Here is a 144,179-nt window from a genome sequence, read left to right as displayed (position 1 = left end):
AAATGCTCCACATCACTAATCAGAGAAATGCAAATCAAAACCACAATGAGATACCATCTCACACCAGTCAGAATGGCTATTAATAAAAAGTCAAAAAATAACAAGTGCTGGTGAGGTTGTGGAGAAAAAGGGATGCTTATACACTATTGGAGGGAGTATAAATTAGTTCAACCATTGTTGAAATCAGTATGATGGTTCCTCAAAGAGCTAAAAACAGAACTACTATTTGACCCAGCAATTCCATTACTAGGTATACACCCAAAGGAATATAAACCATTCTATTATAAAGATACATGCACTTGTATGTTCGTTGCAGCACTGTTTACAATAGCAAAGACACAGAACCAATCTAGGTGTCCATCAATGGTGGATTGGATAAAGAAAGTGTAGTACATATGCACCATGGAATACCCCATAGAGTACTACACAGCCATGAAAAAGAATGAAATGTCTTTTGCAGCAACATGAATGCAGCTAGAGGTCATTATCCTAAGTGAATTAATGCAGAAACAGAGAACAAAATACCACATGTCCTCACTTATAAGTGGGAGCTAAACACTGGGTAGTCACAGACATAAAGATGGCAACAATAGACACTGAGGACTACGGGAGGAGAGAGGGACAAAGAGGGAAAAGGTTGAATAACTATTGGGTACTATGCTCAGTACCTGGGTTACAGGATCAACCATACCCCAAACCTCTGCATCATGCAGTATACCCAGGTAACAAACTAGCACATATACTCCCTGAGTCTGAAATAAAAGTGGAAATTTTTTTTTAAATTTTAGTGCACATACTTTTCACCCAGGTATTCCACCTCTAAACATTTATCTTACAGAAATACTTGCAAAATTACATTTATACAAAGATATTCACTGTAGCAAAAGTTTAGAAAGTGCCATCAATAGTGCATTTTACTAAATAAGTAACAGATTATTCAAACCATGGCAGATACTGTGGCTTGTCTTCTATTTGGCCAACAGACTAGTTTCACTAATCCTTTCCCCAGCCCCAGGAGATTAATCTTGAAGAGGCTATGCCAGCAACAGTCATTCCGTTTTCCTTATTGGAATGCAATAAAATATCCCAAACCACTGCCTCTGGGTGAACTGAGTAGCTGGGGGATAGAAGAAAATAGAAGATTTACTTTTCACTAAATACCCCCTTTGAATTCTTTGAATTTTGTTACATGGGCATGTACGTGTGAAAAAAAACATAAAAGTTGTAAAAAGCATTGTTGCCCATTTTTAATTAAAAAACTAAAGCATAAAAATTCAAATTTTATAGGTTTTGAAAGCAGTAGTAGAAATAAAACCAAAGCCTACAATACATTATCTCTAGTATGAATTCCAGCAAGTCCCAACATTTGCGGATACATCATTTGCTGTTAATATCATCTCTTGCCCAGTGATTATACAGAGTGGTTTACAGGCTGGTGACTATAAAATCAGGCAGACAGGCGACACGGTGAGATTCCGTCTCAAAAAAAAAAAAAAAAAATCAAGCAGACAAGTTCCAATTCATTTGTGCTGATATAACAGAATACCTAAGACTGGGTAATTTTTATAAAGAGCAGAAATTTTTTACTCACAGTTCTGAAGACAGGTAGTTCCAAGATCTAGGTGCCAGCAGGTTCAATTGTTTGGTGAGGGCCAAGTCTCCACTCTCAAGATGGTGCCTTGTGTATGGTAGATGCACCTGACAGCAATAACTTAAGCATACCCTGAGAATGACCCTGCATGCTAGATTCACCTGACTAATAATGTTACTTATAAGATGAGGGTTACCACATGGAGGTTGCTGGGGAGGGTTCTAAGTGAAGGTGCTGTATCAACTGCATGCTTTTTGCAAGTGGTTGTGGGTCTCCTGTCTAGCCTGCCACCACTGGACCGTTCCTGTATGGTGGATCGGTCCTGCCACCACTGGACTGTCCCAGTAAGACTCTATGTCTTGTTTGCTGGCTCTGGGTCTCTTCTTCAGCCTCTTGAACCTGGTGCCATCCCTACTGAAGTTCGCAGGGGTCCAACACAACGCCCTGATGCTGCCTCCTCTGGAGGGTAGGAACACCGCACCTTCACTTGGAAAAAAAGCAGAAAAAAAAAAAAAAAAAAAAGGTGAACTCATTCCTGCAAGCCCTTTTTATAAGTTTCCTAACTTATTTACAAGGGAGGAGCTCTCAGGATCTATCACCTCTCAGAGGCCCCACCTTCCAATACCATCACCTTGATGATCAGGTTTCAACATGAATTTTGGGGGGGACACCACATTCAAACCATAGCAGTCTCTGCCACCCATTACCAGTTATATGACTTTAGGCAGGTAATATAGTTATTTAAATCTCAGTTCACAGATCATGGAACAGGATGATAATTTAGATAAAGCCCTTAGCCCTGTGCTGGGCTTTTATGGGTGCTCTAGTGGACACTGGCCATTGTAGTGTGCTCATCTAATTAAGGCAGATCCAGATGAATTTTCAGCTCAATGTTTAGAAACTTTTTCAGCACTTCTTAAAATAATCAGAAACACAGCATAAGGAGGTCGTAAAACTAAGATTGGGATAACTCCTGTTGAATTAGCAAAAGAAGAGTATTCTGGGCCATGTTTCTTACACTTTAACTTTGCCTCAAACATTGGAATCACCTGAGGAGTTTTTTTTAATTACTGATGCCTGGGCTCCACCTTCGAAGATTCTGATTAAATTGGTTTGGGCTGCTGTCTGGATGTCAGACTATTTTAAGTTCCTCAGGTGATTCTAATGTGCAGCCAAGGTTGAGGACCACTGGCATAGACGCTTCATTAAATCATCTGTTCTTAATTAAGTCTTAGCTATTCTTATGCTGGTAGAGGTTTAAAGGGCTTATCCATTTCCCCCATAGGTTAGAAGTTTCATCAGGGCTTTATTTCTTAATTTTTGTTTTTTTGCTTTTTAACCTCTGCCTTCTATTTTTCTTTTAGCCTGCCTAAATGTCTTGTAGAATCTTATCATCACTATTGATTGACTGTTCAACGCAAATGGTGACAGCAACTGGAAGCCTCCCTCCACGAGGCTCTTCTTCCTCAGGTGGTCAGCCTGCTTAATGAGAATCCCAGTTAGGTGTAGCACACCATTGCACTACTGTTACTGCTTCTGCAGGCTAATATTTCAGAAACTGGTTTGATTCCTCGCCATAACAGTCATTTTCCCATTGTCTATCTTTTCCTCCCATTTGTTTTCTACTTTTAATGGATTAAATAATTTTGTACATAAAACCATGCCCAGAAGTAACTTCTTCTTCTTATTATTATTATTTTGCTTTCAGATGTTTAGGGAGGGAATGTGCTATAGCTAAAGAGGGTGGGATTTGTGGTCAGGAAATGAGTTCAAGTCCCAATTTGCCACTTACTGCTGAGGAGTCACTTTGCATCATTGTGAGAGGTGACAGCGTGCTGGCAGTCCTCACAGCCCACGCTCGCTCTCTGCACCTCCTCTGCCTGGACTCCCACTTTGGCGGCACTTGGGGAGCCCATCAGCCCACCGCTGCACTGTGGAAGCCCCTTTCTGGGCTGGACAAGGCCGGAGCCCGCTCCCTCAGCTTGCAGGGAGGTGTGGAGGGAGAGGCGCGAGCGGGAACCTGGGCTGCGCGCGGCGCTTGTGGGCCAGCTGGAGTTCCGGGTGGGCGTGGGCTTGGCAGGCCCCGCACTCGGAGCAGCCGGCCGGCCCTGGGCAATGAGGGGCTTAGCACCCGGGCTGGCGGCTGCAGAAGGTGTACTGGGTCTCCCAGCAGTGCCAGCCCACCGGCGCTGCGCTCAATTTCTCGCTGGGCCTTAGCTGCTTTCCCACGGGGCAGGGCTCGGGACCTGCAGCCCGCCATGCCTGAGCCTCCCACCCTCTCCGTGGGCTCCTGTGCGGCCCGAGCCTCTTCGACGAGCGCCATCCCCTGCTCCACGGCGCCCAGTCCCATCGACAACCCGAGGGCTGAGGAGTGCAGGCGCATGGCACGGGACTGGCAGGCAGCTCCACCTGCAACCCCAGTGCGGGATCCACTGGGTGAAGCCAGCTGGGCTTCTGAGTCTGATGGGGCCTTGGAGAACCTTTATGTCTAGCTCAGGGATTGTAAATACACCAATTGGCACTATGTATCTAGCTCAAGGTTTGTAAACACACCAATCAGCACCCTGTGTCTAGCTCAGGGTTTGTGAATGCACCCATCGACACTCTGTATCTAGCTACTCTGGTGGGGCCTTGGAGAACCTTTGTGTCAATACTCTGTAGCTAACTAATCTGGTGGGGACGTGGAGAACCTTTGTGTCTAGCTCAGGGATTGTAAACGCACCAATCAGCGCCCCGTCAAAACAAACCACTGGGCTCTACCAATCAGCAGGACGTGGGTGGGGCCAGATAAGAATAAAAGCAGGCTGCCCGAACCAGCACTGGCAACTCGCTCGGGTCCCCTTTCACACTGTGGAAGTTTTGTTCTTTCGCTCTTTGCAATAAATCTCGCTGCTGCTCACTCTGTAACACTCACTGTGAAGGTCCGCAGCTTCACTCCTGAGCCAGCGAGACCACGAACCCACCAGAAGGAAGAAACTCCAAACACATCTGAACATCAGAAGGAGCAAACTCTGACACGCTGCCTTTAAGAACTGTAACACTCACGGCGAGGGTCTGCGGCTTCATTCTTGAAGTCAGTGAGACCAAGAACCCACCAATTCCAGACACAATTTCTAGGCCTCAATTTTCTAATTTATAGTAGGATAATAATAGTATAGGGTTGTTAAGATAAAAGGATCATATGTATAAAAAGCATTTTATAAAATATAAAACATTTTTCAAATATTATGATTGTGAAAGGAATAAGTGAAACCTTATACAACCGATAAAATTATGTATAACAATTAGTATCACTCATTTAGAATAGACATAACTTTCCATTTGTCTGTCCTTTCTCATTTGCCTCATCTATCAGATCCCACATCCCTGTCTAAATTTTAACTCAGTTACCTTTATTTTCAACTCTACTGATATTTGTCATATAAACTCAAAACAGATGTGTCATTATGAACAAAAGTATTCCTTTTCCCAAGGACCTCTTTAGAAGAAAGCTAATAGGTACTGTCCAATCATTCATTAGGCAGATGTGTACTGAGAACCTGCCAGGTGGCAGGCACTGTGCAAGGATCTGTGGTTGAAGAAATGACCAGGACAGGACATTGGTAGAGCTTAAGTCTAGCAGAAATGTAATCAATGTTGCAACTGGAAAAGATTATTTGCAGGGACCTCACATAGTCAAGGGTTAGAAAAAATCACTTCGAGCCAAGTGAAGCTTAGCAAATTTGCCAGCCCAAACAGAGCTAGACAGGGTTGGTGCCCAGGCATGGAGAACAGCAAGGTCTCAGTGACAGAGACCACAGTTCATTAGGGTAACTGAAAGAAGTTCAGTGTACTTGGAGTGTGAGAGAGGGAAAGTGTTGAGTGAAGAGGCTAGAAAGGTCAACATTAACCATAAGCCTCAGAACCCTATCAAGGGATTTGGATTTTATCCTAAGGGCATTGGGAAATCATTAAAAGATTTGAAACAGGAGAGTATGTAATCAGATTTCTAGGGGTTTTGTTTGTTCTGTGTCCTTTGTCTGGTTGCAATGTGGAGTATGTGTTTGGGAAAGGAATAAGGCAAGGAGACCAGATGTAATACTCCTGAGGTCAGATGTTGTGATCAGGCTTCGTATTATGATAAATGGGGTTGGAGAGACATAGAAGGGAGCAATTTTTGTAAAACATAGATCTGATCGTGTCACTCCCATAATCAAAACTCTTCAAGCCTCTCCCATTGTACTTAGGATAAAATTTCAGAATTCTTAACATGGCCTAAAGAGCTCTTTGTGTTCTGGCCCCGTTCCTCTTGCACACTCACCCTTTCTGTTCTTTATAGGTACCAAGCTCTTGGGACATGAGGAGGATCACTCATGACCTACCTAAAAACTTTGTATGAGACAAAACTGTTTGGTTCACTGCTTTATTCCAAAAGCAGTGAATGAATGAAGTGTGTGGTTTAAGACATATTTACAAAGTCAACAGAATTTTGAGGGGAGATGAACAAGGAGATGTTAAAAGATGAAACAAAGGTTCTGGCTTGAATAACTGGGTGGTTTACAAAAGAGACAGAAAAGATGGTTCAATATAGCTTATGTTGAGTTTGACATGCTGCAAGGTACGCAAGAGAAGATGTTAAATGGGCAATTGGATACAAGTATTTAACATGTACCAGATTCCGTTAGGTCCTTTCACACGTATTTTCTCACTTAATTAACTAAAGATAAATGTAGATAGAAACAATTAACTATATGACCTAATTTTTTAAAGTACTTTCTACACTAACTATGTTAATGCAGACTATGAATATCCCCATACCTATTTATCTGGGGAAATGAGCAATTTATCATGGAGAAATTTAAAAACTGTTTAAAAACTGATTTGAAACATTTCATTTCTAAAGTATCCCTGTAGCAAAATTATGGGAAGACTTAAACAAAAACAAGTACAAATTGTTGGGTGAATAATTTCAGTCCCATGGAGCAATTTTAGCCTGTTCTATTTATTTGCATGAGTAATCATGGGGCCCAGCTCATTTTAAATCAGCACAGTTGAGGTAAAGAAGAAAATATCCTATCAGTCCTACATCCAACAAGACTCATTACTCCATATCACTTTCTAAATCAATTTATTCAAGAGTTCCCTCTTCCTGCTTTTGGCAAAGTATTAAAAGCCAAGTCTGTGAAGTATTTCTTCTTCTTAGTTTATATAGTTTATACATTTTTGTTTCTAGATTCAACTTTATGCATTGAGGAAGCAGTTCCACTGCATCCTTCAAACCTTCCTATTCTAAGCCCATTAGCAATAGAACTAAGCTCTTGGCTCCATCATATTTTAGAACAGTGCTTCTCAAAGTGTGGTCTGTAGTCAAGCACATTGGAATCAACAGGGCTGCTTTCTTAAAACACATACTTGAGTCCTTACCCCCAGATCCACAAAGTCAGCATTTCTCAAAATGGGGAAAACTCAAGAATCTGCACTTTTAAATAGCTGCCCAGGTGACATTTATACACACTAAAGTTTGAAAATTTGGATAATTCAAAACCATGTAAGGTAGCTAATTCTCATTACACACCTTGCCATCAATAATAGCTATGAGCTACCTTCTCACAGAAGTAATATACCAGAACAATAAATACATTAAATGAAGATTTGAATTCAAGTAAAAACAAGAGGCTGCTCGAACACTCTGAATCAGACTTCATGAGAGAAGTTTTAAAAAGCTTTTATTTACCAACTGGTGCCACTACAGTAATTGCTGGAAAACTGAGTTACAAGTATTTTACATGGAACTACTAAATACCAGATTAGTATTCACTGATTACAAAAAAAAATAAGCTAATTGAACGTAAACGTAACCAAAGGGGGATGCTTTACATTTAAGATGTCTTGTTGAGAATAGGGAAGACACATGTTACAAAATGATTCCTAGGTTATGAGGTTTTAATTTTTAGATTTTGTTGTTGATTTTGTTTGTTTGCCTTTCTGCAAGTGCCTTTCAGTGAAGTTTCCTAAAACGTATGGCAGAATTGATTCACTGAATTTAACTCAGTTATTGCCCACAAACCTTTATTCAATATCTTTATTGTTACTCATAGAAAAATTGTGTGTATAATATATACAATTTTTTAATACTCCATCCAAAATAGGGATATTACAGTTTGGTTAAAACTTTTGTTTTCCAAGACAAATAAATACTGTTATTTGAAAGATGCTAGGAAAATGGAAGTATATGAGACTAGATTTCTGCTTAAGTGTCTAGTCTGTACTTTTTAAATTTGTAAAAGAGAAGGAAAAATCATTTCTGTGAACATTTTTATTCACAAAACTACAGTCTTTTTTATTCAGATACTAAAAGGTTAATTTTAAGTGCTTTTCTTTTGCAAAATGAGTAGAAAATTCCATTATCCATCAATTAAACATAGGTAAGAAGTAACAGACAGTGAACAGAAGAGAGATACATATTATGCATGCAAGGAAAATTAAAACTTGGGATATTGAGGGGGGGTGCGCTTTGATGTACAAAAGAACCATTGTTAATGTGGGACAAAACCTCCCCAGTATGGAACAGAGATAAAAAGGAGGGAGTTTCTAGCAGATCAAGGTCAACAGAGATATGTGAATAACATAAATGCTATTAATCTAGTACCGAATGAATCACAGGAGTTCAGCAGGGTATGGTTATGTGGCAGAGTTCATGGCAGGAGTTTTTTATGTCACTTTGTATTACATAATGAACATATTCATCAAAATTCCTAAATACCATCCAAAGTGGCATAGAAGAAGCTTTAAGGAGCTTGAGAGAACAAATCAAAGCACTAGATCTGAGGCTCGGAAAGGTAATAGGGATGTTCAAACAGTGCAGCAAGTTTAGATACTTGCAGGCATCCATACAATCTCACTCTGCAGGAAATGGCGTGAGAAACGATTTCTTAGTTGGATGACTAGCAGCTTATTATGTATAATGTCATCTCACTCATTATGTCCTAGTTTAATAGTTGGAAAAGATGCAGACAGTATTACCTTAAAAGACTGTATGCTGGAAAACATGAAATTCTTTTCCTCTTATAACTCATTTAAAATACAAAATGAACTGCTTCTCCTTTCTTCAGATAAACTATAAAATGGCTAATTAAGTATCATCCTCTTTTCTCAGATTCTGCCCAAATGTTTCAGACTCCTTTGGTCTAAATCTTATTTAAGTGTACAAGACTTAAATAATATTTAAGTCTTATTTAAGTCATTATATATATATGTATATATATATATATGACTAATACACATTAGTAATATGTACTAATATTTTATACATATAATTTATATATAATACTAGTATGTGTATATATACACACACATACATACACATACATGCACATCATTCTAGGCTCATGCCTTTTAAAAGGACAATTATGAGGAATTGAAAAAAGAACTAAGAAGAAAACAGAGGACTAGTAGCTGGTAATCCAACAGAAAATAAAAAAGGAAGAAACCAAAGAAAGAGAAGAAGAGAGAAAGTAAAAGTAAGAATTTAAGGATAAGTTTTTCAAAAGTATATTACAAAGTAATACTGTTTTCAATAGTAGGTTACATTTCCATCTATCCAATGAGGCATAAGAGCTTATATAAATATATCGAAAACTCTAAGAACAAGCATCCCAGATTGGCCCATGAATGACATCTTAATTTGAATGTCTCTGGCAACATGTAATGAGTTCCTATCATTTCAACTTCAATCATTTTTTAAATATTAAGTGCCTTGAATGTACTAGGCATTGAGGATCCTGTAGTGAATAAGGCAGACACGATTCCTGCCCTCATAAAGCTTATTGTTTTAAGATTGATGTTGGTGGTTACAGTAAGTTGAAAAGTGTAACTCAAAAAGTCATGTCCACTCAGAACCTCAGAATGTGGCCTTATTTGGGAATACTGGTCTTTGTCAATATAACTAGCTAAGGATCTTGATTAAGTCACCCTGGATTTAGGGCCCTAAATCCAATGACTGGTGTCCTTATAAGAGGAGCAGACACAGAGAGACACACAGAGAATAAGTCAACTGGAAGATGGAGGCAGAAATTGGTGTGATGCCTCTATAATCCAAGGAAGGCCAAGGATTGCCAGCAGCCACCAGAGGCTAAGAGAAAGGCCTGGATGGTTTTTCCTTAGAGGCCCCAGAAGGAAACAATATTTGCAACACCTTGATTTACTTTCTGGCCTCTAGAGCTGTGAGAGAATCCATTTCTGTTGTTTTAAGCCACCATGGTAATTTGTTATGGTAATTGTTCATGGTAATTTGTTGTGGCAGCCCTAGGAAACTAATACATGGTGAACAGAGTTAATGCAAAAATGACCACCCACACTGAAGTCTCCCTTATCACAGTGCCACTGAGCATGGGCATGGCCTGACAAAAACAAAGATGCAGATGTGGCATGGTCTTTAACAAAATCCTCAAAAAAGAAACCAAAGAATGAGGAATAGGTTCACTAATAGTTGCACAGACTCTTAGTATTGGAAGGGACTTTGAGACCAACTAGAGTCATCCTGTTCATTTGACGGCAGAAGAAACTGAAATGAGTTGTCTCTTGGCTTCCTCTCCCCTTTGCCTCAGGAGAGATGCAGATGGTCTGTCTTATCTCCGGCAGGAAATCTCCATCTGGCTGGCACCCTAAGTGATTCAGCTGGATTCCCAGGGAGGGGGAATTTCTCATGAGTAAGATGGTAACCACAAAATTCATTTATTCCAGTTATTCTAGAGCATCTACTCTGTAAGTCACAATGGGAGAAGCAAGAAATACAAACTCCTGTTTGTTAGAAACACATACACAATCCCAAATATAACCCCTCTTACATTTAAATTATAAGTAAAGTCAGAACAAGTATATTTTTGGTTCATTGGGTTAAAACTAAAGGTTGGAAACAAGGCAGACAAGAACGGAAACTTGCCTTGGTCTTTTCTGGCTTCTATAATGGAATACCTTAGAATGGGTGGCTTACAAACAACAGAAATTCATTTCTCACAGTTCTGGAGGGAGGGAAGTCTAAGAACAAGGTGCTAACAGGTGTGGAGTCTAGGGAGGTCTCACTTCCTCGCCTGACACCAAATCTGTCTGGTGATGGCAGATGGCAGTCTTCACATGTGTCTTCACATAGTGGAAGGGTAAGAGGGATCTCTCTGGATCTCTTTTATAAGGGAACTAATCCCACTAAGGGATTAGTTATGATCTCTAATTAGTTATGAGTGCTCTGCTCTCATGACCTAATCACCTCCCAAAGACCTCACCTCCTAATGCCATCACTTTGGGAGTTAGGATTTCAACATAGGAATTTGGGCAGGGGGCAGGGGGAGGACATAACCATTCAGTCTATTGCAAAACTATAAAATATTTCCAACTGTGGTAACTAAAACAAGGGAAGGACTTTGCTTTCTGACTTATAGCAGAGCAATGCTTCTACTAGTCTTAGAAAAACTAGAAAAGAAGGACAACAAACACAAACACACAACCCTGTTTAATGGCATTGAAGAACTATAAAAGTAGTCAAATTTCAGGGGTAAAGATCCTTGAAAGAAGAAAAAATTAAGCCTAAGCAGAGAGACTGAGAAGCTGAGCAAAGCTTTTAGCAACCCTATGGGGCTGGAGAAACAGAAATTGAAGTTCAAGACTATCAAGAGTCCCATGTTGAGAGAAGCCAAGATTCTAGAGAGAAAGAGAATAACTTTGATATTCAAGCTACTATTCCTCTGGAGACAGTCATCCATTTCTTTGTGGCTTAACCCAAGAGGGAGACAAGCTGAACCAAGAAGTGCTAGGTGGCTGAAAAACTGAGCAGAGCTATTGGCAATCTCAGTGTGCTAGGGGGAATTTTTTTTTTTTTTTTGAAATGGAGTCTCCCTCCATCACCCAGGCTGTAGTGCAGTGGCACGATCTTGGCTCACTGCAACCTCCGCCTCCTGGGTTCAAGCGATTCTCCGGCCTCAGCCTCCCGAGTAGCTGGGATTACAGGCGCACACCACCACGCCCTGCTAATTTTTTTGTATTTTTAGTAGAGACAAAGTTTCACCATGTTAGCCAGTCTGGTCTTGAACTCTTGACTTCAGGTGATCTGCCCATCTTGGCCTCCCAAAGTGTTGGGATTACAGGCATGAGCCACCACGCCTGGCCAGGGGATTTTTTTAAATGGCATTCAGGGATTTGTCAGGTGGAGGTGCTCAAGGGTATTATTAGTCCATTTTCAGGCTGCTGATAAAGACATACCTGAGATGGGGTAATTTATAAAGAAAAAGAGGCTTAATGGACTCACAGTTCCTACATGGCTGGGGAGGTCTCACGATCATGGCAGAAGATGAAAGGTACATGTTATATGGTGGCGGGCAAGAGAGAAATGAGAGCCAAGCAAAAGGGAAAACCCCTTATAAGATCATCAGATCTCGTGAGACTTATTCACTACCAAGAGAACAGTATGGGGGAAACCATCCCCAAGATTCAATTATCTCCCACTGAATCCCTCCCACGACACATGGGAATTATGGGAGCTACAATTCAAGATGAAATTTGGGTGGGGACACAGCCAAACCATATCATCAAGTAAACAAACTAGGGTTTCATTTGAGACTTTCTACACCCTAGACATAGGGTGAACCCAAGGTAGTCAAAACCTTAAAGACAGGCACAGCCTCAAATGGCTTGCTCCCTAATTAGATGAATGTGATCTGCTGATATACTAACAGCCTCCCAGAAGATAAATAACATTCTTTCTGAAGAAACAGAACACTGTCTAGACCCTCTACCATTTTCCACACACAATGTCCAGACTCCCATGAAAGATTATCAGACATACCCAGATAGACAATTAAGAAACAAACCAGACTGTAGTGATTCAGATATTGAAAGGATCAGACACAAACTTTAAAACAAGGGCAAATTCCACTCCCACCCCCAACTACAGATAGTTTATAAAGGATCATAGATGAATTTGTAACACATGAAACTGGAAGTGGACCTGGCTAGAAATTTTGGTAACTCAGGAATGAGCTTCTCTTCTCAAGGCTGTTGTTCTGAATTGTCCTTGTTTAACAAGAGGGAACTTTGACTATTGCCCAGAGGTTCATTTCTTTACTACTTAGTGATTGTTCATGAAGCCAGGACCTCTCAAAGCTCTGAGAGTCTGGAATTATTGAACAGTACTTTAATTTTGTTTGTTTTGTTTTGTTTTTGAGATGGGGTCTTGCTCTGTCGCCCAGGCTGGAGTGCAGTGGTGCAATCTTGGCTCACTGCAACATCCAGCTCCTGAGTTCAAGCGATTCTTCTGCCTCAGCCTCCTGAGTAGCTGGGACTACAGGCCGACACCACCATGCCTGGCTAATTTTTGTATTTTTAGTAGAGACAGGGTTTCACCATATTGGCCATGCTGATCTCGAACTCCTGACCTCGTGATCTGCCCACCTTGGCCTCCCAAAGTGCTGGGATTACAGGCATGACCCACCGCACCCAGCCAGAACTTGAATTTTTTAATGGTAAAGCTGAATTGTGTGAGAGGATGGGAAATTTAGGACAGACCCGGTAGGTGAATAATAAGGGCTCGGAATATTACCATTGTGTTTCCTATGAGTTACAGCGGGGGTCAGATGCCAACACAGACTGTGGGAAGAAAGTAAATGGAGTTCCCACTTACATTTAATCAACAGTCCTTTATTTTCATTCATCAGAGGATATGGGAGAAAATGGGACAGGGGCTCTGAAAATTGTAATTCCCTGTCCTATCTTCTGCCTCCACACTCATTAAGCCACAAATTAAAAATTAATAAAATTAAGACAAGCCTCCCCATTACCTGATTCAGTTTACTTTTTTTGGTCTTTTCTCTCTTGCTTTTCTTTCCCTGGTTTTCGCCATAGACACTGCATTTTGTGCTCTTCCCTGAAGATGTCCTAAAAGCTATGCACACTCTTCTATCTTCCCCAAAGTCCTGGCATGGAATTGTCCCTGAGGTAACAGTTTCTGGGACCAAGATCAGCACAGAGGAAATGGGACAGGGTGGGGGGCACTCAGCCTCCTCCCCTGGCATCATTAAGAACTTTCAGAATAAAGGAAGAGCTCTAACCCTGACAAGTTCCTGCATGGGGAACGAACCACTCACTCTGCTGTAACAGGGCAGCTTTGCTCTGGGTACCACATTTGTGCAATGTGTGTATTTCTAGGCTGAAAACAAAAGAGGTTTTTACCTTCTCAATCCTTTCCCATAATTACCTTTAGTGGTGAAGCAGTTAATGCAGTATTCCTCCTCTTGGCTAAAAGTTTTCATTTTTTATTGGCACCATTTTACCCCTGGAGACAATAGCAGATTGTTTCTGGTGTGTGCAGAAGATCTTGTTCTGGCAGGCAGGCTTCCAGTCAACAAGCTTAACATCCTCTGCAAAGAACGTGTGAGTGTCTTGTTCAAACCTGACTTTCAAGTAACTTTTATAAAGACAGTCATCCTAATCACAACCTGCCATGGTGTTAGAAACTGGCACAAAACCGAAACCAAAAATACGCTCAAGAGAGTCTGAGGTACAAGTAAACCCAAAAGGGTAGGGGAAGGAGGCTTTTAATGAAATCCTTGGGTCAAAATGCTTCTAACCTCAGACTGTCTTCATAGCACCCGATTAGAAAAAGCCTTTCTTTTTCTCATACCTCTGACCTGGTTAACAGCCTTCAAACATCTATATTGGGTAATCTTAACCGCAGCAATCACCCCAGATTGGGAGTGTACCGAGCAGAAAGGGAAGGAATTTAAAGCAATGCAGGACTCCTTACTTGGGCCTGTCTGTCCCCAAGACAGAAATCACCAGTCTCCACCCTACCTTAATTATGGAGGAGGGCATAATTCCTCTTCCACTAATAGCTGCTCAAGTACTCCTGATACCCAGTGGAAAGGCATTGTTTAGGTGGCTTCCATGAGAGGATCTCTCTGGGGGGACAAGGAATCTGAATTAGGAGAAACAATTACTAAGACCTTCATATAGTCATACTCTATAAAGCATAAAGCATTTTGCCTTACCATATCTCACAAAATTACATGAAGAAGACAGAGTTGAAAGATAGGGAAACAAACTCAAGGTAAAGGGACTTGCCAGAGGTAGCATAGATAGCAAAGACAAAGCTGGTTATTAAAATCAGGTTTCCAGGGGAGAAAAGACAAATCTCCCATGAAGAAAAATACCAAATAAGTTATGGAGCTACTGTGTCCTCAAGGAAGTGGAACATAACTCTCCACTCCTCAAGTATGGGCTTTGCATAATGACTTCCTTCCAAATTACGGTTGGGAAGTGAAGTCATTTCACAGTGGAGAAACCCAACAAACACTATCTCAAACAGGCAATAAAAGTCAACATCAACAGTGATGCTTCATGTTAACAATATACCCTTGAATTGATGTGATAAGAATGGTGCTTGACCTCTGTGTTCTTCCTCCCAAAATCTCTTAACCTCAAAGTAATCATGAAAAAAAATCAGACAAATTCCAATTGAGGGACATACTACAAAACACCTGCCCAGTACTCATCAAAAGTGCCAAGGTCACGAGACAGGGATGCCCTCTCTCACCACTCCTATTCAGCATAGTGTTGGAAGTTCTGGCCAGGGCAATCAGGCAAGAGGAAGAAATAAAGTGTATTCAAATAGGAAAAGAGGAAGTCAAATTGTCCCTGTTTGCAGATGACATGATTGTATATCTAGAAAACCCCATCATCTCAGCCCAAAATTTCCTTAAGCTGATAAGCAACTTCAGCAAAGTCTCAGGATACAAAATCAATGTGCAAAAATCATAAGCATTCCTATACACCAATAACGACAAACAGAGAGCCAAATCATGAGTGAACTCCCATTCATAATTGCTACAAAGAGAATAAAATACCTAGGAATCAAACTTACAAGATGTGAAGGACCTCTTCAAGAACTACAAACCGCTGCTCAACGAAATAAAAGAGGACACAAACAAATGGAAGAACATTCCATGCTCATGGATGGGAAGAATCAATATCATGAAAACGGCCATACTGCCCAAGCTAATTTATAGATTCAATGCCATCCCCATCAAGCTACCAATGACTTTCTTCACAGAATTGGAAAAAACTACTTTAAAGTTCATATGGAACCAAAACAGAGCTCATATAGCCAAGACAATCCTAAGCAAAAAGAACAAAGCCGGAGGCATCACACTACCTGACTTCAAACTATACTACAAGGCTACAGTAACCAAAACAGCATGGTACTGGTACCAAAACAGATATATAGAGCAATGGAACAGAACAGAGGCCTCAGAAATAACACCACACATCTATAACCATCTGATCTTTGACAAACCTGACAAAAACAAGCAATGGGGAAAGGATTCCCTATTTAATAAATGGTGCTGGGAAAACTGGCTAGCCACATGTAGAAAGCTGAAACTGGGTCCCTTCCTTACACCTTATACAAAAATTAATTCAAGATGGACTAAAGACTTAAATGTTAGACCTAAAACCATAAAAACCCTCGAAGAAAACCTAGGCGATACCATTCAGGACATAGGCATGGGACACCCGGGCCTGTCATGGGGTAGGGGGATGGGGGAGGGATAGCATTAGGAGAGATACCTAATATAAATGACGAGTTAATGGGTGCAGCAAACCAACATGGCACATGTATACATATGTAACAAACCTGCACATTGTGTACATGTACCCTATAACTTAAAGTATAATAATAATTTTTTAAAAAAGTGCCAAGGTCGCTAAACCCAAAGAAAGTTTGGGAAACTAACAGCCAAGAGGCGCTAAGAAGACGTGATGACTGAACATAAATAATGTGGTATCTTAGATGGAATCCTGGAACAGAAAAAGAACATTATGTGAAAAAGGAAGAAAATCTGAATGGAGTATGGACTTTAGTTAATTAGAACGTATCAATATAGTCACACTAATTGTAACAAATATACCAAACTAATGAAAGATATTAATAAGAGGGGAAACTGTGCTGCACTGCGTATATGAGAATGCTATTAATGACTCTCAGTTTTTCTATAAGTCTAAAACTGATGTAAGATTAAGAAGTTATTAGACAAAAAAAATCAGGCTCTCTGTCCCAACCCTCAAATCTTTCCATAAGAGTAAGCACACTGTTCTGCCTCATATGAAGCAAGCATTTTCCTGAGAAGTCTGTAATTCAATTAATGTCTCACCCACCAGAATCTGTAGGCTCTGGGAAGGCAGAGACCATGCCAATTTTTGCTGAGCATTAAATCTCTAGGACCTTGTACAGTGCCTATCATGTAGTAGACACTCATAAATATGTGCTGAGTGAAGGAAACTGGGTCCAGGAGTTTAGAACTGGTTTGTCTAAACTAAATTCAACACATTCAATCCTAGGTCAAAAAGGATGCTAAAATATTTTAAATATCAAAATAGGAAAATAGAATTACAGAGCCTCTTTCAATAAGGTTTTAATTCTGATAGTAGGGTTGAATATGGACATTCAAGAACAAAGAGAAAACTGGAGCAAAGTTAAATACACCAATTAAGGCCAGGTACAGTAGCTCACACCTATAAATCCCAACACTTGGGAGGCCAAAGCAGGAGGATTGCCTGAACCTAGGAGTTTGAGACCAGCATCTCTTCAAAAAATTTTAAAAATTAGCCAGGCATGGTGACATGTATCTTGTAATCGCAGCTATTCAGGAGGCTGAGGTGGGAGGATTGCTTGAGCTCCGGAGTTCAGGGCTTCCATAAGCCATGATTGCACCATGGTATTCCCTCCTGGGCAACAGAGCAAGACCCTCTCTCTAATAAATAGAAACACCAGTTGGAACCCACATAAGAAAGAGTTGGAATAGAAGAGTCAATGAACTGTCCTGCCTTGAAATACATATAGACAATATGGTGCCACATTAAAAGCCATTGATAGCAGTGTGTACCCACAGAGAAAGGCCACATTTGTAAGCCAAAAAGTTATCCTTTCACTTCCTTGGCTTTTTAGATTTCCTCAAAATCCGTGGAGTTTGAGTTTCCCTACAGAAAAATAAATATGAAATATTAAAATTAAAGAATAGATAATACCCCTATGAGAAAAAGCTCAAAAAGTTGAGAAAGTTTAGCTAGAAAAAGGAAAAGTGAATATGTGATTCAATAAATTCACTTAATATAAAACAAGTTTTTGTAAGGAAGACACTGATCATTTCTACAGCTTCATATAAGAACAGACAAGAGAGGGATGAACTTAAATTGCAGTAAGCCTTTAACAGTAGAAACTTCCTCTTTTATATCCTGGATAGCTTTAAAAACAGAATGGTCAAACATCTGGTCTACAGGACCACCATGGAAGAAGGAGGCTGCTCATGAAAGTCCCTTATACCCTTACTGATCCATGATTCTACTATTTCAACTCTGTCTTTACTCTGCAACCAAAATTGATGGCCGCTATGCATTCTTCTGACACCAACCAGACCACTACCTTAATGTGGGCAGAAATCATTTCTGTTTTGTTCACCTGTCTCCTCCACACCTAGCTTTAGTGCCTGGCAGCTGATGCCCAATAAATACTTGTTGAACAAGCAAACCATCTTGAACCATGAAAGAAGATGACCAATTACATTCTGCTTTTTTAGACTCCTGAGAACATGATATAGAAGAACAGAAACAAAAGAACATTGCTAACATTAATATTTTTTTTTTTTTTGAGACAGAGTCTTGCTCTGTCACCCAAGCTGGAGTGTGGTGGTACAATCTCAGCTCACTTCAGCCTCTGCCTCCCGGGTTCCAGAGATTCTTCTGCCTCAGCCTCCTGGGTAGCTGGGATTACAGGCACACGCCACCACGACCAGCTAATTTTTGTATTTTTAGTAGAGATGGGGGTTTCACCATGTTGGCCAGGCTGGTCTCGAACTCCTGACCTCAGGTGATCTGCCCGCCTAGGCCTCCCAAAGTGCTGGGATTACAGGCGTGAGCCATTGCGCCCAGCCCATTAATTTATATTCAATCATCTAAAAGAACATAAGTAAATATTCTAAAGCACAGAAAAAGGTATTAACAGGTCCTGACACATAATTGGCAAATTGTATTTTCTAAAGGTGGCCACACTTAATATCTATCCCATCCCATATGCTCTTCTTACAAAGTGATATCAGCACACAGACCTTGTAACTGTCCCAACTGATAGTATGTTACAAAAATGAAGCTGCATGACTTCTGAGGGTAGATTATATGAGGCAATGCCTCTCTCTCTCTCTGTCTCTCTCTCTCTTGCACACTCTATCTCTCTCTCACACACACATATAATCTTACTCACTGGATGATTAACCTTGGAACCCAGCCACCATGTTGGGAAGAATCCCAAGCCACATAGAGCTCCTAATGGTTTGTTGATAGCTGGATGTGATGAAGTAAATAGGTCTTTAATGTCAGATTTTATGTTTGTCTGGCTAGGAGTTAGGCTGTATTAATTGTCTGCTGTAGACATAGGTGTCAGAAGCTAAAATTTTTCCTAATGTCCTCATTTTTTCCTCCTCTGCTGTCTTTGGGCTTCCCTAGAGACTCTTGCTTAAATAGAGTCTGAGGTTTGCAGTCCGTTCAGGTGTAATTTCCCATTATTATATATACAGGGGCCTGATTTATGTGGTGGTAATGCATGGTAATGCATAGGAGAGGGGAAACTTTCTCCCCTCATTAGGTCCTTGTCTTTGTGAGCCTGTGTCCCTGGGCTGTGACCTTCACAGTGCTTGTCAATGTTTTTTTCATCTTTAGGTAAACTAGAAAGGCTAGAGGGGGATGAAGTTGTATATTGCCCTTCCTCTAGATCAGTTAGGCTCTAATGAAACCCATGATAATTAGGTTCTGGTAAAATAATTTCCCTTGAGAGAAACAGAATGTTCTGGGCATATTTCAAAATGGCCACTCCCTTTCACTCTACCAGATTTTTCTCTAATATGCATGCTGAGAGCCCAGTGGGGCTCCTGGAAGTAAAATTCACACACAAAAAAATGGAAAACCCCTAAAACTTGTCCTCCAGAGTGTTTAACTCTAAAGTTCGTCCAGTAATTTGTCAATTATAGTTCAAGTTTTCCTACCCAATACTGGCTTCTGCTCACAGTAAGCTATGATTCTCTGTATTTGCCTGTCTCTCCAATTTTGTGGGCAACATCTGGCCCCATTACCTCAATCTTGTGACGGATCTAAGAACTGTTAGTTTTGATAGCTTTCAGTTTGTTTAGCTTTGTCTTATTGTGAGGACAACCATGGTGACTTCCAAGCTTTTCATATCTCAGACAAAAACCAGGCATCTCACAGTTCATTCTGCAAGCTTTTAAATTTTATAAATAAAACTTTATAATTAAAATATTTGTGTTCCCTTCTACCTAAATAGTACACTTACAGTATCCATGGAAAAGGAAAGAGAGACAAAATCAAAAGTAATAGAACTGACTGGGATGAGGGGTTTCCTGATGGGCGAGGCATTGACCACTGGTCTGGATGGGTCACTCCAGGGGACAGAGCTGAGAACCAAAAAAAAAAAAAGCAGCTGTGCAGGAGGATGTGCTGTCCCATAAGTGCTCTCTAAAACACCTTTATTATTTTTCTTCTGTAATAGTAAAACATGTACAATTTACAGAATTGGCAGGAATAAGCCATAAAAGAGCACCTGGAATCTTAATTTTACTTTCAAGCCACCCGAACATTTTCTAAACACATCTGCAGATATGAATGTTCTCTAAATCAGATTTTAAAAGCTTTCAAGAATATTTTCAACTATAATCTGGGATAAGGGCTAAGTTGTATAGGTCTGGCTCATCAACATTTGTGAGCTGATTTCAGAAAGAACACTTTGTATTATGTGTGTTCTGTATGTGTTTGAAGAGGGATGTGAAAAGTCTTGTATATCCAGGGAAAGAGGCCACCACCCCAGTCAAAATCTGATTTCACCCAAGACATCGTAGTAGGGCCTTGTTGCCTAAGGTCAATTCTTTCTTTTCATTAAGTGAAGATATTATTGTAAGAAGAATGATTTGGGACTTTTTCAGTTTTAAGTACCAAAAACCAATGTAGCTAACTTAAGGAAAAACAATGGAAAGATTTTTAGACTGGCTCATGAAATTCAAAGATTTTTGAAAATCAAGGCTTCAAGACTCCAGTGGGAACCTCAGTACATGAGTTCCTACCTCCCCACATATGTCTCAGCTACTAAAACTCCTAGTCTGTGTATTTTACATTTTGAATTTCCAGAAGAGAAAATCAGATTGACCTGGCTTGGGTCAGTTGTCCACCTTTGAGCCAATTATCTATGGCCATGGGACTGTAGAAACACAACAGCTGAAATAGCACATCCATGGTTTATGGGGAAGGCTCTTCTCATAGAAACAGATGCAGAGGCATCATTACAGGGACCCAGTATTTAGGATTTAGATTTTCCCAGAAAGGGGAGGGCAAAACCTAGCTGTAGCCTATTGGCTCTTCTGAATCAAGGTCTTCATTTAAACTTAGTTTTATATTACAGTATTTTTTTCTCCACCAAGAAAACTACTGTAATAGCACTGACATTTATTTCACAAGAACACTGTTGAAATTAGAATGGGAACCTTTTCCAAATGTATTAAATCTTGATGGAACTAAGCTATAAAGTGAAAACCTCCTCCCCAAAGGTTGATATTTAAACTTTTATATATACTTTAAGATATTTTATTTTATTTGAATGTGTAAGTCTTTACACTAATAACTATGTAGAGACATTGAATCTCATAGGCTGCAATTCAGGCATGTAAAAAATATTTTTCCAGAAAGTGAAAAGATGGCTGACTAGAAGCAGTAGCAGTCAGCAGCAGTAGCAATCAGAAGCTCCCATCAAAAAGAACCATAATAGCATGTAAATCCTGCACTGGCAACCATGGTATCCAGGTTCTTTCATCAGAACTGACTAGGCAGCTGGCATGATCCACAGGGAGGAAGGAAGAGCAGTATGGTGCCCACCTGACAGCCACACAGGGCAAGGGAGCCCCCACCCCCCAGCGGAGGGAGGTGGTGAGTGAGCATGCTACCCAGCCGGGAAAACTGCTTTTTCCATAGAACTGTGCAACCCATGGACTGGAATATCCCACTCTCAAACCCATGCCACTGGGGCCTAGGATCCCAACCCTGGAGCTGCACAGATTCTCAACAGCTACAATCTGCTTAAACCTGCCAAGTTCCCAGTGGGAGGGGCAACCAGTACCACAGCTGTGGCTGCCTGCTGTCTAAGCTGTTTGAGCTCCTTGGGACAGAGGCAGCAGCCAGCACTGGGACTCATAACTGCCTAACTTGCTAAGCTCCCTGGGCAGGGGAAGGGCGGCATCCATCTCTATAGCTCCAGGCTGTGCTTTTACCCTGCTGGAGCCAGGGAGGCTGGATGGCCTGGTCCCAAGAGGTGTCCCCCACAGCCCAACACACTGGCTGTGGCAGACTGCGGCCAGAGCGCCTCTTTAGGCCTGACCCTGACTGATCCATCCTCACTGGGTGGGGCCTCCCTGCAGGAGCTCCAACAACTCCAGCCAGAGGCTCAGGGACAGAACCCTGATCCCCCTGGGCCTGAGCCCCTAGAAGGACAGTGGTCACAGTCTCTGCAGACAAGCAGACTTAGCCTTTCCTCCTGGTAGTTCTGAGGAATCTGGGCAGCCCAGACTAGTGGGTTTCCCCCAGCGAAGCACACCCCCTCCACCAAGGGACAAAGTGCTTCATTAAATGAGTCCTGTTCCCCATGCCACCCAACTGGGTGAGACCCTCCAACAGGAGTTGTCAGACACCTTATACAGAAGCAATCCTACTGGTATCAGGTTGGTGCCCCTCGAGGTCAGAGGTCCAAGAAAAAGGAGCAGGCACCCATCTTTGCTGTTCTCCAGCATCCTTGAGTGACATTTCCAGGCATGGGAGCAAATCAGATAAATAGGGCCTGAAGTGAACCCCCAGCAAACTGCAGCAGCCCTACAGAAGAGGGATCCAACTATTAAAAGAAAAACAAACCAGCAGAAGGCAACAACAACAGCTTCAACAATAACAACAAAAATCCCCCAGAAAAACCGCATCCAAGGGCCTCAAAGACCAAAACTAGACAAACTAATGAAGATGAGAAAGAATCAATGAAAAAATGCTGAAAACCCAAAAGGTCAGAGTGCCTCTTCTCCTTCAAATGATCACAGTGTCTCTCCATCAAGGGCACAGAACTTAATTGAGTATCAGATGGATGAATTGACAGAAGTAGGCTTCAGAAGACGGATAATAAAAAACTCCAATGAGCTAAAGGAACATGTTCTAACCCAGTGCAAAGAAGCTAAGAACTTGATAAAAGGTTAGAGGAGCTGCTAACTAGAATAACCAGTTTAGAGAGGAACATAAACAACCTGATGGAGCTGAAAAACACAGCATGAGAACTTTGGGAACTATATACAAGTATCAATAGCTGAATTGACCTAGCAGAAGAAACAATATCAAAGTTTGAAGACCACCTTGCTGAAATAAGGCATGCAGACGAGATTAGAGAAAAATAATAAAAAGGAATGAACAAAGCCTCCAAGAAATATGGGACTACATAAAAAGACCGAACCTATGACTGATTGGAGTACCTGAAGGAGACAGGGAGAATGGAAATGAGCTAGAAAACACACTTCAGGATATTATCCAGGAGAAATTCCCCAACATAGCAAGACAGGCCAACATGCAAATTCAGGAAATATGGGGACCACCACTAAGATACTCTATGAGAAGATCAACCCCAAGACACATAATCATCAGATTCTCCAAGGTCGAAATCAGGAAAAAATGTTAAGGGCAGTCAGAGAGAAAGGCCAGGTCACCTACAAAGGGAAGCCCATCAGACTAACAGTGGACCTTTCAGCAGAAACCCTGTAAGTCAGAAGATATTGGGGGTCAATATTCAACATTCTTTTTTTTTTTTTTTTGAGATGGAGTCTTGCTCTGTCACCCAGGCCGGAGTGCAGTGGCGCGATCTCGGCTCACTGCAAGTTCCACCTCCCGGGTTCATGCCATTCTCCTGCCTCAGCCTCCTGAGTAGCTGAGACTACAGGCACCCACCACCATGCCTGGGTAATTTTTTGTATTTTTAGTAGAGACGGGGTTTCACCGTGTTAGCCAGGATGGTCTCGATCTCCTGACCTCGTGATCCACCCACCTCGGCCTCCCAAAGTGCTGGGATTATAGGCATGAGCCACTGTGCCCAGCCAATATTCAACATTCTTAAAGAAAAAACACTCCAATCCAGAATTTCATATCCAGCCAAATGAGCTTCATAAGTAAAGGAGAAATAAAATCCTTTTCAGACAAGCAAATGCTGAGGGATTTTGTCAACACCAGACCTGCCTTACAAGAGCTCCTGAAGGAAGCACTAAATACAGAAGGGAAAAACAGGTACCAACCACTGCAAAAACACACCAAAATATAAAGACCAATGACACTATGAAGAAAATGCATCAAGCAGTGTGCAAAATAACCAGATAGTATCATGGTGACAGGATCAAATTCACACATAACAATATTAGCTTTAAACGTAAATGAACTAAATGTCCCATTTAAAAGACACAGAATGGCAAATTGGATAAAGAGTCAAGACCCATTGGTGTGCTGTATTCAGGACACCCATCTCACAGGCAAAGACACACATATGCTCAAAATAAAAAGATGGAGGAAATTTTACCAAGCATATGGAAAGCATAAAAAACAGGGGTTGCAATCCTAGTCTCTGACAAAACAGACTTTAAACCAACAAAGATCAAAAAAGACAAAGAAGGGCATTACATAATGGTCAATGGATCAATTCAACAAGAAGAGCTAACTATCCTAAATATATATTCACCCAATACAGGAGCATCCAGATTCATAAAACAAGTTCTTAGAGACCTACAAAGAGACTTAGACTCCCACACAATAATAGAGGGAGACTTTAACACCCCACTATCAATAATAGATCATGAGACAGAAAATTGAAAAGGATATTCAAGACCTGAACTCAGCTCTGGATCAAATGGACCTAATAGACATCTACAGAACTCTCCACCCCAAAATTAACAGAATATACTTTCTTCTCAGTGCCACATAGCACTTATGCTAAAATCGACTATATAATTGGAAGTAAAACACTCCTCAGCAAATGCAAAAAAAAAAAAAACCTAAAATAATAACTAACAGACTCTCAGACCACAGCGCAATCAAATTAGAACTCAGTATTAAGAAACTCCCTCAAAACCATAAAACTACATAGAAATTGAACAACATGCTCCTAAATGACTCCTATGTAAATAATTAAGGCAGAAATCAAGAAATTCTTTGAAACCAATGAGAACAAAGAGACAACGTACCCGAATCTCTGGGACACAGCTAAAGAAGTGTGTAGAGGGAAATTTATAGCACTAAATGCCCACATCAGAAAGCTAGAAAGACCTCAAATAGACACCCTAACATCAAAATTAAATGAACTAGAGAAGCAAGAGCAAATTAATCCAGAAGCTAGCAGAAGGCAAGAAATACCTAAGATCAGAGCAGAACTGAAGGAGATAGAGACAAGAAAAACCCTCCAAAAAAATCAATGAATACAGGAGCTGGCTTTTTGAAAACATTAACAAAATAGACCACTAGCTAAACTAATATAGAAGAAAAGAGAGAAGAATCAAATAGACACAATAAAATATGATAATGGGGATATTACCAGTGACCCCACAGAAATACAAACTACCATCAGAGAATACTATAAACATCCCTATGCAAATAAACTAGAAAATCTAGAAGAAATGGATAAATTCCTGGACACATACACCCTCCCAAGCCAGGACACATACACCTAAATTCCTGGACACATACATCTTCCCAAGCCGGGAAGGAGTCAAATCTCTGAATAGACCAATAACGAGTTCTGAAATTGAGGCAGTAATTAATAGCTTAGCAACCAAAGAAAGCCCAGGACCAGATGTATTCACAGCTGAATTCTACCAGAGGAACAAAGAGGAGCTGGTACCATTCCTTCTGAAACCATTCCAAACAATTGAAAAGGAGGGACTCCTCCCTAACTCATTTTATGAAGCCAGCATCATCCTGATACCAAAACCTGGCAGAGACACAACAAAAAAAGAAAACTTCAGGCCAATATACCTCATGAACATTGATGCAAAAATGAATGCAGCAGCACAGCAAAAAACTTATCCACTGCTATCAAGTTGGCTTCATCCCTGGGATGCAAGGCTAGTTCAACATATGCAAATCAATAAGTGTAATCCATCATATAAACAGAACCAAAGACAAAAACCACATGATTATCTCAATATAAGCAGAAAAGGCCTTTGATAAAATTTAACATTCCTTCATGTTAGAAATTCTCAATAAACTAAGTATTGATGGAACATATCTCAAAATAATAAGAACTATTTATGACAAACCCACAGCCAATATCATACTGAATGAGCAAAAGCTGGAAGCATTCCCTTTAAGAACCAGCACAAGACATGGATGCCCTCTATCACCACTCTTATTCAACATAGTATTGGAAGTTCTGGCCAGGGCAATCAGGCAATAGAAAGAAAGAAAGAGTATTCAAAAAGGAAGAGAGGAAGTCAAATTGTCTTTGTTTACAAATGACATGATTCCATATTTAGAAAACCCCATCATCTCAGCCCCAAAACTCCTTAGGCTGATAAGCAACTTCAGCAAAGTCTTGGGATACAAAATCAATGTGCAAACATCACAAGCATTCCTTTACACCAACAATAGACAAGCAGAGAGCCAAATCATGAATGAACTCCCATTCACAATTGCTACAAAGAGAATAAAATACCTGGGAATACCGCTAACAAGGGATGTGAAGGACCTCTTCAAGGAGAACTACAAACCACTGCTTAAAGAAATAAGAGAGGACACAAACAAATGGAAAAACATTCCATTCTCATAGATAGTAATAATCAGTATCGTAAAAATGGCTATACTGCCCAAAGTAATTTATAGATTCAATGCTATTCCCATTAAACTACCACTGACATTCTTCACAGAATTAGAAAAAACTACTTTAAATTTCATATGGAATCAAAGAAGACCCCATATAGCCAAGACAATCCTAAGCAAAAAGAACAAAGCTGGAACCATCATGCTACCTGACTTCAAACTATACTACAAGGCTACAGTAATCAAAACAGCAAGGTACTGGTACCAAAACAGACATATAGACCAATGGAACAAAACAGAGACCTCAGAAATAAAACCACACATCTATGACCATCTGATCTTCGACAAACCTGACAAAAACGAGCAATGGGGAAAGGATCTCCTATTCAATAAATGGTGCTGGGAAAACTGGCTAGCCATATGCTGAAAACTGAAACTGGATCCCTTCCTTACACCTTGTACAAAAATTAACTCAAAATGGATTAAAGACTTAAAGTAAAACTCAAAATCATAAAAACCCTAGAAGAAAACCTAGGCAGTACCATTCAGGACATAGGCATGGGCAAAGACTTCATGATGAAAATGCCCAAAGGAATTGCAACAAAAGCCAAAATTGACAAATGGGATCTAATTAAACTAAAGAGCTTCTGCACAGCAAAATAAACTATCATCAGAGTGAACAGGCAACCTACAGAATGGGAGAAAGTTTTTGCATTCTACCCATCTGATAAAGGTCCAACATCCAGAATTTACAAGGAACTTAAATAAATTTACAAGAAAAAAACAACCCCATCAAAAAGTGGGCAAAGGATATGAACAGACACTTCTCAAAAGAAGACACTTATGCAACCAAGAAACATATGAAAAAAAGCTCAACCTCACTGATCATTAGAGAAATGTAAATCAAAACCACAATCAGATACCACTTCACGCCAGTCAGAATGGTAATTATTAAAAAGTCAAGAAACAATAGATGCTGGCAAGGCTGTGGAGAAATAAGAATCCTTTTACACTGTTGGTGAGAATGTAAATTATTTCAACCATTGTGGAAAGCAGTATGGTGATTCCCCAAGGATCTAGAACCAGAAATACCATTTGGCCCAGCAATCCCATTACTAGGTATATACCCAAAGGAATACAAAGGAATATAAATCATTCTGCTATGAAGACACATGCACACATATGCATTACTATTTACAATAGCAAAGTCATGGAACCAACCCAAATGCCCATTAATGATAGACTGGATAAGAAAATGTGATATGTATACCCCATGGAATACTATGCAGCCATAAAAAGGAATGAGATCATGTCCTTTGCAGGGACATGGATGAAGCTGGAAGCCATCATCCTCAGCAAACTAACACAGGAACAGAAAACCAAACACTGCATCTTCTCACTCATAAGTGGGAGTTGAACAATGAGAACATATGGACACGGGGAGGGGAACATCACACACCAGGGCCTTTTTGGGGGTGGGGGGCAAGGGGAGGGAACTTCGAGGATGGGTCAGTAGGTGCAGCAAACCACCATGGCACATGTATACCTATGTAACAAACCGCATATTCTGCACATGTATCCGAAAACTTAAAATAAAAAATATATATATTTTTCCATAACTAAATTTCTTTCTTATGCCATTATCCTATGAATGACATAAAATTAATGCTAGTCAAGTAGAATTTCCTCTGCCAGTTCAGAACATTTTCCCCATTCTCTTTCCATTTCTCTGAGATTGATTCTAAGATGCAAAAGGATCTCTAATATCCAGGCATGGGGGCAGGGTGGTGGTCAGATGACTTCTGACCACCACCCTGCCCCAATCTGTCCATGCTGGTATATCTTGCTGGTCCTTGCTCTCACTGGCCCCTAGTGTGTGACATCTATCTAGCTAACACCCACCAATGACCTCAGTTCCATTTGGTCTTCAGTCTACACTCCTGAACTATTTCTCTGTCACCCTTGTGCTAACCTTGGGGCTCTGTAGGCCCAACAGCCTTCTGTACCTGTTTCTGTGACCATCTTAAAAACAGGGCAATGTTTTGGATGTTATCCATGTCATGTTGCCTAGATACTATAACCCACACCATGATGTGGAAAAAATTGGAAACCTCACCCCTCTCCTAGATCCACCCAGGAACAAAGCAAAGTTGCAATGCACTCCTGTATCCTTAAGTGTGCGCATGGAGTTCTTTATTCCCTCATACCATCCTCTAACCATGGCTCTTTTTTCTATTGTTTCCCCGAACTGCAGTAACATTATCTAGTCTAGGAAGGTGGGCTACCTGGATCTGTCCAATATTATTCCATGCCTCTCGTCTTTGGCATAGACTTCAGTGTTCTGATTTTGACATCAATTTTCTTACAACTCAAAACCTCTTTCTTTTACACTACTATCCTTGCCATGAATGTCAAGTTTGTGTTTGAGAATCTGAAACTGAACATTGACTTTTTTTGTTAGTTAAGGCCTTTACTTGTTATTCTTTGCACTGCTATAATGAACATACCTTGAGAACTGTTGGTACTACCTTCTCTGCTGTCTGACTAGGGAGCACATGGCAGGAAGTCACAAGAAAGACCAAGGAATAAAGCACCGATTAACACTTCAGGCTATCATCTCACTGCACTAAAGAAGTTTGTAATTATTCTTGATATTTTATTTATTTTTTTATTATACTTCAAGTTTTAGGGTACATGTGCACAACGTGCAGGTTAGTTACATATGTATACATGTGCCATGTTGGTGTGCTGCACCCAATAACTCGTCATTTAACATTAGGTATATCTCCTAATGCTATCCCTCCCCCCTCCCCCACCCCACAACAGGCCCCAGTGTGTGATGTTCCCCTTCCTGGGTCTGTGTGTTCTCATTGTTCTATTCCCACCTATGAGTGAGAACATGCGGTGTCTGGTTTTTTGTCCTTGCGATAGTTTGCTGAGAATGATGGTTTCCAGCTTCATCCATGTCCCTGCAAAGGACATGAGCTCATCATTTTTTATGGCTGCATAATATTCCATGGTGTATATGTGCCACATTTGCTTAATCCAGTCTATCATTGTTGGACATTTGGGTTGGTTCCAAGTCTTTGCTATTGTGAATAGTGCCGCAAGAAACATACGTGTGCATGTGTCTTTATAGCAGCATGGTTTATAATCCTTTGGATATATACCCAGTAATGGGATGACTGAGTCAAATGGTATTTCTAGTTCTAGTTCCCTGAGGAATCACCACACTGACTTCCACAATGGTTGAACTAGTTTACAGTCTCATCAACAGTGTAAAAGTGTTCCTATTTCTCCACATCCTCTGCAGCACCTGTTGTTTCCTGACTTTTTAATGATCACCATTCTAACTGGTGTAACATGGTATCTCATTGTGGTTTTGATTTGCATTTCTCTGATGGCCAGTGATGATGAGCATTTTTTCATGTGTCTTTTGGCTGCACAAATGTCTTCTTTTGAGAAGTGTCTGTTCATATCCTTTGCCCACTTGTTGATGGGGTTGTTTTTTTCTTGTAAATTTGTTTGAGTGCATTGTAGATTCTGGATATTAGCCCTTTGTCAGATGAGTAGATTGCAAAAATTTTCTCCCATTCTGTAGGTTGTCTGTTTATTCTGATGGTAGTTTCTTTTGCTGTGCAGAAGCTCTTTAGTTTAATTAGATCCCATTTGTCAATTTTGGCTTCTGTTGCCATTGCTTTTGGTGTTTTAGACATGAAGTCCTTGCCCATGCCCATGTCCTGAATGGTATTGCCTAGGTTTTCTTCTCGGGTTTTTATGGTTTTAGGTCTAACATTTAAGTCTTTAATCCATCCTGAATTAATTTTTGTATAAGGTTTTATTTTAAAATAAGTATGCCATTAAAATTATAAGATATTTTCCTTTAACTTACCATAAATGAGTGAAATGGAACATTTATTAATGATATATCAATGAACAGCAAACCTATCCATGAACCCTCTGATCCATCTCTAGTTGGGGGTTTTATTTTGACATATTTTAAGAGTCTTTATTAAAGGTAATGACATTAGTTAAAACATTTCTTAAACATATTTCCAGTGCAATGGAATATTTGAAAAGCATCTAAGGAACAATATCCAACCGTATCCAATGAAAACCCAACACCTCAATTTGACTTGGCCAATTTGCCCAACTTATATGAACATAGATCAGAACTCAAAGACACCCTGCCATCAGTCATAATCTTGGCTCTTTCTGTTGGAGAAACAATTGCAGTTTGTGCTCAGCACAGGCAGCTGAAAATTCTGAACTAAATTGGACCAGCCTCGCTCAGGCTGTCAGCATCCAGCATTTCAAAGCAGTTTAATCCAGTCTCTCCACATTGTTTCTTTACCTATCTCCTCTGCCGGTTTCCACAGCCAGGTGACCTAGGCCAACGCAGCACATTAGTCCTTCCTTATAGAAAAACCTGATGGGAAAGAATAATGTCTACAACTTGTCCACTCATTTCTGCTTGTAGTACTGCCAAATATGGGGGTTTGTTTCACTTTTGTTTTGTTCTAAATGTCCACAAATTGTTGGGCTATTCCTGGGCCTCCTCTAGTTCTATAATTCAATCTGTTAAGAGACCTAACACAGGAGGCAGCAATGAAAGATGAATTAAACCTCCCGTGAAATTCAGCTTGACTATCAGAGCCCTTGAGCTGACCAAGAGCCATGATTAGAATCTTCATTCTTCCGGCTACTGTTGAAAGCACTGACATCATATTCCATCCAGTGTCGTACAGGCCACGATTTACCACTGCCAGACAAGGAACATGCTCATCCTGCTATTTTCCTGAATAAGGCTACCTTTAACATCTTTATATATTTTTTCTTCTGTTGAATTTTTTCCATGTGTTAAATTCCCATAAAGGAGATTGCAAAAATGATTACAAATGATAATTATGACAATTGTATAAAAATAGAATTTAAGATAAAACATTTAAGAAAAACAGAATGCAAGTTTACCTGAATAAATAACAATAACTGTGTGTGTGGTCAAGGGCCTGGAAGGAACATGCCAAAATGAACATTATACCAAGATAATGGGGTTATAAATAGTTTCCTTTTTCTTTAGAAAATTTATAAAATGATGTTAAATTTTGCTGGAATTTTTTAAAAGACCACTGAAGTTTTCTAATTAGAGGAGCACTTTAGTTTCTCATTGAAATGATTACTCTGATTCTGTAAAGAGCATATGGAAAAAGAATGACTTTTCATTAGCGCATTATAGCTTTTTAATGACAAACTGTACTTGCATTGTTTGCTGGAGGTTTCAATATTTGAAAAGTATCGAAGGAACAATAACAGTAAAAAAAGAAACAGTACCCTTTTTTATGGTACTACTCTTCCTCATAAATATGCATATTTGGGGGGTTGTAATATCAGCTGATCTACTAATTAAACATAGATGAATAGTAATTTTTTATAGTTTAGTTCTTGTTTATTCAGATTTTAATTTAATTTACATTTTGTATATAAATTCCAGAGGAAAGATAAACAATAAGAAAGAAATAAAATGGGGATGGGGTTTAGTGGCTATTCTTTGTGTGGACAAGTGAATAAAACATTTCCTGTATTTGTAAAATTATCTTAAAAGACAGCTAAGAGCCATTAATACATGCTAGTTGCCTACTTTAAATCAAAATAGAACAGACCCCAATCCTTTCTTTCTTTGTTTCCAAGTATCATTATACGTCAGTTTACCTCTGCACCTCAACAATTAGGTACGTTCTAGCACTTAATCAAGAGCTTTTGTTTTACATCAAAGACTTCCACATAGGCAAAAGCAGATACTGTTAAAAAACAAAAACAAACAAACTAACTAAACAATGTGCCTAATTCATTTCCCTCAGAAATCACAGCACAAAAATGCTGTGGACTGCTGTTTTGAGTCCTGTATTTTTTTTTTTTATTTTTACTTTTTAAAAGTTTTTTTGGCTAATGAGTTTACTGTGTGTGTGTGTGTGTGTGTGTGTGTGTGTGTGTGTGTGTGTGTGTGTTCCCTCTGGTAGGATTCAATAGGGGAAAGTATAAGGAAAGGGAGGTTAGAAGAAAAAAAGGCATTGAAGTTCTCTATCAACTTGTATTTGCCAATCTGGAAGGGAGTTTTACAAATAGGTCACTCATTAAAAGTTTATAGGATGAATTCAGGAAGGCTGATCCTGAGAACAACAGTGAAGGTTTTATAGAGCATTCTGGGTGGGCATAAGCATTGAACAGAATCCAACGCCTACAGAAACCATTTTTTTTTTTAGATATTCATCTAGCCACTCAGTAAGCATTCAGTTAGTGCTTACCCTTAAGTAAACACATGTAATCTCTGTTTCTTCTTCTTAGGAATCAAGAGAAGAAAAACTTGGTGACATAATTAATGAAGTCATTTCTCCCTCATACCCCTTCTGCAGATGTGTGAATGCCGATGAATGCCAGACCTAGGGGATGGGGGGATGTAAAATAAGGAGTTAGTAGTGCTTTTTTTTCTTAAGAATGTCATCTTTTTCTATTTTAAAAAATGTTCAAAATTTACCCAAAACTCTGTGTAAAAATCAACAACAATGTACACTAGAGATAAAAATGTTTAAGATTTTTAAAACATTTAAAAATTTTACTAACATGGGCAACTAACATATCTACTTAGAAAAATACAAAAATCTTCTCCAGTAAAAGCTACAAATACTTCTACTTCTCTTGCTTTGTTTTCCAGATATTTCTAGAAAAAATTACAAGTATACAAGTCTCATCCTGTCTGGACACTTTTCACCTCATCACTGAAGGTCACTACTTCATGGTTCTCTGGATGATCTTGCTCCCTTTCTTTCATTCTCCTTCCAATCTCTCATCATGAGGGCTCTTTTATGTGTTCAGCACAGCATCAAGTTCAAAGCATAATAATCACAAGGCTGTACCTGCTTCTCTCTAGTAACATTCTTCGAAGACACTGAAATAAATAAATAACAAATGACTGTAATCAGCTGTATTTTTTTTTTCCTCCAATCTAAATCACTTGTGGTCAGGTACAGTGGCTCAAGCCTATAATCCCAACACTTTGGGAGGCCAAGGCAGGCGGATTGCTTCAGGCTGGGAGTTCAAGACCCCATCTCTACAAAAATTAATTAGCCAGGCGTGGTGGTGAACATCTATAGTCCTAGCAGCTCAGGAGGCTGAGGCAGGATTCCTTGAGCTCAGGAATTGGAGGCTGCAGTGAGCTATGATTGCACCACTGCACTCCAGACTGGGTGATAAAACAAGATACTGTCTCCTCTCCCCCGCTATCCCCCCCAAAAATTTTAACAGTCACATGAGCATTTATGGATTTTTTTCCTGGTTTTAGATTTTTAGTAACTGCAAAACTGAAATCCTTGTTACGATGAGTAATTTCTGTAAAATCTGATCATTTCATATTTTAAGACTCTGAATGTTACTTAAACATTGTTTTGGCTGGTTTTCTCTAGCAAAGGAAGGGAGTTATTGCTTCAGTTACTACCTAATGGAGGTATAAGTCCCTGTTGTCAGCTCAGCCTACTTTGATGCCTGAGAATGGGCACTCCTCGTTACTGCTGGGGAGGGAAGGGCATTTCAGCTCCTTCAGTGGTCTCCACCCACACCAAAGAGGGGTTTATTTTGTTACTGCTGGGCATTGAGGAAGGTCCTGATTCCCCACTAGGCAGCCTCTGATACCTTATTTGGTCTTCTCACTCCAGCTGGGGGTGTAGGGTGCCTGTGACAACCTGGCAAGTGTGGAAGTCTAGGCTTCCCATTTCATTGGTGGAGGTATGGGTGGGACCAAAATTTTTCCTGTGTTATTGGTTGCAGTAGAGTAACTATTGTCTAGAAGTTTTCCATCTGCTAGTCTGTCCCTTTTCTGGTCCTTTGCATAGAGAGGCCAGAGTTTTGCAGGGGGCCTTTTGTGTCTGTGCCCTTTGATATTTCTGGGCTGCTGGCTTCTTCAGTTCCATGTCTGGGATAACTCAGAAAACTCACGGAACTTCACCTGTGTTGTTTCTCATATCATAAGGCTCCCAGCCAATGTACTGCCTTCTCTCCACCTTTTGATGTCTTCCAGTGTTCATTTTTACATAATGTCCTGGGTCTTTAGTTGTACTTAGTGGGAAATAGGAAAAGTGTATCTACTTCATCCTCCTAGAAGCAGAAGTTCTCAGTTACTATCTTTTAACCTGTGTATACCTAAAACAAATGCTAAAGAAACTGTCATTACTAGAGGTCCATATTTTAAAACTCCATTTAACTTCAAGCCCAAATATGTTGTTTTTCAGTCAGTTCTCACCAAATATGTGAAAGGTCATCCTAGGCAGGGCGGATCCTTCAGTTTGGTCATGTTTCTGGGACCAAAAAATGTACTAAAGATACCAATAATTTTCTGCCCATTTCTACACAAGAATATGTTCCTACCAAGGCTCCGAATAAAAGCAGATATGACCCTGCTCTTTGCCCAGTGCCAGATGGCATTATGGATGAATACCACTGACCAAAGGAGTTGGAGGGTTTCTGGGAGAGAGGTACAGTGGATTCTATCTCCTGTGAATTTGAGGTTGGGACTTGAGAGACTTCATAAGTTTGTTTCTGTCAAGTTCATGCAGTCAGGTCAATAAAGGGCTGAGCCAGGCATTTGGAGGTGACTGTGATGAGCCAGGCACAAGTGGAATAAACTGAAGAAACCAACCTACAGAAGGAAAAAGAAGAAAGCAGACACCCAGAGAGCAGAAGAAATAAGAAACTCTGGAGTTCCAGAGAGTGTTTGTATGAATGTGTTTCTGACTTGGCTCCTCATCACTATTCAATTGCTAGTTCCATGTTCTTGTGCATCCAGGCTACATGTCCTGCCCTTGGGTTTCACGAGTCAGATACCCCTATAACCTTCCAATAGCTTGCTTATGTTTCCAATATGTGCAAAAGCTTCTCAGCCTTTGCATGGAGGATCTCTACGTAAGATTCTGGGTGAGCTTGGGCCTTTGATCTTGCTGCTGCACCTCTCCATATGGAGATTGTTTCTCATGATGGCTGTAGAGAGTCACTCCCTCCTAGTTTTCCTCATCTCTTCCTTTGCCCCACTTTCTCTATTGTTCTTCAACATAATTACGGAATTTTGAGAAATATTACATTGTTTATGGGAAACAAAGACCAAAGGGAAATATAACTTGACAAGACTTGCCAAAAGGCCATCAGAGAAGATAAGCCAAAACCAGAAATAATCATAACACATGGTAGAAAACAAAGCATTTTACAAAAGAAGATCCAATAGACAGGTATGGAAGTTCAGAGGAGAGAGACACTCACTCAGATCTCCTCCTGCTTCACTAATCTGGAAGTCATGTTACTGCCAGCGTCAAGGACCCATTAGTATATGTCTGGCATAAATAATATAGACTGTAAATAGACACTGTGGAATTTACTGACTATTGGGCATCCTAAATCCAAATGACTGTGCAGACATTATAAGATCAATAAATTGATTGTATTGGTTCAAGTGGTAAAATTATCGGAAGGGACAGTGGGCTATTTTTGAGGGGATAACTTCTTAATTTCTTCTGAGCCTTCTACTGGCAAGCCAGGTGGTATCTGTTTGATGATCTTGGAAAAGAAAAAAAAAATCCTTATCTAAAGGACTTCAAATATAAGAGTACAGATAGTCTTGTATTTGATTCATTTATATTGAAGGTGGCTAATGGGGCATCTAGCCAACAGCAGATCTAATGGGATGTATACCGTGAGTCACTAAGGATTCCAATACAGCACCCTTCTTTCCCACCTGAGATATGCATAAATAATTAAACAAAGCAGTGGCACATAGACAACCAAAATATTAACTTTGCTACTGATAAAAGTAGATTGGAAAAAATAGGTTAACTAGATGAACTCCAGAATTGGGCCCCCTTGTACCCTACCCAGGAAGTGGTGGACTGTGAGCCACTTCCCTGGGTGGGGGTACAGCAGAGCCGACCCTGAAGAACAGAGCATAGCAGCAACTCCTGTGAACTGTGAGCTCCCCAAAGGAAGAAGAAGTTGAGCAGAGCATATTCAGGTATTTACATCTCAAATTTACCCATCAAATAAATGACTCCCCTGGGGAAGAACTAATAAAGAGGTGGAGGAAAGTCAGGAGTTAGACTATTACATTCCCTCCACATGGAAGAAACATCAAAAGTAAGAGGCGAACTTTTTCCCTCCCCACTTTCCAACAGTGTACTAAATCTAAAAAATAAAAATTAACCTCTAGTTCACAGACAGGTAAGATATTAGCATTATGAAAAATGAGAAACATTTTGCTAGAATTCGAAGACCCAGAGATTTGACAATGCATATGAATGGCTAAAGTTAACATACTCATATTACAGGTAGGTTTTTTTCAATTCTCTTCCAGATTTTTTTTTTCCAGAGACAGTGTCTCTGTCACCCAGGCTGGAGTGCAGTGGCATGATCAGCACTCACTACAGCCTTGAACTCTTGGTCTTCTGCCAAGAGTTCAAGGTGAACTCCCGCCTTGGCCTCTCAAAGCCCTGGGATCACAGATGTGAGCACTGCACCAGGCCTCTTCCAGATTTTTTAATATTTGAGCTTTACTCCTGACTTCAGGCAATGATACAAGAAAATGGTGAGAGGGAGGAGGGGAGAAGGAAGAAAGGCCAAGAAGGCAGTAGGAACAAAAGAAGAAAAGAGTTAACACCTACTGCTAGCAAATAGGTGTAAGTAGTCCCAGACTTTTTCTATGCATCTCAACTGCATTCTGCGGAGTTAAGAGAAGGTCGAATTCAGAATCTGGAACCTGAACAAGCAAGAGGTGTGTCTCTCTGTAGGACTTCTTTACATTTTTTTTTTAATTTTTAAGTTTAGGGGTACATGTGCAGGATGTGCAGCTTTGTTACATAGGTAAACGTGTCATTGGGGTTTCTTGTACAGATTATTTCATCACCCATGTATTAAGCCTAGTATCCACTAGTTATTTTTCCTGGTCCTCTCCCTCCTCCTACCCTCCACCCTCTCTTCGGCCAGTGTGTGTTGTTCCCTCTATATGTTCATGTGTTCTCATAATTTAGCTCCCACTTATAAATGAGAACATGTGGTATGTGGTTTTCTGTTCCTGTGTTAAGTTTGCTAAGAATTATGGCCTCCAGCTCCATCTATGTCCCTACAAAGGACATGATCCTGTTCTTTTTTATGGCTGCATAGTATTCCATGGTGTATATATGTACCACATTTTCATTATGCAGCTTACCTTTAATGTTCAGAATTTAGGTTGATTCCATGTCTTTGCTATTGTGAATAGTGCTGCAATGAACATACATGTGCATGTGTCTTTATAATAGAGTGATGTGGGGTATATACTCAGTAACGGATTGCTAAGTCAAATGGTATTTCTGTTTCTAGACAATTCTTTGAGGAATCGTCAGGCTGTCTTCCACAATAGTTGAACTAATCTACACTCCCACCAACAGTGTAAAAGCATTCCTTTTTCTCCACAACCTCACCAACATCTGTTTTTTTTTTTACTTTTGTAGTCAAAATAATAGCCATTCTGACTGGTGTGAGATGGTATCTCATTGTGGTTTTGATTTGCATTTCTCTAATAATCAGTAATGTTGAGCTTTTCTTCATACGATTGTTGGCCACATGTATGATTGCTGGCAGCATGAGAAGTGCCTGTTCATGTCCTTTGCCCACTTTTTAATTGGGTTGTTTTTGGCTTGTAAATTTAAGTTCCTTATAGATGCCGCATAGTTTGCAAAGTTTTCTTCCATTCTGTAGGTTGTCCATTTACTCTGTTGATAGTTTATTTGGCTGTGTAGAAGCTCTTTAGTTTAATTAGATACCATCTGTCAATTTTTGCTTCGTTGCAATTGCTTTTGGCATCTTGCAATTGTTTTTGGCATCTTCGTTATGAAATCTTTCCCTGTGCCTATGTCCTGAATGGTATTAACTAGGTTTTCTTTTAGGGTTTTTATAGTTTTTAGTTTTACAGTTAGGTCTTTAAACCATCTTGAGTTGATTTTGTTATATGGTGGAAGAATGAGGTCCTGTTTCAATTTTCTGCATATGGTTAGACAGTTATCCCAGCACCATTTATTAAATATAAGGAACCCTTTCCCCATTGTCTGTTTTTGTCAGGTTTCTCAAAGATCAGATAGTTGTAGGTGTTTAGTCTTATTTCTGAGTTCTCTATTCTGTTCCATTGGTCTATGTGTCTGTTCTTGTACCAGTACCATGCTGTTTTGGTTACTGTAGCCCTAAAGTATAGTTTGAAGTCAGGTAGCATGATGCCTCCAGCTTCGTTCTTTTTGCTTAGGATTGCTTTGGCTATTCAGGCTTTTTTTGGTCCCATATAAATTTTTAAAAGTTTTTTCTAGTTCTGTGAAGAATGTCAGTGGTAGTTTAATGGGAATAGCATTGAATCTATAAATTGCTTTGGGCAGTATGGCCATTTTCACAATATTGATTCTTCCTATCCATGGCATGGAATGTTTTTCCATTTGTTTGTGTCATCTCTGGTTTCTTTGAGCAGTGGTTTGTAGTTCACCTTGTAGAGGTCCTTCACTTCCCTTGTTAACTGTCTTCCTAGGTATTTTCTTTCTGTGGGAATGATGAATGGGAGCTCATTCATGATTTGGCTCTCGGCTTAACTGTTGTTGGTGTATAGAAATGCTAGTGATTTTTGCACATTGATTTTGTATCCTGAGACTTTGCTAAAGTTGTTTATCAGCTTAAGAAGCTTTTGGGCTGACACCATGGGGTTTTCTAGATATAAGATCATGTCATCTGCAAGCAGGGATAGTTCCATTTCCTCTCTTCCTATCTGAATATACTTAATTTTTTTCTCTTGCCTGGTTGCCCTGGCCAATACTATGTTGAATAGGAGTGATAAGAGAGGTCATCCTTGTCTTCAAGGATGTCAGTTTTCAAGGGGAATGCTTCCAACTTTTGCCCATTCAGTATGATATTGGCTGTGGGTTTGTCATATAATGGCTCTTATTATTTTGAGGTATGTTCCTTCAATAACTAGTTTATTGAGAGTTTTTAACATGAAGGGATGTTGAATTTTATCAAAAGCCTTTTCTGCATCTATTGAGATAATCATGTAGTTTTTGTCTTTAGTACTGTTTATGGGATAAATCACATTTATCGTTTTGTGTATGCTGAACCCACCCTCCATCCCAGAAATGAAGCCTACCTCATTGTAGTGGATAAGCTTTTTGACATGCTGCTGGATTTGGTTTACCAGTATTTTGTTGAGGATTTTTGCATTGATGTTCATCAGAGATATTGGCCTGAAGTTTTCTTTTTTGTTGTTGTACCTCTGCACAGTTTTGATATCAGGATGATGCTGGTCTCATAGAATGAGTTAGGGAGGAGTCCTTCCTTTTCAATTTTTTAGAATAGTTCCAGTAGGAATGGTACCAGCTCTTCTTTGGACATTTGGTAGAATTTAGTGTGAATCCATCTGGTCTTGGGCCTTTTTTGATTGGTAGGCTATTTATTACTGCCTCAATTTCAGAATGCATTATTGGTTTATTTAGGGATTACATTTCTTCCTGATTCAGTCTTGAGAGAGTGAATGTACCCAGGAATTTATCCATTTCTTCTGGATTTTTCTAGTTTATATGCATAGAGGTGTTTCTAATATTCTCTGATGATTGTTAGTATTTCTGTGGAGCCAGTAGTAATCATTTCTGATTGTGTTTATTTGAATCTTCTTTCTTCTTTATTAGTCTGGCTAGCAGTCTATCTATTTTATTAATTTTTTCCAAAGAAGTTCCTGGATTCATTGATCTTTTGAATTTTTTTGTTTTTTCTGTCTCTCTCCCCTTCAGTTCAGCTCTGATTTTGGTTATTTCTTGTGTTCTACTAGCTTTGGAATTTGTTTGCTCTTGGTTCTTCAGTTCTTTCAGTTGTGACGCTGTTAACTTGAGATCTTTCTAGCTTTTTGATGTGGGCATTTACTGCTGTAAATTTCCCTCTTAACACTGCCTTAGATGTGTTCCAGAGATTCTGGTATGTTTTATCTTTGTTCTCATTAGTTTCAAAGAACTTCTTGATTTCTGCCTTATTTTCATTATTTATCCAAGAGTCATTCAGGAGCAGGTTGTTCAGTTTCCATTTAGTTTCATGGTTTTTAGTGAGTTTCCTAATCTTGAGTTCTAATTTGATTGTGCTGTGGTCTGATAGACTGTGTGTTATGATTTAGTTCTTATGCATTTGCTGAGGAGTGTTTTACTTCTGATGTGATCAGTTTTAGAGTACATGATGTGTGGTGATGAGAAGAATGTATATTCTGTTGTTTTAGGGTGAAGAGTTTTATACATATCTATCAGGTCCACTTGATCCACAGCTGAGTTCAAGTCCTGAATATCTTTGTGAATTTTCTATCTCTTCTAATATTGTCAGTGGGGTGTTAAAGTTTCTCATTATTATTGTGTGGGAGTCTAAGTCTCTTTGTAGGTCTCTAAGAACTTGCTTTATGAGTCTGGGTGCTCCTGTATTGGGTGCACATATATTTAGGATAGTTAGTTCTTCTTGTTGAATTGATCTCTTTACCATTATGTAATGCCCTTCTTTGTCTTTTTTCATCTTTGTTGATTTAAAGTCTATTTTGTCAGAAGCTAGGATTGCAACCCCTGCTTGTTTTCCATTTGTTGTTAAATTTTCCTCCATCCCTTTGAGTCTGTGTGTGTCTTCGCACATGAGATGAGTCTCCTGAAGACAGCATAACTTGGGTCTTGGTTCTTTATCCAGCTTGCTACTCTGTGTCTTTTAATTGGGGCATTTAGCCCATTTACATTTAAGGTTAGTGTGTGGATTTCATCTTGTCATCATGATGCTAACTATAAGGTTATTTTGTAAACTTGTTTATGTTGTTGCTTTATAGTGTCACTGGTCTGTGTACCTCAGTGTGTTTTTATAGTGGCTGGTAACAGTTTTTCCTATCCATATTTAGTGCTTCCTACAGGAGCCCTTGTAAAGTAGGTGTGGTGGTAACAAATTCTTTCAGCATATGCTTGTCTGAAAAGGATCTTCTCTTTCATTTATGAAGCTAAGTTTGGCTGGATATGAAATTCTGGGTTGGGGTTTCTTTTCTTTAAGAATGTTGAATATTGGCCTCCAATCTCTTCTGATTTGTAGAATTTCCACTGAAAGGTTGGCTGTTAGTCTGATGGGCTTCCCTTTGTAGGTGACCTGGCCTTTCTCTCTGGCTGTTCTTAATGTTTTCTCTCATTTTGACCTTGGAGAATTTAAAGATTATGTGTCCTGGGGATGATCTTCTCATTGAGTATCTTACTGGGGTTCTCTGCATTTTCTGAATTTGAATAGTGATCAATCTAGCTAGGTTGGGAAAGTTCTCCTGGACAATACCCTGAAATATGTTTCCCAAATTGGTTCCATTCTCTTCATCTCTTTCAGGTACCCTAATCAGCTGTAGATTCAGTCTCCTTACATAGTCCCATATTTCACTGAAGTTTTGTTCATTCCTTTACATTCTTTTTTCTCTATTCTTGTCTGCCTGTCTTATTTCAGAAAGTCTTCCAGCTCTGAAATTCTTTCCTCCACTTGGTGTCTTCTGGTATTAATACCTGTGATTGAATTGTGCAGTTCTTGTAATGTGTTTTTCAGCTCTATCAGGTTGGTTATGTTCTGTATACTATTTTGGCTGTCAGTTCCTGCATTGTTTTATCATTATTTTTAGCTTCCTTGCATTGGGTTACAACGTGCTCCGCTAGCTCAGTGAAGTTTGTTTTTATCCGCATTCTGAAGTCTACTTCTGTCATTTCAGCCATCTCAACCTCAGGCCAGTTCTGAACCCTTGTTGGAGAGGTATTGCTATTATTTAGAAGAGGGCATTCTGGCTTTTTGAGCTTTTAGCGGTTTTGCACTGATTCTTTCTCATATTTGTGGGCTTATCTACCTTCAATCTTTGAGGCTGCTGACCTTTGAATGGGATTTTTGGTTTTTTAATGTGTTTTTTTTTTTTCTTTTAAGAGTCTGGACACTTTTCCATAGGGCTGCTGTGGTTTGCTGGGGGATCCACTCCAGACCCTAGTTGACTCAGACTTTCCAGTACTTGGAGGTATTACCAGTGAATTACCTGGAGGTATTACCAGTGAAGGCTGTGATTCAGCAAAGATGGCAGCCTGCCCCTTCCTCTAGGAGCTCCATCCCAGCGGGGCACAAACCTGTTGCCAGCCTGAACACACCTGTAGGATGTGGCTGGAGGACTTGGCTGAGGTCCCACTCAATGCAGAAGAATGGATCAGGTCCCACTTAAAGAAGCAGTTTGGCCACATTTTGCTAGAGCAGCTGTGCTGTGCTGGGGGATCCCTTCCACACCCAGTCTGTTTGGACTCTCCAAAGCCTGCAGGCTAAAATGGCTGAGTCATCCAAATAGCAAAGATGGTGGCCTGCTCCTCCCCCAAGAAGCTCTGTCCCATCTCAGGTAAGTGCTACACTGTTGCCAGTGGCTGGCTGGAATTCCAAGCCAGTCAGTCTTTTCTTGTGAGGTACCATGGGAGTGGGACCCACAGACCAACACTGCTCAGCCCCCTGGATTCAGCCCCCTTCCTAGGGGTATGTATGGACCTCCTGCTTTGCCTGAGTTGCAGTCACCTTTGTCAGGAATCTCAGATCCCAAGTATGTAAAGCTCTTGGATCTCTGTGCGTGCCTGAGTAGCTGTTTTGTTGAGACTCGATGCAGCTCTGTGTGTTAGACCCAAGGCCCTGGTGAAATGGGTTCATGAAGGGATCTCCTGATCTGAGGGTTGCAAAGATCCATGGGAAAAGCATGGGTTCCTGAGGTTGCACACTCACTCACTGTTTCCCTGGGCCAGGGATTGGGGGTCTCTTGATTTCATGTCACTCCTGAGTGGGCCATCACTCTATCTTGCTTTTCTCCATTCTCCATGGGTGGAGCCATTTCCCTGATCAGTCCCAATGCGAGTACTTGGATGTTTCAGTTAATGGTGCTGTATGTACTCACCCCTTTCACTCCCTTCTGTGAGAATCACACATTGTAGCTGCTTCTGGTCAGCCATCTTGCCTCACTCCTGCCATATTTTCTTTAACTCTTCTCTAAAAACCCAACATTATGTATTTGGGAGCTGTACTACCATAAAAGGGAGTGCTGATTTCACCCAGCCATTCTGATTTGTTTTTCCAAGCAGATATTTGAAAATGGCACCAGCTTTCCCAGCCAGGAAGGTGGCCAAAAAAAGAAAAAAGGGAAGGGAAGGGAAAAGGAAGGGGGAAGGGGGAAGTGGAGGGGAAGGGAAGGGAAGGGGAAAAAAGAAAATGGCACCTGCTTCCCTTGGCAAAGTTTTGTTGGTGGTCAATGTGGACAGCTCAGAATGACCCTTGAGATAGTTGTTGAAATCATGGCTGCTGACATTTTCACTAAGCCATTCTCTAGAAGTGACTGGGAAGTACTGGGTTGCCAACTGGAACACAATTGGAGAATAAAGGGGTGACAGTCAAGCAGATATAAACCCATTACTTAAACTACTTACACACTGCCACAGTAGTGAGTTGATTGAAAAATCAAACCATGCGTGAGGAGTCTGGTCGGTAACCCCTGTGGGATGGTAAGACTTGCAACTCTTTTTTTTTTTTTCATGTTGGGGCTTGTGAAGGCCTAAGCAGCTCTCCTGTAAATTCTACAGAACAGAGGTTACTGTAAGCACTTTTAAAAATAAGGTGCAAGATTTTGCACATCATTGTGAGCCATTGGCTTAGCCACTGAGGATCTTACTTACTTCAGTCTTGTTAAGAGCAACCCAAACTGTTTATCACTACACAGTACAGAGAACTCAAACTGTGTATCTGCGTCCCACTTCACCTCCAGATATCATACTGGCATTCAGGCAGGAAAAATTTGGGAAGAAGATAGAAGGGTGTGGTGGTTAATTTTATGTGTCAACTTCACTGAGGTAAGGGATGCCCAGACAGCTGATTAAACATTATTCCAGGTGTGTCTGTGAGGGTGTTTCCGGAAAAGATTAACATTTCAAACAGTAGACTGAGTAAAGAAGATCTGGCTTCACCTATGTGGGTGTGCATCTTCCAATCCATTGAGAGCCAAAATAGCACAAAAATATGGAAGAGGAGTGAATTATCTCTCTTTTCTTGAGCTGGGACAATTCATGTTTGCCTGCCCTTATACACTGGAGCTCCTGGTTGTTGGGCCTTTGGACTCCAGACTTACACCATTTCTTCACCCCACTCCCTCCCACCTTCCAACTGGGACTGGGAGTTACACCATAGGCTCTCCTGGTTCTCAGCCCTTCTGACTCCTGACTCAGTGAATTACATCTCCAGCTTTCCTGGTTCTCCAGTTTGCAGACTGCAAATGGGAGGACTTCTCAGCCACCATAATCAGATAAGCCAATTCCGATAATAAATACCTAGACAGATGGATCTATTGACCATACATATATACATACATACACAGATCCTATTGGTTCTGTTTCTCTGGAGAACACTAATACAGAGGGATTCCAAATGTCTGTAGGTTTAGTCAGAGAACAGTGATTGCCATATCCTGGGACACACTGGTCCTAAAACAAAGGGAATTCACTTTAAGCCCAGCACCAATTATTTATTTATTTATTTATTTATTTTATTTTATTTTATTTTTTGAGAGGGAGTCTCACTCTGTCACCCAGGCTGCAGTGCAGTGGTGTGATTTTGGCTCACTGCAACCTCTGCCTCCTGGGTTCAAGTGGTTCTCCTGCCTCAGCCTCCCAAGTGGCTAAGATTACAGGCGCCCATTACCACACCCAGCTAATTTTTGTATTTTTAGTAGAGACGGGGTTTCACCACGTTGGCCAGGCTAGTCTCGAACTCCTGACCTCATGTGATCCACCTGCCTTGGCCTCCCAAAGTGCTGGGATTACAGGCGTGAGCTACCACGCCCAGCCTAAACCCAGCATCATTTTAGTCTTCTCTCAGCCTACCCAGGCTGGACTTTCTTGTCAACTCTGATCTTTTCCCTCCAATTGACCTCGTTTCAGAGAACTTCTCACCAAATGGAGTTGTAAGGAGTTCATAAAATAGCACATTTACCTGCTGCATGTATCAGATCCTGGAACAGTTCAGCTCCCAATGGCCTTGAAACCACAAGTCATTCTTCATCTAGAGACTAAAGGACCAAGAAAATAAACCTTGGTTTCTCAGTAAATAAACTATGTTTGCAATAAAGAAACACTACTCTCCCCTGAGAGTGGTCTCCTATAATTACAAAGCAAGAGGTACACTTTTTCAGACATACCTGGGATCCTCTCACCTTCATAACCAGAAGTTATGCTGACATCATAGAGCACAGGCTCATCCTAGTAGAAAAATCTACACAGAAAACATCTTTAAGAGCGTGTAATAAATTGTTAATAGTGGTTACTTCTAGAGAGGGAGATGAAGTTGGGAGATATGTGAAAAAGATGTTCGCAATTATTCTACTTACTTCTTGCACAGTGTATTTGGAGAAAAGGAAGTCTGTACCACTGTGGACACCTGCAGTGGTATCTGCAGTGGTAAAGTGAGTGGCTCACAATGATGTGGAAAATCTTGATCTTTTAAAGGTGTTTAGTATGTGCTAGGCTCATTGGAGGCTATGACTCTACACCTCACACAGATCCTGCCCTCAAGCAGAAGTGGTGAGGCATGAATGCAAAGTACTGAAATACACAGTAGAAAGCGGTTTAATAAAGAGCCTCAGAAGAACTGTTATGAGAATTGGAAAGATAATTCCTTCCTTCTGAGGAGAATCAAGGAAGGCAGAGAACATCATGCAAGAGATGGAAAAATATGAGAATGTATGAAATGCTTAAACTCACTGCACACTTCTACTTATTCTTTAACATCTAGTTTCAATGTCACCTCTGCAGTGAAGACTGCCCTTTTTCTCCTGGTGTTCAATTGCTCTGACCCATGATTTTTGTTCCTACCTGAATACTAGCCAATTTTCCTGTTTATAAATCTTCCTCTATTAGACACTAAGTTAAAGGCCAGAAGGCATTTTATATATGCCAGTACATACACACAGCCTCACACTGGCATCCATCCTATCCAACCATTCATTAAATGTATTGAGCTTTGTGCTTAGGTGTTGTGGGGGGGGGGGGCAGTGACATGCAAAATTGAGTAAGATATAATATCTACCATTGAGGATAGTAACCTAAAAATTAATACTCCCAGCACTGTCTCATAAGTACCTTGACAGAAATCACACATAGGGCTATGGAAACCAAGATGATCAAAATTAAAGAGGATGAGAGAAAAAGCTTTCCTAAAAGAGATAGCAATTAAGGTTTTTGGTTTTTTTTGTTGTTGTTTTTTCAAAGAAGGTGGAAAGAGGAATAGAGTAAAAGATGGATTTTAAGTGGTAGTAACAGCATCATCTCTTCAAGAACTATTAACAGGCATTCGAAAATATTTCAATGATCCAAAGGACGATCAGGGTAGAGTCTGGGGAATTTGAATCCCATCTAAGTATTTCCTTTTTGACATAACTGCCATTTTAAAAAATAAACCCAAGGTTGACCTATGATTGTAAGAGAAAGCTGGTGAAGTAATTTATCCTAGAATCAGAAAGAACATGCCCACCAACTTATTTCCTGATCACTTCTAACAAGGATTTCAGTGCAGTGGCTCTTTGAGCAAAATAAATGTGTCACTAGTTATAAAGTAGTATCATCTAAATCAATTCAGATTAAAAATCTGAGGGACCCTTCTGCCTGGAGAGATCTGTGCAAACTTCCACTTTTCTTACCAGCTAGAATGCTTTACTGCTTGGTAAACAAGCAACTGCCTTCCCCTCTTCACCTAATTGCGTCCCTTAAGATCAAATGTCATCTAGGTAACTTTTGCTTTAATTCCACTTGCAGGAGAGAAGACTTAAGGAGCAAATACGAAGTTAATTAGGGAGTAGTAAAGTGGTTCTTTGCAAGCATGAAGAGATAGAAAACCCCTAAGATTCCGTGAACTGGAAGTATTGCTTTGGTTTGCTATAACCTCCGCTGTTAAAGGAGTAATACCGCATATATTCTCTGTTTAGGTGTTGATTTTTTTTTTAAATAATAGTTTCTACTAAAACAAAGAGAATTTTTTTAAAAGCAAGTAACTCAATCTCTCAAAACAAAAATAATGAAATATAAGCTCAAAACATCAAAAAAGTAAAAGAAGCAAATATTCTGAGCTTAAACTTTAAAAACATATTTTTAAAAGTATGAAATGAGTTTTCTATTTTTCTTAATTACTTGCTGGAAATTTTCACATGTTAGGTATTATGTCCCAAATAAGAATTCAAACCCATAAGCAGGTCTGACCTAGGTGACCAATGATACTTTACAAAGTAGAAATGAACATAAATTATTTTCAAAAAGATGATATTTTGTTTATTAAAATTAAACCACAATCTGTCTCCTGACATACAAATAACTGAGAAGTTAAAAGATGTTGCAACCCCAACCTAATTTCACAAGTGTTTTCATCTCCAATCTTGAAAGGTTTGTCACATAAACAGTTTAGTGAGGTCACAGTCGTGATAATATGCGAATCTTAAACTGATTTTGAAAAGGATGCATCACAGGTTCACACTTCCACATCTATACAACTTTATTAACAAGTAAAATACATGCCAGCATGTTTTATATATGGGCAAGGACATTCCTATGATAATGAATGGCACATTATCATCTAACAATTGACCTTTATCAAATATATGTTTTCATATGACTATTTGAAGAATTAAATAATAAACAACTAATAAATGCTAAAATAACATTTAACAGCAGTTAAAAATATAAAAGCCGTTCAGTTTAGTATTTACAATAAGCTGGAATCATTCAAATACAACTATTAAAAAAAATACTATTCCTCTTCTACAGGCCAAATGGTTCATTAGAAAACACTGTGGCAATAATAACTGGCTCCTGCCCTTACCCCAGTTCCATCCCTCAAAGGGCAGTGGAGCTAAGGTAGTTGCTTCTTGGTACAGTCTACAATTATACACAGGATGATCATATAACTTATCCTCCAAATTAGAACACTTTTGAGAGTACGATGAGGCACTATTAAGCTGAGAAAACAGGAATAACCAGGACTCTTTTGAGCAAACTAAGGATATATATTACCTTAGTTAAGTATGGTATCACATTCACTATCATTACTTTTTGCACTTCTTGAAATAGTACATACTAGATGAAAAAAATTATATTTAATGAAGGAACTCTGAATTTTTCTCCAATTGGATATTTTGAACTCCACTTTTCCTGTTAGGAGAGGTTTTACTGGAAATAATATTGTTTTAGCAGGTAAAAATCTGTGAACAACTTAGAAGGCATGTCTAAAATGAAATATATCTTATAGACTCAAAATAGGCTAAAGATTAGTATTTTTTCCATTAAGCAGAGATTTTCATTTTAACCAAATGTAATGGGATTTGTATTTTAATCTAAGTTTCTAAAATCTGTCCTGCATACACTATATAGAAAAGTGTTATTTTTGCCTTAAAATTCAGTTTATTGCATAAATACATGAAAATGGATTATCCTAGCCATGACTAGCTTATTCATTTACAATAGAAATAATTTGAAATTTTTTTGTATTAACTTCCAATCCCCAGTTCACACTCAAAAATGTTTAGATACCCTAACAAGAGTTTTGATTTTTCAATCTTTAAGGCAGAGTGCAAAGATGATCAAGCATCCCCAAAACACAACAGCAGCTGTTCAAGCTCACAGGAAATGAAGTATGCAGGATTTTATATATCTGAAGGGAACATTAAGTTCTTGAAAATAACATTCTGATTCCCCTGCTTACATGATGAGATTTAAGGCTACCACTGAATTATGCCAATTATAGAGGATTCAGTAATATGTATACTTGAACCTTATAGATTTGGGGGGAAAAGTCAAAACAAAAAGTGAAGTTTTGATGCTGGATCAAAAGTAACATGTATCCATATTCAGAAAACAAGCACATATACCATAAAAGCTAAAATGGAATTTTAGTAAGTCGATGTTTGATAGCTAAGCTTCCTAGTAATTATTTAATTACCATGTAGCAAAGCTTAATTTCATTTAAAAATTATTGAAAGAATAAAGTACAGGTCTATAAGAAATTAATATGAAAGAGATCCAGCATGAGTTTGAATATGTTATTAGTACAGTTTAATTTTAATTAACTTCCAAATTAGGCAACTAAACTAAATATTTTTTCTTTACCCCATGCTACTGTCTTACTTCAAGGGGTGTAACACAGGTACTTTAATACAACAATAAAAATTTTAATATAACAATAAAAATTCTACGCAGGAAAGTAAACTGAATGAGACAAAACAAAAAATAGGCTATATTAGCAAAACAAAACTATGTTTTATTTATCAAAGACAATGAAAAAATTAGAAAATACAGAAGAGGTTATAAAGCATAATAAATTTTATTTTTTGGAAATGGAAAAATGTCCCTGAATAGTTAGATGTACCTTTTAGTAGTAATGTCTAATAATAAATAAGAAATCAATTTTATAAGGTCCATATAGCTGTATTAAATAATTTTTAAGTTTAAAAGATAAAATACCATCATTTTAAATGTTGGTATTCAAAACCAAAGATATAACTGAAAGGAAAAACAGATGAGACATAAAATGATTTGCAAGATGGGAAATATAGTAGTTTATGAATGTAAATTAAATTCCAGTTATAATAGTGGCTACACACTCTCACTACACACACAGACCCCACAGTCCTATATGCCACAAACACATTTCCATAACTTGAAAATGAGTGTTTTGCATATCTCGGTTCAGGATATGTTTTTTACAAGTTAATCCTAAAGACATAAAGCAAGAAACTATTAATAGTACAAGATTTTATTTGCTAAGCTTTACAAATTAAACTCTAAAAAAATTATTACAATGATACTGAAAGATATTTTATTGGCCTTTTAAAAGACAAACACAAATGAGAATTATCTTATTTAGAAAATTAACTTTGAAAATTATCTTAAATGAAATAAATATAATATCTAATACAATCTCTTCCTGCAAGAATCTCTAAGATGGGCAATCCTAAAAACGCAGCTTCCCATCTGAAAATCCCTAAAACTAGTATGTCCCTTAAAAAAAAATTTATTTTTCTTATAAAGGACATTTGGTATTCCCACATTTTCTTAAAATTTGTCCTAAAACAAATTCTATCTTTAACACTCAGGTTTCTAAATATATATGTGTGTGTGTATATATATGTGTATACATATACACATATATATTTAGTTCACTTAATTTAAAATTAGTGAAAGCTATCTGGACACAATTTCTAAGAAAACATTGCAGAAAGTAAGTTATGCATCGTTATTTACAGGAAGAGTTTTCCTAAATAATAATGTAAATATCATGTTCAAAAATCTGACAAATCCTTTCTAATAATCAGCACTGCAGGTTTCAATACACCTTATATAACAAAAGATGTTTCATGTGTATAACTGCCAGATGAGTCTAAGAGCCAGAAACTAAATCATTTGACATGGTTAAGAATTTCATTTTTATTATACTAAATGTCAGGTCAGAAGTCAATGGCATTTACAAGCTGGAAGACTGTTTATCCACTCAACTCTTTCAATTATATCAAACACTGATTAACCAAATGTGACTGGACTTAACTGCTACAACTTTATGGTTTCCATCAAGTATATGCAAATATCTTAAATGGGCACATATGCATATGTGCAAAACAAATGAAATATAGATACTTAAAGAATGAACAGAAATGGCTTGTAAGCAAAAACCACCCTGCCATTCAATTTCAAAACTCCGTCTTTTCTTCACTAATTTGTCTTCTGTTATTAGTAGTCTTCTATTAAAGTTGTAGGTTTACAGACGATCTGGAAATTTCACATTGGTATAAGAAAGGAATGTCGGGTTGATGCAGTCTGGAGACAAAGAAGGAATTAGTCTTAAAATGTATTAAGTTGTCTTTATCTAAATCATAGTATAATACAACACATTTTATAGAAGAATTATATTAAGCATATAATATTCTCTTCATTAAAGTCTACATATCAGAATACATTCTAAAGTGTAAGGTTTCTATAGCAGATTTTCATCTAGAAAATATTTGCATTGTATTTTAGACTCTTCAAAATGCACAGAAGACAATCACACAAATTAGTAAAACAGCAAAATTACTTTGCCTTTTAATCTTATTATTAATACTGACAAATTCTTAATGCCACTGTCTGCAAGGATATTTTGCTTGTTAAAATAAAAAAGCGACTTCTTTGGGAGTGGTTGGGGGAGACTTTAGTAGAACACTTAAAATGATACTTTAACATGATCTAGAAATACAAATGTATTCATAGTACTCTAGCAGAAATAAGTAAATTATATAAGCTTATGTATAACTTATATAAATGATAAAATGTAAGCAACCAAATCACAAAGCATGCAATTTATTTATTTGAAAAAAGAATACTTAATAAACTTGAAACACTTTGTTCCTTATAGTCCTGCATTCAGAAGTTAAGTACTAGTAGACATTTTGGTAATAGAGTTCAAATGCTTTATAAGTTTACCTTATTTATAGGCATAAAGTACATGGTACTTGCTTTAAAAAGTAGAATAGGGAGTATGAGGTTACTTTATGTGAAGATACTCCCGCTGAACAATAAATAAATACTATTACCATACCCACGACCTCCAGAAATTCACTGGATAACCAGTAAGACAACTTCTACTCATTTCTTCATATTCCTACTTATTCAAGTTGTAGCCTTCATAGTTGATAAAAAATCAGCACACATTAAGAAAACAATAACAGAACTATTTTCTTCACATGATTTTTATTCCTTAATCCAGACTGTTAAAAGGACTGCAAGACAAATTGTTTTTCAATCAGATTTTTTTCTCCACCAGATGTCTATGTGAATTTCATATTGTTTTAGACAAAAATGCTCATTCCTTCGGTCTAAGTACTGTCATATTTTGTTTTTTCAAGCCTTCAAATTTTGTGCTGGTGGTTACTTCATATACATTCTATGGCTAATCTTTAAAGAGAAGTTTTAAAAGTCTGATTCAAAATTTCAGTTCACTCGCTATGTATTTTAAAAATTAAAATTTATGAAATTCAATTTTAAAAATCTAAAAGTTATCTAAAAAGGTCTATGACTTATCAAATTTCAATAAGCTGACTGTTAGCAGTATTAAAAATATTAAATATGCTAACAGTAAAAATCATGAATACACATTAGGCATTTAATATGTATCTGGCAAATTCGAATACATAAAGGGAATAGGCAGAGTTCACAGATTAATACTTCTTACCTCTACAATAAGAAGAAATACCTTGTTCTATGAGCAGCTGCCATACTTTCAGACATGTTTCTGACTTTTAGGTAATTAACAAATCCTCTGAAGAAAAGGAGCAGGCCTGAGAAGGTTGAAATAATATGGATATACTATGTTTTTATACAGAAAAGGGCAAGATAAATTTAAAGTAGACAATTATAAACAAGATCCTCTTGGCTTAAGGAATTTTATTTGCAGACTTCCATTCATTTCTGTAATATATTTTACACTATAAGGATAAACTCTGTCACAAGGAAATACAATTTTTCAATTTGTTAAGCCTAGATGTACCAAAATTAAAGCAAATCTAGCTATAAAAATCCAGAATTACATAAAAATATACATTTAAGTGATTTTCTTCAATAGTAAAGTTACCTGACGCACTTAAACTGATTCAACTCATAAAAACCCCATTGAACCCATGGGTTCAATCTTTTCAATTAATATAACTACTGGGTGAACTAAGACATATTTATTTATATAAAGTAGATAAAAAGGAAATATATACATGAGGTTGCTAACAATTGTAAGGAAAAAAACAATAAGCCTGTATAGTAATATCAAGTGCCTGTCATCTGTGAAATCTGTATTTGAAGATATGTGCATTATGTACATATTTTTAATTATGAGTTCTTATTTTGAAGTAATAATAAAAAACTAACTTACAATAAAAAATTAAGATGAGTTAGAAAAGACAACTTGGAAGACAGTCACTCTAATGATTTAGATTATTTGGGATACATCTTATATCTACCTCAGTTTTCTCCTTTGTAAAGTAGTATTTTAAAATAACCACCACAAATATATTTAATAATTTAAAAAGCAATACCTGTAAAATTCTCTAAAGTTTCACATAAAAAATATTAGATAAGTATAAAACATTACCATTACTAGTATAAGCCTTTGAAATACTTAAGCATATGATTCTTAGGGAAACATTTATTAACTCCAGCAAATTTTTAACCAGGAAAACGGGGTGGGGGGGATCCAAAAACAAAAACGGAAGATATCTACTGTATGTGTATGACTTTCCTCACCAGGAGGAAAAGGAGTTTGTGAATTTAAAATATGAAGTCTCAAACTAAATTTGTACCCCAACTGCAAGACAGTAATCAAATCACTAAAAACAAGAAGCATGTGTGTAGTAAATTGGAGAGGAAAGACAGAAGAGAGATACAAATGATGACTTAAATGGTATAAATTACAGCTAAACCCAATCGCATCTGCTTCCCATATCCTAACTCCCTCCGTTTGGGACTCCTTCTGAATTCCACCCTCATGCCCTTCCAGATGCTGTTCAAAGATAATAATACTGTTATCCAAATGTAAAAAATATTATTGAAAAATGTAAACCAACTTATTTGTGGGATCCCTTCCTTTGTCTCTAAAGCTGCTGTTTTCTAACACACATTTTACTTCTCAGGCATTTTCTAAAAGAAGCCACCCAGTTCATACCTAAAAACCAATCACTCAGTGGCTACTGTTTCTCAGCATTCTACAAAGTGCTCAACATTCTTTTCAGCATATGTGAGAGCAACATTTTTATCACTGATTACATTTTCACATTCCCCTAAATAAATAAACATTAGATTATGGCTCTGAAGTGGAACTGGCATTGTCCTCTGTATTCTACTCTGCCCCACACTAACCTCCCTAAGATTCCTCCAATCTCTAAATAATATATATATACACACAAATGTACTCATTTAATATGCTTAAATACTTAATAGACTTTATAAACCTTCTCACTTTTAGGTAAGAAACTCAATAAAGAACACGGCATTCAGGCAGTTAGAACACATAATATAAAACTGGCTTCACCTCCAGATGCATCTCAACAAAGTCACAACACTAAAACAATTTCAATATAGCTATTAAAGAATTAAGTGACCTTATCTGACCAACAATAATTTGTTTCCCAAAAGATCCTAAAGATCCAACAGTATGACTAAATAAAAACTCAAGAGAGAAGACTGCCACCTACTGAAATGCTGTTATTTTCTGGTAAAATTCTGAGTGAAACATGGGCTTTTACTCTTAACTGGAAACAAAAGGTATTCCTTATGTCAGCAAATACATCTGAAATGTGGATTAAAGATATAATGTGATTTAATGATTAACTTAATTATCTCACATTGAAGGTAAAAAACAAAAGGGAACAAAAATTGAAAATCCATAAAATTCCATCAATATTAATAAAAAGACACGTCTTATAGGAAGACAACTCAACAAAAGCACTGTGATCATTAGGCATAAAGCCTTTCCTTATGCCTGGCTGATTAATGATTAATTCAAGGCACATTTCAAAAGCATAAAGAATGTTTACATGATCGAAAAATAAGAGAACAGATAGAACAACCAAACTATCCAACTCTCAAATTTCCTAAGATCATTAAAAGAAGTCATTTGTGTCTGTTTTCTGAGATAAATGCTAAAGACAATTTTTTATCACGTTGTTATTTTAAAATTTTGTAGCATTCAATTATCATCCCGCCACTGACTCTTTACACTGATAGCCTCTGGATTTTAAATCTAAGAAATCTGTAGTGCTATATAGAATAGTTTAAAAACGTGAGATGATGTGTTTGAATATGAGAATTTTACAGAAGAAAAATAATTTCCACATAAATTGCAACACAGTTTATTTACATCTTACAGTTTTTGGAAATATCCAAGTTAAACTAAATGCATTAAGAATAAACTTACCAAGTACAAGAAATATCCACCAAAGCCAATACTGTCCATTGAAATATCCAGTAAAATAATCAGAAAACTATGGAGTGAACATAAATATATTAACCGAATTCATACACCTGAATTTGAAAATCATAAATTATCTTCAGTTTCAGAATGATTTACTTCAAATAATCTTTAACACTTAAAAATAGCACAAAGGAAAAATAAAAACACTTAATGGCATACACATATATAAATTATTTGAGAAAAAATCATCTTATGCAATAGCAAAAAAAAATTGAAGTATTTTTGGAAACAAAAACCAGTTTCAAACTCCCCGCAAGAAATAGTAAATGCTGTATGTCTGAATCACACATTTTCTTATTAGAAATTTCACGTCAGTCCTTTTTTCATAATCTCTCAAAACCACAACTACCATCCCAAACACACTACAGCAACCCGCTGCTTCAGATATTAACACCAAAAGCCACATTAGTTTAATCTTATCAGATGGGGGTGTTCTGCTGACCTCCAAAAGAAGAGCTTTTGACCTTCTGTACACCCCCTACTGTTAATCACTGCCAAAAATACTAGGTGCATAAAGACCCCCATTAGAGTCTTTTTATTTTCAAACTAGATGCTCTAGCATTCAGTTCCCAACAGAGAGCTGAGAACAGCTAAATGAACCTTAAAGTGGCATTTCAACAGTTCCTATTAGTGGCCATGGTAGACAGTTTTATATTCTCCGTGGTGTGGGAATATGAACAGGAAGATGGAAGGCAGAGTTTGATGATATTGGACACAGTTATCCTTTCCTTGACTAGACTCTAGACATCACACTTCATTAATTTTAAAAGGTTTTTTAAAAAATCAATCTAATTTTCTTCAGTTACTTCAGATAACTTTAGCACCTAAAACAATGCCTCAAATGATTACTTTTTAAAAAGTGTTTAATATAACCTACTCTAAAACTGTTAAAAATTAGCTTGTGTTTACCCACCCTGTTTCCACTGGTCTGCAAACTGAATCTGATGTAACTAAAAATGATTCCACTAAATGCAGACTTGCTCTCAAATCTAATACTAATTAAAAGTATTTGTAACTTTATAGGTAAAGATTTCCAATTATTTGTTGGTAATTTCCATATAAGCTTAAAAATCCTAGGCTTTGGCAAAAATAAAAAATGCTTACAAATTGTAAATAATGCTATCATTTAGTAAGCATATCAAATAAAGATTATCTAAGTCTGTTTTTTATAGCCTTTTAAGTATTTTCTCAGGAAGTATTTCCAATTAATAAATAAACCATTAATAGTAATTTCAGTATTTATAGTAATTTCATATTTTAAATTTTATACTAATTTTTTAAAATTTATAGTAATTTCAGAGATTTAAAATTTCAAAGTACTACTAAACACATAAATCCCATGTACACCTACATCTTTAAAATATATGTACAATGAAGGAGGGACTTGAAATTGAAAAGATACAGCTTATACAGGATGGTACTATACTATTTTTTAGTCAAGTGATTAACAGTTAGAAATACAACATTTTCATATAGGTCTTAAAGGCTGTAAGAACAAAAAAGAATAAAGAACAAAGGCAATACGTTTTCAAATTTCTGCGTGTTACCCAGTAACAGGTAACCTGAACATCAAGAACAGTCATTCTTCACCAAAAATGTTTACCATAAAGCTAGTTCTTATGTACTCCCTAGTGAAAAATATAATTACCTTCACCCTGATGTCAAAGAGAAGGATTTGCTATGTAAGAAGGATAAAGAAATGCTTTTGGACTCATTACTGTGTTAGCAAAAATGTTTTAAAATACTAAAATCATAAGCCTAAGCCAACTGTTGTTTTTTTCATATAAGTAAACCAATCATGTTGATTGGCCAGTCACAGGCTAGAGAAATCAAATTTTGGAAAATAAATTAATGAACATTATGAATTCATCTGATTTTATTATATTAATATAACATCACTATTTCATGTTTACATCCTGTCTACTTTCAAAATGTACTTTGTTAGTTTTTAATAAAACACATATGTATTTTTAACCAGATAATAAAAAACCTTAGATAGAAGTAGTATCAGAAGGCTAGGCTAAAGATATTTACACAAAATCCGAGGTTCATCGCAGCTCAGACACAAAATGGACAGCAGCAGTATGATTTATAAATTACTTATTATCTAATGAAAGGGAACACCAGGTTTTTAGGAGAAAACTTTTCTCTCAGCACTAAACTCTAAGAGGAATGTTTTACTTGGAGCATTATAGTAAAAGTCAAAGTACAGTGTAACAGAGGCAGTACAGAAGTAGGAAAATAGGCAATGAATTGAGACCAAGGTAGATGTCAATTCACATTAAAAACTGTGAGACTGGCCTGGCGCGGTGGCTCACGCCTGTAATCCTAGCACTTTGGGAGGCCAAGGCAGGAAGACTGCCTGAGCTTAGGAGTTTGAGATCAGCCTGGGCAACGCGGTGAAACCCTGTTCCTACAAAAATACAAAAAATTAGCCAGGCGTGGCGGCATTTGCCCATGGTCCCAGCTACTTGGAGGATGAGGCAGGAGAATTGCTTGAACCCGGGAGGCGGAGGGTGCAGTGAGCCAAGATGGCACCACTGCACTCCAGCCTGGGTGACAGAGTGAGACCCCGTCTCCACAAAAAAAACAACTGTGGGACCTTGAGCAAATTATTAGACTCTTTTTATTCTTAGTTTCATCACCAATAAAATGGCTAAATCATCACCAGCATCAGAGATACAGTTAAAGTTTGAAAATTCGTTGCTTGTAACAAGTTATGCCTAGCACACACTAAGGGTTAAATGAATGGCAGTTATTGTTATTTTATACAAAAGATTTTTTTAAGTCCTTTTCTTATAACACTTCTTAGTACACACTAAAGGCATAACATTAACTCTAACTCAGTTAAAGTATTTTAAGGGAAACTAAACAGTCCTGGTGATCAAACTTGGTGACAGTATTTACCTTACAAAACTGTAAGAAACTCTAGTCTTTGAATTTAAGTTCCCCATCTTATCACATCAACTAGAGGTGATAACTAGATAATCTAATCCCTTCTCAACCTGAGGTTCTTATGAGAAAATTAAGCTGTAATACTTTAAGGGCATAAGTTGTATAAGATGCATTAACTTCTTTCTTACACATCTAGAATGATACTAGCAATTTACTAACAGGGAGAATTGAGAAAACAGTCCTCATATCATTTTCTATGTTCTGTGATTTAGATGAGAAATCCCATTTGAATAATAGTGCTTAATTCTATTAGTATCATAATCAACATTGGACTTATCTAGGCCCAACTTTGAGGTTTTTTAATAATAATTTCTATAAGGAAAGGGATTGTGCCTTTATCTTTGTATGTTCTGTAACACCTAATAGATTTATACATGTGTTAGGAACCCACTGTACATCTTTTGCAATAAAATTAAAACAAGAGATTGTCAGGGGATAGTTCTAATGATGGCTCAAATTTTAACTATCTTAGAAGAAACCAGTTCATAGGTCCCAACCAAGAATTAACTGATTAATAATCAAAACCTATGGATTACTGAAACCCTGGAAAGCTATAAGTTTTAAAATAATGAAGAAATGCATTACATCCATAAACATTAATATGTTCATAGTGGGTACTTTTAAATCAACTTCATAATATATATTATCAAAGTGAACATTTAAGAGAAGCTAATATATTTGATCTATGATTCTACTAAAAATTTTAGGAGGATTTAGCTCATTCAATTAGAAATGAATGTTTAAATGTAGAATGTATGTATTTTAATTTATTAATTGTATAACAGCATTTAAAATGTGTAGGTAACTTTTCAAAAGACTTATTACAACAATAAGTAAAGCACTCTTGATCATTCTCCTAGATCTTACAGTTAAAAAAAACAAAAAAAAACTAGGAAGAAACATTTGTAAAAAGAAGTCAAAAGAGGCCTTCAAAAGGCTGGGGGACGATTATGCTAACAACACCAATGCCTATGCAATTTTTACAGAAAACTACTTGGAGACTAGAAAAGTTGTTAAGATGGGGAACTTGTCTCCCTACTCACTATCTTGTAAATGATAAGAAGGCAGGGGGTGACTTCAGGGAACAACAGGAAAATAAGGAAGGTTAGAAGAAGCATGAGGGAAAAAAAGAGTTCTGATAACCACTTCACAGGCCTTTACTTTTGAGCTCTCAATGTTTTCAAAAGAAAACAGTGAGAAGATATTTAAGTTCATGATAATGTGACTAAACGAGAAATTTTTATGTTTTAACTTAATTTAGGCATACCTGCACTATATCACAATAATAGTAGCCATGATTTACTGAGCACATATATTTGTGCAGTAACTGGATAAGGTACTTTAATTACATTATTTCCATACCTCATAAAAATCCTACAAGCCAGCTATTATCAGCCTATTATAAAGAAACTAATGCTCAGAACAATTAAATAAAGTTAAGACATATAAAAAAGATGAGATTCAAACTTAAATTTTTATTATTTCAAAGTTCTTTCCACTATATTAACAACTTCTCATATGATAAAGTTATAAAGTGTTCATACCACAGAGCTCACAATAATGATTAAGTATAGGATTTAAGAATAAGCCTTGAAATAACTGAATTCATGAAAATAAAGTGACCATTTATGAACCACACAGAAAATTTCATACATCTCATTTTAGAGATAAAAGAGATACAGGCTATCAAGACACTCACCCTGACAATAAGGATCCATTTGATCAAGGAAAGTCCAAATCCGCAGATAGCACCATACCTTCCAGCTATGGTATTGGTGATACAGAAGGATAAACAAAATCCAAGCCAGTTGAAAATAAATGCCACTAAAAGCAACAGAAACCATTCTTTTATAAACCACAATTTGGAAACAAATTAACATAGACATATTAATGATATTTCATGGCTCAATGGAAACAGCAGCTCCCTTTCTTTTAACTCTGCCAATTAAGCCTTCTTTATAGACTATAGCCTACTTTTTGCAAATGGCTTATTTGCTATACTGTGTATCAACAGATGGGTAAGCTTGGTTTCTTGTCAGTTTGGCCAACAGGAATCCATTCCTGAAAGCTTATCATTAATGGTTGTAACTGCAGTTATAAACTAGCTTAAAACCAGATCACAATGTAGCTCACATGTGGTTCCACCCAAGAAGTCCAGCCTAAGCAATCAGCCAACAAAATTGGCTTTTTAAAAAAGGTAAAGCAGGCCAGGCACAGTGGCTCATGCCTGTAATCCCAGCACTTTGGGAGGCCGAGGCAGGGGGATCAGCTGAGGTCAGGAGTTCGAGACCAGCCTGCCCAACATGGTGAAACCCTGTCTCTACTAAAAATATAAAAATTAGCCGGGCGTGGTGGTGGGCACCTGTAATCCCAGCTAGTTGGGAAGCTGAGGCAGGAGAATTGCTTGAACCTGGGAGGTGGAGGTTGCAGTGGGCCAAGATCGCGCCACTGCACTGGAGTGTGGGCAACAGAGCAAGAAAAAAAAAGGTAAACAAAACAATAAAATTGAATACTTCACAAATACTTTATGGGTTTCTTCAGCTGTAATTACAATTCTTAGATGTTCCTTTTCACAATTTACTTATGCTATGTAATGTCATGTAAAAGCTATATAAAAAACAGCTTTTTGTGGACAGAATAAGACATCAATGTTTTGTTTTCCAAGATGTGTCAAGATGTGTAGTGTCCAGATAACCCCTTTAAAAACTGTAACTTTTTGACTTGTATATGGTAGGTGCTCAAAAGAATAAACTGAATAAAGATGCTTAACATCAATTGTTAGGGAAATAAAAATTAAACCACAATGAGATACCATCACCAAACTATTAGAATGTCTGAAAAAACAAAAAGCAAAACAGAACAACACAAAAAAAACCATCAACACCAAATACTGGCAAGGACACAGAGCAACAGGAACTCTCATTCATTGCTGGTGGGAATGCAAAATAGTACAGCCACTTTGGAAGACAGTTTGGCAATTTCTTACAAATCAGAATTCACATTTCAAAACACCCTTCTAATTATTTTAAGGTTACAAATACCTTCTCTTTCTGTTTCCCTCAAGTCTAAAATGATAATAATGCAGGTGATTACTTATTATCATGGCATGCTGATGTGAAGATTCACACACGGTACAAATAGCTAAACCTCAGAAGAAAAGTTTTCTAAACAGGATCAAATAAGAGCCCATTACATTTTGAAGTACTAAAATTTAAGGTCATTTCCATAGACTGTCAATTATCCATAAACTTTTCATTTCTAGTATTTGGCAAATAACCAAATTCTGTTCCATTCTCTTAGAAAATTTCTTAAAAATAAGATCAGAGATATGCACATTAGGCATGTATCTGAGGCATTTTATGGTAACACTTTAAAAGGATTTTGAGAGCAAAAGCATTATTACAAACATTTCTTCTTTTACATTTTCTGAACAAGAATATGCAATTATCTTACCAAATTTAAGTGTAAACTTTTTTTAGGTTATGTGAGGTAAAACACTGAAAATAAAGAAGGAAAGAATTAAGCCACCAAAAGGTTTTAATTGAAATAGTCTTATTGATATTCACTGTAATTTTACTTGTGCAAGTTATATAACCTGAAATGCTTAAGTTATAATTAAACCACACTAAAAATAAAATCTATTTCTGGACCTTTTTACCCACAGTAGCTATTAGATATTTAAGAAACATGGAAAATATAGCCAGTTGCAATTTGAAAAACAGCCACTAGATGGTAGTGATGACAAACAAATCTATGCTTATTAAGCAAATAAACTCTAGGCCTATAGCCTGCCAGAAAAAAAAATCAGGAAATACAGGTAAAAATATAAATTTACTGTTATAATGTTGGTACAATATTTGTAAAACAGGAAGCATTAAATATATAAGTTGTGGAAACAATTTAGTAAAAATTTAGTAAAATATATATTAAATCTATTAAATATAAATATATACATTTACATTATATTAACTAATATACTACCACTGGCTAAGAATAAAGTCATCCAGTGTGTCTAAGTTACCATGCATTTATAACACATCAGTGAAAGGGCTTCAAATCTAAAAAATTAAAATTAAAAAGAAGATACTGGTGGTAAGTGAAATAAATGGAGAAATAAGATTTCTGAGTTGCATAATTAGAAGGTGTCAAATAACATGTTTTTATTCCCCAGAAACAGGTATTTATACTAAAAGTAATACAATATATTTAGATCCTTTCCTTTCTAATTAAGGTTTCTTAAAAGGTATAATAACAATGAAAGTACTGAATGTTTAAGCTACTCTTTTTTGTAAACAAACTGTGAGAAGTTTGTTATTAAAATGTTATTAATATATAGGATTACCAGTTAAACCAAAATTAAGATAAAAACCAAGGTTCTCAAGACTAATATTACAAAACAGCACTCATTTATAACCACAGTTTATTTCCTTTTTATTATACCTAACATTATCTAACTAGAAATTGTAACTAAAACCAATTTAAGATTTAAATCTTGCATATACATTAGCTGGTTGACAACGTGAACATTACAATTAGTAAATTTGAGGAGCTGCCTGCCCTCCTTGCTCATTCCCCTCCCCCTCTTTTCTTCAGCAGATGAAAATAGAAGGGAAGCAAGAAACATTTCAAACTTGGAGGACAGGGTTTACATGAACTTTCAGACTCAAAAGTGACAACTCACGAAGGCTGTATTTTCTACTTTTTAAAGCCGAATTTGGCACTTTAAATAAGTAAATTATTTCTCGGTTTTATGATCATAATAAAGCTTTTAACTAAATTGAATTAAATCAGCATTCTATCCAAGAATGAAAGCTTTGTCATTTAACCAGATTGAGGGCAGAAATTAACTATATCATAGACTAATAAACTTACTTAAATGAATATTGGGTTTCTACCACTGGCTTTAGTAATTTAAACAGTTGATTGGGCATCTTATTATTTAATGAGTTTACTATGTCAATCCCTGTATTATGAATTGAAATAATGAAGACTTTGACACAGTCTTCCCTCAAGAAGATTAAATTTACTTTGTAAGTCAAATACTAAGAATTCTGCAAGATGTTAAAATGTTACTGTTTCTGATCTTCTAACTACTTAACATTCCCCCAAATAAGACTTATACTTTCATAACTGTCTGTCCCAAGTGACACTGTTCCAGTTGCCCAGAATATCTGTTTTTCCAATCCTTCTTCTAGCTTAAGGACACTCAAATGGAAATCCTCTGCCCCAAAAGTGGAATTTATAGTTTCATTCTATACGCTCCTACAGAGCTGAATGGGCACCAATATAGCAGTATTTCTCTTTAAAAATCTGAAATAGCTTAAATATGCTTATGTACTTTTACATGTCAGCATCTTCATAATGGCTGCAAGACATAAATTTATCCAACAAGAGTTTAATAAATTCTAGGATTTGTATTTAAACATATGATCACAGTATTCATTAGTCCAATATCAGGAACAATTTACATTTTAAGAAAGGTAGACATATGCTAACAATATTTGCTTCTCTTCACTATGTTACTTTAATACGCATACAGCCAATTCATAAAAAAAACCCAAAATAGTTTAGGAAGATTACTTACTGAAAAATGCCAGCATGAAAATGCCATCATTCCCCACTCTGAGCTGGTCTGCATCACTGAAGTCATCTCTTGGTGGACACTCTTCCTCCTGAATCTGTAAATATGTAACATTAGAATAGCTCACTAAAAATTACAACTTTATCATCTTAAATGTAAGCATAAGAACTTCAGCAACATCTAATGTTCTCAATTTGTTGTATAGACAAATGCAATAATGAGTACAATGTCTGGCACAGAGTAATCAATAAGCATTAGCAAGTAATATTTTTTCACAGTCACATTTGAAAAGAGTAACTTTAAAGATAAACACAAAAAAGATAAAAGATGAATAACATCAAACTCATAAAAATGGTATCAAGAAGATACATGTGACAGTGCTGCATTAGTAATGATTGGAAAATAAAAACTTTCATAACCAGTGGTGGAGTATAAATTGGTACAACTTCTATTGTTGGCAATTTTGCAATAATTATCAAAAATAAAAATGTGGATACCCTATGATCCAGCAATTCCAGTTCTTAAAATATACTGCACATATATATATATGTATACACACACACACATATTCCCTCTTATAAAAATGATGTATTAAAGATAATTCATTCCAGCAATGTTAATAAGAGCAAAAGATTAGATACAATCTAAATGCCCATCAACAGCAGACTATGTTAGGAGACAATTCTCCCCAAGTCTATCATGTTTCTACATGTCTTCCAGGTAGAGGCACTGGCGGCCTTTTTTCTGGAAAAGCTGCCGGCATTCGATGCCAGTCCCTCAAAGCAGCCATAGAGCTGTACACTGCAAAGCCTCAGGGGCAGAGCTACCCAAGGCCTGGGAAGCCCACCCCTTGTACCAGTAAGCCCTGGATGTGAGACATGGAGTCAAAGATTATTCTGGCCAGGCGTGGTGGCTCACACCTATAATCTCACACTTTGGAAGGCCAAGACAGGTGGATCACTTCAGGCCAGGAGTTCAAGACCTGCATGGTGAAACCCTGCCTCTACTAAAAATACAAAAATTTAGCCAGGTATGGTGGCACATGCCTGTAATCCCAGCTACTCAGGAGGGTGAGGCATGAGAATCGCTTGAACTTGGGAGGCAGCAGCTGCAGTGAGCCGAGATCACACCGCTGCACTCCAGTCTGGGCGACAGTGAGACTGTCTCAAAAAAATATTATCTTGGAACTTTAGGATTTAATGACTGTCAGGCTTGGTTTCGGTCTTCCATGGGGCTTGTATCCCCTTTTGTTGGCCAATTTCTCCCTCTTGGAACCAGCATATTTAACCAATGCCTATAGTGCCATTTTATCGTAGAAGTAATTAACTTGTTTTTGATTTTACAGGCCCATGGGTGGAAGGGACTTGCCTTGTCTCAGATGAGGCTTTGGATTGTTGACTCTTTGAGTTAATGCTGGAATAAGATTCTGGGGGACTCTTGGGAAGGCATGGTTGTATTTTGAAATGTGAGAAGGACATGAGATCTGGGAGAGGCCAGGGACAGAATTATATGGTTCGATCTGTGTCCCCATCCAAATCTCATATTCAACTGTAATCCTCAACTGTTGGAGATTGGGCCTGGTAGGAGGTGATCGGATCATGGGGGTGGTTTCTAATGGTTTCACATCATTTTCCTGGGCGCTGTTCTCATGATAGTGAGTGTGCGCATTATTGTTTTTTCTGAGATCTGGTTGTTTAAAAGTGTGTGGCATCACCCCTCCACTCTCTCTCTTCCTCCTGCTCCAGCCATGTAAAATGGGCCTGCTTCCCCGTCACCTTCCGCCACAATCGTAAGTTTTCTGGGGCCTCCCCAGAAGCTGCTATGCTTCCTATACAGTCTGCAGAACTATAAGTCAATTAAACCTCTTTTCTTTATAAATTCCCCAGTCTTGGGTATTTCTTTATAGCAGTGTGAAAATGGACTAAAACGGTACACATCATCTCAGTTGAGTGTGAATAACTCAATTTTGTGAGGCCAAGTCTGAGAAGCTAGGGCTCTGCTCAAGATCACATAATTAGGAGGGTCAAAGTGGAACTTGAATCCAGGACACTGATGTTGTTTCCACACAATCATGGTAGTCTCACTAAGCATACTGCTATCCTGAAATAAAAAAACTTTCAAAACCATTTTATATTGCTTATTATTCGGGCACAAAGATCCCTTAAATTGTGCAATCATATATCATAGGTAAACTCAATATACTAAATTTAATGACTGGCCATGACTAAGTGCATATTTATAAAATTTTAAATAATTTCAAATTAATTCAAGAAATAAACATTAAAGCACAGTAAGAACAAAAAATTGTCAGTGTGATGGCAAAAATATATTTCATACTGTGTATTTTAAAACATCAGTCCAGGCCAGGTACAGTGGCTCATGCCTGTAATCCCAGCACTTTGGGAGGCCGAGGTGGGTGGATCACTTGAAGTCAGGAGTTCGAGACTAGCCTGACCAACATGGCGAAACCCATCTCTACTAAAAATACAAAAACAAATTAACCAGATGTGGTGGCGTGCTCCTGTAGTCCCAGCTACTCAAGAGGCTAAGGCAGGAGAATCATTCAAACTGGGGAGGCGGAGGTTGCACTGAACTGAGATTGCACTACTGCATTCCAGCCTGGGAGACAGAGTGAGACTGCGCCTCAAAAACAAAACAACCACCACCAAAAAATCAATACAGAAATTTTATCAAAAGTCATCATTTAGGAAAAAAAAAAAATTAAGACAAGATCTCACTCTCACCCAGGCTGGAGTGCAGTGGTACAATCATGGCTCACTGCAGTCTTCATCCGGGCTCACTACAGCCTCAATCTCCCGGGCTCAAGTGATCTTCCCACTTCAGCCTTCCAAGTTGCTGGAACTACAGGTGCATGCCACCACACCTAGCTAATTTTTTTTTTTTTTTTAAGTGGAAATAAGGTCTCGCTGTGTTGCCCAGGCTGGTCTCAAACTCCTGAGCTCAAGCAACCTGCTTGCCTCAGCCTCCCAAAGTGCTGAGATTACAGGAGTGAGTCACTGCAATATGCCCAAATATGTCTTTTATAATATTAATAGAAAAAATCGAAACACAAACATGTGAAAATAATTGTTCACTCTAGAGGAATGGCCACTAAGTTTCAATAGCATATTGATTACAGGGAATTTAACTATTAAGTAACAGGGAAATATTTATATAAGATGTTTAAAAAATAAAATGGTATCTAGGCAATAATTTCAACTACATTAAACATTAATTTGTGAATCCTGAAATTGGTAAAGACATCAAAATATTTTAAAATAGAGAGCTGTAACAGAACACCTGTGGTGTTTTCCTCTTCCTATTTTCCCACATTGGCTAACACAAAGAAAGCATTCATTAACTTAATCAACTGTCATTGACTAAACAACAAAAATGTGCCTGATAAATAACTAGGTACTGGGAATGTAAATGCAAGATCTCTGTCCTGGTGTTGCTCATGATTTATCTAGTCAAAAGACAAGTTACTGCAACAATTTAAAACAAGTTACAAAAAAAGAGCCCTACCCATTATAAGATGAAATGAGTCTACCTGAAGAACAAGCCATGTTCTAAACATCTAATAAAATTAATAGTTTGGAATTAGCATTTTTCATAGAAATATTAATAATGAGTTGTCATTTTCAGAAATCTACTTAACCATTCCATAACATACATGCAATTCTACACATCAGAAATAGGAAATAGTAAAAAACAGTAGTTTTAAAGTCTCTTGACTATCTATATTCTCCCAATGAGAGTTGATTTAGGAAACAAGCTTTCAACTCACCCAGCTGAGACTCATTTACAACTGAATGCACTCAAATGCTAATTCGATGAGACGTTTTTTCAATTTTTAAATTTTGTTTGTAATTGACAAAAACTGTATATATTTATGATGTATTACATGATGTTTTAAAATGTGTATACATTGTGGAGTGGCTAAATTGAGCTAATTACCATGTACAGTACCTCAAATATTTTTTTTTGTGCAAGAACACTTAAAATCTACTCTCCTAGCAATTTTCAAGCATTGACCAATTTTTTATCTCAATCAGGTAATGGAGGCTCATATGCAAACATTCATACTCTGCACAAAGAGGGTGCTGAAGCACTGGGTTAGGAAGCACTGGTAAATTTATAAGATTTTTTACAAGACCTAAGTTAGTCTCTTGTACACAATTCTATTAATACTTTGCTGTCTATGAAATTTTCCACAATGCTCACAAGCTGGGGTTACAATGATATCAGAAGCAGGTAAAAACAGGGAGCTTTTCTTTATGGACATGTTCCAATTCTGGCTGAGGATTACATTTACTTTCTAAAACAGGGTGCTGGAAATGATGACAATGAGGGAATGGAACAGTAACACTTCAGACTTTTCTCTCCAAAAGGGGTAAAATCAACTTTTCTCAAAGCACACTTAGTAAGACTTAATGCTTCCTACCTTGTCTTTAGAATTCTATCCTATTGTATGGAAGTTAGGGCAGTAAATGATCTATGGTCCATAATACTCTTTAAGGTCTCTGGGCAAACACCCCCTGAGAAAAGGAGTTATTGGGACTTTCATAGCTAGAGAGGAAACAATCTACTTCACTGAGAGATGTGCATGTTCATTTACAAATATATGTGTTCTAAGTAACCGAGAACTGATTTAGACAAAAATACCCTATTTAGATCTATCCTCCTTCTCTATGATGTTCCCCTCAAAGCAACAAAAATTCTTATTGACTCAGCTATATTATGCCACTGTGTTAAGAGACTTACTTTCCTCCTCTGTGAAGGAAAAGGCATAAAAAATAAATTCGGAGTTTACTGTCTTTACCTTCATAACTGTGTCCAAAGCTATTTATGTTGACGTTTAACCCTGTGTGTGCTGGAAGAGGGTAGTGGGAGCAGGCATAAATAGGGTTATTGCTGATAAAAGAAACACATTCAGGGCACATGCTCTTCTCTCAGAGGATCTGCTCGCTGGGCTCTGACCTCATAGCAGCTAGAGGAGAATGCCATACATGGAAGCACATCTCTCTGCCTTGACTCCTCACCTAATTCTAGCTTTCCTGGGTGAATTGATTTTTTTGTCTTTTTCCCAAACAAAATGGGGTGAATCCAGGGATCTGAAATGGCATCTCTCAAGTCTGAAGCAAGAAAAAAAAGGCAAAAAATTCTAGCCCTCCTTGCAGCCACATTAAAATGTAAATAATTTCTGCCTCTTACCTGGCTGCAGAATAGTAGATGTGTATGTATCTCACTGACTCTCCATTACTGAGACAGCCACTCCGTTTACCAGAGCAAAGAATAATATACATGTATCTCATTAACTCCATTACTAAAACATGTAGATGAGGAAGACAGAATGCTTGATCATCATTCCAAAATTCTAGAGTAGAATATGTTATCAAAAAAAAAAAAAAAAAACAGCTGACAAAAATAATTTGAAGGCCTTGTAACATTTCTCTGTGTTTTTTGGCTACCTTGAGTTCTTTCACAGTCACTAAACTGGGTATGCTAATATAGAAAACATAAATAGAAAAAAAAGATGATTCACAATTAAAATGATAGGCCATGGAATTCAAACTATGTAAGAAGAGAAATAAGTACATGGACAGCAAAGAGGTCAATGGACTTGAGGTCCAGGCAAAGAGAAGAACTTTCCAAGTGGTGGTAACCAGAGTGAGTGAGTTAGGATGGGAAGTGAAGGCTAACACATGAGGGGCCTGAAATCAAAATTTAGGAAGGGATAAGCGGGGAAGAGCAATAGAAAAGAGGAAGTCAAGGGATAAAGAAGGTGAATTTAACTAGGAGAATGCCAATTTCAACAAAAAGTGACCACACACATAAGCAACAGTAGAACAAATACAGTAACCCTTCAACAATACAGGGGTTAGGGACACCGACCCACCTGCAAGCGGTAGAAAATTTGAGTATAACTTTGACTTTCCCAAAACTTAACGACTCACAGCCTATTGTTAATTAGAAGCCTTACTGATAACATAAACAGTTGATAATACATAAACTAGTATCTACATGTATTTTATGCATTCATGACAGGCCTTTTCTTAATTTTTTTGATATTTCTAGGCTATGCAATTTGTCCCAAGTTTTTTCAAATTGCTGCAGATCTCCAAAATATTTTTCCAATATATTTATTTAAAACAATCTGCATACAAGTAGACCTGTGCAGTTCAAACCCATAATGCTCGAAAAAAATCTACATACACACTTACACACAAAGAACTGTTTTTAGTATTACTAAATGTATATATCAATTAACGAAAATAATTTTATCAAAAGAAATGATGAAATTTTCTTACTCTTTGAGATGTTTCTGCTGCTGCAGCTGCCATTGCAGCAGCTTTAGCCTTCTCAGCTTCATCGTATGTAGGAAGAGAGGTAGCAACGCTATAGGGAGGTGGCACGGGATAAAACTCACCGTAAACTTCTGTATCTGAAGAAAGAATTCAAAAAGAATAACCAATAAAATCTATTTAATTTTGTAGCCATAGCCATGACTTAATAATTTACAACTGGCCACTAATACAGGACTACTATTGCTATTATAGTCCTATGTTATAAGCTATAAAATATATAAATTACTATTACAATCATATATCTTATTTTAGTCCAAATTTATTATAAAGAGAAAGAATGGATAAATACCGTTTAAAGGCTAATACACTAAACAAGAACCTCTAGAATGAAATTCTGAAAAAGAGTGCCAGACAAGAGAAGTAAGAATCTCATAATACATGAGTATTCTCTATGTGCTTATTAGTATGCACAAAGAACTTAGTTTACTTGCCCACTATCTCACAGCCAAAAAAGCAAAAAGAAAAAGTAATAATAATAATAACAAACATTTACATAGTACTAACCATTTCATATATCACTTCTGTATACATTGATCTTAGCATCTCTGAGGTTCAGGAAAGTTAAGTTACTTGCACAATATTAAACATTTAAGTGGCAGACACAGGAAGATCCTGCCCCCAAATACTTTGCTCCAATAACATACAAGGGGTAATTTTTTTACACATCTTGATTTCAGCAACTGCTCTAATCTCTTAAGCAAATTCAGTATTTCCCTTTGCTAAAAGATTGAAGTTTTACTTTTTTCACTCTTGTCCCTTTCTCTTCCCATTTTTCCTTTATCCAGCTAGTTCTTTAGATTTCCTTTTATAAGTATTTTTCGCCCCAATTTTTGAAATATAATCTCCAGAAATACATTACAATAGAAAATACAGACTGCTTATTTTAAAAATAAAACCCATCACTTATTACAACATAAGTAATAAAGTAAAGTGCTATACAGGTCAATCAACTCATTAGACTTATGCTAGAGTCACTGACACACACACAAAAAAGGTTCTAAAAGTAGCATACACCACACTGTTTGACATCACTTTTGTATTTTCCTCCATTATAACAACAGTAGTTTTATATAAGCATACCTGGTTTTATACACTTTGCTTTAGTGCATTTTGCAAATACTGTGTTTCTTACAAACTGAAGGTTTGCGGTGGCAATTCCACATCGAACAAGTGTATCAGCACCATTTTTCCAAGAGCATGTGCTCACTCACTCTGTGTCTCTGTCCTAGTACTTCTAGCAATATTTCAAATGTTTCCAGTGCTACTATTGTATCTTTTATGGTGATCTGTGATCAGTGATCTTTGATGTCACTATTGTAATTGTTTTGGGGCACCACAAACTGTGCCCATAGAACACAGGAAACCTAATTGATAAACACTGTACGTGTTTTGTCACACGTCTCTCACTCTAATTCAAAAGCTAGAAACAATCAAGCCTAGCAAGGACAGCATGGCAAAAGCCAAGACACACCGAAAGCCAGACCTCTTGCTCCAAACAGCCAAGTTATGAATGCAAAGGAAAAGTTCCTGAAGGCAATTAAAAGTGCTACTACAGTGAACACATGAGTAATAAGAAAGGGAAACTACTTTATTGCTGATATGGAGTAAATTCTAGTTCCAGTTAGAAGATCAAACCAGCCACAACATTCCTACATGCCAAAGCCTGGTTCAGAGCAAGGTGCTGACTCTCTTCAATTCTATTAAGACTGAGAGAAGTGAGGAAGGTAAAGAAGAAAAGTTGGCAGCTGGCAGAGGTTGGTTTATAAGGCTAAATCAAAGAAGCCATCTTCATAAAAGTGCAACATGAAGCAGCAAGTGCTGACGTAGAAGCCGCAGCAAATTATGCAGAAGATCTAGCTAAGATCATTGATGACGGTGGCTATGCTAAACAACAGATTTTCAATGTAGATGACACAGCTTTCTACTGGAAGATGCCTTCTAGGACTTGCATAGCTAGAGAGGAGTCAATTCCTGGTTTCAAAGCTTCAAAGGACAGGCTGACTCTCTTGTAAGGATTTAATTCAGCTGGGAACTTTAAGTTGAAGCCAATGCTCATTTACCATTCTGAAGATCATAGAGCCCTTAAGAATTATGCTCAGTCTACTCTGTGCTCCATAAATGGAACAACAAAGCCTGATGACAGCACACCTGTTTATAGCATGGTTTACTGAATGTTTTAAGTCCACTGTTGAAAGCTCAGGAGAAAAAGATCTTCCAAAATATTACTGCTCACTGACAATGCACCTGGTCACTCAAGACCTCTGAAGGAGATGTACAAGAAGATTAATGTTGTTTTCATGCCTACTAAGACAACATCCATTTTGCAGCCCATGGATCAAGGGGTCATTCTGACTTTCAAGTCTTATGATTTTAGAGCTATATTTCATAAGACGATTGCTGCCACAGATAGTGATTTCTCTGATGGATCTGGACAAAGTAAACTGAAAAGCTTCTGGAAAGGATTCACTATTCTAGATGCCATTAAAAACATTCAGGATCATGGGAGAAGGTCAAAATATGAACATTAACAGGAGTTGGAAGTTGATTCCAACCCTCATAGATGACTGAGGGGTTTAAGACTTCAGTGGAGAAAGTAATTGCAGACTTGGGAGAAACAGCAAGAGAAGTAGAATCAGAAGTGAGGCCTGAAAATGTGACTGAATTGCTGCAATCTCATGATAAAACTTAAATGAATGAACAGTTGCTTCTTATGGATGAGCAAAGAAAGTGATTTCTTGAGATGGGAGATACTCTTGGTGAAGATGCTGTGAACATCGTTGAAATGACAAAAAAGGACTTAGATTACATAAGTTTAACTGACAAAGCAGTGGCAGGGATTGAGAGAATTGACTCCAGTTTTGGAAGAAGTCCTAGTGTGGGTAAAATGCCATAAACAGCACTGCATGCTACAGACAACTCTTTTGTAAAACAAAGAGTCAATTGGTGTAGCAAACTTCATTGCTGTCTTATTTTAACAAATTGCCACAGCTGGAGCTGGGCACAGCAGCTGGCACCTGTAATCCCAGCTACTCGGGAAGCTGAGGCTAAAGGATCACTTGAGGCCAGGAGTTTGAGACCTGCCTGGGCAACATGGGGAGACCCCACCTTTAAAAATATTAATTTTTTTTTTAAATAGCTGTCCCTGTAGTACCAGCTACTCAGGAGGCTGAGGCAGGAGCACTGCTTGAGCCCAGGGATCTAAGACTACAGTGAGCTATGAAAGCGCCACTGAATCCTGTCTCTAAAAAAAAGAAAAGAAATTGCCATAGCCACCCCAATATTCAGCAACCACCACCCTGATCAGTCAGTAGCCATCAACACTGAGGCAAGATCTTCCACCAGGAAAAAGATTATGACTCACTGAAGCTCTGATCATCATTAGTATCTTTTAGCAGTAAAGTTTTAAATTAAGATATGTACATTTTTTAAACATAATGCTACTGCACCCTTAAGAGTATAGTGTAAACATAACTTTTGTATGCACTGGGAAACCAAAAAATTCATATGACTCTCTTCACTGAGATATTCGCTTTACTTCAGTAGTCTGAAAATGAACCAGCAATATTTCTGAAGTATGCTTTTATTTTTTTACATTTGTTTACAATTTTGTCTAACAGAATTTCTTGCATTTTCAACCTAAAAATACATTTTACTCTAGCAATACTTCTACTGTATTTTCATGCATATAGGTCTTAAAACAATTTTTAGTGCTATCAATAAGAGCTAAGGACCTGAAGTTAAGTCATTTTTAATCTAATCACATGGAATTGGTACTAGCAGTATAATACTGAATGTTACCAAACACAAGAGACAAGAGTCAAATTCTTAGAAAAGATTTATTATCAGGATGTAAAAACGTAAGTGGTCAAGTAAACAGATTTCTTTAGTTCTGAAAGAGTAGAAGCAAAATCTAAGTAAAAACAATGTTTACAAATTTTAAGGCAGTAACATTAAAACTGTAAATTTTAAAAACTGGAACAATGGCACACATTATCCAAGGAGATGTGATTTTTTATAATAACAAGAATGTAAATTTCTGAAAGGTTTTAATACTCAAGATAGAAAAAAAAAATCCCTACCACTAATAGATGAAAGTTGGGTAAGAAAACTCAATTGCTACAGCTTTAATTTTCACTTTTAAATTTTACTTATTTTTATCTACCCTTTTAAAAGAGTGGTTCTCAACCAGAGGATTTAAAGTCTGGCAAGCTCCAGCTCCAAATCCTCCTCTTAGAAGTTGTGTGACCTCAAGCTAATCACTTAAGCACTATGAAGCTCCACTTGCTCATCCATAAAACTGACACAGCAGGGCTATTACTTGCTATTATGGGATAAAATAGAAGAGTATTCAAGAGGACTCTGTAAACTGTGAAGCATTACACAAATGTCACGTATTATTATTTATGTTACTCAGATCTATAAAAACTAGCCAAAAAGTGACCTAATGGAGAATATAATCTCTGCAAAATCTAGCAGAGCTCATGTTTAAAATACAGTCATGCATTACTTACTAACACAGATATGTTCTGAGACATGTGTTAAGCAATTTAGTTTTTGTGGAACATCATAGAGTGTACTTATATAAACCTAGAGTGTAGAGCCTACTACATAACTAGGCTATATGGTATATAGCCTATTGCTCACCGACTACAAACCTGTACAGCATATTACTGTACTGAATACTCTAGGCAACTGCAACACAATGTTAAGTATCTGTGTTATATAAATACATCTAAACATAGAAAAAGTACAGTAAAAATATGTTCTAAAATATTATAAAGTGGCCGACCTGGATAGGGCACCTACAATGAACAGAGCTTAGAAGACGGGAAGTTGCTCTGGGTGAGTCAGTGAGTGAGTGACGAGTGAACGTGAAGGCCTAGGACATTACTGTACACTACCGTAGACTTTATAAACACTGTACACCTAGGCTACCCTAGATTTATTTTAAAATATTTTTCTTCCTTCAATAATAAATCTCAGCTTTCTGTATTTTTACTTTATATACTTTTAAATTTAACTTTGTGACTCTTTTATAAGAACACAGCTTAAAACACAAACACATTGTACAGTGTACAAAAATATTTCCTTTTTTATATCCTTATTCCACAATCTTTTTTCTATTTTTTAAATTTTTTAAACTTTTTTTTGTGTGACAAGGTCTCATTCAGTCACCCAGGCTGGAGTGCAGTGGCACATGGCTCACTTCAGCCTCAACTTCCCAGTCTCAATCAATTGTCTCACCTCAGATTCCCAAGCAGCTGGGACTACGGGTGTGCATTGCCACACCCAGCTAATTTTTGTATTTTTTGTTGATGGGGGTTTCGCCAAGTTGCCCAGGCTGGTCTCAAACTCCTAGGCTGTGATCCTCCCACCTCAGCCACCCAAAGTACTGGGATTATAGGCATGTGCCACCGTGCATGGCTAGCTTTTTTATTAAAAACTGCAACACAAACACGCACACTAGCTTAGGCCTACAAAGGGTCAGGATTGTCAATATCATTGTCTTCCACCTCCACATTTGTCCCACTGGAAGGTCGTCAAGGGCAATAACACACATGGAGCTGTCATCTCCTATGATAACAAACGCCTTCTGGAATACCTCCTGAAAAGATCTGCCTGAGGCTGTTTTACAGTTAATTTGTTTTTTATAAGTAGAAGGAATACACTCTAAAATAATAATTAAGATTAATAAATATACAAATCAGTAATATAGTCATTACCATTATCAAGTATTATATACTGTACATAATTGTATGTGTTAGACTTGTACACAACTGACAGAGTATTGGATATGTTTACACCAACACTGGCACAAACACTGAGTAGTGCAACCTTACGACAGCTACCATGTCACTAGGTGACAGAAATTTTTCAGCACCATTGTATACACATGCAGTCTGTTGCTGGCCAAAATGTTGTTATGCAGCATATGACCATCTTTAAAGAAAGTGAAAACAACCCAATTACTATACCATCCAGACTAAGTGATTATTTTTAACATATTTTGGAATTTCCTTTACGTGGAAATGTTCATCTATTTCTTAAATAATGGGGATCACATCATATATGTCATTTTATATTCTACTTTTTAAATTTGCTATTTCAAAGTGTGTGATATCAGTAAACAGCCTTCAAAAAACCTAATTTTAATGTTTATGCAATAAACATACTATCATTTGAAAATGTATTTAATGATTCCCCTATTTTGAGCATGTGTGATGCTTCCATTTGTTAGTTATTAAAGTCACTTGCTGTCTTCGCTTCCTCTCTACCTGTGCTCTTTTTAACCCATTATATGCTAGGTTTATATTTGTAACACTCCAAAGAAACCATTATGGCAAAAGTCACCAGTGACCTTCAAATAGCCAAAATCATAGGACACCGCAATTATAAAACATGACTGTGGACTTTAGAATTAGATACATCTGAGTTCGAATTCTGTCTTTACCACTGAGAAGCTATGTGAACACAGGCAAGTTATTTAATTTTCCATGATTGTTTTCTCCTCTGTAAAATGAACCTCATTTTTACAGATGTGATTTACTCAGGATGGCTGGAAAATCAGATGAGCTATATACCTAAGAACTTGGGAGAAAGGGCAGGTATGCAGTAAGCACACAGTAAGTGCTAGGTATAATCTTTTTAAATTCTTGACCAGCCACGTCTTTTTAAAATTCTCTCCTCTCTTGGCTTCTAGAATATTCTTTTCAGAGTCCTCTCCTACCTGCCTAATAGTTCTTCTTTACCTGTGTTGCTAGTCTTCAAGGTTCTTGTGTTACCCTTTATCTAACTTCATTCTCTTGAAGGTCCTTGGATGACTCGATCCTAGTGTTTCTCATAACTCTCCAGCTTCTCTTTTGTTGACCTGCTAATATTCCCCTACTCACTGTTAAATGTTGTAGTTCCTCAGCATAGACAACTTCTTCCTCCTCTCTACTCTCTTCCTTGCTATTTCATTCATGGATGAAGAATTCAACTACCAACTATACACAGTTGATTTACAACATTTATTTCTAGCCCAAACCTCTCCTCTGAATTTCAGGCTTATTTGATGTGGGTCTATTTGTTATCACTTGACTGCCTATTTGATATATCCTCTTTAGTTCTCAAAGGCACCTAAAATTCAACATGGCCAAAAAATAACATTTTGATCTTCATTCCAAACCTGCTCCTTTTCAGTAATACTTGGGCATCATTCTTAACCCCTTCTCCCTCATCCTTATCCAATCTGTCACCAAGGCATTGATTTTTACTTCCCACATATTGCTTGAATCCGCATACTCTTCACCACCAGCACCCTAGTCATACTACCAGCATCTCCTGTCTGAAGTTTTAGCAGCTCCACCTCTTCTCTCCATCTGCTAAGAGCATAAGTTATAGATCTCACTAATATTGCTAAAACTTCAAAATATTCACAAATCTAAAACCAGAAGAGATTAGAACATGGCATGAAAACTGTGTATTTCAGAACATGGAGATGGCCTAGCTTAAAGACATATAATAACATATTTCGTTTCATCAAAAATTAAAAGAGAAAAACCATATACAATAGTTCTGCCTTATGCACGGTTTTGCTTTCCACAGTTTCAGTGACCCCAAGGTCAACTGCAAACCAGAAATATTCAATAGAAAACTGTAGAAATAAACAACTCATAAGTTTTAAATTGTGCATTGTTCTGAATATCATGATAAAATCTCACACCAACCCACTGTGTCCTGGCCAGGATGTGAATCATCCCTTTGTCCAGTGTATACACGCTGTCAACACTACCCACCCATCAGTCATTTAGCAACTCTAGGTTATCAAATCTACAACTGAAGTATTGCAGTATTTGTATTGAAGTAACTCTATTTTACTTAATAATGGCTCCAAAACACAAGAGTAGAGATGCTGGCAATTCAGATATGCCAAAGACAGCCATAAAGTGCTACCTGTAAGTGAAAAAGTGAAAGTTCTTGCCTTAATAAAGAAAAAAAAACGTAGGCTGAGGTTGCTAAGATCTACAGTAAAAACGAATCTTCTATCTGTGAAATTGTGAAGGAAAAAGAAATTTGTGCTAGTTTTGCTGTCACATCTCAAACTGCAAAAGTTTTGGCCACAGTGTGTGATAAGTGCTTAGTTAAGATGGAAGAGGAAGTAAATTTATAGGTGAAGGACAAAAGCAGAAACATGTTCCAACTGATGGCAATGTGTTGCACCAGAAGGCACTGAGCCTATACAAAGATTTCAGCAAGGAATCTCCTGAAACCAGACACTGAGCCATTTACTGCAAATAAAGAAAGGTCACACAGATTGAGGATTAGGTTTGGACTAAAAAATATAAAATTACTGGAGAGTCTGTGTCTGCTAATGAAGAAGCTGCTGTCACATGTCTGGCAGAGTTGAAGAAGCTGATTAAGGAGAAAGGATACCATCCAAACAAGCTTTCAATTGTGATGAAACTGGGCTCTTCTGGGAGAAGATGCCTGAAAGAACTGACATTTATCAAAGTACAAAGGAGCCATCAAGGCATAAAACATGGAAGGACAGATTAACTCAGGTACCGTGTGGAGACACTGCAGGGCATATGACAGAGCCAAGCATAGTGTACTAAGTGAAGAATCCATGTGCCCTCAAAGAAAAAATGAAAAATTATCTGCCCAAATTCTGGCAACATAATTAGAAAGTATGGGTGACAGCTATCTTGTTTATGGAATGTTTCCACCAATGCTTCATCCCCAAAGTGAAAAACTACTTGGAAGAAAACAAGTTGAAATTTAAAGTCCTATTAATAATAGACAATGCAGCTGACCATCCTGAATCTGTTTGCTATGAAAATGAAAATGTCAAGGTTTTACTTTGACCTGCAAATATAACCTCATTGCTTCAGTCCCTTGACCAGTGCATCATCTGGTCAGTCAAGGCTACATATACTTGCCTAGTATTTAATCACATTTGATCAGCAATCGATGCAGACCCTAACATGACATAATACAGTGCTGGAAATCACTATTGCTGATGCAGTAGCATTCATCAAAGCTGCAACTGATGAATTAAAACCAGAAACTGTAGATGTCTCCCTGAAGAATGTTTGGAGTAAAGTTATGAATGATTTTAAAGGCTTCTTGGGGATCAGCAGAGAAGCTAGGAAAATCACACAGCAAGACAAGTTGGTGGAGAAGGATTTGCCAATATGCTTGATGAAGAAGTAGAAGGGCATACTGATGGCCATCAAGAAGTGTTAATAATGAGGATATGGAAGAGTTAGAGTCAACTACAGAGGAAGAGGAAGATGAAGAAGAAAATGAAGCAGAATCAGTAACGTGGCCATTACCAAAATCTGCTGAAGTGTTTCAAATGGCACGGACATTAAATGTCAAAATTATAGAATATGATCCTTAATGGGGCACAGTATCAAAGTCACCCATATGATCACTGAAGCACTACAACCTCTGCAGCAATACTTCAATGAGTTAATAAAAAAGAGACAACAACTTCCAGTTACAATGTCCTTCCAAAAGGTTTCAGCAAAATAACCTCCAACTATAAAGGATCCATACTAATCGACATCGTGATGGTTTTGCAGTCCAGGATCACCTGAAGTAGACAATCCTCCTTCTGACATATCATCAGAAGATCAATAGTAGCCTTAACACTACATCACAATGCCTATGTCATTCACCTCACTTCATCTCATCATATAAGCATTTTATCATCTCATATCATCACATGAAGAGTGGGTATTCCAAGAGAAAGAGGGACTACATTCACATAACTTTTATTACAGTATTGCCATAACTGTTCTAGTTTATTATTAGTTGTTGTTAATCTCTTACTGTGCCTAATTTATACATTAAACTTTATCATAAGTATGTATATATTTAAAAAACACAGTATGGGCTGGGCGCAGTGGCTCATGCCTGTAATCCCAGCACTTTGGCAGGCCGAGGTGGGCAGATCACCCGAGGTCAGGAGTTCGAGACCAGCCTGACCAACATGGTGAAATGCTGTCTCTACTAAAAATACAAAATTAGCCAGGTGTGCTGGCACATGCCTGTAATCCCAGCTACTTGGGAGGCTGAGGCAGGAGAATCGCTTGAACCCAGGAGGTGAAGGTTGCAGTGAGCCAAGATCACGCCATTGCACTCCAGCCTGGGCAACAAGAATGAAACTCCATCTTAAAAAAACAAAAACAAAAACAAACAACCAACCAACAGTATGTATAGAAAAAACACAGTATTTATAGGGTTCAGTGCTAGCTGTAGTTCTAGGCATCCACTGGGGTTCTGAGAACACATCTCCCTTGGATAAGGGGGCTTGCTGTAATTTTAAAATCAGGTACCAAAAGAAGACTCCAAGGTTTCTGGCCTACTGAAGCCATTTATTGAAATGGGAGAGACTGTAGAAGGAGAAGGTTTGGTGCTACGGGGAAGGGTAAGTATGCAGTTGTGAGAGTTTTAAAAGTTAGTCTTCAAGTTCTTTAAAACTCCTCTCATCAAGAAGTAGAGATGAATTCCTCTCCTCTTGAATAAGGACTAAACTTAGTGACTCATTTCTAACAACAAAATATGGCATAAGGGATACCATGTGACATTTGAGACAGTATCATAACAGGTGATAGAGCTTCCATCTGACTTTCTCTCAGAATGCTTGTTCTTGGAACCCAGCCACCATCTACTGAGGAAGCGTAAGCCACAAGAAGAAGCCACATATAACTGTCTTGGCCAGTAGCCCCAGCTGTGGTCCTAGCTGAAGCCAGTATAAACCACCAAACTTGTGAAAAAAGAAGCTTTTGAGATAATTCCAACCCCAGCCACCATCAGACAACAGTCACATAAGACTCTAGGAGAGAAGAGCATAGTTCAGCCCAGTCCACTCCCAGAACAGTAAGAATTAACAGTAATAAATGATTGATATTTTACTCTATTACATTTTGGGTAGTTTGTTACACAGCAATAGCAATGGTAGTCACAACAAAGGGATCACAATTTCACTCTTAAAATTATTCATAGTATCTTTCATTACTCAGACAAACATCAGTAGGAAAACAACTCATTTTCTTTCTTCAAAATTACAATCAAATTAATTTTTTTAATCTAAGGTAGCAAAGTCTTATTATTATATTGTGAAAACTTGTAAAATATTGAAGAATTACTATTTAGCATATAATAAATTTTAACAGGCATCAAACCAGCTGTTAAATCTTATAGCTAAAGACAAAATTGTTATCAACATAAAAACTGTGCATAAAACTGGGCAATGAGCAAGCATAATCATCAAATAAACATTTTATACAAATAAAAGGAGTAGGCCAGGCACGGTGGCTCACGCCTGTAATCCCAGCACTTTGGGAGGCTGAGGCAGGTGGATCACGAGGTCAGGAGATCGAGACCATCCTGGCTAACATGGTGAAACCCCGTCCTACTAAGAATACAAAAACGAAATTAGCCAGGTGCGGTGGTGGGCGCCTGTAGTCCCAGCTACTCAGGAGGCTGAGGCAGGAGAATGGTGTGAACCTGGAAGGCAGAGCTTGCAGTGAGCCGAGATTGGGCCACTGCACACTCCAGCCTGGGCAACAGAGAAAGACTCCGTCTCAAAAAAAAAAGAAAAAAAAAAGCAAAACGAAAACCAAATAAAAGGAGTAAGCATGTATTAGCTTCATTAGTGAGGACACCATGAAAAAATGATTTTCAGTAACTACACAAAAAAAGTAAATGAATTTGGTAGAAGAAATATTGAGTTTACACATTCCAAATGCAAAAATGGTAACCAGAGAAAGCTGGCATTAATTTGAGAGCAGGAGATGATGTTAAATACAGAATAAGATGAAAAGTTCTAGTGAAAAATTTTCTCTGTTAAAATATTTTTCAGTAACTGATTTTTAAAATGAAAATGTTTCATAATGAGTATACAAAATATTTAGAGAAGTTATTTAGAATTTATTTAGAAATTAATAGACTAGAGAAGTTATAATCACATATAAAATTAAAGAATCATCAGATAGTATACTAAATCACACTGGTATACAAAAGTGATCAAACTGAATAATTAATCATTGCTTAGGAAATAAAAATTGTAGCCAGAAAAATAGATTAGTTCTTTAGAGTGACCTGAATAAGATGAACAGTAGCAAACAGGAATTATTGCCTTGTATTCAGTAATTATCATATGTATGGGATATCACTACGTACACCCTTCACCTACAGTCACATATACCACATTCTCATTCACACTCACCATCATCTTGTTTTATGGTTATATAAGTAGGTACACATACATACATACACACATATATATGTGTGTATACATTTGTATATTTATATGTGCACACGGTATGTATATACATATATAAATATCCATGTGTATATATGTTTATAAGCCCATTAACAGACTTGATAATTACACAAAACCAAAATGTAAAAAAAAAAAAGAACTAATAAAAACATTACTAGATGTTTCATACCTGAAGTTGTAGGTACTTCCACAGTAATACTACTATATGGTGGAGGGGAAGAGTCAGTTTCAAGTGCTGGTGCTGAAGACGCAGCCTGCACAATCTGCGGTGCTGGGTTTGAAGTAGATGGCTGCTCTATAGCCGATGATTCTGAGTTATCCTCTTCATTAAGAAGCTAAGAGAACAAAAGAAAAAGAAAACATTAATGTAATGCTATTATTTTTTAAATTTTAAGCTGATTTTATCATTTCAGACACATTATCGCTTTTTGGCCAAACACAAAGGAAATGGCATTTTTAGATAGTATACAAAATCACACTAGTATTTCAAAGTTTTTGAAAAACAATTTGTAAAGACTTAGTTATTAAGTTCAGAATTTTCAGTTTCTTTACAATAAAGAGGAAGGTCAAATTAAGAATTTATAAAGAAAATATCATGATTCAAAATAAATACAAATTCATATGATCCTAAAGTAGATATCAAAGGTCTACCACATCCCTTGGATAAGGGGGCCTACTGTAATTTTAAAATCAGGTATCAAAAGAAGACTCCAAGGTTTCTGGCCTATTGAAGCCATTTATTGAAATCAGAGAGACTGCAGAAGGAGAAGGTTTGGTGCTACGGGGAAGAGGAAGTATGCAATTGTAACAGTAGAGTTATTACATACTACAAAGAAAAGCAAAAATCCTAATAACATAGCCATGATACCATCTCTACTACCATCTCTTCATACTTATGAGCCTCCTGAAAAAATGTGTGAATCTAGAATAATCAGAAATGAAAGCTGAATTAATGAAATGGAATAAAACAGAAAAACATTCTAAAAATGTCGAGTACGCTAAGTAGGTTTTCCCAAGTACAAAAAAAATTACTAAAGCAAGGCTGGGCGCAGTGGCTCACACCTGTAATACCAGCACATTGGGAGGCCAAGGTGGGTGGATCACTTGAGGCCAGGAGTTTGAGACCAGCCTGGCCAACATGGTGAAGCCCTGTCTCTACTAAAAATACAAAAATTAGCTGAGTGTGGTGTCGCACACCTGTAATCCCAGCTACTCGGGTGGCTGAGGCAGGAGAATTGCTTGAACCCGGGAGGCAGAGGTTGCAATGAGCCAAAATTGTGCCAATGCACTCCAGCCTTAACATTGTCAAGGTGACAGAGCGAGACTCCGTCTCAAAAACAAACAAACCAACAAAAAAATTACTAAAGCAAAATAAGTTGATGTGTATATAAAATTCTAGCAAATGCTCTTCATCTCAACAAATTCCTTGAGAGTTAATAAATGCTAATAACATGTTGAGATCTTGAATTACTTAACTCAATCTCCACAACAACCTAGGAGATCCTAGGAGACAGAGACTGTTATTATCACCAATAAAAGAAAAACAACAAACAGGAAGTGCAGAAGCTAAAGTAACTTCCCATATGTCACAACAGTAAGAAAGGGTAGAGTAAGGAATTAAAGCCAAGCAGTGTGACTGAAGACGTTTTACTTCATTTATAGTAACCTTTGAAATGGCCATTCCTCACAAATTGGTAATAACTACATGCAGAAACTAAGATGAGTCAAAGGCATCAATACGATAAAAAGTGATTCATCAAGAAGTACTTTGATCCTTAAATATATTTGGCAAAAAGTCTTATTAAAAATTTTTAAGATACTTTTAAAACTGGAATCTCTATTTCAAAAGAAACTACTAGTTTTCCATATTATTTAATTTTCATATTTTAATTTATTCCTGTTACTCTAAGAAATTCAATGTTAAAAATAATCTCCCAAATAAATTTTGTCACAGAGCTAGTATACATACCAATTTGAATGTGATGTAGCAAAATGAACATGAATTTTGGAATTTAGAAAGAACAGCATGTTGGACTGGGCACAGTGGCTGGCACCTGTAATCCCAGCACTTTGGGAGGCTGAGGGAAGCGGACTGCTCGAGCTCAGGTGTTCAAGACCAGCCTGGGCAATATGGTGAAACCCAATCTCTACCAAAAAATACAAAAAATGGTCAAGTCTGGCATGTGACTGTAGTCCCAGTTACTAAGGAGGCTGAGGTGGGAGAATCACTTGAGCCTAGGAGGATGAGGCTGCAGTGAGCCGTGACCACGCTACTGCACTCCAGCCTGGATGACAGGGTAAGACACTGTCTTAAAAAGAAAAAAGAAAGAAAGAAAAAAGAAAGATCAGCATGTAAATTTTTGCTCTACCTTTTAGGACCTCTGATAAAATCTTCTCCATGTCTTAGTGTTCACCTATTAGCTCTGAATGCAGCCAAAATCCTCATAGGTTTGTAAAATAATATTTGGAAAGCATCTAATATAACAACCAACACACTGAAGGATTTAACAAATACTATCCTCCCACTTCTTCCCTTTTATTTAGTTTATTTCATCACCTTCAAGAGAAATTATGTGGTACTCTCTAACAATCCAATCAGTAGTCACTCATCTCTGAAATAAATAAGTAAATGCAAAGTAAAACAAGAGGTCAATTTACTACACATTGCTTTTTCCATGTCTTGATAAATGATCACACTAGCAAAACATTTTTGTGAGATAGTAAATGTATTATAACTTAACAAAACTGTCATAACCATGCCTAAAATCATTTATGAAGTTACTAAGACCACTCTTTCCACAAACATCATAACATTAAGATTTACATAATGAGATCAATTCACATAAAGCGAATTCAAAGACCAAATAATCATAAGTGAATTTTATGATTATGAGCCTTATGAAGTTTATATTTCTTGCAGCACTTTTCCAAGTAGGCACTAAATGACTACCCTCTTGACTAGTGACATGTTGCACCTGGTATTACAATCCATCTCCCATGTCTTCCTACTACATGGTACCCAGGAGAATTCCTCACTTAATTATCTTTAACTGATAATACTTTAAGACCAAAAATGTTAGATCAGCAAGGTAAGCCCAATAAAAGTGTAATACAGATGTCTACTTGTTAATATCACCTAAACAATTAATTGTGAAGGTGTCAAAAAGGGAAAACCACTTTTCCACATCTCTTATTAAAGCTGCAAATGCAGATACAGCAAGCTTTACAAACGAAAAATCTTATATGCAAAACGGCACTCTTCCAGTTTCTCAAAAAAAACACTCTTTACTACATTGAATACATAAATGTGCTCCCCAGAATGACCAACTTACTTTCAAAAACTGTCAAAATTTACTCAAATAACTAAAATGAAAGGAATAACTACAAACACTTTTATATATAAGTTCCAAAATAAAGCTTTGGAGCCTATAAAACATGCCCTAATTTATTTCAACTGCCCTAGCTAACACCTACGGTTTTGACAAAATTATAATATGTGAATATTACCATGCATCAACAGTAAAACCCACTAACTCAGTCAACAACCTCTGCCTACTGTAGCATGTATAACTTTCAATTTACTTTAAATAAAATTCTGTAATTTTGATATCTTTGCCGGCAATAAAATTGCCTCTGTGAATTAACCAACTTTGACTGCCTTTTAAACAAATCCATCACGAAGGTTAAAATAAAATCATATTTATCAAATTAGACAATTCCACTTGAGAATAATTTCTCTTAATCATGTTCTCCAATGGTTCTATTTGACATTCATTAACAATTATCTAAACAGCAAAAAAGGGAGGAGAGGGGAGACAGGAGAGGAGGGGACCTACTTGTATACAGTGATGCCTAAGCTCTGTGCCCTATTTATACATCACCTCAAAAGCCATCATTCCTGCTCTTCCTACTTATGAGCCTCCTGAAAAATTGTGGGCAATATAGCACATGAAAACTAAACTGCCTTTAATATATCAACCAGGGTGGTGAAAAGTTGTATAGTGAATGAACCGAAATTGTTTTTTGTCTAAAGAAAAAAATGACAACAGAGCTCTCTTAAAAGCATTTGTAGCTAGTCTTTATAGATATATACTGAGCATTTTTAATAACAAGAAAACTGTAAGCATTATGATTAACTCTAGCTGGAAGTACAGCCTTCCAGTGCATAAAGATTGTTTCTTTTACTTTTATTGGCATGTATCCTATATAATAACCTTTCATTCTATCTTAAGGTGATAAAACATTAATGTAATAACTGGATGCTTTCCTTTTGAGAAGCTAGAGACCTCATTGAATGTTCTCTAAAAGAACCCCAAGATAAGAATGTGTAGATGTGCTATCAAGTGTTGCTTGGCAAGCAGTGCACTACATTAGAGTCTGGTGGGTCAGCCAGCAATGTGACCTCTTCTCATTTCTTTTCTGTTTTAATTTGGATGTAGGTTAGACCTACAGGAAGAGAAGTGTAATTTTTAAAAAATCATTCTTTAAGTAGTAAAAAAAAGTGTTCTAAAAAACCAATGAATATGTATACTATCATATTATTACTATATTTAGCATCAGAGGGCAGATCCAGGAATAAGAGTCATTGCAATGAGATAAATTTTAGCTCAATAAAAAACTTGGCTCAGTGTAGTGGCTCACACCTTGTAATCCCTTTGGGAGGCCAAGATGGGAGGATCACTGGAGCCCAGGAATTCAAGACCAGCCTGGGCAACACAAGGAGACCCTGTCTCTACAAATAATAAGTAGACCTAGCTACTTGGGAGGCTGAGGCAGGAGGATAACCTGAGCCCGGAAGGTGGAGGCTGCAGTGAGCAGTGATCTCACCACTGCACCCCAGCCTGGGTGACAAAGTGAGACTCTGTCTCCAAAAAACAAAACAAAACAAAACAAAAACTTTTTTACTATTGGAGCTACCCATGGCACTAGATTTTTAGTGAGGCAACAAATACTTTCATGCAGAGTTTGGATGATGATCTGGCAAGGCTGTGGTATAACTAGAGTGAGCATACACCTGTTTTTCCCAAGATACTTCCACTTTATACTTGTTGTTCCAGGGTCCCACCCAATTCATCATGTTCCAATTTTGTAAAATTAAATAGTCAATCTATATATCATGAACCTCTTGTCCTCAGTGGAATATTAGAGCAGATGACAAAGGCTCCTTCTAACTCTAAGATACTATGACCCCTGCCCCCCACCCAAAAAAAAAAAAAAAAAAACCTTAGAGTATATCATTCTGTGTCACCTTTTTAACACCTGATTTAGGGGGGAAAAAAAACAGATTAGAATTACAATAAAATCAAATAGCAGAGTCAAGCTACTCATTGAAGTTACCCAAGAAGAAGGTGAGCTACCTCATCTGTGCTCCTAGGAATTAATAGCAGGTGATAAGAGATCTCTGCAGACAGCCTAAGTGTTCTAAACCTACAGCTCAGAAGAAATGTACCCATTAAATAGTGCTGCTCAGCATACTGAGCTAGATTTTCTACCAATAAAACTGACTTATGGCAGTCGTTCTCATATAAACACTCAATTTGGCAAATTAGAATTTTCTTAAATTTAGGGTTATTTTCCAAATGTCTTTTCCACTAAACCTCTGCTGTCTCTAGACACTTTCCTGCTAGTGGGAGCTAGCATATGACAAAGCAAAAATATGAACCATTAGGAAACAAATCTATAAGCTGAAAATAAATATTAATGTAAAAACTGCAAGTTAGCAAATCATGCCTAATTTTCAGCTTCTTGTTTTGAAAACAAAGTGATGTAGTTTTAAATTTTATAATATAACACAGGTATATCTTCTGCTAGTAAAAACATTTCTTGTTAGTATGACAGAACATGTCTGTACAGTTGTATGCCACATAATGACGTTTAGTTCAACAATGGGACACATATAAGATAGTGGTCTCATAAGATTATATCATACTTTTACTGTACTTGTTCTATGTTTATATATACAAATACCATTGTGTTACAACAGTATTCAGTACAGTAACATGCTGTACAAGTTTATAGCCTAGGAGCAGTAGGCTATACCATACAGCCACGGTATGTAGTAGGCTATACCATCTAGGTTTGTGAAATTAGTCTATGATGTTCACCCAATGACGAAATCACCTATTGCATTCTCAGAGCATATCCCCATTGTTCAGCCACACATGACTGTATTTTACGGTCTACACAAAGAGCACCATGAGCTCCAATCCAGATGCTCAACTGCTATTGAAAATGATATAATCTGGAATTGTAACCAAACAACTTTGAAGAATGCAAATCAGAAAGAGTTTCTTTTTAAAAAAATGTAAGGGGGGGATAATTAAGCAGGCAAGAAGTGATGAAAGAATAGAAAACAAAACTTATATTGTCAGACTAGACTGCTTTTCTGAGCTCCAGGACTGTATAACCACTCATTAATCCTTTGCTTTAAATAACACTAAGCACAATCACATACAAAAAAGGAATCTGTATTTATATATGTTCAACTATTTTCCTCCTAACCCTCACTGCTTAGCTAACTCTACATATTGTTCAGATTTCAGTTTAAAATCAAGTTCTGAGGAAAGCCTTTCTTGTCTCCCAAATGTAGATTAGAACTCTTTGATATAATCTTAACTTTAACCCTGTTCTTCAGAGTACTTATCACAATAGCAATTTTATTTATGTAATCACTCATTTACAACCTTTTTCCCAGCTAAAGTAACAGCTCTCCAAAAGTGGAGGCTATGTCTGTCTTGTTGAACACTGTGAAAATATTAAATAAAAGTAAGTCCCTCAAAGTACTCTGCTTCAGCTTCTGTTAAAATTTAAAGAAAATATAATATAGGTCACCAGTCATAATGACATAAGATGGAAAGCCCTGAGAAGAACCTTGCTAACACAAGTATTCTGCCATCTCTAACAGCTAGTACTACTTTTCTTAATATGTTGCCATTACTTTTAATGGCAAAACCACAATTACTTTTGCACCAACCTAATACATTAAAGGAGAGAGGGCTGGAGAACATTAACTTCTCAAAACAAAGAAGCCAAATGGGTGGGATAAAGATCTTATATAAATTTCTATTTAAAAAAGAATCACAACTCTGGTCAAATTCCTTTTCATGTGTTAAAACTGCAACATAAATATACTAAATACCAAGATTCCCTCATGGAATACAACATGCTCTATATGGCACATTCATTAGTTGTGTTTACACTCCTTTAATTAAAAGAGATATGCTTCTTGAAATCTTACAAAATATCAACAAAAACATACTCTCTTCAAAATTCTATTTACCTTACTCAGATCTTAGCCAAGAAAAAAAGTATTTACAAATCTGTCCTACAATTATGACTTTTTATCAATAGGTCAATGTGATCTGAACATATTAATAGCTTGCTGATCTCCTAATCCTTAATGGAAAAAAAAAAAAAAAAGAAGAGAAAAAAACCAACATAAAGGAGAGGAAAACATGAGTGTGCTGGGTTGACACCTTCTCACACTTTCTTTCCTCAAAGGTTGTCTATCTTCCAGGACGCTGCTCCCTGCTGGGCTCCACTCACCCTCTCAAAGTCTTCTGAAAATCCAACAATCTAGCTCCCATCAATTTATCATGAAAAGCCCACAATGTATGTCATTAATATCTATATGTTTCATCATGGGATGATGTTCAGCTCACTTTTTGTAGTTTTATATCACAATATGTGTTAGATATATTTTAAGTTTACTTTTAAAAGATGACATTTTTTGAAGTCTGGCTACTAACTTGAGTTTGTGTCTCTCCATAGTATAATATCTTGATTTCATTAAGGCATGGAACTTTTTGAATATTTGCTGGTGGCTATGCTGTGTGTTAAACAAAGCAGACATGTGACTGTCTCCCTAAAATCCTTTCCATAACTCTTTCATTGTAAGTCCACAGTAATTTCTGTGGGAATTAGCCCACCCGACTCCAAGGCTAACCCCAACTACATTAATCAGGATACTCCTTTGGCATGGCAACTGGTTCCCAGCCAGCATGGGCAGGATACCTGGGTCAAAGGTAGGTGATAAGGTAACCTAAAATGATCCAATTATAGTAAAGACCATGGCACATTTTAATATTCATGTAAATTAACCAACCTGACTAATTTCCAAGACAAATATGGCTTCCATCAAATTATGTTTTAATAAAATGACAACACAGAGTGATCCTAGTTTTTAAGATTTTCCTAGATGCGCTCTCCCTCTCCCTCTCCCCACGGTCTCCCTCTCCCTCTCTTTCCACGGTCTCCCTCTCCCTCTCTTTCCACGGTCTCCCTCTCCCTCTCTTTCCACGGTCTCCCTCTCCCTCTCTTTCCACGGTCTCCCTCTGATGCCGAGCGGAAGCTGGACTGTACTGCTGCCATCTCGGCTCACTGCAACCTCCCTGCCTGATTCTCCTGCCTCAGCCTGCCGAGTGCCTGCGATTGCAGGCGCGCGCCGCCACACCTGACTGGTTTTCGTATTTTTTTGGTGGAGACGGGGTTTCGCTGTGTTGGCCAGGCTGGTCTCCAGCTCCTAACCGCGAGTGATCCGCCAGCCTCGGCCTCCGGAGGTGCCGGGATTGCAGACAGTGTCTGGTTCACTCAGTGCTCAATGGTGCCCAGGCTGGAGTGCAGTGGCGTGATCTCGGCTCGCTACAACCTCCACCTCCCAGCCGCCTGCCTTGGCCTCCCAAAGTGCCCAGAGTGCAGCCTCTGCCCGGCCGCCACCCCGTCTAGGAAGTGAGGAGCGTCTCTGCCTGGCCGCCCATCATCTGGGATGTGAGGAGCCCCTCTGCCTGGCTGCCCAGTCTGGAAAGTGAGGAGCGTCTCTGCCCGGCCGCCATCCCATCTAGGAAGTGAGGAGCACCTCTTCCCAGCCGCCATTCCATCTAGGAAGTGAGGAGCGTCTCTGCCCTGCCGCCCATCGTCTGAGATGTGGGGAGCGCCTTTGCCCCGCCGCCCCATCTGGGATGTGAGGAGCGCCTCTGCCCGGCCGCGACCCCGTCTGGGAGATGAGGAGCGTCTCTGCCCAGCTGCCCTGTCTGAGAAGGGAGGAGACCCTCTGCCTGGCAACCGCCCCATCTGAGAAGTGAGGAGCCCCTCCGCCCGGCAGCCGCCCCGTCTGAGAAGTGAGGAGCCCCTCCGCCTGGCAGCCACCTCACCTGGGAAGTGAGGAGTGTCTCCGCCCGGCAGCCGCCCTGTCCGGGAGGGAGGTGGGGGTCAGCCCCCGCCAGGCCAGCCGCCCCGTCCGGGAGGGAGGTGGGGGGGGTCAGCCCCCCGCCCGGCCAGCCGCCCCGTCCGGGAGGGAGGTGGGGGGGTCAGCCCCCCGCCCGGCCAGCCGTCTCGTCCGGGAGGTGAGGGGTGCCTCTGCCCGGCCGCCCCTACTGGGAAGTGAGGAGCCCCTCTGCCCGGCCAGCCGCCCCATCTGGGAGGGAGGTGGGGGGTCAGCCCCCCACCTGGCCAGCCGCCTCGTCTGGGAGGTGAGGGGCGCCTCTGCCCGGCCGCCCCTACTGGGAAGTGAGGAGCCCCTCTGCCCAGCCAGCTGCCCCGTCCGGGAGGGAGGTGGGGGGGTCAGCCCCCCGCCCGGCCAGCCGCCCCGTCCGGGAGGTGAAGGGCGCCTCTGCCCGGCCGCCCCTACTGGGAAGTGAGGAGCCCCTCTGCCCGGCCAGCCATCCCGTCCGGGAGGGAGGTGGGGGGGTCAGCCCCCCGCCCGGCCAGCCGCCCCGTCCAGGAGGGAGGTGGGGGGGGGTCAGCCCCCCACCCGGCCAGCCGCCCCGTCCGGGAGGTGAGGGGCGCCTCTGCCCGGCCGCCCCTACTGGGAAGTGAGGAGCCCCTCTGCCCGGCCACCACCCCGTCTGGGAGGTGTGCCCAACAGCTCATTGAGAACCGGCCATGATGACAGTGGTGGTTTTGTGGAATAGAAAGCGGGGAAAGGTGGGGAAAAGATTGAGAAATCGGATGGTTGCCGTGTCTGTGTGGAAAGGAGTAGACATGGGAGACTTTTCATTTTGTTCTGTACTAAGAAAAATTCTTCTGCCTTGGGATCCTGTTGATCTGTGACCTTACCCCCCAACCCTGTGCTCTCTGAAACACGTGCTGTGTCCACTCAGGGTTAAATGGATTAAGGGCAGTGCAAGATGTGCTTTGTTAAACAGATGCTTGAAGGCAGCATGCTTGTTAAGAGTCATCACCACTCCCTAATCTCAAGTACCCAGGGACACAAACACTGCGGAAGGCCTCAGGGTCCTCTGCCTAGGAAAACCAGAGACCTTTGTTCACTTGTTTATCTGCTGACCTTCCCTCCACTATTGTCCTATGACCCTGCCAAATCCCCTTCTGTGAGAAACACCCAAGAATGATCAATTAAAAAAAAAAAAAAAAAGATTTTCCTCCTTAAGTGGCTTGGAGACCATAATTTAGAAACCCAAATAGAGAAGCTACAACCACAGGACCAGCCCAAACTGGGCCTACTCTGTCAATAACAAAATGTCAAGTACCTTTTAGGTGTAACAGATTCAGGGACTGCAAGACATGTAGCCTGGTCATGTGCAATAGAAAAAGCTTGATTTCTAACAATCCCCACAACCAAAGAATCCTCCCCTCAGAACCAAGAAGACTGGGATGTGACCAAAAAAAGGGGTTCATTGGCCCAGAAGATCTGAGGCTACAATCCGCATCAATATACCTTTCCACAAATGGTCAAATGTGCAGCTCTCCAATCAGACCCTGCCAAGCCAACATTCCTAAATCCTTTTCCTGGCCCTCTGATCCCTTAAGAGTTGCCTTAGAACCTAAACTGGGGAGACAGATTTGAATCTGTTCCTATTTTCTACTTACCAGTTTTGCAATAAAGCCTTTTTTTTTTTCTCAAAAGCCAGTGCCACATACTATTGGTCTCTGTGCATCCATAGGTAGCAATGGCAAGCCCATGTGCTTGATAACAAAGCTGCTTCGATGCATTTTTTAAAAGCAGAAGACATTTTAAATGATGGTGTTTGAATTTATAAAACTATTTAAATTTTTAAGTCTTCAAAATATTCCAATGCTTTGGTTTTCACAAGCTAATGTAGTACTATTCTATCCAACAAAGGCATTGACAATATAATGATAATGGTAACTGGTAATCAAAGGTTTTGTTTCCTTAATCAAATTAAGTAAGGACATTTTGACAGATTCTCCAGAAAGTTTCTGATTTGCATGTAACAAAAATTAGTCAAAAATGGGGTGGCTGGTAAAGTTTTAAAAGTAAAATTGTGCAAAGAATATATGCATAATACTAAAAGACTGAAGTCTCACACATTAAAGCATAGAAAAATATCAAAATATTCAGCAATCAGAATCTGAACATTAAGAGGTTTTAAAAGCAAAACTATTTAGGGAGAACAGAAAACAAGAACTAGTAAATTCTAACTGCAACCATTTCCTTCCAGGAAACATTCACTTGCAAGTCTGTGCTGCTTTCTGAGCCCCTGGGGTCTTAGGGACACCTGGCAATCTCTAATTAGATTTGGGAATACGTCTGCCTTCCCAATCAGATCATAAGCTTTTGATATTTAGGAAATATGCTTTGTTCATCTTGGTATCTCCTAAATCAGCTAGCAGAGTTTAGGGCATAGAATTGGCCTCATATTAAATATACTGTCCTCTAGGCCTCCTAGAGTTTTTCCCTCATGGAAATGGGAGCTTGTCAAATAATGGATGCAATATGCACTGAACACCTCAAGATTCAGTATCACACACCTCACAGATTTCTATGATTCCCACAGTGCTTTACATATATAAACCTGAAATATTTCATCATTCAACTGTTACGAGGCAGTCACCATAATTTAGTAAGTAAATATCTGACCCTAAAAGTTTACTAAATTAAACAATGGTTTCTGAAAACTACAGGTCACTGAATATATATCCCAAAGAAGAATGTAAATTCCCAACCCCACAACACCCAAGTCTTTATAATAACTACTACTTTCGTGATGGCCATGCTTACCATAGCTAGACGAGAAAGCTATGGAAATCAAAATATTGTACCCCAAATTATACGTCTTTGACATAATTTGAGATTGCTATTCAGAGGGCCTGCAAACAGAAGTAGCCCTGAAAAGCTATCTTTTGTGGGAGATTTCCATTTATAGAGAAAATCTACATTGATGCAGCCAGGCTTTCTCTGAGGGCCTTCCGTTGTCCAATCCAGGAAAGTTTAACTGAGAGTCTGACACCTTTAAAGTCTAAAACAAACATTCACCATCTGTTGTCTGAGGGCTGCAACCCATGAGGTTTCATCTATATAACAAGGCCACCTTTTTTTTTTTTTTTTTTTTTTTTTTTTGAGACAGAGTCTCGCTCTGTCACCCAGGCTTGAGTGAAGTGGCAAGATCTCAGCTCACTGCAACCTCTGCCTCCCAGGTTAAAGCTATTATCCTGCCTCAGCCTCCCAAGTAGCTGAGATTACAGGTGTGTGCCACCAGACCTGGGTAATTTTTGTATTTTTAGTAGAGACAGGGTTTCACTATGTTGGCCAGGCTGGTCTCGAACTCCTGACTTCAGGTGATCCGCCTGCCTCAGACTCCGAAAGTGCTGGGATTGCAAGCTTACAAGCATGAGCCACCGCACCCGGCCAATAAGACCATCTTTGATAGCCAAGTCCTCCTCTTCTCTCTATCCCATTACCTGTTTTGCCACTATAACCTATTTTGCCACAATCCAAGACCCATTCTTTCTATAACCTCAAGATGGTATATAAGCTTCTGAATCCATTGTGGGGTTGGCAGTAATCACTCTGTGGTTCTCCCCTGTGTGCCTCTTCATAAATTTTTACTCCATTTTTCCTATTAAGCTACCTTTAGTCAGCTGATTTTTCAGAGAACTTTCGGAAGGCAATGGGGAAGTAGTTTTCCCTTGGCTCCTACACAGCCAATAGTAAAAAGGGTCAAAAAAAAAAAAAAACCCAAAAAAAATCTCCATGGGCTCACCTTCTCCCATCACAGAATCAAAGAGTAGGCTACGGTCAGTGGATTAGGGATTAACTGCCTAATACTTTTAATACACTGATGGAAAAGGCATCAGTGACTTACAACACAGCAATAATAGCAAATGTTCATATACAGGACTTCTGCCTGTCAAAAAAAAAGTACACTCTTAAAAAACATACAAAAAAGAATAAAAATAGGTCACAAAAGGGACAACTTTTTATGCAGGTTAGTATAAACCAAAAATAAAATTCTAAGCCCCCCAACCATCTGAATGGACTCCTGTGATAGTTAATACTGAGTGTCAACTTGGTTGAAGGATGCAAAGTATTGATTCTGGGTGTGATGGTGTTGCCAAAGGAGATTAACATTTGAGTCAGTGGGCTGGGAGAGGCAGACGCACCCTTAATCTGAGTGGGCACCATCTAATCCACTGCCAGCGCAGCTAGAATATAAAGCAGGCAGAAAAATGTGAAAAGATGAGACTGGCCTAGCCGCCCTGCTTACAACTTTTTCCTGTGCTGGATGCTTCCTACCCTCAAACATCAGACTCCAACTTCTTCAGTTTTGGGACTCAGAACAGCTCTCCTTGCTACGCAGCTTGCAGATGCAAGGCCTACTGTGGGACCTTGTGATCGTGTGAGTTAATAAACTTCTCTCTCTCTCTCTCTATATATATATATATCGATAATATACATCCTATTAGTTCTGTTCCTCTAGAGAACGCCAATACAACTCCTCCCCTTGGCCAAGGGCCTTCCAAAGTTAACCTGTAAAACTAATTCAGGCCATGATGAGAAGAGGGAGCGGACATGCCTCTTTACCATTAAAATCAAAACAGACCTTAAGGCTGACAGAACAGACTCCGTAGGTCTGATAAGAAGCATTTATAATCTATTCTCTCTGAAGCCTGTTACTTGGTGGCTTCATCTGAATGATCAAACCTTGGTCTCCACAACCTCTTATCATAACTTCTTTCTACTGATTCCAAGTCTTTAGATAATAACTCAACCAATTGCCAATCAGAAAATCTATTAATCCACCTATGACCTGAAGTCCCCACTCTCCACTGCCCCCCTACCCATTGTTCCGCCTTTCCAGACCAAATAAATGTACATCTTACACATACTGATTGATATCTTATGTCTCTCTAAAATGTATACAAGCAAGTTGTAGGCCAACCACCCTGAGCACATGTTGTCAGGACCTCCTGAGGCTGTGTCACCGGCATGTCTTTAAGCTTGACAAAATAAATTCCTAAATTAATTGAGACCTGTTTCAGATACTTTCTGGGTTACTTTTGGGTTACATAGTTTTAATGTTTAAATTTAAAAAAATGCTAACTCTAGAATAATTTTATTACACAAAACACATAAAACAACAGCACACAGAAGATATGTAAATCAATACAAATAAAATATTTCTAGTAATGAAGGAAGTAAAACTGCATGTTGGAAAAGAAGAGAGTTGGAGTTGAATTATTGCTAGTAAGAGTATAAGTTAATTCAATCACCTTGAAGAACAATCTGGTAATTCCTACTGTCAGAGATGTTTGAACCAGAGCAACTCCACCTTGAATAGGAACTGGGTAAAATGAGACTGAGACCTACTGGGCTGCATTCCCAGAAGGTTAAGGCATTCTTAGTCACAGGATAAGATAAAAGGTTGGCACAAGTTACAGGTCATAAAGACCTTGTTAATAAAACAGTCTGCAGTAAAGAAGCCGGCTAAACCCCACCAAAACCAAGATGGCGAAGAGAGTGACCTCTGGTCGTCCTCACTACTACACTCCCACCAGCAAGCATCTTGACAGTTTACAAATGCCACGGCAACGTCAGGAAGTTACCCTATGTGGTCTAAAAAGGCGAGGCATGAATGATCCACCCATTGTTTAGCATATAATCAAGAAATAACAATAAATATGAGCAACCAGCAGCCCTGAGGGCTATGGAGTAGTCATTCTTTTGTTTCTTTACTTCTCTAATAAACTTGCTTTCACTTTACTCTATGGACTCACCCTGATTTCTTTCTTGCACGAGATCTAAGAACGCTCTCTGATCCAGACCCCTTTCCAGTAACACTAGTAAAGGTAAAAGTGTGCAGGACCCAACAGTTCTACTTCTAAATGTTAATACTAGGAAATCCTCACATGGAAATAAAGAGGCATGTACAAGAATGTTCAAGGCAGCAATATTTGTAATAGTAAGAAACTTAAAACAACTTTCTAGCCAGTAGGCAATAAATATTATCCCATGATTTATAAGACTAATTAGATCTGTATTAACCATCACAGATAAATCTTCAAAACATACTAAATGAATAAAGCAAGCTCAAAAAGTATAAAACAGAATACTAAAACAAATATATTTTCACATAATCTAAAACTAAAATATACATTATAATAAGGCATACATGTAAGTATTCAAAGCAGAAAAACATTCACAAATATGATAAATATCAACTTCAGGATAATGTTAAAGGGATTAAGAGATGAGGAAAAACATAGAATGTAAAACTTTATTTCATTTCTTTTAAAAAAAAAAGTTCAAGATCTCAAACAAACACAGCAAGATGTTAACATCTATTATGTCCATGGTGGATATAGAACTATCTTTTACTTTATGTTTGAAATGTTTCATAGTTTTAATATTTAAATTTTTAAAAAAGTTGATCCTGACAAGTTGTATTCCACGAATAGACATTTTTAAACATGAAAGAAGACAGAATACACAGCACCCATGTGTCCTTGAAAAAGCAACTACCCCATGATGAAAACAAGACAACTAAAAACTCAATCAGAACAAAAAACACAGAAACAGAAAATCCATGGAAAAGATATAATGGTAAGCACTGAATCCATTTAAATATAGAACTAAGGCTAAACATAGAGCTAAAGACTAACTTCTGGTAAACAGAAAGCAAATATTATATGCCCTAAAAAAGCAAAAATACAACATAAAATTCAGAACTGAAGAAAGAGATGACAAAACGTATGAACAGCACTCAACTTCATCTTTCACAGCAGGGATTTCATATCTCATATCTAAATTTTAAACATGCAGTTTTAAAAAATACTCCGATTTCTTACTGTTTTTTATAAACTATTTTCCTAATTTTAGTGAACTCTTACAGAACCTAAGATTTTTGTGGCAAAGAAACCTTTACCTAGAGTTCAGCATTTACCTAGAGCTTAAGGTATTTTTCCCTTGTTATTAAATTCAAACAAAATCATAATTTAAATTTTTGTTTTTTAAAATAGCACAATCCCATAATTATGAAATTATGCCTGTCTGTCTATATGTAAGCATGAATAAGATGATGTTCACCAAATGTTAACATAGGTTATTACTGGTTGGTAAGATCTGGGTGCCTAGACTGCTTGTCTCTTTATACTTATATGTACTGCCTATTTTTTTTAAAAAATAAAGTATATATCGCTTATTTTTCAAACACAAAACACTCACACATGTCAGCCTAACACTTCCCATTTTAAAACTATACCCTAGGGAACTAACGAGAAACTTAAACAAGATTTCTTTCTAATGTTGTTCATCATGATGTTACAATAATAGGAAACTGGAAAAAACAAATACTTGTCCAAAATAGAAGAGTTAAACAAACACACCGTATCAAGACAATAAAACATTATATAGCCATTTAAAACGCTGTTTTGAAAGAATATTTAATAGTATAACGAAATGTTCATGAAAAGATGTTAAAGAAGTAACAGAGTTGTGTCTGTGTGTGTCGGTGAGAATCATATATTATTCCAATTTTAAATAAGACAAACGTTAAGTTTTTAAATGACTGTTAATAGACAAAATAGGTAACATGGTTGCTTACAAGTTGTATTTTCTTTTTTCTTTTTCACTTTTCTGTATTTTTTCCAAGTTCCCTAGAATAGGGATAAAGAAAGGAACGTATCTTTCTGTTTTTAATGTAGGACAGAAGGTAACATGTTAAAGAGATTTCCATCTGTGCTTAAAGGAATAAGTTTCTACAAGTTAGAAAACTCATATTTGTTAGATTTCTCCATGATGATAAACAAGACCATCACAGATTCTACAACCATTCAAAAACCTCTGATAATTATTTTCGTCTTCACAAGAAAGTCAAGTACATAAACACAGATATGATGTTGGTTGCCATCAATAATTTAACACTAATAATACATAGAGTAAATACCAGCATGTATCCACTTTAAGGTGATGATTTTCTAATGAAATCCAGTTTAGAGGTTACAATGATTCATAAGGGCTTTTTTTTTTCTCTTTCCCACTTGTTACAAGATTTTTCCTCATAGTGCCCTTTTGCTGTAACTAGTTATTAGCCACACTGTATATTCATTTATATAATCTAAAATGGTATTCTATTTTCACAGCAATACTACCTATTCTTTGGGAGCTTTTTGATTTTTTGGGTTTTTTTTTTTTTTTTTTTAAGGCAAGGTCTTTCTCTGTTGCCCAGGCTGGAGTGCAGTTGCAGAATCATAGCTCACTGCAGCCTCTAACTTCTGGGCTCAAGCAATCCTCCCGCCTCAGCCTCCCAAGTATCTGGGACAAGCAGGCACCATCATATCTGGTCAATTTATTACATTTTTTTTGTAGAGCTGAAGTCTTGCTATGTTACCCAGGCTGGCCTTGAACTCCTGGGCTCAAGCAATACCCCTGTGTTGGCCTCCCAAGGCGCTGGGATTACAGCCATGAGCTGCTGCACCGGCAACTACTTATTCTTTAGAACTCCCACAGTAAGGATAACACACCCACATTGTGAGCAACATGCCACCAAAGTTCCAACTGCTTTATTCAACAATCCGGCTAATAAAGGACTCTAGCAACCTTTCCACAAGCAATTCTGTGAGAAAATGTTCATTAGGCACCCAGCACAGTAGCAGTAAGCTATTATGGCAGTAACTGTTGTGTTGGTCAGTTTTCTCCCACTGATGCCCCATGTGTAAGTGTAAAGAGTGCTTCTTCAACCCAAATTAAACTCTAGAAGTCAGACATATTCACATTATCTGAATGCTCTCTGGCAAGAAAGTACAAAAATGCCAAGAACATGTTACAAGGATGCAAGAGCAGATGGAACAGGCTCCTGCTGGCCAAATCTGGGATAATCTGAGCCTCAAAATAAATGATGACAGTATCAGATTATAACTCATAGAATAAAACATGAATCCATGAATTCATACTGATATAAATGAATAGATGGGGAGCAAGAGAAAACTCTTCCTTACAGAATTCTAATTAATAAACATAGAAAAAAATGGAATTAGGAAATCACCATTTGACAACCACTAAAGTTATAACTATTTAAGGCAAGAACCACCAATGAATTTTAAAACCAGTGAGTGAAAGTATAATAAAACAGAGCTACAAAATAACTGACCTGAACCTTTCTAAAACATTAATGTAATGAAAGACAAAAAAAAAAAAAAAAAATTAGAGAACTGTTCCAGGTAAAGAGACTTGATAACTGAGTGTAATGTTTAATCACAGATCAGATCCCAATTTTTTATAAAAATGTTTTTTCTTTTGCTATGTGACATTAGTAGGAAAACTGGTGAAATATGTTTAATATTGCACCAATGCTACAGATTTTGATAACTGCACTCTATATAAGACAACATCTTTGTTTTTGGGAAATACACACTGAAACATTTAGATATAAAGAAACATCATTTCTGTCATTTACTTTAAAATGTTTCAAGAAAAAAATGTACTTATATACAAATACAGGTAAAGAACTCATCAGAAAACAAATGTGGTAAAATATTATTTGGGGAAACTGGGTAAAATATACACAGGAATTCTTTGTATTTTTTTTGCCATTTTTCTGTGTCTAAAATTATTTTTAAATAAAGTTTAAAAAGCAAAATGCTATATAGTAAGAAAGTAGAATATATTGTATAAAAACAAATACATTAATTTAAAACTTTACAATTCAGTATCTAAAAATTTTCCCTCTATCTCTAGAACCCCTATATGATGACTAACTCCTCTATACCTTCAGCCATTTTATAAAATGATCTCTCCACATTTAACTGAACTCCAACTTTCCATGAATGGCACTACATCCCTCAAAGCCCTCTCAAATAAGGGTGCTAATCCTCACATCTCTCCCTCTTATTTGGGAACAAGAAGACAAGGAAAATTTTCTTGGATATTTTCAATTCCAAATCAAGAGGCTCTTTTGAAATTCACACTGTCCATACAGCCTGCCAGACTCTCTATCACCCTATTCTTATCAGTGGCATTGACAGGAGTCCAAATTATTCCCAGTGAGTAAGATTTATAAGCCAGCTCTCCACCCACAATATCATCCCCTCAACCTTAAATCCTACTGTAATACAAGACAACTAAACCATCCTAACACCTCAGCCACAAAACAAGAAGTAATGATGGATATCTAGAGTTGAGTGGTCCAGTAAACCTCAGTTCTCTACCCTCTGACAGAATCCCTGATCTGGTCATCATCTAGAACTGCTTCTTCCCAAAAACATTACATTCATACAACTTGGTTCCTTATCCCAACCTTCTGGCCTCAACATTTTTCATTCCTTACTTCCACTGAGCCTATTCTCTGGGCCCTCTATTCCCTGCTACCTGATTTTACCTTCTATCCTATGTAGTCTGGACTATAAAATGCAAAACTTGTATGACCTTCAACTGCACCCTCAATTCTCTAGTCCGCTTATCCTTGGCCACATCTATCCCATTAAGACTCAATTTGGGATAAGTCTGTCTACTGCCTTCTGGTGGAGAGAAGAAAACAAATCACGTGACTATGTAGGTGGCTGCCACAGCAAATTTAGTTTCCAATTCCAACAAGGCCATCAGAGTTCACTGACACCATGGCAGCTGTTCCAATTCCACCATTCTCCACTTCTAACCATGAGACTCTCAGTCAAAAATCTTTGCTTCCTACTTCATGGAGGAAAATAAGCTTTCAAGCAAAAATTCCTTCAACTTCTCTCCTCTGCAGCTCTAAACTTAGCATTATGGCATCCATCCTAACTTATGTTCTTCACTCCCAAATGCCAGACAACTGTACAGAGAAGATCTTGCCTCCCAAAGGATTGTTTTTTCTTTAAATTCTCTCTCCTTCCTTTTCAACACTGACTTCTTTCTCCCTACCCACGTGTATATTCTATTCACACCATACTTCAAAGAGAAAAAAAAAAAACCTCCCCCCAGCTAAAAATAAATACTTTTTCTTCTGCTTTTTGAACTATTTCCATAGCTCCCTTCTTTCCTTTAGTGATAAACATCCTGAAAAGAAATATATATGTATGTATATACTCCCATTTTCTGTACTTTTATTTCCTCACCAATTCATTACCATGTGGCTTTCCCCCAAACGTCTCGCTGAAAACAATGACCTTCTAATTATTAAATCCAAAAGCCTATTTTCAGTCCTCATACTATTTAAATATTTAATATATCCAACACACTTAACAGTACTTCTAATTAGTTTTTCTTTAGCTTCCTGATAACTATTCCCTCCTCATTTTCCCTCTATCTTCAACCATTCATTCTGTTTCTTTTGTAAGGGGCTTTATTCTCCTCAGCCAACTTTAAAGAGTCTTATCTAAAACTAAATCCAGAGCTACAGATACTGTCTCTGACCCAGGGACTGGACTGAAGCTGGATGGTGTGTAACTGGTTTGGTTTAAGTTTCATTTGCAAGGGCATTAAAGCAATTAACCCCATGTAATATTGTTAGAGTTACTGTTAGAAGAATTCTTTTGTCCTTTTTAAAAATTAGCATGATGTACTGTCTTATTTAATTTCACATATTTTTAGAAGAAAAGCTAGATGCTAAATGAATAAACTAAAAAAAGAACATGATTTGATGTCAGGAAATCTAAATTTAAGATATAGATCCACCACCTACCAGCTGGATAACCTTGGTGTTATTAATCTCTTTACGCCTCTTTTTCTTTTTGCGATTCATGCATTTTCATTCAGTCAATTAGTCATCCATCATTCAGCTAACATTTACTAAAAGCCTAATATGTTCCAGGTACAATACTGGGTGCGGGAAATAGGTGCAAATCCCATCTCATTAATCACTAAAACTTCTAGCTTCTAACAGCTAGAAGCTCTGAGGCAAGGCCATAGTAAGTATGACTTCAGCAAGAGGAATAAAGGAAAAGTCAACATAGTCTATCATAGGCAAACCAAGGAGCTGAAACCAGTAACAACCAGGCCTGAAACACCAACTTCCTTCACAGAAAGTTTCATTCTTCCCTCAACAAACTCAGAGAAGCTAACAACAGAATACTCAAGCAAAACTAAATACAGTAACATCAATTACTTAGACATACTGTTGTTAGTGATTCATCCAGGAAGCATAGCAAATGCCAAGACACCACTACAGATGATAGTCAAGGGGTTGATCCATCAAAGTGTTATATGCCAAAGCAAAAACTCTGAAGTTGGCCGCTAAATCTAAATACATAATTTGAATAACTTCAGAATATCGAAGACGAACACATATATACACACTATCACTCACTCTTTCTGTTTACCTCTCTCAAAGTTAGCAATCATGTATCCCCCTATACTGATTCACCAAATCACGTTTTTAACAGACTTCACTTCTTAGAGATTTAGATCCACAGGAAAAGTCCGCATAAGGTACAGAGCTTTCCCATATACCCGCTTCCCCAACACAGGCAAAGCCTCCCCCATTAACAACATCCCCCATCGGTGATACATTTATTATAACTGATGAAACTACAATAACACATCCTTGTTACCCAAAGTCTATAGTTTACATTAGAGTCACTCTTGGCGCTGTTTCCATGGGTTTTGACAAAAGTATAAGGAATCCACCAATACAGTATCATACAGAGTACTTTCACTGTCCTAAAAATCCTCTGTGCTCCACCTATTCATCCCTCCCTCCACACTAACACCTGGCAACCACTGATCGTTTTACTGTCTCCTTAGTTTTGTTTTTCCAGAATGTCATACAGTTTAAATCACATAGTATACAGCCTTTTCAGACTGGCTTCTTTCACTTAGTAATATGCATTTACATTTCCTCCCTGTCTTTTTGTAGTTGGATAGCTCATTTCATTCTGGTTCTGAATAATAATCTGTTCTCTGTATGTCTCACAGTTTATCCATTCACCTATTGACGGCCATCTTAGTTGCTTCAAAGTTTTGGCAAATATGAATAAAGCTACTATAAACATACATGTGCATGTTTTTGAATGGACCGTAAGCTTGCAACTCCTTCGGGTAAATATCAAGAAGCATGACTACTGGATAGCATGGTAAGAGTATGTTTAGCTTTATAAGAAACTGTCAAACTATCTTCCCATGTGGCTATATCAGTCTGACTCCCACCAACAATGAATGGGAGTTCTTGTTCCACATCCTCAGAAGAATCTGTTGTTGTCAGCGTTCTGGATTTGGGCCATCGTAACAGGTATGTAGTGGTAACTAGTTGTTTTAACCATCATTTCAAAATGATGCAGAGTATCTTTTCATTTGCTTACTTGCCATCTGTATATCTTCGGTGGTGAGGTGTCTCTTAAGGTTTTTGTCCTGTTTAATAGGGTTGTAGTTTGAGAATTCTTTGTATATTTTGGATAGCAGTCCTTTATCAGACGTCTTTTGCAAAGATTTTCTCCCAGGCTGTGACTTTTTATTTTCTTGGCAGTATCTTTCACAGAGCAGAAATTTTTAATTGTAATGAAATCTAGCTTATCACCTCTTTTTTTCTAAAAAGTCATCACCACATCCACATCACATTTCATTACTTCATTTGTCTGCAATAGGAACTAAAATGAACAAGACAAAAAGATTCACACCTAGGTTTTACTGTCTCTAAATTCAAGCTCTTTCTATTTTAAGATGCCTCCAATAAAAATTCACAGGTAGTAATCTACCCTGCCCCTCCCTCTCAGCACAAATTCACCTTTATGAGTATTTGTAATGCTGATTTGAATGCACACACTCAAACACACGCATACACACACATCTTTGAATCCACCCACCCACTTCTCTTCAGTGCCACTACCCTAATCCAAGCCACTATTATCCTTTACCTAAACTACTGCCATAGCTTCCTAACTAAATTGCAGACACTGACATTTGGAAGGCCCCCACAGAAAAGGCTGGTTCACCAAGACATGATAAAACTTTGAAACCAAGATCAACAAGTACACACACACACACACACACACACACACACACACACACACCCCCCACAGATAAAGGATTTAAATGGGCATGGAAGGAACACCCAAATTTAAAGAAAACTTCCAACATGAAAGAAAAACAAAACAAAAATACTAGGGGGAGAGTTAATGCAAGGAATAGAAAAAAAAAAAAAACTCAGAAATCTACAGTTGGCTCTAGTTTCAGCATGGCAGTAACCCCCTACAGTCCAACATTCCCAACTGAGAGCAACTATGAACTTAGGACAAAAATACAAAAAGAATTTTAAAAAATAAAAAAACACAACTACCTGGGCATTCTGAATATTAAAAAAGACAGGCAGGGATGTAGCGGGAAGCTGAAACTTGTAAAAGTAACCTGTACCAGGTAAGTTTCCCTTTCTTTTTGCAGCTTTATTCTAAGGTAAAGCCACAGTTATGGAGAGGAACAGAGGCATAGGATGCTAAAACTCCACCAGAAACCCTATTCTAGCCAGAGGAAGCATGGACTGGAGCCCATGCAAACTAGAAAGTAAGGGGAAACCATTAACCCTTAAGCCATGCATATGTAGGACTGATCCAAAACCGATACCAGTAAAGGCCTAAGGACCTGAGCTAAGATTTGAATCACTGCACACGGCATAAGAGACCCAGCTTACAATCTGAATCTATGGGAGTTGATTGCCTGCTAAAACAAAACAACCAACATTCTCCAAAGGACCACAGCAAAATATTCAGAAGATCCAGAATAAAATCGAAAATTACTAGAATACTCAAAATATAAATCATTCTCTGGGGGAAAGGCAATCAGTAGATGCCAATCACAAGATGATTCAGGTTATAGTTAACATATAAGGATTATAAAGCAACTATTACAACTACGTTCCAGGAAACAAAGCGAAATTACCTTAAAATCAATTAAAAGACAGGGAATCTCAGCAGATAAATAGAAAATGTAAAAAATAAACAAAATAAATGTTTTAATATGGAAAAATAATAAATATGAAATAAAAATTCACTAATGGGATCAATGGCACAATTAAGAGGAAAGAAATGGTAAAATTATACAATTTACCCATTATAAAAAGCAGAAAAGAAAAAAGATCAAATAAAATTGTAATACAACAGAGCCACAGTGAGTTTAAACCCTTTAAAAGTTTTTTTTATGTGGAATTTGGAGCTCAAAGGACATGAGAGAGATTAGGGCAGGAAAAACATTTGAAGAAATAATGGCCATAATTCCTCACATTAGTAAAAGAAGTCAATTTACAAATTCAACTTTAGTAAGGCCAAACAGAACAAATTTAAAGAAAATTACACCTAGACTTATCATTACACAACTTCAAAAAATCAAAGATAAACAGAAGTTACTAGATGCAGCCTGTGAAAACCAATACATATAGAGAAACTGTGATGCAAATAATTACAGCTTTCTCATCAGAAACCATGGTGGTCAGGAGGAAATGAAAGAATGTCTTTATAGACCTAACAGACAAATACTCAGCCAAGAGTTCTATACCCTAAGATATATATCTAGACACTTAAGGAATTGAGGCAAAATAAAGACATTTTCAGATTAAGGAAACTTCAGAGAATTGACTAGCAGCTGATCTGCACTTTAAGAAATGCAGTTCTTAAGGAAGTTCTTCACATTAAAAAGAAATTAATAATACAGGGAAACGTGTCTTCAAGAATGAATACAGGGCGCAGAGAATGGTAAATATCTAAGGAAATATAAAAGATTAATTTTCTCTTACGTTTTTTAAAATGTTATGATTTAAAACAAAAATTATAACATTATCTGGTGGGATTCCCAACATAATACGTATGACAACTATCACACTGAAATTAGAAGGGGCTGGAGAGTAAATGGACCTTTGTGGTTAGGAAGTTCTACATTTTATATGAAGTGATACAATATTAATGTTAAATATACATGCCTAACCTTCACACTTTCTTGTAATCTAAGAGCAAACATGGAAAGCTAAAAGGCAACAGAAATATTGAAAGGGACACTAAAACTTTTTTCATATATCAAATGATCCAAAAGAAGATAGAAAAGGGTAAAAAGAGGAGCAAAAAGCAGAAAAGACAAATAAAAAACAATATAACAGTAGATGTAAACCAACCATATCAACAATTACATTAAATGCAAACACTCCAATAAGAAGGCAGAGGCTGTTAAAAGTAAGACCTAACTATAAGGTACCAACAAAAGACACATTTAAAGGACCTAGATAGGTGGAAAGTAAACAGAAAAAGATACACCACACAAAAATATTTAGGTTGTTGCAAAAGTAATTGTGGTTTTTGCCATCTGAAGGTATTTCAAAGTAATGGCAAAAACTGCAATTATTTTTGCACCAACCTAAATATAAAATAAGAAGGCTTTATTAATATCATGTAAAATAGACTTGAAGACAAAGATCACTATCAGAGATAAAGTGGGACATTTCATAAGAGAGCAGAATTTAGAAAACAAGAAACAGATCATTAAAGGATCATTAAATCATTGCAGATTTTAATAACTCTTCTTCAGCAATTAGTAGAACACAAAAACAAAATCAATACAGACATAGAAGATCAGAACAATATTATGAACCTGATCTGACATTTTTAGAACACTATATGCAACAACTGAAGAATATACATTATTTTCAAGTGCACACAGTATATTATCAAGTTGGATATATTAGCCCATAAAAAAGTCTCAAGAAATTTAAAGTGAATAAAATCAAATTAGAAAATAAGATTTCTAGAAAAATATCAAATAAGTAGAAATTAGACACACAGAAAAAGTAAACCATAACAGAAAGAGAAAAACAGTAAATAAATAATGTAAAAACAGAAATCAGTAACATAAAACAACAGAAATTTAACAAAGCCAAAAGATGATTCTTTAAAAAGATGAATAAAATTGACAGAAAATCACAACTAGACTATTTAAGGAAAAAAGAATATAGAAAATCTCCAATATTGGGAATTAAAAAGAGGTTATTATCACTACAGGTATTACAGACATTAAAATAACATTAAAATGAGCTTTATGTCAGCAAACTCAATGTCTTAAAAAATGTTTAACCTCCCAAGTATCCTTTCTTAGGAACCTACTGGAAAACATCTTCCACCAAAATGAAAGAGTAAACAAAAACAACAAAAGACTTAGAGTGCAACAAACAGGAAATATAACACATCTACAGGGAAAAGTCTCAGTATGATAGCTGTGCATCAGGCTTAGAGAGCAAACAGTACTGATGAAATAGGAGAATAGAAGGCTCTAGGAAGAATGTCTTCAAAGAAAAAAGGAACTAATCCAATGCCTTTGACCACGCAAAAATTAACATGATAAGTAAGTTTTGGAAAGTCACCAGAGGATATGCAAAAAATTAACAATAAATATATAACTAAAGAAATAAAAATTAAGCAACTCCATGAAATATTTTTAAAGTTATACAAAATACACTGCTTAACTCAGTGATGAGTTAGTATTTTCAGTCATAAAATGTAAATACTTGTCACTGATTTAACCAAAAATTAGATGGTTTTCATACATTTAATGCTCACAAAAATTCTGAGATAGAATTCTGTACTGTCTTTACTTTACAGATGAGGGATGAGGAAACTACAACATAGAATAGTTGGCCCAAGATCACAACGTTTTTGAGAAGTCAAGATTTGAACCCAAGAGGCAGGACTACAAAGATCATGATTTGGGTAGGGAAAGCAAGGACATGTAAGAAAGCAAAGTAAAATTAATAAAAAATAAATCAGTTGCTGAAACTGCATATGTTAAAAATACACAGTAAAATAAAGCAGCTGAAATAGTTAAAAGGTTTTTTGGGTTCTTCCCCACCAAGGAGAAAAACTTACAAGATAAAGGGTGAAAAGGAGATTGCTGTTTTTAATTATTCGTCTTTTGGTGCTCGGAATTTTAAAAGTGGACATGTACTATTTGATTTTTTTTTAATATGATGGTTAAAGAAAACACCTACAAGCTAAATCCAGCCCAATGAAAGATTACCGAGGTGTGAGTGCTACACAATCGGCTGGGTTCATTGTAGCTAGGTGATACCAGACTTTTTAAGCTATACCATTCATGCTCTCTATGTCTGGCATTGCCATACATAAAAGAAACTTAGCTATCATAAAGGTTTTATTTCCCAGGATCCTTGATGTATTTTAACTCTGTTGCTATGTTTACGGTAATAAAATCTGTCCTCTAAGCTTTCCTGCATAACCTTGAACAGAACCTCCCTCGGATAGTCTTCTGTAAAATGAGAAGATTGAAGAAAATGATCATTAAGGACTCCCCTACTTCCACAATATCTGGAAACAATTTCCTTTTCTCTTTTCCATGGGTAGACCAAATAACCTAACCATGGTTACTATCTTGCAAATGCAAGCCACTGGTTACAAGAGGAATTATTCAAAAATACCAGAACTCATCTAAACTGATTCATCAGCACTATTATAAAAGCAAAGGATATACCCTAATTATGAACATCAAGAATATCAACAGTGCATAGGCTGTGCAAAACATTATTACTTTTATAGCACAGAATTCTGTAAAACTACGTATCGCTTTATAAACATAATAAAATATACCAGTATCGCCATGCACACACTTGGAATCATTCAGAAAAGACATTCATTTATTTCTTTAATAAGTATTTATTTTGCACCTATAACAGGACCAGAACAATGACATAAACTATTATAAACAAGACAGATCTAAGCCCTGCTTCCCACTGAGTTTACAATCTAGTGGGGAAATACACACCATGAAATAAGGGCTATAACAAGGATAAGTGCACACAGTTAAAAGAACACGCAGAACTTGAAAGTAAAGAGCAGGAAATGGAGATGGGGAGGTAAAAGGGAAGGAAAGGTTTTTTGAAGAAAATAACATCTAAATATAGATCTGAATACACAATTGAAATTAGTCCTGGAAGAAGGAGGGAGAAAAGAAAAAATGGGAAAGATATGTTTAAAAGCTACAAAGCAAGAGATAGCATGATTTGGGGTGGTGATAGAGAAACAAAAGCATTATAGTTTAAAACATGGCCAAAGTATGCAATGCAGTAACAACGTAGGCAGGGATGAGGTATGCAGGTGCTCCTGTTGTTCTCTAAAGGTTAAAAACAAATACTTAAAAGGGCCTTAAGTGTGGCCAGGAACAGTGGCTCATGTCAGTAATCCCAGCACTTTGGGAGGCCAAGGCAGAAAAATGATTTGAGAACAGACTGGGCAACATAGTAAGACTCTATCTCTAAAACAGAAAAAATTCAGCCAAGCGTGGTGATGCATGCCTGTAGTCTCAACTACTTGGGAGGCTGAGGGGGAAGACCGCTTGAACTCAGAAGGTTGGGGCTGCAGTGCTGTGATCCACCAGACTGCACTCCAGCCTGGGTGACACAGCGAGACTCTGCCTCAAAAAAAAACAAAACTCTCAAGTGTTATTTCAAGACTCTTCCCTTTTGACAGAAATCACACAAAAAGTCATCTGATATAGATGAAAGCTCTCCCGAGGTGAGGAGAACAAATGTTCTATAAAAGCTGTCACTTTGAACACTTATAAAGAAAGGAAAAAAAAAAAAAAAGGTGTCACTACTGGATTTCCTTAGTCCAATATCCAAAAGGCTATATGTCCTAAGACCCCCAAAATTAGTAAAGGGGTTAATACCATCACATTAAAAGATTCTTTTACAAAATGGAATCCAGTTCACTCCCTTATTCTCAAAACCTCTGTCCAAATAGCACAATTTCTTTACATAATGTTATGAGTAATTCTGGAGAAACATCATAGATGAACTAACCACAGCACATTCCTGAACTTTTAAAATATTAAACTGTACATGTTCAAACAAATCTTAAAAGCAAGCAAGTCAAAACCCTGAAATAATCTGACAGTAAATCTTAGACTACTGCAGCATTTCTCAACTTGCATTTGGCACGTCTTTAACAAGAATTTTACCCACACCCTAATTCCAGCTAAGTGATAAAACATCTGAAAGAAACCATAACAACATGGCCCGAAAACAGAGACATACGATGATTTACAATTGCATAGCCTTAATTACAGTGATCTTGTCAGTAAATTTACATTGACTAAACGTCAGTAGAAGATTCCATACCATTCCACAGTTAATTAAACTCAAGTCAGGCCTACATATATAGAATACATACAAAATCCTAAAATAACATATTGCGAATACACATACAATTGAGCAATGTTTTAGAATGAAGGTCAGATATTAAGAAAATAGTTGCCAAGTAATCAATATAAAAAAGATAAGGAAAATCAAACCAGTATTCACAACTCCGCAGTTTATGAAGGTGATAAGCAGGGCCACTGCATATGGCTTCATGGGCTACTTATTGAACAACTCTAAAGGACACCATTCAGAGAGAGAGAGACAGAGGAAGACTAAGCAATATATTTCAAGCTGGAAGAGAATGCAAAGAAACAACCACCACCATCACCCCCACCTTAAAGAGCCCAGGTCTCAGTAGCAGAAACAGAACAAATATAAAAAGGAATAAAATAACATAGGCAAGGTTTTATGTCTATAAAATTGGCCTTGAACTAGCACCATTCATTCATCTTTATCAAATACTGAAAGTCTACCATATGGCAGGTATGGAAAGATATATACAGTAGTGAGCAAAACAGACAAAAATCTCTCTACCACCATGAGGCTTAAATTCAGGGAGAAAGAAGGGAGGTAGGAAATAAATAAGCAAAATATCTGGAATACCAGAAGATGATAAGTACTCTGGATAAAAACAAACGGGAAACAGCGATAAGGAGTACTGTGAATGGGATATAGTGATTTAAAATAAGGTAGTCAAGAATGACCTCAATGAGGCAATCACACTAACAGAATGAAGATTCTACCATATTTGAATAAGCTGTTTTTGACACTCTCACAGGGAGTATTATATTCTCTTCTACTATCCACTCATATCCATCCCAATTCTAGGACAGACTAGGTGCTTGGCTGATTATCAGGTGCAAGTAAGGGATGCAAAACAACCTCATCACATTGTTAGGAATTTATTTAGAGACTGGGTGAAATAAAAAATTAATTTCTTAGAAGCGTCCTTCAACATGCCAAGCTTCAGGCCTATATGAGGTACATTCCTATAACATCTACATTGGGGTGGGCAAACTAGAGCAAGCAGGCCAAATCCAGCACACTGTTTTTGCAAATAGTCTTCTGGAACACAGCCCATTTGTTCATTTTCATATTTGGTATGGATACTGCTGCACTACAATGGCAGATCTGAGTAGCTGTGACAGAGACCACATGGCCTATAAAGCCTAAAATACTATCTAGCCCTTTACAGAAAGGGTTTACTAACCTACTAACCCCTGGTCTACATCACCACCACCACCACCCCAAGTAACATAGGCTTCAGGGTCATCTTCACGAGCATGTGATCACTCTAGTCACATGGGACCACCACTCAGGAGGAATCCATGATTGGGGTTTAATACCCTGTGATCACTGTCTTAAAATTCTTAATAATTTTATCTCTAAATATCAGTTTTATAAGTAAACTCCAATAGGACTCCAATGGAGCATGTGCCAGGGGCCTGACACCTCAGCTCACCAGTGGTCTGCCTCTCCAGGAAGTGTTCTCACTCAGTTGAGACCTGTGGCTCAGTCTGACCTCCTAATCCTCACCCTACAACTAGGGAAAGGCAAGGTGACAGCCATCCCCATCCTAGGCTAGAATCACCCTGGCACATTCAGAGGGTGGCCTCTTGCCTATCACTGATGTAGGTAATGAGCATGTCCTGACGTGGAGACTACATATTTGCTTGGGGGTCCATAGACCTATACAAAGACAAGGTCTACAGAAAGGGGAGATTGACTTCCTCATCACAGGCCAGGGCCCCACATTTTCATTCGGCATTAGACCTTGCAAATCATGTAGGTGGACCTAACTGCTTTCATGAAACAATTATAAACTAGAGTTATAAATGACAGTTCCATTCTTCTATCAAATCCAGCATAAAATTTGTTTCTGTTTTGTCCCATTCCACTCTAGGCCATCCCCTTAACTTTGCTGCAGCCATACAGCTTTCCTCCTATATCTTCAATCAACAAACTCATTTCCATTTCCACTACAGGTTATTAACACATTTACAATACTCATCAACTAGAACTAGATCTTCACATTTCAATCAAGTCTGCATGACTGTCACAACTTAAGAGTGGATGGAGTTCCCTGACTAAGCTGATCCCTATCTACTAAGGGGTCAAATTGACTGGTGTGGCACATCATCTCCAAAGATGGCCACTATCACATTCTTCCCTCCATGTATGCGCAAGTTTCTCCCCCACTGACAGATGGAATTCATTTCTTCTCCCTTTGAATTTGGGGGGTCTTACAACTGCTCTGACCAATAGGATACTGCAAAAATGACATTATGAATTTCCAAGCCCAGGCCTTAAGAATGGCAGCTTCCTCTTCCTTCTATGCTGTGGGAAGCCAAGGTCACATCAAGAGGGCACACAAAGGAGAACTGAGACGCTGAAGTCAATAGTTCCAGCTGAGCTTCCAGAAAATAGACAACATCAACTGCAGCCAAGTGAGTGAGCCATCTTGGAAATTCCAACCCAACCAAGCCCCAAAATGGCTCCAGTCCTAGCTAACACTATGTGGAGTAGAATCAACAATCTCCTGATCACACTCAACCCATGGAATCTTAAAAGAAAATAAATACTTGTATTTAGAGATGTTTGTTACACAGCAATATAAAACTAAAACACCCAAGTCTGAATACCAGCTCCATCACAGCTGGGCCTATTATTTAACTTGTTTGTGTCTCATGTTTCTCATCTGCAAATTGAGGATAATGACATTATCTACTTCATAGAAGTGGAAGGATTAAGCGTGCTAATATGTACAAAGCATTTAGCAGCATTTTATTAATACAATGTAAGTACTGTTCTATTATTGCTATTTCATAATTGATAGAATTTATTATTTATTCCATCAACTTGCTTTATTTTCTTCAAAGAATTTATTACTATCTGACATTAGGCTTACTTATCTATCTGCACTTCTCCACCAAAGCATGAGCCATGAGACAAAAACTTAACTGTCTTATTAACCAACACCTAAAACAGAAGCAGACAGAAGTACTATAATATATAGCTATTATATATCAGATGAATGAGTTATAGGATATTTGTTTCATAATCAATAATGATATCTAAAAACTGCTCCCTTACCTTTAGCATAAATCTGACAAAGGGCACTCAAAAACATAAGCTATAAATTATAATATGGTATTTTCATGATACAATTCCAATACATTTATTTGCCACTACACATATAGTACTCCAGTATTAGATCATGTACTGCTCAAATGTGCCTAAGCAAAGGCTACCATTTGATTCAGCACTGTTCAGGTGTGTACTCATTTGTATAATTTTTTTTAATGAGCTAAACTCAACCAAATAACGTATTTACAGTTAATATCAAGACATGCACAAAAATAGCAAGAGAAACTTTAATCTGGGGTATGTTTAAAAGCAATTTACCCTGGCAACCCAAATTGACATAATACTGGTCTTCAAGTTATAAGCAACAACATGGTATATAACACATTTGAGTATTGGTATACAACTTGGTGTACTACTTAGTATACAACATATTTGAGCGTACATTTCCTCAATTAGTTTTTTCAACATACAAAGATCTATTTTAAAGATGAAATAAAAATCAGACATTGACAGAACCCTAACACACCTTTGAGAAAAAGCAGTAGTCTAGAAGGTTAGAAAGACACACAAACACATAATTCAGTATAACAAGTTATCCTAACTTTCTTCTGCCTTGATGCTGATGACAGAGGTCAGAAACTCTCTCTACCTCCTTCTTTCAATTATAGATTCGAAGGAGTTTTTACATTTAAGAACAGGATTTTATGAGGCAAACAAACTAGAGAGAGTACAGAACTTCAGATGAGAAATCAGTGCATAAAAATTAAGAAGACAGAGATATGTCACTGTACCGGTAGGGAGGGCCCATTCAAAAAAACTTGTATGCTAAGAACAGGAATTTTAAACTTCAAAAATTTAATAAACCCAGAATGGTTAAAATTAAAAAGATTGACAGCAGCAGAATGTTTGCAAGTGTGTGGAGCAACCAAAACTTTCATACATTGATGGTGGAAGTGTAAAATGGCATAATTACTTTGGAAAAAAGTCTGGTGGTTTCTTATAAAATTGAAACATACACCTACCCTATTACTCAGTAATTCCACCCATGGAAAATAAAAACATATGTCCACAAAAAGATTTGTACAAGAATATTCATATCAGCTTTACAGAAAGATTTGTACAAGAATATAACAGCTTTACTCATAACAGCAAAAGAAAACTAAAAACCCAAATATCAACAGCAATGGATAAACTGCAGTGTATTCATACGATTTATACAATGAAAACTATATGATAAAAAGGGATGAGCTACTGATATACACAAAAACATGGATCAATCTAAAAAACTTCATGCTGAATGAAAGAAGCTTTGTAGACTACATGCTGTATGATTCTAGAATAGGCAAAACTAGGTAATTTGAAGTGAAAAAATCAGAACAGTCACCTGGGGGGTATGAATTGATCTAGTAAGGATAATAAGGGAACTTTCTAGGGTGATGGTAATATTCTGTATTAGGTCATTAAATTTATCTGTAAAGGGCAGTGGTACAAACTGAATGTTTGTGTCTCTCCAAAATGTATATGTTGAAACCCTAATCACCAGAGTGATGTTATTTGAAGTTAGAGCCTATGGGAGATAATTAGGTTTAGATGACGTCATGAGGGTGGGGCCCCTATGATGGATGAGTGTCTGTGCTAACATCAGAGAGTGTACTTACACGAATCTAGATGGTATATATAGCCTACTACATACTATGCCGTATGGTCTAGCCTATCGCTCCTAGACTACAAACCTGTATAGCACGTTATTGTATTGAATACTGCAGGCAACTGTAAAACAACAGTATTTATCTAAACACATCTTACAGGACCCCAGTATATGAGGTCCCTCATTGAATGAAAAGACATTATGCAGTACATGAATGTCCTCAACCCTACCACCGTAAATGAATGGGCATGGCTGTGTGCCAATAAAATTTATTTACAAAACCAGGAGTTGGACCACAGTTTGCTGATCTCTGCTCTACATGTCAAAGGTGGTTTGGGTTACATGAGTATATGAATTTGCCAAAGTTCATCCACTAGGCCATGTAAGATTTGTGCATTTCAATATACATTGATTTTACCTCAAAGAAAAAGAACCATAAACAAATATTAAAATGTAGGCTAATGATAAACATGTGGCTTGCATGCAAGTACACTGATCCCTGCAACTTACTTTGAAAGGATCGAAAAATAGATGGATTGATAAATACACAACAATACAAATAGAATAAGCTGTTAACTGTAGAGCCCACAATTTGTATGGAGGTTAACTGTACAATTCTTTCAACTTTTTTAAAAATTTGGAAGTTTTAATATTAAATGTTATTAAATGTTGGGGGCAGATTCAGTAAGGGGCCACTGAAGGTTTTTAAGCAAAAGAACAAAAAATTTATACAGGTTGAGTATCCCTTATTTAAAATGCTTGGGACCAGAAGTGTTTTGGATTTCAGATTTTTTTTGGATTCTGGAATATTGCATATACGTAATGAAATATCTTGGGAATGGGACCCAAAGATGAACGTGACTATATGTGCATGCAACAAAGTTGTGTTGAATACGTACATGTGGTATTTTCCACTTGTGATATCATGTGGTGTTCAAAAAGTTTCAGATTTGGGGGCATTTTAGATTTCGGGTTTTTGGATTAGGAATACTCAACCTATATTCTACAAATATGATTCACACGATGCAAACAATTCCTGAAGGATGGTCAAATGAGGAAGAAAGTAACAGACAATATTCCATGCCAGGTAATGCATCAATATTTAAGGAGAATGGATTAAGTACAAAAAGAGTTCACTAAGACAAGAAAAGTCAGAAAAAGTCAAGAGAAGTAGAAAGCTTCTTATTAACTGTATCAGGAATAAGGACGGAGTTTCAAAGAACATTCATACTGTCAGTATAACAGAGAAATCAAGCAACATGAGAACTGAAAAGTAGCTATCAGACTATGCAGTTGGGTAACCTTGATTATGTAAAAGAGGTGTGGTAAGAATATAAACCAGATAAAGTATACTGATAAATTCAAAAGAAACAAACAAGAGACGATCAAAGGAATAAGGCTGGCAAGAAAAGGTGACAACTAGAGAGTAAGGAAAGGTAAGAGCCTGCAACACTTCTTTCCAATGGAAAATGAAATGAGTATACCTAAAACTCATTATACATCATCTCATCCAGAACATGTACTATTCAGTGAGGCAGTCAGCCATGGGCCTGAATGTCCCTGCACATTCTTGCTGAGTGTGTGTAAAGCTTTCCATTTCCTCATACTGAGCTGTTTCTTCTAATAAGTTACATAGGGAACAAAGATCAGGCAACCACAGTGTGTAACTGCCATCCCAGGAGAAGGTGAACTAGTTTGTTTGTTGTTTGCTAAGATATTTGCTGCTTGCTTTAAAAAAAAAAAGAGCTGCACCCTTGGTTCTGAGTTTCTGAGTTCCTCAGCTGTGATGCAAACCCACTGCACGAATCCATATGGACACCGAGCCCCTTTGTGGAATTTGGTAGCTAGGAAAACCTACACAAATATGCTGATGTTCGTGCTGCTTGCTATGTCATGAGTAATGATCAGTCTTTAACCTGGAGGTCACCTCTTTTTTGCCAGAAACCGTGAAACATTAACACACTAACTTATTAGCTTGTAAAAAGGGTACTTATTTATCATGTACCAGTCTTTACATGTTTTACACATGTATTATATTATTTCTCACAATAATCCTTGTCAGGTAGATACTAATATAAGGAAACTGAGGCTTCAAGATGTAAAGTAACTAAGCAAGGTCTCACAAATTGCAAACAGCACAATCTAATATATAAGCCCAGATGGCTTTAAAACCTGTAGGTTTTTTACCCGTTAATAGTCAGGCCTCCTTCAAGCCTCCTTCTCAGCTAATTTATCGAGGGCAACTCTAATTCCCCAGATACAAGAGCAAAGTACTCAGATCTTTGTAGAATGAATACTTCAAATTATGTTCCATAGAAAATTGATATTGTAGAAATGTTAACATAATCTTAAAATTTTAAAAACAAAGAACAAAACAAAACAAAGATTAGGAAGAGCTAGGTTAAAGAAATCCAAATCACTGTCTTTACTGCAGAATTTTTCATGGTTTTAATATGCTAATGTATTATAAATCTTCCAGTTACACTTACTATCATTCTGAAATACAGTTTGGGAAATTACTGCTACAATCAACACTGCCAATTTAACTTGTACACAGAATAAGAAGTCAGCTTGGTACAGGTACAATCTTAGAAGTCAGCTTGGTACAGGTACATAATGCTTTAAAATAGAGAACTTTGGCCGGGCTCTGTGGCTCACACCTGTAATCCCAGCACTTTGAGAGGCCAAGGCGGGCAGATTATTTGAGGTCAGGAGTTCGAGACCAGCCTGGCCAACATGCTGAAACCCCATCTCTACTAAAATACAAAAATTAGCCAGGCGTGGTGCACCACACTTGTAGTCCCAGTGACTCAGGAGGCTGAGGCAGGAAAATCACTTGAACCCAGGAGGCGGATGTTGCAGTGAGCCGAGATCACGCCACTGCACTCCAGCCTGAGTGACAGAGACTCCATCTCAAAAAATAAAAATAAATAAATAAATAAATAATAAAATAACGAACATCAAAGTTAGAATGTGGTCTAGCAGCTGCAAGCCAAGTCAACTTCGTCATAGTTAGCAACACTGCTCATTTACTAACAAACAAAACTGAATTTCCCATAAAATTACGTGTCATACCTGGCTTTTTCTGAAATTAGAAGGGTAACAATCAAGAATTTTTGTAGCTCTAAACTGTTATCCACTGCTTTACTCAATAAATTTTGGATGCTTTTAACAATGAAAGGAAAGAAGAGATCACAGAAAAAGCAGTTTCTAGATAAAGCTTGTGCATTGGCTAATGGTAGTAAGTCATTCTGATGACCCTGAGCATCACTGCTAGCTTTCCAGTATGAAAAGCTGTTTTTAAACTCTTTAAATAAGTGAAAAATTAACATTGCATACCATCTCACCCCTAAGTATACTTGCCTATCTCCTGACTTAGTCATCCCTTAACATTCAACAACTCAAATGGTTTATTGCTCCAGTTTATTAAGCATTCCAGTTTTCCCAAAAACTGAGCTAAAGGCAACCACAAAATAGTTGTGTTCATCATATAAGCCAGAGCTGAAGACTGATCCCTAGTTTAAAAAGTCTATTGAAAATGTCAATTCAGCTTTTTCTCTGGCATACACTGATGTTATTAATCAGGCCATTATAAACAAAACCAAGAGTTATACTAGATAGGTTAAATGACTACGTAAATTGTGTAACTCTAACACTAACATTGCCTTACAATGTTAGTTGTAAGTTGCCTTACAAGGAGAACAGATCGATGTCCTACCTAAAGTACTACCTTTAGAGGGACTGGTAGGCTTTATCTTTAGAACTGATTTTTGCCCTCTGTTCTCAAGGAACATTCAAAGTCTATGTAGGACACATCGTCAGTTTGAAAAAAACGAGGGGAGGGGGCAGCAATAAAATATGCCCATTTATTTTGAAAGGAGTTGTTGGGAAAACAAATATCTTAAAACTGAGAGCTACATAAATTAAGTGTTTTGAGTAGTGACGTCTGTAGAAGAACATGGTTGATGTTTCTAATCTAATAGAAAGATTAGAAAAATGAAACAAGTTTCACTGCTGATATTATTCAATATTTATATCATTTTATTTTTGCTGACATTTACAAACCTAGAAATGCCTTTCAAACCATCAAAAGGGTGTACACTGACAACTTGAAAAACGCTTTCCATACTGGGAGAAACAGTATTTCCCAAGTTGTTGAGAAAAGCTGATAAATTTTCAAAGAATTCGGAATATGGACCTTTTGTAGGTTTTAAAGAATGCAAACCAATTGAAAATGGAAGCCTCATGAGCTTTTATCTTAGAAAAATGCAAAATTACATATATTAGGATCTCATCTTACAGTTCCTTCATATTTGCCAAAATGTACTTATTAATAGAAAGTCTTGGCTTATAACTGTCTTACATGTGCAAATAGATTTGAAAGTTGAAACCTGGGACTAACATACCTAAATTTGTAAAATTTTATAAACCATAAACTGCATCACCAGTGCTATGTATTGTTTTTCTCCTCTCCCTCAGTAAATGGGCTGAAAGTTTGTAGAATGACATGCTACCTAGCTGCAACAGCACAACAGCAGAGTCAACTATTGCTCAGTCCATCTTTAACTAAGGTTTACAACAGGAATCTCTAACGTCACCACCAGAATACACAAAGAAAAATATATTTAAAAATTGACACTGAAAATATAGAGGAACACATTTCACTTTTTTCAACATAGTTACCAAAGTTTACACAGTTAAGCTGGAAAACCTTGTATTTAACGAAAAATAATTTTTCAAACAAGATTAGAATTTGTTCTACTAAAACTACCTCTGTTTCCCCTCTAACCAAAAAAAAAAAAAAAAAGAAAGAAAGAAAGAAAGAAAAAGTGGGGATTACCAAAAAATACAGTCATTTTTAATACTAACATAATGGAAAAGGACAAAATGACAAGGTTAACGAGCAGAGAGACAAGATCAGCATTATGGCTAGTCTTTCTCTACAGTTCCACAATTCCTAACCCACATTTTTGCCAAATCCACATCCCACCCTACGCAGTACTTACACCTCCACCCACCTACTCACCCACCCCATTTATGACGGCGATCACCTTCCGGGCAGGTATGTGAAGTCAGCCCCATTTCCAGTAGACAATCGACTAGAATGTCTCAGGAGTGACTGAGTCAGAGAATAAGAAAATGATAAAGTGAGAAATTAAAACGGATACAAGTTGTAAGGTGTGTGGAGGGAGGGCGTCTCACAGGGGGGCTAAGGGTGCGGGCGAGGAGCTAGGAGCAGACTTGGGGCGAGAGAGAAGGGTTTCGAAGGAGTCCTAGGCAGGAGTGCGCAGGTGAGGCGAGTGAAGCAGCTCCAGCCAGAAGATCCAAAAAAACAAAACAAAACACAACAAAAAAAAGCCACAGCTTTTCCTCCGGGAATAACCTGAGGAAAGGGACTCTCGGGACGCCGCGGCGGGAGGCAGTCCCGGGAGGCACAGGAGGCCGGGAACTCACCACCTGGTAGCGCCCAGTCCCCGGCTGGTGGTGATCCATCCTGCCCGGCTCGGGATCCGGCTTCCGAGAGAGGGAGTCTTCTCCGTGCTCAGCTCCCACGGCCACCCCCGTCGACGACGTCGTCGCCGCAGGGCCCCTTCCGCCTCCGTTCCTGCAGCCGCGGTCTCCCGGCGGAAGCTCTTCACTTCCTGTGGCTCCCGCAGCGGCCGCCGAGACCTCCGCGTTGGTCGCGGTTCCGCGGAGAAGCTCCGGGGCGCCGCGCGCGCTATTGAGCATGCTCGGACCGCTCGCGCAGACTCGCTGGCTCCGCCGGCGTGCCAACCGCGCCGCCAGTGGGAGGGTATAGCTGGGTGGAAGGAGATGGAAAAGTAAGGCAAGTCCGGGGGAGCTGTCTAGGTTGTCAACCTGTCGAGTGGGCGGTCGCAAAAGGCGCGCGGGGGGCGGGAATGACCCGTCCTTGATTGGTCTTTTCTGTGTGCGCGAGTTTCGCGCAGGCACGAGCCAGTGCGCCTTCTCACCACACAGAGACAGAGGCTGACAAGGGATGGGGCCGCGTTCCTAGAACACCTGAGGACAGGTCGCCCGGGTACCCGACACTTCCTCACCCAGCGTAGGACATGGGGAGGAGATTCATCTCTAGAACATTCCCAAAACGCTTATTCAAAATCATTCGTAAGATAAGCGATTTTTTAAAGACTAACATAGAGTAGTTAGAGTTTACAGAAAAATTGAGAAGTTACAGAGATATCCCATATACACTTGGCTCCTACGCAGGCATAACCCCCCACCATTATCAACATCCCCCCTCAGAGTGGTACATGTGTTACGACTGATGAACCTGCATTGACACCTCATCATCACTCAAAGTCCATAGTTACCTCAGGGTTCACTCAGGTTGTTGTATACTCCTCGAGTTAGGACAAATGTGTAATGGCAGGTATCCATCATTATAGTATCCTACAGAGTATTTCCACTGCCCTGAAATTCTTCTGTGGGGTAATTTTTGTTTTTGTTTGTTGTTTTTTTAGAGATGGGGTCTCACTATATTGCCCAGACTGGAGTGCAGTGGCTGTTAGCAGGCGCAATCATGGCTCACTGTAGCCTCGAACTCCTCGGCCCAAGCTATCCACCTGCCTCAGCCTCTGGAGTAGCTGAGACTACAGGCACTAGCTCTTTGGTTACTTTTTAAACTCTTTTTTCCACTTTTTGGTAAAAAGAGATTTAAAAATCCAACGGACTCTCCAGACAACTCTCAAAGAAAGAGGACTCTAGAGTTCTAGGTTACTGGAAGGACGTTAGAAGAAAGTAATGAAATCAGATAGGATTATTTTGTGGTAATACTCAATAATTCCAATTGATTTAACAGCAAGGAATCACTTGGGAGCACTGTTAATAGTATCTCACTGTCTGGTTAACCACACATGACACGGCATAAAGCATATTTCTCTAGCAAGTAGAAGAGTATGACAGAGCAGCGAAAAGTACCTTTTAACCTGAAGACCAACGTTCTATACCCTAAAAACTATGATGCTGCTTGATGTGGCCCAGCTATGTTTTTAACATAACACCACATTTTCCCTAAGTGATCTTACAGTGGAGCACCCTGAAGGGAAGGAAAGGGATCTGGAGCCCCATTTATTTCCTTCATGAATGTCCAGAGGAGATCCTTGAAATGAAGACTGCCACTGGGTGAGCCTAATCAACTGGTTAAAATAGCAAGATAGAATAAAAACAGAAACTCTTTGAGAGATTGACAACTAAAAAATGTAAGCCTTCCTCATAGTTATTTTTAAAGCATTCATCAACTCTTGCTATTTGTGCCATTTTGACATGTCTAATAGTATAAAGCATTACTGTGCTAACAATAAGAGGCAGTGATATCTCATACTTAAATATTGTTAAACTTGCCTTGTTTTGATCTTAATGTATTTTAGTTTCTAAGCCAATAAACATATGCCATTTTATTGGTATTACTGGTACAAACGCTCACTCTCACAATTTCACTCCAAATGGTATTGCCTCTCGATGACCAAAACAACAGCCAGTATCAGCAAACTGAAATTAGATCCTTATATCACTTACGATCTGTAAGATTTATTTAGAACTTAATTTTATATGCATATGTGTTTTCATTAATCATTCATGTGTTCATCTGTTTCTCAAATAGATGGCTGCTCAGGGCAGAGACCATTTCTTACACCCAATGCAGCACTGAGAACATAACAGTAAAAATCAAAGATCTGACCAAAAGCAGACATCTTGAATCCTGATAGAGTAACAGATTCTTTCTATTTTACCCTCCTCCCAGATTCTCTGAACATTTTGCTAATCTAGTGGAGTAACAAATTCAGCAGGAAAGCGTATTTGTAATGAGGAAGAGAAAGAGGGGAGGAGAAGTAGAACAACAGCTTACTAGTATAGAGCCCTTTCTAAGCCAGTACTATGCATCTATTATTTTAGCCTCACCAGAACTTCATGATATAGGCACAATTGCACTCCTTGGTTAACAGATGAGGGGGGAAAATAAGGCACAAGGAGTTTCATGAACTTGGCTAATGCCAAATCACTAGTAGGTGATGACAGACATCAGAGCCTCCACCATATTAAGCACTATAGTAAGCATAATGCACCTAATAAAGAAGAGTCCTTGTCTCTTTCCTCTTCCTAGCCACCACTACTGTGAAACGTGCAGAAGACATAAAAAGATAGCAATGTATCACAAAGAGCCAATCTGACTTCTTTAAATCCCACCTTCTTGATCTATGTAAAATAATAATTCTTATTCATCATCCCCAAAAGAGCCATTCTGAGCTTCTTTTGCCCACTTTACAACTAAGCCCATGTGACCTGTAATGGACCATTACAAGCAGAGGCACTGAGTTGTCCCACTAGGAGAAACTTACTTGAGATGCAGTGGGAATAACAATATTCTTTACCATTTTACAGACCTTAAGCAACATCCAATAATATTTTCAATCCCTGGTATTATGGCGACAACTCTAGTTATCTAAGGAATTTGCAGTGGTGCAGCACTAGAAGCTACCTCAAGTAGAATTGTAGAATTTCAGTGCACTTCACTAACACCTCTCATTCTGGCTTGATCAATTTTCATCTCCAAACACACAGCCACCCAAAATTTTACTAGTGCTGCTCTGCAGTACTGGAGTAGACATGGAGATAAGCTGCCCAGATTCCCTTTCAAGAAAGCACACTCTGCCCAGCTGGAAGGAATGTGGCTGGCAGACAACTTCCAATTGGTAGCTTTGTCAGGGTCTCCCTCAGCTTTCAACCTGAGGAGGTGCTATTTTCAGGGTGGCACCCAGTCACTAACTGAGCAAGGCAGTGGTACAAGGCTCTGGCTATTTTTGCCAGACACTGAAGCCCTTAAAGGGACAAACTTTCAGAGTTCCCTGTGAAGCTGGCAGAGACTTTTTCAGCTCTGCAGCATGTTGCGACAGCTCCCCCTGCCCAGTCCTTTTTATTTTAACAGACATTGCTCCCCAGTGAATCTCTTGCACTGAAAACTTTATATCAGCATCTGCATCCCGGAGAACCCAACTAAGACAAGTACCAATATGTACAGTGATAGAGCAGTATTATCAAAATTGTGTTAGATAATTACAACTATCGTTTTACATGGTTGGTGTTTCATCTTCAGAATAACCCTCAGGACTCTACATTGTTAGCATTTTCTCATGTGGATGTAATGTATCTGTAAGCCTTCCTACTAAGAATGATTTTGATGTTGTTCTATAGTGTGATGCTATATAGAGTTCATGGGGACCTCTTTGCCTGAGGCGTACTTCCCATTGGGAACCCCTCCCACCTTCCCAGAAGCAGGGCCATTCCCTCTAGAGGTAAACTAGCAACTTAACATTCATCATACTCTTTCTTATATCGTCAGATATATTGAGCTGCACACCCAAATGCCAGGATTCTTCGTTGGGAGTCCCACCAGTTAAAGAGCAGTAAGACATGCCATTGCCTACAGAAAGCCGTCTACACAGGCCTAAATCACAGGGAGGCGATGTTCCAAATTTTCCTTACCACTTCACTGATTTTTAGTTTTTTATCACTTCCTCTACCACAAAGAACTACTCAAAGTAGCTATTGATGGTTAGTGTGATCACAGATCTTAGTAATGAATTGCATTTGGAATATGTGTGGTTTTTGTATAATTACCTGTAGAATGACTGGAAAGAGGTAAAATTACATTATCTGAAAATTTCTATTTCTACCTAATGAAAATTCACTAGCAATCATTTTCTGGACATTAAATTCTAAAGCATATTTTAGAAATATAAGAAATTATTGCTTTTCACATATAAATGAAAATTAACACAATGACTCCAGTTTTATCTCTGAATCTTTTATAATGTATATGTATCTTTTAATCAGTTTGTAGGCTTGAACCTCAGTTTAGCTACACATAGTGTTTCTTATTTAACTGGTTCTGAGATTCCGTCATCTGTTCAGCTCTATAATTTTAGAGAGGATATCTAAGTGAGCAATTTTACAAACAAGTATCTACTTCTTTTTCCTCTCTTTATTCTCCTCCAGTATGTTGAAAGAATCTGAAATAAAACTTTTTATCAGTCAAGATTCAACTAGAGAAACAGTCAGCAGAAGACATATCCTAAGAGATTTATTGCAAGGAATTGGCTTACACAGTTCTGTGGGCTGGTCCAGCAAGTCCGGAATCCAGAGGACAGACCCCTGTAACTCTAGGGTTGGAGCTGAAGCTGCTGTCTACAGGCAGAATTTCTTCTTCCTCAGGGAATCCTCAGTTCTGCTCTTAAGTACATTTAACTGACTCAATCAGACCCACCCAGATTATTGAGGATAATCTTCTTTACTTAAAGTCAACTGATTCAAGACTTTAATTACATCTATTAAATCACCACAATGCCTATGTGAGTGTTTGAATAATTAGGGCTGCAATCTAACCAAGTTAATACAGAGAACTGACATTCCCTGTTTATTTAAATACAACAAACTAATATAGTATCTATATAGTAAAGATAAAAGATAGAGGAAGGAACAGGAGAAAGGAATGAAGTACCAGAGAGTTACCTTAGAAATTTAAATGAATTTCCTAAATTTAAGTTTTCCTATCAGCCTTATATAATACATATATATGATGGCATCACCAGTAAACACTTGGAAAAGATCTGAATTCTGATAAGCTGCATCTCAGTCCTAACGATATTTTTATTTAGCATTTTCATTTTTCCTTTGTTTGGTAATAGGCAACAAATGTGAGCAAATCAGTAGCCATTTTGCTTTGGGGAATTCATATTTGAACTTAGAATAACTCATAAGTTATTAAAATAATCTTTGCTTTACCTTAGGTATGGAAGGCTGTTCTCTGACCATGCTAAAGCAGGACTTTCTATGTTGTCATCTCCTTTTTACTCTGTAAGCCATAGAAGAGCAGCACTGTCACTGAGGATAGGGCTGTTATGACAGGTGTCCCTTAACTGGCTAATGTGATTATTGTATAAGAAGACAAACACTGTGTATGTGTGTGTGTGTGTGTGTGTGTGGTGTGTGTGTCTGTATGTGTAAAATATTAGGAAAGAGAAATGTCTCCTACACATCCAGATCTTCTTAACATGTTAATGTGCATTTGCTCTTTTTCTTTCATAACAGAAACCAGGCCTCATTTGTTTAACACGGTCTAATGTCAGTACACTGCTTCACCATTAGCAACATATTCTGATACAACAATAAGGTCACTATATAAGAAAGTTGCCTGATTTCCGCCCTCAGGATAAAGGTCACTCAATATCTGAAGGATAAAATGACAGTGATAATCAGATGGAATAACTTACCAGATGCTGCCTTTCTAGAACTAAGAAGAAAATTATACCCATTTCCTGGCTTTAACATTCAAATAGGTGAAAAAACTAGTGGCCTGACAATGCCAAAGTAAGCCAAGATAATGTTTGGAAAAAAAAAAAGGAAGTTCCTTTTGTATCTGGCTGGTATATCCTAGAAAAAATAAAATATTTATATTGCATTTCACTTCACCTATCAATTATATGTGAAATTCTCATAAAATATCCATAAATTCTGTTTATGAAGATGATTGTTGAGAAATCTGGCATGATTTCCCCAGTAAAGGTGAAGACACCAAGTGGAATTCCAGATACTGACTTTTAAAAACAAAAGCATACATTTAAGTCTTTAATCCATCTTGAGTTAATTTTTGTATATGGTGTAAGGAAGGGATCCAGTTTCAGCTTTCTACATATGGCTAGCCACTTTTCCCAGCACCATTTATTAAATAGGGAATCCTTTCCCCATTGCTTGTTTTTGTCAGGTTTGTCAAAGATCAGATGATTGTAGATGTGTGGTGTTATTTCTGAGGCTTATGTTCTGTTCCATTGGTCTATATGTCTATTTTGGTAACAGTACCATGCTGTTTTGGTTACTGTAGCCTTGTAGTATAGTTTGAAGTCAGGCAGCATGATGCCTCCAGCTTTGTTCTTTCTGCTTAGGATTGTCTTGGCTATGCAGGCTCTTTTTTGGTTCCATATGAACTTTAAAGTAGTTTTTTTCCAATTCTATGAAGAAAGTCAGTGGTAGCTTGATGGAGATAGCATTGAATCTATAAATTACCTTTTCTTCCTATCCATGAGAATGGAATGTTCTTCCATTTGTTTGTGTCCTCTTTTATTTCGTTGAACAGTGGTTTGTAGTTCTTATTGAAGAGGTCCTTAAATGTAAGACCTAACACCCTAAAAACCCTAGAAGAAAACCTAGGCAATTCCATTCAGGACATAGGCATGGGCAAAGACTTCATGACTAAAACACCAAAGGCAATGACAACAAAAGCCAAAACAGACAAATCGGATCTAATTAAACTAAAGAGCTTCTGCACAGCAAAATAAACTATCATCAGAGTGAACAGGCAACCTACAGAATGGGAGAAAATTTTTGAAATCTACACATCTGACAAAGGGCTAATATTCAGAATCCACAAAGAACTTAAACAAATTTACAAGAAAAAAACAAACAATCCCATCAAAAAGTGGGCAAAGGAGATGAACAGACACTTCTCAAAAGAAGACATTTATGCAGCCAACAGACATATGAAAAAATGCTTATCATCACTGGTCATTAGAGAAGTACAAATCAAAACCACAATGAGATATCATCTCACACCAGTAAGAATGGCGATCATTAAAAAGTCAGGAAACCACAGTTGCTGGAGAGGATGTGGAGAAATAGGAATGCTTTTACACTGTTGGTGGGAGCATAAATTAGTTCAACCATTGTCAAAGATAGAGTGGCAATTCCTCAAGGATCTAGAACTAGAAATGCCATTTGACCCAGTGATCCCATTACTGGGTATATACCCAAAAGAGTATAAATCATGCTACTATAAAGACACATGCACACATATGTTTATTGTGGTACTATTTGCAATAGCAAAGACTTGGAACCAACCCACATGTCCATCAGTGATAGACTGGATTAAGAAAATGTGGTGCATATACACCATGGAATACTATGCAGCCATAAAAAAGATGAGTTCATGTCCTTTGCAGGGACATGGATGAAGCTGGAAACCATCATTCTAAGCAAACTATCACAAGGACAGAAAACCAAACACTACATGTTCTCACTCATAGGTGGGAGTTGAACAATGAGAACACATGGACACAGGGCAGGGAACATCACACACCGAGGCCTGTCAGGGGGTGGGGGGCTGGGGGAGGGATAGCATTAGGAGAAATACCTAATGTAGATGACGAGCTGATGGGTGCAGCAAACCACCATGGCACATGTATAACTATGTAACAAACCTGCACATTGCGCACATGTACCCTAGAACTTAAAATATAATTTTAAAAAAAGCATAAATGTTACAAAACCACATGCACACACACACACACACACACACACACACACACACGCAAATACCGCACAGGTAGTAGAAAATCAAAATTAATTTTTTTGTCTAAATGGGACAGATGATGTGGCTCTCTGTAGTCCCTGTAAGTTCTTTAGAACTCAATTGTCTAGAAAAGAAAGAAAATGCATGTTTTCTTAGAACCATAAAACTTTAGCCTTTATTTATCCTATAACTTTGAGATCACCCACCCCAACAGCTTAATTTTAAAGATATGGAAACTGAGGCTTAGAGAGGTAAATGCAGCCTCAGAGTGATATCTAGGAAGCAACTCCACCTCACTTCCAGCTTGATTCAAATGTGGTAACTAATAAAACAATCCAAAATAGTCTATTGACCGTTCCTACCTCATCCAACTAGAAATAGCCTTCTAAAACAGCACTAATAAAAATCAATATTATAAAACTCAAACACATTATGAACTGAACATGTCAAAAATGTTTTTGGAAGAAACATTGCAGGCATTGTATTGTCACCAAAAAGGATAAATTCTAATATAGTTGTGAATCCTCTCAGGGGTTGATGCTTTAAAACAAGTAAAACATCAACTTTTAAAAGTACAATAAAAGTGTCCTCCACAAATAATCATTGAAAATACAATAAGTACCTAACATTAGTTGTATGTATTCAAGCTTAAAAACCAAAGAATCCCAACTCCACACATACATTTCCATTTATATAAGGTTGGGATAAAAGAGAAACTAAACACGTAAAGTATGTGGGAGCCTACCTCGCTTAGTCCAGCCTCCAAATTTTGACCATGGGACTTTACCATGATTCCTGAAACAATACAACTACACTGTCCAATATAGTAGCCACTAGCCACATATGACCACTTAAATATAAATATTAAAATATTAAACATTCAGTTCTTCAGTCATACTGGCCACATTTCTAGTGCTCAGTTACCACATGTGTCTAGTGGTTACCATGTGGGACACAGCAAATATAGAACATTTGCATCATCACAGAAAGTTTATTGGATATCATTGCTCAAGCAAATATTCTCTTACTATTCACCTTGCATTATTCTCCTTCCAGCTGGGCTCACACCTGCAATCCCAGCACTTTAGGAGGCTGAGGCAAGAGGATCACTTGAGCTTAGGAGTTAGAGGTTGCGGTGAGCTATGATCACGCCACTGCACTCCAGCCTAGGTAACAGAGTAAGACCCAGAGATCAGCCTCAGCAACAAAGTGAAGCCTCTGTCTCTACAAAAAATAAATGAATAAAAAAATTAGCCAGATGCAGAGGTGTGTACCTGTAGTCCCATCTGCTTGGGAGCTTGAGGCAGGAGGATCCCTTGATCCCAGGAGTTAGAGGTTGCAGTGAGCTATGATCACATCACTGCACCCCAGCCAAGGTAACAGAGCAAGACCTTGCCTCAAAAACAACAACAACAAAACATCTCCTTCCTTCACTTACTGAATTATCCAAATAATTTTGTAATAGCCATGGTCCCAACTCTGCTGTATATTAGCAAGGTGATCCTGGATAAGTCACTTAACCTGCTGAGCTGGTTTGCTCATCTTTAATGTCAGAATATTAATTCCATCCCTATCTGTCAGGTTGTTGTGAAGCTCAACATATATTTGTATATATGTTATATTTGTATATAACCATACAAATATAAAGGCTTATAATTTTCCAGTGGCTCTCAAAGAAGAAAAAAAAGAAAAAATTTAAAATATTTTGCACTTAAAATATGGAGTAAAAATTGTAATTCAGGGAGGGTGGAGACTATCTAATAGAACAGACAAGTCAGTTAGGTCTCCCAGCTTGACTCCATATTTTTTCTACGCTATGTGTCTGGACTTCTACCTTACATAATAACTCGTCACAAAATTCGCAATAGATTCCAGTGTGTGTAACCATAGAAAATATGTTGCTAGTTGTTTATCCAGAAGTGAAACTATTATATGTTTGTCGATCATAATATGGCAATAATAGCTAACATTTATTGAATACTGCTAGCATTTTGCTAAGTCTTCATATGTATCAAGACACAACTTCATATGTATCAACTCACAACAAACATACAGAATAAGTACTATTACCATTACATATATCAGGAAACTGAGTCTTAGAATCCTAAGAAATTTTAACAAAGGTCACAAACAACTAGAGAAGGGAGATTTGCTGGCTTTTTTTTTTTTACTTTAACAACTTTTTATCACAATATACACCAATACAGGAAAGTACACGCCTTGTGTATACTTTTATGTACTTGTACCCCTTGATGATTTTCCATCAGCTGAATAAACCCATGCAACCAGCACCCACATTAAGAGATAAAATATTTCCAGAACCTCAAAAGACCCCCTGGCACACTTCTTGCCTCTACCTTTGTACAAAGTATAACCGTTATCCTGACTTTTAACACCATAAATTAGTTTCCACAGTTTTTTAACTTTATGTACATAGAAGCATACTATGTATGCATATGTATCCTTTTGAGTCTGATACATTTTCATGTTTGCAAGATTTATTCATATTGTTGGGTGCAGTTGTAGTTTATTCATTTTTGTTGCTGTATAGTATTTCATTGTGTGAATACGCTATTTACCTGTTTTACTAAATAAATATGACTGGTGAGCATTTGCGTTCTTTCTGTTTTGGGTCTTGCATTAGTTTCCTAGGGCTGCTGTTACACAGCACCACAAACCAAGTGGCTTAAGCAACAGAAATTTATTGTCTTATAGTTCTGGAGGCCAAAAGTTCAAGATCAAGGTGTCAGCAGGTTGATTCCTTTGAAGGGCTGTAAGGAAAACTATGTTCCATTCCTCTCCCATACTTCCTGGTGGTTTGCTGGCAATCTTTGATATTCCTTGGCTTGTAAAAGTATCACCCTGATCTCTGTCTTCATCTTGGTATGGCATTTTCTCTACGTACATTTCTATATCCAAATTTTCTCAATTTATAAGGTCGCCAGTATAGTGGATTAGGGACCCACGTTTTTCCTGTGTGGCTTCATCTTAACTAATAAAATCTGCAACAACACCATTTCCAAACAAGATCACATTCTCAGGCCAGGACTTTAACATGTGAATTTGGAGGGTGGAGGGGACACAGTTCAACCCATAAGAGAGCTATTACGAACAATGCTGCTAAGAATACTCTTGTACATGTTGTGGTGAATATACGTACTGATTTCTGATGAGTATATTCCTACAAATGAAAATAGTGTGTGTATTCAGCTTTAGTAGATGCTGCCAAATGGTTTTCTAAAATGTTTATACCAATTTTTCCTGCCATCATCAATGTATGGGAATTCCAGGTGAGCCACAGCTTCACAAACATTTTGTATTGTCTCTGTTTCTTATTTTAGGTGTTCTGATGAGACTATAGTTGTATCTGATTATTTTAATTTGGATTTTCCAATGACTGTTAAATTCTTCTTTATATGCTTCTTGACCATCTGGAGGTCATCTTTGCTGACCTATTTATTTGTCTATTTTTGTACTGAGTCTCCTACTTTTTTTCTTGGATTTGCAGCAACTCATTATTTTTCGGGAAATGGGTCCCGTGTTAGATATAGAAATGCAGATAGAGATATTGACGTCCCTTTTCATTCTTCTTGGCTTCAGGAACCAGGCTCAGGCGAATGGTCAGATGTGGTAGATTTGCCTCACTTTCTGCTTCTTTCTCTACGCCTGTGTTGAAAATGCCCAAGGTAGAAGAGGAAAAATCATATTACAAAATAGGGAGAGGAGGAATAAATTGGTACAGAACTGTCCATCAACAGATGGGCTCTTTGAAGTTTTGTTTTGTTTTGTTGGTTCTTTATTTGACCTTTAGTTTCAGGGAGTGTGTTTGTCTATGTGAACATCCCAGTGACTATCTGTCTCTTTCTTTTGAAGTTTCCTTCAGAACACCTTAGCAATTTTGCCTGCTCACCTCTTTTCTTTATAGCTTTTTATCTGGGCTTACTTCCCCTGCCTTCCAGCTCTGGCTGCAGAGGATTGGATGTTTCCACTTTCAATACCTAACATAAGACCTGCATAGAATAAGGCCTCATTATTGATTTGGTGACTAAAATTGGTTGAAGTTTCCCTTTCATTGCTATAAAGAAATAACCATAAGATGCTGTATCATTTCTTAAGAATTTTTAATTTCAACAAAGAAATATTCCAGGAGGTTTTAAAAAAGTATCATACTTTGCAAATGAGGTTTAGAAAACTTCTAATAGTTCTCCATGAATTTTTCTCTGATTTTCTCTAAGTAGAGTTCTCTAAATTTTTCCCTGATTTTTCTCTAAACAAAAATAGGTCTGACCACTTAAATGGTACCTCATTAATGATCTCCTTTTATTTATTATTACAGATAGTCTCTTGTGATCCTCAACCATGTGTTGGTTCTATAATGAGCTAGAACTCTACTGAAGAGACTTTATGGGTGACTGTTTTACTCTGATGAAATATAAATAACATAACATTCATGATTTTAACCATGTCTACATGTACATTTTAGTGACATGAAGTACATTCACATTGTTATGCCACTGCCGCCACCATCACCACATCTCCAGAATTTTTTATCATCCCAAACTGAAACTGTGTACCCATTAAACACTAGTTCCCCATTCCCATCTCCTTCCAACCTCTGGCAACCACCTTTCTACTTTCAGTCTTTATGACTTTCACACTTCTAGGTACCTTATATAAGTGGAAGCAGGCAATATCTGTCCTTTTGTGTCTGGCTTACTTCATTTAGCATAACGTCCTTGGGGTTCTTCCATGTTGTAGTATATGTCAAAATCGTATTGCTTTTTGTTTGTAGTATGTGTCAGAATTTCATTCCATGTTGTAGTAAGTGTAAGAATTATTTAGTTAAATAATATACATTTGCATTATATACCACCTTTCCTTTATCCATTCATCCACAAATTAACACTGGGTTGTTTCTACTGAGTTATTTTATTTAATCTTCATAACTACTGCCCTTGGCAGAACTGAATTTTAGAGTTGCTTCTGTTACTCATACAGCAGCTGGCCCTGGCCAAGTTGAATTTTTGCTTTGTATCTTAATTTCCTCATTGTAAAATGGAAGTGAAAATATCTACCTCACTGGACTGGAGTGAGGATTTAATAAAATAATGAGATACCTAGAATAAAGTCTGCAAATAGTAGGTATCCAACAACTGACAGCTAGAAACATGACTCCTGTTGAGTGGAGACAATTCAAGACAGTTCCGTACATCTCAGGAGTCCAGACTAAGGTATGCAATGTGTCTCTTGCTTTATCAAAAGTCATCTTAGGTTGTACATATGTGGCATGTCCTGAAGATATTTTTATCTTGTAAAGTACTAAAATCAGTGAAAGAAGACAGGAATCATTTGTGAAACATGAACTTTTTCTTCTGCCCACAATCTATTTGCTAACCTCAGAAAGGTCAAGTCAAAAAGTTCAATTTAAGGAGTACTAATGATTTGTCTGTGGAGAGAACTGTTTTACTTTGTTTATCTGAAAAACAAAATCATATCTTTAAGAAATATAGACTTAATAACTCATTATAAATAAAAACATCTTCAGATTCAACTAAAACTAATCTAATTATCAGGGTAAGCATCTGGGGAAATAAAAGGCCAAATCTTTTCAGCTAGATTTTTTATGAACTTTTATAAAAAACTGGATTTAGATTGCCTCTAACTTAAAATATTACTATAACCATAAATAACTTTTAAATTATCTTCATAATTTTAATAACTAAAGTTTTATAATAAACACTTTTCTGATAAAAGAAATTTTGAACATACAAAAGGTAGACAACAGATTTATTTCAGGTCTTTTTTTCTAAGCATAGTTTTTTGAGGGGAGAGGGGAGATTAAACATAATGAATAATTCTCTATATTCAATTTTATGTCCTTTTTTCACTTAACTTTATAATATAATTACCTACATGGGATTTTTCCAAAGTGATGAGAAACTTCATGAACACATTTTTAACAAGTACTTAATCATTCATTCTCTCTTAATCCTTCTCTAAGCAAATTATTTCAAGAGCAATAGTATAGCAAAGCAATTAAAAAAGGATTGAAACAAATTTCTGGGTTAAAATTCTGTCTTCCACCAGTTGCTAGCATAAACTTGGGGAAGTTACTATTTCTCTGTCTCAGTTTCTTCGTTGAAAAATGAGAATGTTAATGGCATACCTAGCTTTTAGGGTTGGTATAGGGGTTAATATGTTAAAACATATAAAATGCTTAGAATAGTGCCTCACATATGGTAAGCATTCTATAAATGTTGACTTATTATCATTAGCTATTTAAAATCCTTGGTTTGATATGTAAATAATGAAATCTTAAAAGAAGGTAGATTAAAATGAACTAACTACAGTTAAAATCTGTATCATTATTGTTGTGGACTGAATTGTATCCCCTTAAAATTCATGTATTGAAACCTTAACCCCTGAGTGACTGTATTTGAAGATAGGGCCTTTAAGCAAAGTAATTAAGTTTAAGTGAGGTCACAAGGATGGGGCGCTAATCTGATAAGATTGTTGTCTTTACAGGATAAGGAAGAGACACCATAGATATCTCTTTCTGCATGCATGCACAGAAGAAAGTCCATATTAGGACACAGTGAAAAGATGGCCATCTACAAGCCAGGAAGAGAGGCCTCATCAGACACCAACGCTGACGGCACCTGGATCTTGTACTTCTAGCCTCCAGAACTGTAAGAAAATATATTTATGTTGCTTGAACCACCCAGTCTGTGGTGTTTTCTTATGGAAGCTCTTCAGACTAATACAGTTGTTTATAGACAACTTATTTATAATGCTTTTTCAGTATAAGTTTTAACATCAAGAAAGTATTTGATGTCAAGTAGTATAACTACTAATTCCTGATTTTTTCATTTACGGACTTTTTTATTTTACTTTTCACTTGTCCAAAGGATGTATATCTTAACTGAAAAACATAATTTGTCAAGGCCAGGTGTGGTGGCTCACGCCTGTAATCCCAGCATTTTGGGAGGCCGAAGTGGGTGGATTACCTGAGGTTGGGAGTTTGAGACCAGCCTGACCAACATGGAGAAACCCCGTCTACTAAAAATACAAAATTGGCTGGGCGTGATGGTGCATGCCTGTAATCCCAGCTACTCAGGAGACTGAGGCAGGAGAATTGCTTGAACATGGGAGGTGGAGGTTGCAGTGAGCCGAGATAGTGCCATTGCACTACAGCCTGGGCAAGAAGAGCAAAATTCCGTCTCAAAAAAACAAAAACAAATGAACAAACAAACAAAACATAATTTGTCAAATCTTCTAAAGAAAAGTGCTTAAACATATAAATGATAATCAGTAAATTTAAATGTTTATTTCCCAGTTGCATTAGCCACTCAACAGTTGTACTAGCCACTTTGTTGCACTGGTCAGTTCAATAGCCATATGTGATTAGTGGCTAGCATATTAGACAGAGCAGATACAGTACATTTTCATCATTGCAGGAACTTCTATTGTACTGAGCTGTACTATGTCTGTAGCCAGAGAGTGGCATGCTTGGATTATGCATCATTTCAAGAGTAGTGTGTTTTTGTCACAATTTTATGCAACTCATTATGCAATATTTAGACATTAAAAATTGTTTATAGCTAGGCAAGGTGGTGCACACCGGCAGTCCCAGCTACTTGGGAGGCAGAGGCAGGAGGATTGTTTAAGCCCAGAGTTCAAGTCTATCCTGGGGATGGAAGGAAGGAAGGAAGAAAGGGAGAGACAGAGGGAGGGAAGAGGAAAAACTTGTTTCTAGTATGAACCAAGCTTAATATCATTTGAGAATAATCAATCATCTATGGTAAGAATAAAATACAAGTGAAGCAATATGTGAGTACAATATACAGGTCTTATTTTATATTTTTCTTTTCTGCATTAAGTGAAAAACAACTCTCAATATACTTACCAATGTAATCTTTTCGAATACTTAATAATTAAACAGATTTAATACAGCTTTTTTTTAAAAAAAAGTCTTTAAAATTAAAAATTATAATTTGCCCCAGCTACTCAAGAGGCTGAGGCAGGAAAATCACTTGAACCCAGGAGGCCGAGCTTGCAGTGAGCCAAGATCACGCCACTGCACTCCAACCTGGTCGACAGAGTGAGACTCTGTCTCAAAAAAAAAAAATTATAATTTGCTCAGAAGTAGAGAGACCAGTATAATAAACCTTCATGAATCTATCACTCAGTTTCAATGATTATCAATTGATTACCAATCTTGTTTCATCTATAACCTCCCTCTTCTCACCACCTACCCTCCACTGGATTGTTTTGAAGCAAATCTAAGACATGATATCATTTAGTCTGTAAATATTTTAGTATGTGTTATGGTCTAAATAGTTGTGCCTCCCCAAAATTCATATGTTGATATCCTAATGCCCAGTGTGATGATATTAGGAAATGAGACCTTTGGGAGGTGATTAGGTCTTGGCTGAGCTCTCATGAATGGGATTATTGCCCTTAAAAAGGGGCTCTAGACAGCTCTCTTGCTTTCTTTCTGCCATGTAATAATATAATGAAAAGTCTGGAACCAGGAAGAGTGCCCTCACCAGAACCCAACCATGCTGGCAGTCTGATTTTTTTATTTTCAGCCTCCAGAACCGTGAGAAAAAAATATCTGTTGTTTAAACAGGGGTCCCCAAACCCCAGGCCGCGGACTGGTACTGGTCCGTGGCCTGTTAGGAACTCAGCCACACAGCTTGAGGTGAGCGGTGGGGAAGCGAGCATTACCGCCTGAGCTCCATTAGATTCTCATAGGAGCGCGAACCCTATTGTGAACTGCGCATGCAAGGGATCTAGGATCCACATTCCTTATGAGAATCTAATGCCTGGATGATCTGAGGTGGAACAGTTTCATCCCCAACCATCTCCTCACCCGCCACCGTCTGAAAACACTGTCTTCTACGAAACTGGTCCCTGGTGCCTAAAAGGTTGGAGACTGCTGGTTTAAACCACCTAGTCTATGGTACTTTGTTACACAGCCTAAACTAAGACAGCACGTACCATTAAAATATAAGAACATTTTTAAACGTAATCACAATATCCATTATCATAGCTTGAAAAAAAAGCCTAAACAGTAATTCTTAATATTATCAAATATATAGTCATTAAATGTGACCTTTTTTAAAAACAAAAATACTTAGTTTTTCTGACTTTACCACAAAATATCAAGGTTGGGAAGTACCTGTGATTATGTCATCAATTTAAGGTCACTGATCACTGATCATCTGATGTTAGAAACACTATAGATCTGGAACTTAAAAGTTGAAGGAAAAAAAAAAAAAGAAACACTATAGATAAGTATTCAGGAAATGAAAGCAATATGTTTTATCTATCATTTGCCAACAAAAACAAAATGCTTCAGAAGCAAACTAAAAAATTATCAGTAGAAACAAAAGTACTTTAAGCTATCCAATTAATCAATTTAGGTAAAATAATCCTAATAATAAAAACAAATCACCCCTTCACACCCACTAGGATAACAACTGAAAAAAAAAAAAAAACCAGAAAAATAACAAGTGTTAATGGGGATTTGGAGAAATTGGAACACTTGGGCATTGTTGGTGGGAATGTAAAATGGTAAAGCCATTGTGGAAAATAGTATGGCCATTTCTCAAAAACTAATATGGTAATAGAATTACCATATAATCTAGCAATTTATTAATAACTTCTGGGTATATAAAACCCGCAAAAGTGAACATAGGGTCTAGAAGAGATATTTGTGTACCCATGTTCATAGTAGCATTATTCAAAATAGCTAAAACATGAAAGAAAACTAAGTATCTTTTATGGATGAATGAATAAGCAAAATGTGGTATATACTTAGCACATTATTACTCAGAAGGAAATTCTGTCACATGCTACAAGATGGATGTATGTTGAGGACATGATAATAAGTGAAATAATTCAATCACAGACAAATGATTCCATCTATATGAAGTACTTAGAGTAGTCAAAATCATAGAGACAGAAAGTAGAAGGGTGGTTGCCAGGGGCTGTAGGATTGGGAAAATGGAGGGTTATTATTTAATGGGTAGAGTTTCTGTTTTGCAAGATGAAAAGAGTTCTGGAGATGGATGGTGATGACAGTTGTACAATAATATGAATGTAGCTAATACCACTGAACTGTACACTTAAAAACAGTTAAGATGGTAAATTTTATGTTATGTGTATTACCACAGTAAAAAAAATTGGAGGGAAAAAAATAATACTATCCTATTTGCAAGAGAAGACAAATCTTGTGCATAAAGGGTGATACAAGATAGATTAATAAATATTTTGCACATGTGCTTGCAAATCCAACATACATACACCATACACAAGTGATCCCTGTATACCTTGAAGAAAGATAATATTATTTACATCATTTTTGCTTCAATATTGTATAATTTCTAGTTAATATGGAGATAATTATTAATAATAAAAATGATTGTGAAAACATGAAAGGTTGATGATAAATGTCTGCACAGGTGGGAGGAAATAGACTGTTTTACTCTGTTGAAATATCCTACTCCCAGGCCAGAAGTAAGAGCTGTACAATGGATTGTGAAACATTTGACCTATTTAGCACAGAGGCAAATAGACAAGGCATACTATCATTTGAATTGAGGTTACTAGCTGGAGTTACTAGATGCATTAGAAAATTTTGTAGCCCAGTAACCAAACCAGCATGATACTGATACCAAAACAGATAGATAGACCAATGGAACAGAACAGAGGCCTCAGAAATAACACTACACATCTACAACGATCTGATCTTTGACAAACCTTACAAAAACAAGCAATGGGGAAAGGATTCCCTATTTAATCAATGGTGCTGGGAAAACTGGCTAGCCATATGCAGAAAACTGAAACTGGACCCCCTCCTTACACCTTATACAAAAATTAACTCAAGATGGATTAAAGGCTTCAATGTAAAACCTAAAACCATAAAAACCCTAGAAAAAAACCTAGACAATACCGTTCAGGACATAGACATGGGCAAAGGCTTCATGACTAAAATACCAAAAGCAATTGCAACAAAAGCCAAAATTGACAAATCAGATCTAATTAAATTAAAGAGTTTCTGCACAGCAAAAGAAACTATCATCAGAGTGAACAGGCAGCCTACAGAATGGGAGAAAAATTTTGCAATCTACCCCTTTGACAAAGGTCTAATATCCAGAATCTATAAGGAACTTAAACAAATTTACAAGAAAAAAAACAACCCCATCAAAAAGTGGATGAAGGATATGAACGGACACTTCTCAAAAGATGACATTTATGTGGCCAACAAACATATGAAAAAAGCTAATCATCACTGGTCATTAGAGAAATGCAAATCAAAACCACAATGAGATACCATCTCACACCAGTTAGAATGGTGATTATTAAAGTCAGGAAACAACAGATGCTGGAGAGGATATGGAGAAATAGGAAAGCTTTTACACTGTTGGTGGGAGTGTAAATTAGTTCAACCATTGTGGAAGACAGTGTGGCGATTTCTCAAGGATCTAGAACCAGGAATACCATTTGACCCAGCCATCCCATTACTGGGTATATACCCAAAGGATTGTAAACCATTCTACTATAAAGACACATGCACACATACGTTTATTGCAGCACTATTCACAATAGCAAAGACTTGGGACCAACCCAAATGTCCATCAATGATAGATTGGATAAAGAAAATGTGGTACATATATACCATGGAATACTAAGCAGCCATTAAAAAGAATGAGCTCACATCCTTTGCAGGGACATGGATGAAGCTGGATTTCAGCAAACTAACAAAGGAACAGAAAAACAAACACCACATGTTCTCACTCATAAGTGGGAGTTGAACAATGAGAACACATGGACACAGAGAGGGGAAGATCACACACCAGGGCCTGACGTGGGGTGGGAGGCAAGGGGAGGGAGAGCATTAGGACAAATACCTAATGCATGTGGGACTTAAAACCTAGATGACGGGTTGATGGATGCAGCAAACCACCATGCCACATGTATACCTATGTAACAAACCTGCACGTTTTGCACATGTATCCCAGAACTTAAAGTAAAATTTAAGGCCAGGCACGGTGGCTCACACCTGTAATCCCAGCACTTTGGGAGGCCAAGGTGGGTGGATCACAAGGTCAGGAGTTCAAGTCTAGCCTGGCCAAGATGGTGAAACCCCGTCTCTACTAAAAATACAAAAATTAGCTGGGCCTGGTGGTGGGCACCTGTAATCTCAGCTACTCGGGAGGCCGAGCCAGAGAATTGTTTGAACCCGGGAGGCCAAGGTTGCAGTGAGCCGAGATCGTGCCTCTGCACTCCAGCCTGGGCGACAGAGCGGGACTCCCTGTCAAAAGAAAAAAAAAAAAAAGGAAAATTTGGTAGCCATTGTAGGACTTTATAGGGAAGAGGAAGATAAAAGAAATGTGAGAGAGCCAAGGGTAAAAAACAAAACAAGAAACAGGTAAATACACTCCCAGTTGGTTTTAATGAGGTGTATATATAAACCTGAGTTACTTTTTTTTTTTTTTTTGAGACAGGGCCTCACTCTGTCGCCCAGGCTGGAGTGCAGTGGTGCGATCTTGGCTCACTGCAGCCTATGCCTCTCGGGTTCAAGCGATTCTCCTGCCTCAGTCTCCCGAGTAACTGGGATTACAGGCGTCCACCGCTGTGCCTGGATAATTTTTGTTTTTTTAGTAGAAACAGGGTTTCACCATGTTGGCCAAACTGATCTCGAACTCCTGACCTCAGAAGATCCGCCTGCCTCAGCTTCCCAAAGTGCTGGGATTACAGGTGTGAGTCACTGCGCCCAGCCCTGTGTTACATTTTGTATTTTAATTTTTTTTTAAGTGCCAGCATTTGTAAAATTGATTATATGAACTTTGAAATCCTGTCCACTTCTAAATCTATATCCTAAGTTTCAGTTGCCTTTAGAAATTTTAATTTACATTCTAACACTTCTTCCCTCGGAAATAACTTGTTGGATTTAAATATATACATATGTGTGTGTGTGTGTGTGTATATATATATATATTTTTTTTTTTTTTTTTGAGACAGAGTCTGGCTCTGTTGCCAGGCTGGAGTGCAGTGGCGCAATCTTGGCTCACTGCAACCTCCGCCTCCTGAGATAAAGTGATTCTTCTGCCTCAGCCTCCTGAGTAGCTGGGACTACAGACGTGCACCACCATGCCCAGCTAATTTTTGTATTTTTAGTAGAGACGGGGTTTCACCATGTTGGCCAGGATGGTCTCGATCTCTTGATCTCGTGATCCACCCACCTCAGCCTCCCAAAGTACTGGGATTACAGGTGTGAGCCACCCCCGGCCTTAAATATTTTTTAATTTAATCATTCAGTGGTTCATCTGGGCATTCTTTCTTTTAACAAGCAGCTATAACAGTCTATTAAATATTATGACCTTGTGGTATACAGTGAGGGCCACGAAAATGAATCAGATACCTTGTCTGTTCTCAAGGAGCTCACTGTTGGTAGTAAAGGCAGACAGGCATATGAGTAATTCCTGTGTCTTAGAGGATAAGGAGGACTAGGGTTAAGAGGTGGACTAAAGGTTTTCCAAGTAGAAGCAGCTTTGACGTTGTACAAGTAAAACCTGAGAAACAAGAAGGTGCAGTGCCTGGAGAAATTGCAGGTGATTAAGTATTCTTGGGGGGTGGGGAGTGATGAATGATTGGGGTGCACAGTTAGGAGTGGTGACATAAATAGGAGCTCTGCTAGGCATGCCAAGGAATTTGGATTTTATCCTGAAGGCAAAGAGAAATCCTTTAAGGACTCAAATTAGGAATGTGACAAGATGTATGAATTTATGACGTTCAAATTGAGGATCAGTTGGAAGTGTGTTGCAGGAGAGTAGAGAGGCATGTAAGGCATGGTAGAGCAGCTGAAAGAGAGCTACAGTATCCCTAGCAGGAGTCATGCTTGCCTGAGCCAGAGCAGAGCCAGTGGGCACTCAAAGGCAGAGACAGAGCCCAAAGGGACTGAGGAGGTAGAACTGGCTAAGCATAGGAGGGTCCTTCCCTGGGATTTAGTAGGTCTGGAGAGG

The 144,179-nt window shown here is 37.8% G+C and overlaps 1 protein-coding gene across 2 annotated transcripts; it reads right to left on the bottom strand.

Annotated features, from left to right (window-relative positions):
* Positions 1-48,076: 48,076 nt before the first annotated feature.
* Positions 48,077-123,066, bottom strand: NDFIP2 (Nedd4 family interacting protein 2). 2 transcript variants are annotated; one of them, XM_055096897.2, is made up of 8 exons: positions 122,241-123,066; positions 82,936-83,101; positions 70,433-70,566; positions 64,125-64,218; positions 60,240-60,364; positions 55,529-55,595; positions 52,820-52,904; positions 48,077-51,408 (listed from the first exon to the last, which is right to left on the bottom strand). In XM_055096897.2, exons 1-8 carry the CDS (start codon positions 122,514-122,516, stop codon positions 51,336-51,338), a joined length of 1,020 nt encoding a protein of 339 aa, XP_054952872.1. In that variant the 5' UTR covers positions 122,517-123,066; the 3' UTR covers positions 48,077-51,335. The 2 variants fall into 2 exon arrangements, with proteins under 2 accessions (XP_054952872.1, XP_008948818.1); XM_008950570.5 differs by having other exon boundaries at positions 51,366-51,408; positions 52,799-52,904.
* Between the last annotated feature and the right edge of the window lie 21,113 nt (positions 123,067-144,179).

Source organism: Pan paniscus, chromosome 14 (assembly GCF_029289425.2).
Source record: "Pan paniscus chromosome 14, NHGRI_mPanPan1-v2.0_pri, whole genome shotgun sequence".
NCBI lineage: Eukaryota > Metazoa > Chordata > Mammalia > Primates > Hominidae > Pan > Pan paniscus.
This window is presented reverse-complemented; position numbering and strand designations above follow the sequence as displayed.

Bases quoted from the DNA above. Each gene is read 5' to 3' on its own strand.
- NDFIP2 (XM_055096897.2), bottom strand. From the start codon at position 122,516: ATGCTCAATAGCGCGCGCGGCGCCCCGGAGCTTCTCCGCGGAACCGCG. The intron at 64,219-70,432 runs GTAAGAAAATTT...ACATATTTACAG, and splicing joins CAGCAGAAACATCTCAAAGA to ATTCAGGAGGAAGAGTGTCC. The intron at 52,905-55,528 runs GTAAGTTTATTC...CAACCTTCTCAG, and splicing joins GTGGATATTTCTTGTACTTG to GCCTGCTCCTTTTCTTCAGA.